The sequence below is a fragment of the Dysidea avara genome, chromosome 2 (genome assembly GCF_963678975.1).
Source record: "Dysidea avara chromosome 2, odDysAvar1.4, whole genome shotgun sequence".
NCBI lineage: Eukaryota > Metazoa > Porifera > Demospongiae > Dictyoceratida > Dysideidae > Dysidea > Dysidea avara.
The window spans coordinates 4,678,107-4,822,285 of NC_089273.1; the positions used below are offsets into that span (position 1 = coordinate 4,678,107).

General features: G+C 36.4%; 5 protein-coding genes and 6 long non-coding RNA genes across 45 annotated transcripts in view; 7 read left to right on the top strand and 4 right to left on the bottom strand.

The window, feature by feature from the left end:
- Nucleotides 1-2,692: 2,692 nt before the first annotated feature.
- Nucleotides 2,693-4,804, top strand: LOC136242554 (uncharacterized). The gene is made up of 3 exons (XR_010694560.1): nt 2,693-2,816; nt 2,865-4,164; nt 4,209-4,804. It is a non-coding gene; the product is annotated as an uncharacterized lncRNA (long non-coding RNA).
- Nucleotides 4,805-5,703: 899 nt separating this feature from the next.
- On the top strand, nt 5,704-6,086 carry LOC136242561 (uncharacterized). The gene is made up of 3 exons (XR_010694561.1): nt 5,704-5,814; nt 5,870-5,915; nt 5,962-6,086. It is a non-coding gene; the product is annotated as an uncharacterized lncRNA (long non-coding RNA).
- Nucleotides 6,087-6,170: 84 nt separating this feature from the next.
- On the top strand, nt 6,171-7,858 carry LOC136242566 (uncharacterized). The gene is made up of 3 exons (XR_010694562.1): nt 6,171-7,411; nt 7,474-7,608; nt 7,655-7,858. It is a non-coding gene; the product is annotated as an uncharacterized lncRNA (long non-coding RNA).
- A 3,378-nt stretch (nt 7,859-11,236) lies between these two features.
- LOC136246363 (fibroleukin-like) lies at nt 11,237-16,955 on the bottom strand. Its single transcript, XM_066037755.1, has 4 exons — nt 16,952-16,955; nt 16,804-16,873; nt 12,290-12,759; nt 11,237-11,307 (listed from the first exon to the last, which is right to left on the bottom strand). The coding sequence occupies exons 1-4, from the start codon at nt 16,953-16,955 to the stop codon at nt 11,237-11,239; spliced, it is 615 nt and encodes a 204-aa protein (XP_065893827.1).
- Nucleotides 16,956-18,280: 1,325 nt separating this feature from the next.
- On the top strand, nt 18,281-23,186 carry LOC136246364 (uncharacterized). Its single transcript, XM_066037756.1, has 2 exons — nt 18,281-19,007; nt 22,696-23,186. Exons 1-2 carry the CDS (start codon nt 18,281-18,283, stop codon nt 23,184-23,186), a joined length of 1,218 nt encoding a protein of 405 aa, XP_065893828.1.
- An 8,321-nt stretch (nt 23,187-31,507) lies between these two features.
- LOC136246473 (uncharacterized) lies at nt 31,508-62,859 on the top strand. Of its 31 annotated transcripts, none has more exons than XR_010696470.1 (13): nt 31,510-31,705; nt 32,196-33,091; nt 33,939-34,062; nt 34,120-34,450; nt 34,497-34,603; nt 43,652-43,746; nt 44,344-44,466; nt 44,573-44,644; nt 44,824-44,944; nt 44,990-45,086; nt 45,163-46,455; nt 46,501-47,832; nt 62,620-62,859. It is a non-coding gene; the product is annotated as an uncharacterized lncRNA (long non-coding RNA). The 31 variants fall into 31 exon arrangements; XR_010696469.1 differs by having other exon boundaries at nt 34,497-34,574; XR_010696471.1 differs by having other exon boundaries at nt 34,497-34,574; nt 44,376-44,466.
- On the bottom strand, nt 59,321-61,893 carry LOC136246475 (uncharacterized). The gene is made up of 3 exons (XR_010696473.1): nt 61,526-61,893; nt 60,438-60,813; nt 59,321-59,678 (listed from the first exon to the last, which is right to left on the bottom strand). It is a non-coding gene; the product is annotated as an uncharacterized lncRNA (long non-coding RNA).
- Nucleotides 62,860-77,992: 15,133 nt separating the features above from the next.
- On the top strand, nt 77,993-82,408 carry LOC136246472 (uncharacterized). Its single transcript, XM_066037948.1, has 2 exons — nt 77,993-81,668; nt 82,159-82,408. The coding sequence occupies exons 1-2, from the start codon at nt 78,064-78,066 to the stop codon at nt 82,232-82,234; spliced, it is 3,681 nt and encodes a 1,226-aa protein (XP_065894020.1). The 5' UTR covers nt 77,993-78,063; the 3' UTR covers nt 82,235-82,408.
- A 26,174-nt stretch (nt 82,409-108,582) lies between these two features.
- On the top strand, nt 108,583-110,870 carry LOC136242574 (uncharacterized). The gene is made up of 2 exons (XM_066034021.1): nt 108,583-110,088; nt 110,584-110,870. The coding sequence occupies exons 1-2, from the start codon at nt 108,596-108,598 to the stop codon at nt 110,657-110,659; spliced, it is 1,569 nt and encodes a 522-aa protein (XP_065890093.1). The 5' UTR covers nt 108,583-108,595; the 3' UTR covers nt 110,660-110,870.
- A 14,728-nt stretch (nt 110,871-125,598) lies between these two features.
- On the bottom strand, nt 125,599-127,489 carry LOC136242586 (uncharacterized). 3 transcript variants are annotated; one of them, XR_010694582.1, is made up of 9 exons: nt 126,944-127,489; nt 126,716-126,893; nt 126,606-126,666; nt 126,370-126,554; nt 126,179-126,309; nt 126,036-126,128; nt 125,897-125,984; nt 125,775-125,843; nt 125,599-125,723 (listed from the first exon to the last, which is right to left on the bottom strand). It is a non-coding gene; the product is annotated as an uncharacterized lncRNA (long non-coding RNA). The 3 variants fall into 3 exon arrangements; XR_010694583.1 differs by having other exon boundaries at nt 126,370-126,478; nt 126,610-126,666; nt 126,944-127,488; XR_010694580.1 differs by having other exon boundaries at nt 126,610-126,666; nt 126,944-127,486.
- A 3,128-nt stretch (nt 127,490-130,617) lies between these two features.
- LOC136246476 (pleckstrin homology domain-containing family G member 3-like) overlaps nt 130,618-144,179 on the bottom strand; it is a 38,140-nt gene continuing 24,578 nt past the window's right edge. For 2 of the 3 annotated variants that reach the window (XM_066037950.1, XM_066037951.1), the window contains exons 13-19: nt 142,414-142,500; nt 141,480-141,510; nt 141,010-141,122; nt 137,368-137,455; nt 133,286-133,333; nt 132,654-132,772; nt 130,618-131,184 (exon numbers count right to left, since the gene is read on the bottom strand). In XM_066037950.1, the coding sequence (XP_065894022.1) occupies nt 130,717-131,184; nt 132,654-132,772; nt 133,286-133,333; nt 137,368-137,455; nt 141,010-141,122; nt 141,480-141,510; nt 142,414-142,500 (954 nt within the window). In that variant the 3' untranslated portion in view covers nt 130,618-130,716. The remainder of the gene's footprint in view (nt 131,185-132,653; nt 132,773-133,285; nt 133,334-137,367; nt 137,456-141,009; nt 141,123-141,479; nt 141,511-142,413; nt 142,501-144,179) is intronic. The other variant, XM_066037952.1, reaches the window with a different exon arrangement.

The following is a 144,179-nucleotide window of genomic DNA, read 5'->3' on the forward strand; positions in this document are numbered from 1 at the left end:
ACCAAAAAATGAGACAGGACAAATCCACTAAACCACAAAGATGAATTTAGAGAAGAGTTAGATGTTTTTTGCACAGTACCACAGATTACTTTTGATCATCTTCTTCACTCAGCTGGGATTACTTAACTAATCAATGATGTCTCAGATATGGGATCATATACACATAGCATCAGTAGAGTGAAGGTGTTTACCACTAGGAGAATATAGCTCGTTAGAACATATGTGACTGAATTTTGGAAAATCACCCATATGGGCGCACGTGAAATAATTAGAATTTTCATGTTTAGTGGGATGCTAATAAGGTCAGGACCCAGTTTTGAAAATATTTCAAGAACTTTCTTGTAATTTATGGTATTGAGAATGGCTTAAAACCATCAACAAGTAGATCTGCACTATAAAATATGTGATTTGATCATTAAAAATTTTAGATGTCAAATGCACCCATATGGGTGATTTTCCAACATTCGGTCACATATTTTATTTGCCTTATGATGATGTTTGTGATGTCAGATAAGCTTTGACCAAGGTTGGCAGATTGCAGCAAACCCAGCTGCAGGACTAATCAATGATGTCTCAGACATCGTCTACACAAAGCACCAGAAGAGTGAAGATATATACACCACTAGGAGATCGTGGCTCATTGGAACATCTTCAATGTGTTGCTCACTACCACCACCACTAACTTCCAACTCATTAGAAGTAGTTTTTTTGCAACAATGAGAGATTTTGTTTCAGTGGATCAAGTGTTACTAGTAAGATAGTCAAACTTGTTGCAGTATAAGACTCTTAGCTAGTGAGGTAAATATATAGAATTAAATGGTTCAAAACTTTACTCATGACTATCTGAGAAGTTAGTAGATATGCACAGACTTATTTTACTACATTATGCCGCAGTGCTAAAACTCCTACTTATGATATAATTATTATGTTTATAATTATGCTAAAAATGTTTGCCTTAGTTTGAATATTTTGACAATAAAATTGTGCTTTCTGAATAAATAATAGTAATTCATAGCATTGATAGAACATGCGTGCACCCAGGCAGGGATTAATTGTAATCATAACATGGTTGGCAGGTTCAATGGCTCACATTAGTTGCGGCCTACTGTAAGGAGTGGCAACTGTGGGAGTAGGAAGGAAATTTGTGCTACATACCTTCCAGCCAGCAGTGTCCAGTACTAATACCATAATTATTTGTGCACATGACTATTGGAGCTTTTTTAGACCCATGTTTCTGCTATCTGTTTAGACCCATGTTTCTGTTATCTCCTCTGTTTTCTCTTCTAAGGCCACGACACAGCAAACTGATTCTGCCTTCCTCTATACTACAGCCACACCCACTACAGTGGAGGTAAAAATCTGAGTGTTAAGAAGTAATAAATAAATTTAGATTGCTTTACAGAAAGCATCATCACTTGAGTATGTTGCACCATCCACTGTTACAAATCTTAAACCAGTACATTTTGAGGTTAGCATTATTTTATTGTTTAGTTACAGTTATCTATTTCAGTCATAACATAATGTAGGACCTTGCTGATCACATTCTTAATGTTTGGAAGCTATCCAAGCATCCAGATGGGTCGATGACACTCAAGATGTCAAAGGCAGATTAGCAGTAGATTGGAGAGACACTGTTTGCTCAGAAGAACAGGATTACAGCTGATCCTCCCTCGACGCTGAGGTAGTATCCACCTCCTGCCAAGTCACAGTCTAATTCCTATTTTACACATAGGCTCTTTCTATGGATACCCAGGAGGGATTGGATAGTTGAATTCATGTGCCCGACGTGCTTGTCAGGCTCACTGATGTATGAATAGTATACACACAATCTGATTGATTATTTATGGTGTATCATAGATCAAAGGGTCTTTACAGAAGATGCTGAGGAAGGGTGTCAACTATACTGTCAACCACTTCCTTGCTATCGAAGAACTTACTTGTAATGGCTGCAAGAAGGCTTTCTTTAGCTGGAAAAAAAAGTCAATTGCCTTAACATGAAAGAGGTCATTGTTGTTTAGCATTTCAGAGTAGTCAGTCAGCTGGCAATAGCCAAAATGGTGCAGTTCCCAGCCATCGTCACCAAGAAATATACTTGTGATGTGGTAGCCTAGAGATGTCGTACACTAGGAAGCACTCCGGGATAGAATCCTAGAACAGCACACAGAGGAGTGGGTGAAGAAGCCACTAGTGTATTGTTAGCTGTACAGGTGCAATTCTTTTTACTGCTTTCTTAGGTTACTCTAAATTGTTTTTGCTTTAATTTTAAAGTCAAGGGCTGACTGGACTACAGCTGCAAAGAACTCCTGTGTTTGACCAGCAAGTACCAATGGAAACTATTCTATGTGCTACTGTAGGTATGAATCACTGATTACATACTTCAGCGAATGTACAGTATATCTACTTTATTATAGCTGTTTTCTCAAGGTGTATGTCATGGTGATTGCCAGAGATTCTTGCCACTTGCTTTTCTCCCTTTGGGTGGATCTTAAAAATTGATTCAACCAAGAGATCTGTAGGAAATTGCAGGGGAGGGTTGCTTGTGGTGTACAAATGTAGAAATGGGTGGGGTGAAGTGCTGACTTCTGTATAACAGCATCAGAGGGGTTGGATGGCCTTCAGTCAATGACAGTTGGACTAATTGCAGAAATTGTCATGAATCTGCATCCATGCTGTAGCTGATAGGATTTATGGCATTTATATATGAGGAGGATAGCTTGTGGAGTAACTTCAGAATCCCACCCCCTCTATGGATCATTCATGTCTCGCCTCTCGGACATGATATTTGAGTGGTATCACTGGGATGCAAAAGATCATGGGTGAGATGTCACTTAATATGACACTCATTACAATGACATGCAATACAGTCATGATCAGCTCTGTTAGGCAAAGAGGAGGTGTTTACTGGAGGCAAGAGTGATGGACCCTTCCCACAGTGCCATATTGAAGGCTGTAACTAAAGATGAGTTGGGTCACCGCTGTAGGAGGAGAACAAGGGGAGCTCAGGTGACCTTGCAATGAATTGAAGAATTGCTACCTGCTTTGGTACTGCCACCGATTCTTATGGTGTGCCATTCTTTAGAGAACAGATAGTCACCATCTGGGAAGAAGAAAAGTAGCACATCCAATACATTCCAGATCCCCAGAGGTGAACTTGTAGGGTACATAAACAAAAGTGGAGTGCGACTGCCTTTGTACAGGTGTGCTCATGGTACAAAATACCTTGAATCCTTTCATCTCCACCTAGCAATGTACACAATAGGGATGCGGCGATTATGCTGGCATATTTTCGAGCATAATGGGTATGTGTGGGAATCAGTTATGCTAGCATTTTGAGGTGATTATAAAGCTTTAACTGTAGGAAAATCTGTAGACTGCACATTCCATTAAAAAATCGAGATACTCTAATAGAGCTGTCAGAAACTCTAATAGAACAGTCACTGAATATTATTTACTCTAATAAAGCAGCCAGCTAAAGAATTCAAGACTATTTAAAGCTTAAGCGTCATTGAAAATGGTCTGATACAGCAATAAACTGGCATTATTAGCCAATTATGGTGGCATAATTTTGGGAATAATGGGGAATTCTCCAAAGCATAGTAGGTGATTTTTTAGCACTGCTCAAAAGCATAATGCTCAATTTTTGGAGCATAATAGCCTAATGCCTAGTACACAAAAAATTTTACAATGTTGCTACAACAAGACAATTATTATTGATACGTACATAGATTCATCCCAGGCTCTTCAGCTAGTGATGTACATTTCCAGATGTACTTGTTGGAGGGCCTGTCCGGGTGGAACCATGCTTGCAGACTGGCAGTAGCACAGCAGCCATCCAAGCATGTTAGGATATTCAACCTGGAGCTTGCATGCAAAGGTAGTGCACTACACTGTTACAAACATCATTGTGAGAATGGTGGGTCAACCAACTCAGCTCCACTTTCCATGGTACCAGGCTGCTCCCTCACCACTATACCCCAACTAGCCACAAGGATGGGGAGAATTTAGGAGTGGATTATCTGTTCTGACCAACTGCTTTCCTTCCAAGACCTGTATGAGGGTTTTGTTGACTAGAGCATAGAAAATCCACACATCTAAGAGCGAGAATTATTGTTGATGGTTTGTGAGGGAGCTGAAGAGGAAGAGGATGACTGTAATCACCAACAGGTAGGCTAGTTGCCATGTTACACTAATGTATGTAATAAAATCAGGCTGCCTTTGAAAACACTGATGTGTCCATAAAGTGTTACTGATGTGTCAGGGATTTCTGGTTGGGACAGGGTTAGGCAGTTAGCATGCACAGATGCTGGTGCAACTGAAAGGGATTGCTGTAGCAACTTCTCAAGCAAACCAACTCAAAATCCTTTATGATACCCTGCATGATTATGACAAGAGAGATGTTAAAGCTCATCTCAAAGTTATGCCACAACTTCGAGGTCATTTTTATCACCAAAGAAGAGGAGAGTCAGTCAAGAGCTGTCAGAATGTAAGTAATACATGTATGCAATGCAAAATAATGTGAAGTTTTATATTTTCTGGGAATCCTCCACCGCTTGGCCCAGCAAGTAGTAGGATTGTTGAGGCAATCTTTATCTTGCTGTGTCAGAAGACTCAAAAAGTTAGGAAAGTTACACAGTAATAGTATGAGCAGGTGGAGTGAAACAACAATACCTGTCCAAAACTTGAGAGTTTACAATGCCCTTCGGTCTCGGTTGTTTAACTCTTGGCAGGTGTTGGAGGAGACTAACTTGGCACTCCACCCAGTTAATCAGACTGGTTAGGTAGTTTAAAAATTTTGTCACATGCAGTTCAGGTTTAATGATTGACTCCAACAACATTGCTGATATAATGACAATGTCAGGTGTGAGGAGATTGCATCAAGGATGCAAGGGATAGAAGTACCAAAGCCATCATAAAATGTGACCGGGCCTGCGAAAACAGGGCATGTGGGCACAAACTACATCCCATTGCTCTACAGGTCATATCTCTGTACTGGAAAAGTATATTTCCATTCTGTAACTTGCATCATGATGCCACTTAAATGCTTACTAAGAGGTGAAAATTTCAATGCCATAGCATAATGGTACAAAACATTATGAGTGATGAAAATGTGAAAAAGTAGGCAAAAATCATGTGCCCACATGCCCTATTATCGCAGGCCCGGTCACAAATACTGCCACTAGTCTACTCAATGGAACACATAATTCACAATCTCCTCTTGCTCCTTCTTCATCTGTGCAGCAGTTCTTAGAGCTGGAGGACACATCTAAGGATAGTGGCCACAGTATAGACACAGGCAGTTGCATGAGGCCCCAAATTATTGTGAGCATCAGTCCAAGTGTAACTCCACCAGTGCTCTGTCAGGGTCATAGGCGGCGGAAAGGGGGGGGGGGGGGGGGGGCTAGGGGGCTAAAGCCCCCCCTAGGTCTGCTGAGGGGGGGCTTAGCCCCCCCTCAGAATGATATCACACCGGAATTATCTTTCTTGGAGTGGGGCTGAAAACCGTGATAAAGATCGAGATACTCTAATAGAGCAGTCACTCTAATAAAGTAGTCAGTGTGTAGCGAGCTATGTAAGGATTTTTATGTAGTTTATCAGCTAGAAATGGTAGCTGGTGAGGTGGAAAGCTCTTGTGAGTTGGTTGTGACCTTTTTTTTTTTTTTTTTTTTTTTTTTTTGGTCTCACCTTACTAAACTATAGAAATAAGTCTGGGTCAGCTCAGCGTAGCCCCCCCTCATATCAACTACTTCCTCCGCCGCTGGTCAGGGTACATGTACAACTGCTTCAACTTCAGGCACTGACACCACCAACTGACAAGTATATAATGTAGTTCATCTATATATAAATGTCAAGTGATGTGCATTGTTTAAAGGCAGTGACTGGGCCAATTGTTGGAGAGGAAGTGGAAGTGACACCTTGTATGTGGTATATATTTCAGTATTCTGTTACAGTTCTGTCTTGTAGTAACCTTGCCCAGAAGTGCTGAGTGGTGGCAGAGGAAGAGGCAGGCACAGGCTGCTACTGAATTGAAAGCTATCCCTTCTGCATGGCGCAAACAATATTCCTGCAAGATGTGTGGCCAAAAGATGAGTTGAGTACCAAATTCTAGTTTGACTTTGTTATTACTCCAACTTGATAGTGTAGACAGCAATTTAATGGCATAAAGTACTATCCCAATGTCCCTGGGCAGGTGCCATTAGAGCAGTGGAGGGCTCAAAGGAGGGAGGAATGGCAGCAGAGTCAACAGCAGCAGCAGGGAATCAGCCCCTATTGGCTAGTGTAGAGGTGCCACCATCGCAGTAACTGTTAGTACCGCATGCTGTGCAGCAACCTCCAGTGCTACATGCTGCACAGAGACTGCCAGTACTACCTGCTGTGCAGTGACCACCAATACCACCTGCTATGCAGTAATTACAATTGCCACTTGCTGTACAGTGACTGCCAATACAATTAGTTTTACCTTCTGTGCAATTACAGCCCATGCCACCTGCCATGCAGCAACCTCTACCTGCGGTACAGCGACCACCAGTTCCACCTGCTGTGCACAATTAGCAGTGCTACTTACACAGCAAACTCCAGTACCACTGGTTTTGTAGCAATCACCAGTACCATTTACACAGGAAATGCCAGTGCCATTTAGGCTACCGTACGTATTGCCTAGGCTGCCTACAGTTCCAGTGCCACATCAGCTGCCTACAGTTTGTTTGCTACCTAGCTATGGAATACCCACAGCATAGCAGTCTAGACAACATCCTGCATCACCTCAATGATGCCAGTAGGTAACGGATGTGCTATATTTCCATATGTGACCCAGTCTGCGAAAAAAGGTATTATAGCCTTTCCAATTGTCAAGTGTGACTAATCATAACTCCTCATGTTTTCAACCTATCACCTTCATATTACACCAAGTCATAGTACTATGTTAGGGGTATAAGGGGATCAAATTTCAGTGTGATACCACATTCACAAGTCAAGTTACGGGTTGCCAAGTACATGCAATTGAAAAAGGCTATAAGACCACTTTTCGCAGACTCGGTCACATGTATTACAGTGTGGTATATGTATTTCTCAATGCTGCATCTCTACATTATTTAGCAATTACATGATTTCATCACCAGGTAGATGTGATCCATGCACTAAGTGACTTTATGCACTTATGATCATTAGTGATTTAGTAATTGCATGACTTTGTCACCATGCAGGGCTTGTGGTGGATGTGATCCCTGTACCAAGTGACCTTGTACATAGACCATTCATTTATTTGTACAGTGGTAGGTAAGGAGTACAGGGTCAGCCTCATGGTACTCTCTGTGAGAGTCATTCAGTGTATAGTTTTGCATCTACCACAAGCCCTAAAACTGTAAGTGATGAGGTGGTATGTGCAAGAGGTAGTGTGGCAAACTGGAAATATCATGTAAGGATTTGCTGCATTATGTTTAGCTTGCCTATCATTTTATTCTTGCATATATCTTGCAGATAGTTCTCACTTGAATGGCTGCAGTTACCTCAAAGTATACATGGAAGAATATTAAGCAATAATATCAGCACACAATGGTACTTGCTTTTGTCAACATAAAAGAGCAGGCAACAGTGAAGAGCTATCATAAAGAAGTAATTATAATTATATTGCAAATTTGAATTTTTCATATGCCTACAGGTCCTTCTCCCCCACTACTTGGATTGCTGAGGCTGTAACCAATGAATTTACAGCTGCTACAACTAAATTAGCCACTGTATGAATGTGCACTTTATCATGTGGTGCACTTTATCATGTGCTGCACTTTATTGTATTGATGATGTGTGCATTACATCTGCTGCTGCTATGTACTGCTGCTTTTATAACTTACATTACTGCTTTACCTACTCCAAATCGCTGTTGTACACATGCGGGTTCCTACTGCTGCCGCTGCTATCATTACTCTGTGTGGCAGCTTTACCTACCCCACATAGGTGTTGTACCTGTGTGGGCTTCCACTGCGGCTGCTATGATTGCCTCGTTGCTTATCCAACATAGCTGTTGTACACATGTGGGCTCCCGCACTTCTGCTGCTGCAACTAGTACTTTGCATGATTGCTTTACCTACCTCACATAGCTGTTGTACACTTGTGAGTTCCCAGCGCAGCTGCTATCATTGCTCTGTATGCCTGTTTTACCTATCCTGTATATGTGCGAAAAGGGGTATTATAGCTTTTTCAATTGCATGTACTTGGCTACCTATACGTTCATTTGTGAATATGGTAATACCTTGAAATGTGGTCACATTATACCACTAACATAGCACTGTTATTGACAGTAGCATGATGTAATTTGAAGGTGATAGGACAGAAACATGAGTTACTCAAAGTTTGGAATCTGAAAAGGCTATAAGACCCCTTTTTGCAGATCCGGTGACATAATTATGTTGTTGTACTGTACATATGTGGGACTGGATTTTGAAAAATCACAGGTATGAATGCATTGTTGATTCACAGAAAAATATGTTTAATATTTTAAAGCAATGTTACCTTGGCTGCTGATAGTATGCATATGGATTTTTCACCTCACATAGAGCAATTTGTAACCTTTAAGGGTATCTAGTGGCCAAGGTACTCCTTGTATATAGAGTTTCTTGCTATTTTAGATTGGTTTCAGTGTACAATATAAGGGAAAATTATTGCTCGGACAGAATGGCTAATCAAAAGTTAATTTGATTGGACATTTCTGAAATTGCATGGCCATAAAACAGAGGTGGTGTGCCACCCCCCCAGTGCGAAGCACAAGCCTTCTGGGGGTATGCCCTCCCCCCACCCCCAGGAAATTTTTGAAAAAGGGTCACTCTGAGATTGAATCTGAGACCACTTTCAGCTACTTATCATTGAACTTTATAAAACAAAGCTATGAATCAATGTATTGTACAACCAGTTTGTAGACTTCGCTGGGCTAGATGCTTTGTTACAAGTGGCGTTGAGTCAACAGATGTACAGATTGAATTATAACTATCCAACTAGCTATTGTTAAAGCTTCTCTTGTGAATTGCAACTTACTCTCAAACTAGCCGTGTGCAGAACACTTTTATCACCTGCCTTTCATTCCACTCTCTCCAGCCAGTGCATTCTCTACACATTCTAACCACAAAATGGCCATCTTATACTTAATATCGTACCTCCACTTTGCTAATATTACTTTCTTTCCTTCTCCTTGAAAGCGCCACTCGTGTAGTCAGTGTAGTGATCGCTTCTTCACAACATCGACTGTAACCCACAATCGATAATTGGCCATGGGTAAGCACAAGGTGCAGTGCTCTAGCTTACGCATGCGCATCGACTCGATGCTTCGACGGGATGTACAATATATTTCTGACAATGTACTTGTATTATCAGATATATTATAGCTACTTCATGTACATCTGTCAGCAACTGTAAAGGGTAGAGTTTATTCAAGGACTATCCCATCTCAGAGTTTATTCAAGGACTATCCCATCTCAGAGTTTATTCAAGGACTATCCCATCTCATTTGGCGTCATGTCACTTCTCCAAGATAAAAATTGTATGTGCGTAATATTTACATTCACAATTGTGTTTTTATTTCTTACAAGGTATATAGCTACTAACTTTAGAAGAGTTTATTGCGGACCTTCAGCAGAGGATAGCTAGACAGACAGTGCTTTTTAGTGCATTTAGCTTATGAAGGTAGGAATTCCAGTATCCAAGCATTTTTCAAAATTTAGAAATCCCATAGATTGATCAATAGGAACCCACAGAATATGCCAGAATAATTTTGCAAATAATAAGTGGTAGAATCAGAATAATACTGTAGGACGATTTTCAGAAATAAGTAGAATTCATGAAGTGACTTGCGAAACAATTATAAAATTCTCTTGGAGAAATCCCTCAAACCCTGCTAGCATAAAACTGGAATAAAAGATCGAGATACTCTAATAGAACATTCACCTTCCCTAATAAAGCAGTCACCCAAATGTAAAGTGACTATTCTATTAGAGTATCTCAATATAATTATTTTATGTTTGCTAGTAATTACCTATACAGTTGTAGAAGAAAACAGAGGCAATTAACTGTATTTCAAGGATCGCTCCAGGGAATAATTTCAGGAGTTATAGGTAAAGAAATAAATTGCTAAAATAACAATAGGGAGACTTAAAAGTATATTCCACAGGTCCGTATTTCTTAACTAAACTGTTAAACAAAATAACAATTACTCCATAATATTATGTAAATGAAACTTAATTTTGTCCATAAACTAAACACCACTGAAATATTAGTAATTTGCATGCGTTGCTATCAAGTAAATTTTTCAATCTTTTAAAATTAAAACTGTGTATGCAGAAACTTAATAATAATTGTATTGTCAGATATAGAAGGCACTAATGTTTACTTTAAACTGCATAGTTCCAAGGATTAGTTAACACAACCATTTTCTGATGATTGTGTTACCAACTTAAAAGCCACTTAATGTCAGAAAATAGTAACATGAATGAAGCCACGAATCAACCTTAAGTGCTGTTGCATCATTGTGATACATCTACATCAGTTGTTTACCTTCATAAGCTGCTATATTTTAATCTTTTCCTAACTTGAGATAGCCACTTGCCCATTGCCTACATGTACACACATTTTATTGAAAAGTGTGCATTGGTTGGCTATATATAGAACATATGTGCTCACCACAAAGCATACAAAGACATCACTGAGATCCAACAAACCCTAAAATTAACATGTCAATACTTTCAGTACATGTGTGTACAGACTTGCAACTACATGTAGAAGCTGCTGCAATTTCAGGTTGATACATGGCCTCATAGTAAATGTACTGTATGGGGAACACTGTAAAAAAAGTAAGTTTACCATTTTCATTTGAAACGCTGTACATGCCAAAGTATAGCCAATCCCAACCCATATACTTTATTGAGCATAATATAAAGACCATTTTTCCAAGACTGGAATACTTAATGCAGGCTACTATATAACATAACTATCACAAGGAGGATAACAATTACGTGGAGGTTGTGGCACCCTTTGACTTCATTACTACATCAAAAGAAGTAGACATATATAGGCTTTCTCAAGTGACTTGCACCCATAACAATCTAATACAGCAGACATAACTAGATGGTTAGCATAACTCTCTGTATAATCTTAATACTTTATGATATTAATTTTTGATATAAGCAAAATAATGTATGACCATAGCACAGTGGCATAAAAATTATAGGAGATGAAAGTTAGAAAATGTAGGCAAATTTTATGTGCCCATATGCTCTGTTTTCTCAGGTCCAGTTACTAGAGGTGAACATGAATTCACTCCCTGTTGCACTGGAACAAGCATGTTTACATATTCTAAACATGTTTGCACACCTGAATCATGTATACTAAAATTAATGTATGGGGTATTTGTAAAGCCTCACAACTCATATCAAAGTGCTTTTTTATGAACAGTTCTAGCATTTTGAAGGCTTCACAGTACTACTAAATGCTTGGGAAGCTGGGACATGTAACAAGAATTAATGAGGGCCCAAGTGATCACGAACCAACTATGAACACAGTAACAACCCATATCCTCTAACATAAGCCAGACAAACTAAATTCACTGCTGGCAGATACTCATAGATTGGTGGATAAAATGTCTTGTATAGCCATCAGACCATTTTTATCTTCTTTTGTGCATTAGCGGTGAATTTCTCTAAGGAAAACAATGAGGTTTGGTTATTTTATGCAACAATAAGTATTAATGTGTTATGCAAAATTAAATTAAATGTGACTGTGTCCTTGTACATAATAGACTATAACCATTGTACAATAGTTATATACTGACATCTGCAAGGTACACTGAATAAAAAATATGGTCAAAATTATGTACATATATATTATGAAATTGATATTACAACCATGTATTGCAAATGAGAAGAAAAAGAGTATCTAGCTATGTACATCATTATAATAAAGCTATACAGTAAATAACAGCTAAAAACTAACAACAGTTAATGTGAAAGTTTCAAACAAAATGCATTTCTGAGTTGACGTTTTGGTTTTGGGATTAGAATATACAACCAGCTGATCTGATTTCATTTCAATAAACATTAGTGGTTGCCACTTTGAATTCAAATAAATTCCATGTGTCTTTTTTATTTGATTATTTGGAATAATGTGAGTGCATCTTCTATACCACCAGCCACCACCAGCACCAACACTGTCCGTAGCACAATTCTTACTCCAAAGCATCGTTATCTTGATCTTTAGTTGTAAAATGCATACCATTTATAATGAGAACCTGTCATTGGATCAGCTGAAATGATACCTTCAAATCCAGATACCTTTAGTCTGTACTTAGTGTTAGCTGATTCAACTGCAAATGTTTTGTATGATGCATACGACTTGATCCCATCAGTGAAAGTAAAGTCAATACGTAACTCCCATAGTCCCAGACTGGTCAAGCAGTGGATAGTACGTACTCCGTACCTAAATTCTCCTGTCAAGCTACCAAATCCATCTTCATAGTCTACCCATGGCCTATTAAAATCAACACTTCCATCAATTCTCCTTTGAATAACAATCCATCCTCCTCCATCAGTAGTAGCATCACAGAATGCTTCAGCTACCAGTTCACGATCACCACAGAAATTAGTAATGTTGTAAACTCGAGAAGTGACGGTTTTAGTAAACTGGAATTCATTGCTTCTAACCTCACAGCAACTGCCATGTACTGATGATATTATAGGAAACCCATCAGTTGTAGCAGAAATTATTGATAAGAGGTTATTATGGCAGCTACAGTTGTAGTAAGCATCTCATCACTTTGAACAGGCAACTTCTATAGTGTATTTTAAGCAGTGCTTCCTTTTATACTATCTAGCGTTCCTTATGTGGACACTTATTGGTATCATTTGTTGCTGTCTATATTTAGTAGCACTTGAATTTTACCTTATATGACATAAAATCAACTGTTTTCTTACTATTGTTAGAACAAAAAAGTCCCTAGCAAAGGTATAGTATATTCATTACTATTTTTAATTTCATTTGGAAGGATTCTGTTTTGTGTACATAACCTCTATCATGTCTGGACTCGTGAGGTACAATTTGCATTAGCCCACATTCCATCAAAGTAAAGTGAATAAGCCACACACACAGTAGTTGCATGTGATGTGCTGTAGGCATGTTATAAAGAGATCATCGTTATTATGTGACTGATGTCTGACAAAACCAGTTTTCCATTATGGCATAGTTTCATTAATCATAACACATTGTAGTAACTTGAAACTTGGTGAGCCTAAAACTGTTGCGCAGCACTAAAGTGCAGGAAGATATCGAGTAGACTCATTAAAAGTAATGTTATTGGAACTTACTGTATGAGCTGTCAAAGTTTTGATACACTGTATCTGGAAGGGCTATAAGACTGGTACAATATCACATGTTATGCTCATCAATATTTAAAAATCCAGCTTCCTTTTCCTGCTATTATTTTTTGTCTGTTTTTTATGTAGTATCATACTGTAATATATAGATAGAATTTAGCTATTCAGCATATGGCATAGCTATAATATGCACTGGTAAGACAGGCAAGCCATTTTAGATTAGTAATTCTGTGAATGTTATCCAACTAGGGACCTGAGAGAAGGCTTAAATCCAGTGAATACAATCCCTAAAACATGTAACTAAAACGTGAATATTGCTAACAATTGCAAGTAAGTACTCTGAATAGCTATCCAATATACAAATTATATTTATTCTTATTTAGGATTGTAGATCTTGGTCTCATGTCTGCGTAATTGTTCATATTGGAATTTCCAGCAACAGTCAGTGAATGGAGTATCTATATTACTGTATTCTCTTCATTAATGAGCAGCTGCTACTTCATGTACATCTGTCAGCAACTGTAAAGGGTAGAGTTTGTCCAAGGACTATTCCATCTCATTTGGCTTCATGTCATTTCTCCAATGTAAAAAATTGTATGTGCATAATATTAACATTGTACAATTGTGTTTTTATTTCTTACAAGGTACACACTAACTTTAGAAAAGTTTATTGCAGACCCTTCAGCAAAGGATAGCTAGACAGACAGTGCTTTTCAGTGCACTTAGCTTATGATGGTAGGCATTCCAGTATCCAAGCATTTTTCAAGATTTAAAAATCCCCATAGATTGATCAATAGGATTAACCCACAGAATATGCCAGAATAATTTTGCAAAATAATAAGTGGTAGAATCAGAATAATACTGTAGGACGATTTTCAGAAATAATTAAAATTCATGAAGTGAACTTGCAAAACAATTATAAAATTCTCTTGGAGAAATCCCTCAAACACTGCTAGCATAAAACTGGAATAAAAGATCGAGATACTCTAATAGAACATTCACCCTACCCTAATAAAGCAGTCACCCAAATGTAAAGTGACTGCTCTATTAGAGCATCTCAATATAATTATTTTATGTTTGCTAGTAATTACCTCTACAGTTGTAGAAGAAAACAGATGCTATTAGCTGTATTTAAAGGATCACCCCAGAGAATTATTTCAGGAAGAAACAAATTGCTAAAAGGAATAATAGGGAGACTTAAAAAGCATATTCCACGGGTCCATATTTCTCAAATAAACTGTTAAACAAAATAACATAATTACTCCATAATAATATGTGAATGAAACTTAATTTTGTCCATAAACTAATCACCACTGAAATATTAGTAATTTGCATGTGTTGTTGTCAAGTAAGTTTTTCAATCTTTTAAAATTAAAACTTGTTGCAATTGTGTATGCAGAAACTTAAAAATATAATTGTATTGTGGGATGGAAGGCACTAATGCTTACTTTAAACTGCATAGTTACTTTGCTAGATATATTAAATACAAACTTCTAACTAGCTTAACTACCAAACTAAGTACTTTAACTACAAAACTAGCTACCTTAACTACAAAACAATCTTGCTTGGATTAGTGATTTTCAGCTACACAACCATTTTTTGATGGTTGTGTTACCAAGTCAAAAGCCACTAACAATTTCAGAATACAGTGACATTAATGCTAATGAAACCACAAATCCACCTTAGATGCTGTTGCATCATTGTGATACCTCTACATCTGTTGTTTGCTTTTATAAGCTGCTAGATTTTAATCTTTTTTCCTTACTTGATATAGCCGCTTGCGGCCTTGCTCATGGTCTACTGATATATAGAATATATTTGCTCATCACAAAGCATGCAAAGAGATAACTGAGATCCAACCAACCCTAAAACTAATATGTCAGGTCTTTTATTAGATGTACAAACTTGCAACTAGAAGTTGCTGCTATTTCAAGACAGTCCAAGTTACTTTCTAGATGGCCTCATAGTAAATGTATGGGTAGCACTGTAAAAAGTAAGTTTACTATTTTCATTTGAAACACTGTACATGCCAAAGTATAGTCAATCCCAACCTGAATATACTTTATTGAGTATAATGTAAAGACCATTTTTCCAAGACCGGAATACTTAATGAAGGCTACTAACATAACTATCACAACGAGGATAACAATTAAGAGGAGAGTGTGACACCCTTTGACTTCATTACTACATCAAAAGTAGTGGACATATATAGGCTTCTCAAGTGAATTGTACCCATAACAGTCTAATACAGCAACATAGCTAGATGGTTAGAATAACTTCCTGTATAATTTATTGGTATGAATGGGATACTATATCTGAATGTTGTGGCAGATACATTCTGTGTACAAAAACCTTATCCAAACTTTTCACTAAAAATCTGGTAGAAATTATTATGTGATTTGAATCATTTGATTTGGGAAAGTGATATTACCACCTTTATAAAAACCTATCAGGAGAAGCAATGAATTAAAGGCATACTCAGGGCTATAATTGCAATGAAACATCTTTGTACATAATTAAAACAATGGCCATAGTTGGCTATAACTTATCAATATCACCTGATTACTAATGCTGAAATACCAAGCTAGCTAACCTGGAGACAAAAGTTTGAACCAAACTCAGCAAAATTGAATAGATGCAGACTGCAGAACAATCAAGAATTCTTTTTGTTTTCCAAAGTCTAATAACTTAACACTGCCATGTGGGTTAAATTTAAAAGAGACATTGATTAGCCACAAATTTCATGTAGTTGGTAACATTTGTGTGGTACAACCACTAATCATGACAATAATGTATAAGCAACAGTTTAAATTAAGTTTCTAGCTATAATGCTCTAAATAAATTGCAAGCAATAGAGTGTAGTGACATAGCCAGAATTTCATTACCAACATCTATTTGATTAATTTTACTACTAAAACAACCCCACTCTAGATCCATTAAATCTATTGAAATCAACAGTTAGTTCACCACAGAAATAACGATACAACATTAATATTACTAAGGTTATGATAAAGAGTCTGGTAAAAACACTGAGATACCGGAAAGAGAATAACAGGACTTTAAAAGAAAAGGTATCCACCAAAAAAGAGAAAATCTGTTGGTCCTTTGTCTGGTTCTGTACCAGCGATGATCCCTTCAGATGTTCCTGGGATGAGTACATAAAATAATTGTTATTACTGTAACTCAAAAACATAACTTGTGTAAATACCATGCTGACATTGAAGGCATGCACTGACCAGGATGGCAAGCCTATGATGTGTTCCATGGCTGAATGTTAAGTGTAATTGAAGGAACTAAACCTACTAGTTCTGTTGTGTCCCCTGTTTTTGTTATTTGCTGCACTGCTAGGTTTTGTAAAGGATTATAAAATTAAAATGTATACGTGTTTAATTCATTTACTATACCTACAGGTATGGGGCACTGCTTGCTAATCTGCTGGACAACATCACACTCATTGTACCTTTGATCTAACACAGTGATAATACTGTACTTTGTAACCACCTCGATTTTGCCACCAGTAATTTCCTTATCTATGTAGTGAAATAAGTATAAGCATACAATACATGCAACAATAGTTAGGGTCATAAAATGGTGATTAGAGCTCTAGCCCATTGACGTGTTGCGATCTAAGGTGTGAAGTTGCTTTGGCTTTGTATTTCACAATAATTATTTAAGAGGGAAAATATATTAAGCATTCTACACCTGTATTACAAAAACCTCTCCAAACAGAATAACTCATCACAGCAAATGTATGTTATGTACTTTTACCTACTAACTCACCTAATTAATATATGACAATACTTTATGTAACCTTTACTAGTGTTAGCTTTATTAATTTTATAGTTTTGTTTGTACATGTGTATTGTTTTCATATTCTGTGAAGCACCCTTATTCATGTCTGAAGCCTTATGGTGAGACCACATACACTCCTTCTGTATATAGGTCTGTTCTGATTTAAATATACAATGATCCCCTGGTTCTCTTGAGCAGCTCCTGTCCCAGTAGCACTAGTGTCTACATTGAGGTGAAACTGTTTAGCAGAAGGTGTGAAGTCAGGATGCTTTAAAATTGGGGCTTGGGTGAGAGCACCTTTATTAATAAGACTGCTAAAGGCTGACTGACAAGAAGGACCCTACTCTAGGTTATGAAGGAGCTGTGATGTCTTCAAAACATGAAATATAGCATCTACTGTACAATAGGATGCTAGTCCCAGGAAACTTTGAAGAGCTGATGGATCAATTGTTATCAGGCTTCTGGTTGCAACCCTTCAGATGAGAAGTGGGAGCATGCTGAGCCCATAACCTTAAGATTGATGGATACTAGGAATCATCTTTTGCTATTATTAGTAATGGTTAGATATTATTTACAAGCACGTGCAGTCTACCAAAAGCAAAAATAATGCACAATTTAGTTGAATGTCCTATACTCAGGATATATAGCTACTCACTGAAATATTCATGACTACCACTGATCCCTACAACTCTTGATCAATGCAGACTACTTAAAAACACTAATTTAGATCTTTGTGCTTTACAAAAAAATTTAGTCCTGAAAGGTATACAATACCTAAAGTTCTAGGACCCAATGTTTTTACTAAGTCAGTTGTTTCGGTTGACTCTACAGTAAGTTGTTATGTTAGCATTTTCATATTGTGTTTCTGGGTACATATCATCACATGATTGCAGTTTGTGGTAAATAAATGTGTGAGAATGTGTAAACAATATCAATAGTATGTTGAAAGTGATAATGTGCTATACAAGCCAGATAATTACATTGGTCAAGCAGGGAGTTTTTACTATAAATGTAGTAACAATAATGTCCTAATAAGGATTTAAGGTAAACATTACATCAAAAGTATTGCATCATTAAATCAAAGACTATAAAAGCAATTGTACTTATTCCATTTCATCTGCTAACAATTGATGGGCTGTTATAAAATGGAAGCAATGTTTGTTATTTCTGTTCTGCTTTTGTTTGGAGTAGCAACATCAAACAACAATCAACCATCAGTTGTCCATGGCTGTGTAGTGCAAGATAGTCATGCTATTGAGAACTGCTGTAACCTGGGATACCGGTATTCAAAGTTCGGCTTTGTCTTTTACAAGCCTAATGTTTACACTATTAAGAATTTTTGTGGAAATTGCCAATCTGTTCAAAAAGGTTATTGTGACACTAATACTGCTGGAGGTGGGTGGCTGGTTATCCAGAGAAGACAAGATGGAAGTGTTGACTTTAACAGAGACTGGGTAGAATATGAAGATGGATTTGGTAGCCTGACTGGAGAATTTTGGTTTGGTCTTCGTGCCATCCATTGTCTTACTAATCAAGGACAGTGGGAGCTACGTATTGACTATACACTTACTAATGGAACAAAAGGTTATCTATCATACAGTAACTTCAGAGTAGGACCAGCCACTGAACAGTATCCATTAACCATATCAGGATTTGATGGAGTTACTACTGAGCCTTTCTATATCACTCCAACACATATTCACTGGTCTTTGAATCAGATGAAGTTCACCACTAGAGATAGAGACAATGATAGGTGGGGTGCTCATTGTGCTCTAGATCATGTTGACAAATCTGGAGGATGGTGGTACAATCACTGCTCACGAATACGTCTCAACCATCAGTACAACAACAAGTACACCATATACTTAAATGGTCAGTGGTATGCTCTGTCATTTGCTGAAATGAAAATAAGGCCAAAAAGTTGCATGATTAAACTTTGAATTGAAAAGTAGTGGTGATGTTTGTGATTTTACTGATTATTCTATAGTTAGTTGTTAATTTTGATAGTGTTGTAATTATATCAAATACACTGACTTGTACCCACATTATTGTAATTAAACTAGTGTGTTTAATAGTGTGTTGATACAGACACAGTATTGTAGACTAGTAGTACACTATTGTGAGGTGTGCATATGTTATTACATTTAGGGATATACAGTAGTGCTAAGTTGCGAGTCCTGCTGAATAACAGGATCTTAAGGGACATAAAAGTTGAGACTTCGATTCCTACTGATTAATTATATAAACTGGGTGTTCTGTTATATTTTCAAATTTTGACGCATTCATAATATGCATGACACAATTTCTATATTCCTAGTTGCAGAACTACACATTAGATATACATATTTGCAATTTTGTGAATCATGTTTCAGATAAGTGTTAAAGTTCAAATTTTGATGCTTGAATGCTATTAAAAATTTAGATAATTATTAAAAATATATATCTTTCACACACATCAGTTATTTTTTATCAACTAATGGTAAAGTTTACTAGCACTGTTAATGTGATTGAGTACGGGTATTGTAAGTCCCCCAAAAATGTAACAACAATGGGCAGTAAATAGAACATCACATGTGCAGCACTGTGTGCTCAACATGTTGGCAGTAATTATAATTCATGGGAGAAATTTTACTTTGAGGAACATGAATATGCACAATACCTTTTTAGAACAAAACAAACTGTCATCTTGAATAATAGAATCTATGGGGTAGCTATCCAAATGCAGCATACTGTGAGAGCAAGCAGAAAATTAGTTCAAGACAACTAAGCATCTCAGACAAGATGAGAGTACCCCACACATAACTGACATGATACAGTAAATCATGATACATAGAGCCAAATTAGTCACTTGTTTCAATGATGTTCTAATTTGCATATAGTGTACATATAGCAGCTATAGCCAAAATTTGAAAGGTTATTTCCAGACTGATAGCAAGTCACAAATCCAGAAATCTCCCAGCTGCTGACACACTGTGAACATGTAAATGATTTAAAATTTACTATACATATTTATGCATAGATGTTACTAATAAATCTGTGGTAATAAGATACTATCAACATGTAAATTATAGTGCAGCATTTAAAATTCAACATTTATCAAGTTTAAACAATATTCTTAATTCTACACTTAATATACCTTTTACTGATTTATATAAAAAAAATTGTTTTGTTATTATCACTATGACTGTTGTATTAATTCAAGTAGTTTACTGTTCTATTAGAGAATCTCTATCATCTGTAATCATAAACATTTTCTGCTTTATACAAGAAGGCTCAGTCAGTGCTGCATATCAGTGGTGTCAGGCCTGGCTCACTTCTTACAGTTACAACTGGTTAGTCAAACACATATACATGCTATACTAAAGGGTATCTACAAATTTCTAAGGATTGATTACTTTCAGTGAGTGCAGAAATGAGTTGCTCTATGTAGTGTGCAGTAGTCATTGGAACCTGATACCATCGGAAGTGGTTAAAGGTATCTGCACTAAGCAATACAGAGTTACAGTAACTTGTACAGGCCTACGTATATATACTTGCCGTGGATATGTACATCTACTTTACGATATAATCAATAAATACCTGTCTTTATCATCGCCAACATCTATTAGATAAACAGCCCACTCTAGTAGATCTGTTTAATTCCATTGAGATCAATCATTATTGTTACAGATTGTCTCTTTTTGGTGAATATTATTATTTCTTAATAATATGAACAAAATGAATCCTAATTCTATTTTGCGCTCTCCTATATATGTATGTCCCAATGTTTCACTCAACTCTTACAGTATCACAACTTTAGTAATGCTGAGTTGTAATTTTGCTTGTGTATTTGTTTTTGCAACCTGGAAAGCAACCTTATTCAATTCTTAAGCATATTAATAGTAGTAAAACCCTGTCTTTGCAAATCAAATAATAAATAAATGTATATAGCTTCCTTAACATGTTTCTATGGATTCAATGTGGGTTTCCCATGCTAGCTACGCTGCACTATTCTTGTCTGTTCTTCATAACTTAGTTCTGCCAAACAATCAGGTGTTCCTCTACAAGTTCAAATTTTAGCCACATGCTAAAGAAACAAGGAGACGTTTTCTAAGATAGTGTCATGATTAATAATATTATTATGGTATTTTAAATGTTGCAAAAGGGGTATCAATTCAATACACATTCAATGTAATTAATTATCAATGATTTCTGATTGTTCAGAAATATAAACTGAGACAAGCTTTTGGCTTCAAAATTGGTCAGAAGTGAGAAACACTGAGATACTTTTAAATCAAATAATTACAAAACTTCAGGTTTGTATATCTTTCTAATAATATTGCTTTCTCAATCCAGTTATACAACTACAGGTATACTGTATTGTAGTATCATAATAATGTGACTGGGTCTGAGAAATCCAGTCTTAACACCTTTCTGATCACGGGACTTTAATGATGCATGTACAACTTCACATTGAAATTGCTTACCATACAGCTTGAAACATTTACAGATAAATTGCTATGATGTATGCTCCACTTCGTATTGTAGCTATCATTTTAATAAACCACACAAAATAAAGGAAATTTGATGTCTGGAAAAGGTTGCATAACTACGTAGTTTATGTAGAGCCAGTCACATATATAATTGTAGTTACACTCTACAGTACATAGTATTCATTACAACAAGAAATATCATAATGAGTTACCAATCCAAACTATTTCTTTACATTGCAATGAAATAGAGAACGTATGGTAGTGGAGAGCCATGTGTTGTATTGATCCTGTCTGAAATGTAACTGTTTGATTACTTCCATAATCAGCCTCAGACATTGCAAAGTTGACTACCAGAGCCAATGAGTTAGGTATTGAACTGTTTGATGATGATAACCTATCACTCAGGCTGAATAATATTCAAAAAAGCTAATCCTACTTATTACTGAATAGTCCGTATAGCCATGTACCAACACCGGCTAGGGGCAGATTCCAAAATGCCTCATGGAACAGAACAATGGTTTGTGCACAACAGCTATACTGTATAAGCCTATAAACATGACTGAATCCTTCAACAATTAGTTGGATGGCTGTAGCCAGCTACCAGATCACTCTTGGAAATGTTTAAAATCTCTTTGTAAGTTTCATTTAGCACGTAGCTTCAACAACTACCAATGTTAACCAACTAACTGACCAAGAGATCACATGGTGTGTTACAGTGATTATAATGAATCATCAAATTTTAGTTTAAAACTGTAAATTATTTGTTGTTGGTACATGAATATGTTTATAACTTCCCCACTACCACAGTTATGGAATGTAAACAGTATTATACCATATATGATAAGTGATTGGTCATGTTGCTATTATTAGATTTGTTGATGTTAGCAATGATGAGTCATGTGTGAGAAAGTACTTTCAGTGGTATATTTGTAATACAACAAATGCAAGTCAGCAATGAACTATACGTAAATTACTACATAAGCACAAGCAAAGCAGTATAAAAGAGCAGCACAGTTGTAATGTGATCAGTCTACAATGACGAATACTATCACTAATTCAATAGCAGTAATAGTAATTAACTGCTATAGGAATAGTACTGGTTGATGGAGAATGTCAAACTAATGGTGATCCCATTGAAAGTTGCTGTTGTCTTGGCTACAATAATACTCATTTCAACACAAAGAGTCCAGGAGTCTACACTATTGGTAATTTTGGTGGGGTGAAGTGTTCCAACACTAGAGTATACTGTGATACTAGTAATACTACCTCAGGAGGAGGAGGATGGTTAGTAATTCAGAGAAGAAAAGATGGAAGTGTTGACTTTGACAGAGACTGGGTAGATTATGAAAATGGATTTGGTAGTCTGACTGGAGAATTTTGGTTTGGATTGCGTGGAATGCATACTATTACCCTTCAAGGACAGTGGGAGCTACGTATTGACTATACTTTTACTAATGGAACAAAAGGTTATCTATCATACAGTAACTTTAGAGTAGGACCAGCCACTGAACAGTATCCATTAACCATATCAGGATTTGATGGAGCTACAACTGATCCATTTTACATCATTGACCATTAGTGTTGTTTTAGTACAGCAAATTCATTTTGGTTTAGTTCTAGTTCTAGTACTCCAATTCTGTCATAGTTTTAGTTAGTTTTAGTTCTAGTACCCCAATTCCACTAAAGTTTTAGTTAGTATTAGTTCTGGTACCCCATATTTCTGTAATTTAGTTAGTATTAGTTTCATTTTAGTTAGTGTTAGTTTTAGTGTTAGATATCTTCGCATATACTAACCTTGGTAGCACCCCCTAGACTTACAGAAACTTTAGATTTGGTGTTTTGATGTTCAGCACTATTTCCACTTACCATTGTGCACAAATGAACAAAAGCTCTAATATAACTGAGCTTAAATAACCTAAATAGGCAAAATTAATGCTGAATAGCAATGTTTCAGAGGAGGTTGGACACAATACAAGCACTTCTGAAATTTATTTCTGTTAATTGCGTAATTCTTATATATGACAAGGAGTAAGTGATAGAAGAAATGTTTAGCAATATCCCCACCATGTTACCTTGTGCTTCTTAAGATGAACAGCAAATTCTTATTGCAAGGCAGGTGTGTGAGTTTCTAATTCTCTTTTTGATTCTCTGTAAGGCCAATTAAACTAGCGGCATCCGCTCTTCTTTTTCAATACTCTGAGAGGCTTTGTTAGCATGCACATTGCTTTCTTCGACAATCATTGTGTTTAAATACACGTACATATGGCGATCCTATAGTATTACACATGGATTCCACCCAGCGAATGCTTACGCACGTGATCCTGTAGATTTCAAGATCAATTTACGTGCCTGGAGTAGTGGGGTTGAATGGGGTTGACCGGCTGAATAGACTAAACTTGAAGTGCACTCTCGAATGGTATTTGTGAAAACTTTCGTGAACACTTGGTTAAACTTTCAATACAAAATGTATGCACTCATGTGTGCATGTCCAACCTCCTCTGACAATGTTTATGGTAGCATTTGCAGGCATCACCATCTTCAAAGAAAAGTGCTAAGTGGTTATAGTGTACAACACCCTTTTATGTAGGATTGCTTGAGAAACCTTTTAGTTAATTCTAGTTCTTGAACTAAAAGTTTTAAAGGTTTTGGTTTAGTTCTAGTTTTTGAACCAAAACTTGAAAGAATTTTAGTTTAGTTTTAGTTTTAGAACTAAAATAGACCACAATTTTAGTTTAGTTCTAGTGTACTAGAACTAGAATTAAATTGCTGTACTAAAACTAGATTTAGTTCTAGTTCCTTAGAACTAAAACAACACTATTGACCATCACAGTGGTCGGTCATTAAACCAGATGAAATTCACTACTAAATATATATATATATTATGTACTCTTGCTACAAGGGATAGGCACAATGATAATTGGGTTCATAACTGTGCAACTCACCATAATGGTGGTAATGCTGGTGGATGGTGGTACAATGCTTGCTGTGGTATAAATTTGAACCATCCATACAATCACAAACGTACAGTATACCTGAATGACCACCATCATGCTCTACCATTTGTTGAAATAAAAATTAGGCCCAAGAACTGCATCATTTAAAGCTTTTCTATTAGCTCATGTGTCATGTGTGTTAGTAATGACATAAATTATCGTATAGTATACAGAAACCAGTATGTTGTAGTAAATACATACTTTGAGGGGATTTTCATTAAATAATTGTTAATGTGTATATGTGGTTAATCGTTTTAGCACAAGGATTTACAGCATTTTAAAATGCTTCATATACATTTAGTTGTCAGTGTATTACCAGGGGCGGATCCAGACTTTTAAAAAGGGGGGTTCCACTTTGAAATTGCAACTTCAGCCTAGCTGTATAAGTTGAAGACAAAAAAAAAAAAAAAGGTTATCACCTGCTGACAATAGCTGCCACCTCACCAACTATATTTCCTTCCTTATTTATAACTAGATATATGGATTGCTACACTGCTCCTCAAAAGACTACTGTGACTACTCTATTAGAGTATCTCGAGTAAGAGAGGCTTTTCAAAAGGGGAGTTCCATGGAACCCTTTGACCCCCCCCCCCCCCCCCCCCCTGGATCCACCCCTGATCACCATGTGATAAAGAAATCAGGTGATAATTGTTCACCCAACAAACACAATATACTTAGTGTACAAGCATGTTCTTTGTAAAGGATAATTCACTGCTTTTATATATGTAGCATGGTTAAAGAGTACAGAGAGTATGCTATGGGTTGGGGTAAATTCATCACTACACTCATAAATGTTGGTTTAGTAGAACCAAATAAAGAAATAATATTGATACCGAATTGAATTCTGAGTTGCAGCTGGCAGTGGAGTCTGGTGTCTGTTTTAGGAACTGACTATATATATGCATACAATTATCATGCCTAAGGCTATTACAAATAATCAATAATAGTTGTTTATGCATACAATCTAGCAAATCAGAAAATTAGATCTTGTGAAAGAATTGAAAGCAATACAACCACAACATTTTTGGTAGGAGAGTGTGGGAGTTGCTAAGTAAAAACAGTCTTTCTGCACATTTGTAAATATTATGGATGAGAGTAGGTGAGTGGGCTCAGCACCTAATTACACTCATTTGTAGTTATTACGTGCAGCTATTATTTGTCTCATTTGCTATACTGCAGTAGTTTCTTGTGCTAAACTTTAGGCACTCTGGTATGTACGTAATCTACCAGTAGTGGTAAGATTAATAATGTGCTACATTCTCATGCTCAATTATGTAAGTTCTCTATAATATGTGATCTAATTTGGAAAAATAAACTGTCTTTCAGGTTCTCCAAGTTTGATAACTCATAACTTTCTTTACCTTTAATGGATGTATTTGAATCTTTGACACATCACTTTGCTAGACAAGGACTGTAAGCTGACAAAGTTTAAGATCACCACCTTATACACAAGACAGGTTATGATTTATTAAATCACATTAATTTGAAAGGCTATATAAGACAGACAGTGTCATGCACATAATTATGTGTAGTTACATTAGACAGAGTTTATTACGTGTAACTCTTTTGATGGAGGCAGTCAGTGGAATTAGATTAGTATGCAAATCAAAGATCAAATTACAAACTTTACATATGTGATCTATAGGGTACATATATGAAAACCATTATTGTGTGGAGCATAAAAATATTATGCTTTTTCAAAAATCATTATAACTTGTACCATCAATCAGCATAATTTGTGACCATTCTGCAAAAATAGTGCATTTAGGCTTAAACTCCAAAATACAACTGTTACAGGTAATATCTCTGTTCTGGAATAGAATATTGACATTCTGTTACTTAAAAAGTTAATTAAAAGTTTAATAAGGCTGAAAATCGCAATACCATAATAGCACAATCAGATGGTAGAAAAAGTTATGAGTGATTAAAGATAAAAAAGGAAATGTTATGTGCCCACACACCCTATTTTCACAGGCCTGGACACATGTTACTCTTTAATATAGTTAATTGTATTACTATCAGATGACATTACCCTGCTTGGTGTGAGTGTAGGATATTATTCATACTTCCAGTACGTGTACAAACGTGCAACTAGAAGCCGCTGCAATTTCAAAACAATCCAGGTTACAAGATGGCTTCATAGTTTGATTGCACCATATTTATGTATGGGGGAGCCCCAAAGAAAAAAATGTACCTTTTCTGTTTGAAACATTGTGCATGTCAAAGTAGCTGATTCCAATCAGATTAAAAACAAATACTCTTGTCTCTTGATATTTATTGAGTACATTAGAAAATACAGGCAGGAATGTCTAACAAATGTTTAATAGCATTTGAATCATAGGCGGTGGAGACGGAGGGGCCAGGGGGGCCATGGCCCCCCACTTTTATGGGACACTGCTTGCAAGAAAAGATCGAGATACTCTAATAGAACGGTCAGGATCTGGATACTCTAATAGAGCAGTCACAGTATTCAGAGAAGCAGTGTAGCAAGTTACTTAGCTACGTATGTGTAGTTATAAATAAGGAGATATAATTAATTGGTGGAGAGCAGCTATTGTCAGCAGGCTGTGACCTTTTTTTTTTTTTGGTTTTCAACTTACAGCTGGCTTGGCCCCCTCACTCTTTGGCCTGCTCCACCTCCCCTGGTTTGAATGACATATGGAGGACAACGGTTACAAAATTGGGATAAGCTTATTCATCCAGTGTTGCAATGCAACATAAAAACAAGTGCAACTGACCAACTGTAGACTCCTAGAGTAGTCAGTCTCTTATTACAGCAGACATTGACAGTTTGCATAGTGTATGTTGTTACTGCAGATATATAGTTGGCTGGGATACTACGTACACCTGTATGTTGCTATGAATGCATTCTGCGTACAAAACCATTTCAAAATGTTTCACTAAAATCTTGTGAGAATCATGGATTGATTGCTATTTGATTTATGAAGTGATATTGTCATCATGCCAGAGGCATTACAAGAAGAGCAATTAAGACAATAGATGAACCACACAAGATGCAGCTATTACAAATGAAGGTCTTTACCCTCAGTCATGGCCAACTTATCAATAATTTATATCAACAAAAAGGACACAGTTTAGCTGCAAATACAGATTATTAGGCTATAGCTAATATAACCCACTTAGAGACAAATTTTTAAACCAAAAACACAAGATTGAAATTGCAGCATGAGTTGTAAACCAAAACTGCATGAATTCTGAATATATATATTTTACAAAATATTAAGATTCAAACTTCAGGAGATGATCATGACACACTGTGTAAATAGTTCAATATTCACTATGTTTATGCATTGATTATTGTAATGCTTGGTAATGAGATACTGTAGCATAAGCAGTGGAGATCTTTCATGTAGATCACAGCACCATTATTTTAGTTTAAATTATTCTAAATCATTTTATTTAATTTTCTTTGTTCTACATTATAATTATACTTTCCGATTTAAAAAAAATATTCTGTTAGTTATCACTATGACTGATAGCATATCTTCAGATGTATTCATTATTTCTTATCTACAATACTTTATGCACAGCACAATTCAATAACCTTTGAAAGACTATCTATAAAAGAGTCAAATACTCCAATAGAACAATCATTATAACTACACTACTATAGGAAAGATGATATAGTCTGAGAATGTAAGAGTTGAATAAGCAATTGAGCAAGTGTTATTAAAAGCATATTTGGAAAAGTAAACTGGAATGGACTTGCCCAATCAACCACAGCAAAACTCATGTATGGATACTAAATATTACTGACTGATACTAACTCCGTATTGTATTCCGTATTGCTCCATCAGGGGACCATCTTGTGACCATTATTCAAATTCTGTCAAAATTTGCACACTAATAGTCTACTACTATGACTAGTAATGTAGTTTTGCCTCTGGCTAAGCTTTACTTTTAAAACATAGTTCCAAAGCTGAGTGATACTGAGTAAAATTCAATAAATACAGAGTTAGTATCAGTAAGTATTTTTTAGTATCCATGAGTTTTGCTGTGAATTGGCAAATTATTTGAAGCTTCAGAATAATAAAGTAGCTGTTATAACACTGCAGTTCAACTGGATAACAGTCTCCATGGTAACAATTATGAAAGCTTTATACAGTAATGATTGAAAAAATGACAAATATTTCAAATAGCTACAAGCTAGAAAATACTGAGCCACTAAAACACAAATTAAAATCAATAGGGACCTTTAAGTGGTAATGCAGATATTCAGACGTACAATGTATAATATTTCTATTTGACAAAATACATTAATTTTGTAGCCAACAAAATGTCGTTTTGATGTGGGTTTCAAAATGTCCAATATTAATTGTGATTATAAACTGAGAGGTAGTTCATGGCTCCAAAACACCCAAAATGGTGCATGAAGTCACTACGAACATTCCAACATTCAAAATATGTATTAGTATTTCAATAAACAATTATTATTACAATATAAACCTTTTTACCGAGAGACAAACTCAACAGCACAAGTTTATAGTAATCAATCATACAATACATCCAGTGGACAATTAGCTACATTTCCATTTGGTTACACACTCAGTTATGAAAACATTGAGGGTGGTGACTAACGAGATCATGGGCTTTAGAATAATGACTATATTTGGAGTATGAAAATAACTGGATTTGTAACTCCATAATTCAGTATTTTTATGGATTTCTCAGATAGTGTACAAGAGTCCCAGCTCATAACCCCCATTATAATCATAACACATGTTATGTTTTCAGGCCACACATCTAGATTTTAAAAGCTTTAACTTAAGCCAAAATCTCTGCATTTGTTTTCCATGTAATGGGCATTAGCTAGTAAGTTACAGTACTTCCAAAAATCAGTGACCTTTTGAGCTGCATTTTCAAATATATGTGTTGGTAACACATTTTTCATAGCTAGCTTAATAAGTGATCGCATGTATGCAAAACAACTTCTACATGCTATGACATACAAGATATAATTAGACCCTTTCATGGTGGATTTGGAGGTGTCTATATTACTTAGACCATTTCCATGTTTATTATGCGTATCAACTCTCACACCTAAAAATTAATTTTAAACCCGTACTGGGTGGAGAGATGGCTTGTTTATATCAATCAATGCTATGTTTCTCTGTTACAAGCAGCTGTCAAGAGTGTTAAGGTACAACAACTACATAAAGGTAGTAAGTTAGACCTCAGATTAAGTAATTTAGTAACCCTCAGGCCCTGTAGTAATGCCTTCACTTTGCTCAGACTCCACAACACAGGGCCGTCAGGTTGCTATAATGATATTACTTAGACCCCTGTGGTCTGAAGTCTAACTATTACATGTACATAAAGTATAGATGCTGGTATCATGGGTCAAGGGGTATTGTGGGTCACATAGCTTTAAATATATTTAGCGGGTTAGATTTAGAAAGAAAGGGATGATACCACTTCAGATCGACATACTGTAGACAGTGCTAATCATGAATCCAATTAGTTGATGATGCCATAGTTCTTTAAGCTGCTTCACTATGAGAACACTGTCCCAGATTAGCTACTCGTACCCCTCACCCTGTAGCTAGTAAAGTTACAGTATAAAGTGCACCAACTAAGTTGACTATGGCATTTCAACTGTCATTATAGAGTGCCTGTAAATATTTTCATAACAACTAGAGAAAAGATCATAGAGCCCACCACATGGTAGGAAAATTTTTGAATTTTAGCCTAAGGATAGTGTGGTTTATGATTACACCTTTCCCTACAAGTAATCAGGGTCACAATATTAAGTGATAGCAGTGGTTTAAGTGACTCTTAATTACAACGACCACTCTACTCTTTGGCTTCCATTATTTTATAGCTTTTTCCCCAATAAATATAGCTAGGGGGAGAATATCTATTTATTTGCTGTAGTCTAGAGTTGGGTCCTCAAGCGCCTGTTTGAGGTATATATACAGGGGCGGATCTAGGATTTATAAAAGGGGGGGGGGGGGGCTAACTCAAGGTACTAATCTCTTGGGTAGAGATGTGTGAAGCACACTTCCCAGCATGCAAAGCATGCTGGAACTAGGGGGGTCTGGGGGCATGCCCCCCCCTGGAAAAATTTTGAAAATAGATGCTAAAATACTGCAATTTGAGACATTTCCACATAAAATTCATAATATTTCTGCCTGTAGATATTTTATATACTGCCTTTAGATTGTAGGTATGGCTCTCTGAAGCATTTTGCTAATGGAAAAGTTTGGGTAGGTTACAGACAACCAAGTACATGATGCACCCCTCTCACAATTGTACAACACTGAATAGGTGCATGTTAGAATAACAATGTTGAAAGTGGAAAATTTTGAAACTTGAACAATACAAGATTGAATCTGAGAGCATTTTCAATGGAAATTGTGTACCTGAATTAAGTATTGCCATACATACAAACTGCACAAGTAGATGAATGAAGCACTTTAAACAGACCAATGCACTTCATTGTATGCATAGGTGCAGGTAGATTTGGAAAAATTCCATATAACAGAACTAACTACATGTTTACAGTGAATGTTCTATTAGAGTAGTTAGCTGACTGCTCTATTAGAGTATCTCGATCTTGTACACCTCCAATGCTGATCCGAGTCCTTGTTGCATAAACTTTAGCATAAATCCACTGATAATACCTTGGAAAGATGTTTATAAGGTGGTTTTATGAGTATTTATATTATTAGTGATCATATAATTATGCTAAGACAAAATTTCATTATAATACTAAGCATATTGATCAAGTAAAGCCTAAATATGAAGGGGGGGGCTTCAGCCCCCAAAGCCCCCCCCCCCTCCGATATATATATATATATATATATATATATTAAATTTATCTTTCAACCATCAATAGAGATGAAATGTTAAAATGAATACATAAAATGAATTTGAAGAAAATTCTATGTCTTCTGTACAGTATCACGCTACAAAAAATGAAACGAGTTATCACGTGGGTGTTGATTGTCACACCGGATATCAGTTTAATCAGCGAGGGCCTCTGGAAAGACCCTCTCTCAAAGTTCCTCCTCAGTCCTGGGACGGAGTAAACTAACCCAAGTGAACTAACCTGTGCAGCCTCGTATTTGTATGAAGCTAGACGGTAAGAACACACCTTAATTAGTTTTTTGTAGTTCTAATTTTTTTTTTTTTTAATACGGTACAGTAGTTATGTGAAGTTGTTTTGTCACGGCTGTGTGTTAGCTGAGGGAAAAACAAGTCGTAAACTAAGCGGCATGTATTAGATTGATTTTGCGCCCTCTTTTTCTTATAAGAGGACGCGGTAATCCGATGGCCGCCATGAGCCAATCTAATCCAAACAGCCAAACTGTGAAAACTAGGGGTAAAATAGGCTGTTTTGAAAAAAATGTAATATCAAAAGGTGGCAACTAAGGAATAGACAATAGATACAGTGATATTGTAACGTCAATTAATCTGTCTTATTGTATGTGCGTAGGGTCCACAAACAGAAAAATTACTTTTACAAATCAATCCCCTACAATGTGGGATGTTCATTGTAGAATACCATTGCTACATCTGGATGTATGAATGTTGTCTTCACAAAAATATCACTTTGTATTCAAATTTTACAGTATTTTCAAAATTTCTTGCTCACGCGAAGGACCAGATGAAACTTGCTGATTGCTAGCTACTTAGCCAGATCTTATCTAGAGCGGTTGTATATAGTTGAAAAGTACACACAGAAGTAAGCAAATGATTTGCTATATTTACAGCGCAGGGCTGCTTTCTTTAAAAACTTCCAAAAGAAACATGAACTTTTGAATTCAAGCTGCCCTACCAACCAAGACAAGAAAAGCCAAATCTTCTTCATAGTATTATGATAAGGTTGGGAGCATAGTCTGTCTGCTGTAAGTCTGGAAAAGATCTGAAACTTTTCACCATCTGTGTGACAAGCGTCAAAATTTCTGCAACAGTTGGGAATTATATTGTGCCTTCCGGCCATTTCCAAAGCTTTTGCAACCACAATACTCATCAATGACAGACTGGAACAATGGCAAAAGATCAACAAATGGCGGAAGACACACGCTTACTGTGCGTAGAAGAGCTGGCAGCTGCAAGGGAGCAATGGCATTTGTAATCACTGATGTTGTAAAGGTACGTCTGATTTGTATATAAAGAGTGTTTTACTGCCGGTACTTTTCTTTTGTGGTAATACACCTGACTCCGCCTTTGGTTAATATGGGCGCATGATATTACTTGGCTGTTCTTGAGACCTCACCCAGAAGACACAGAATGTTGGTCCCCGCGCTCGACAGTATGAATTACAAAGTGACACAGGAGTTAGCTACTTCAGTAGTTCTTTGACTTGGTCAGGAAGACCAACTTCTACTCGCACTTGCACAAGGTTGACTTTTGGTGCCACTTCAGTCTGCGAGGGTGACGGCAAGCAAGAAGTGTGATCGAAATCTATGGTGTGATGAACAAGTGCTGCATCATTCGTCATGATTACTGTGTGCCAGGAAGTTGCGTATGTAGTAAGCTATAAGTCTACAATTATTAGCATAGTATAGCAATAAGCTGCACAAACAGCAGTGTAGGTTTCCGGCTAGTTATAGATAGATACACACATCGTGCTTGCCTAAGGGCACATTTTATGTATGAATGCTACGTACAGCCGTAGGCTGAGTTGAATAATTATGTGAACTTTAGGGGGGTAACCCTCCACCCAGCTCAGAGACCCCCCTCTTGAAAAATCCTGGATCTGCCCCTGTAATGTGCATGTGTATCTAGCAAATCATAGATCTAGATGTCATGAACTGACTCTAGTAATAGTAGTAGTGAGACTGTAATTAGTTGGTTATGTGCATGCATATACTTTAGTGTGTACTGTATGCTATTTTTTGGCAATGAGTGAGTGTGTGACACATTGTCCAGCATCCATGCAGTGACCAGCCCTCCTGATTTCTGTTTTTTTGTGAACCTGTTATACCATGCATGGCATTGGTACTGTGACCAGGATTGATTTGCTGTTCCTCTCCACAGATGTTGTGGTACCGAGGCATTTCTTAATATGTGACCGGATTTGCGAAAAGGTACCTTTTTCACACACAAAATTTGACCCGTTTTTTGAACTTTAAAGCTTCATAACGTTTTGATCATGGCATATAATTACTTGAACTTTTCAATACATGTAGCTACAGTATCTGGCTACAGTTTGATACTAAGGGCAAGTTAATCAGTATAAGGAGTCAAGCGTTACATCATTTTGTTTGCTGGTATGTCAAATGTGTGGAAAAGGTACCTTTTCGCAAATCCGGTCACATATGGTACAAACAAATTCACTGGTAGACCATTTCTTTTCTACTTTTCCATAGATGGAGGGAATGGGCAGTTGAACTGATTTCACAAGGCATACCAAGCCCCTTTAATGTACATCTATGGAAAAAGATAGAGGAATTAGATCTGATGCAGCATGCTACTGAAGAAACTACTAGTTAAGTTATATCACATTTTATTGTCTAGTTAAATCACAGGCAGAATCACTGCAATAATTAGATCATGTGAAGATGCAGTCGATGATTGAAGGAGCTGATGATTCTGTATGAGACACTTTTGAGATGATAGAGATGGAAGGACACCCTTGAAATGCTATTACTGTAACTTTACAGAACAGCAGCCATTTCACCAGCTACTGTCCTGGATTCTGGATCAAGACACCTTGTTCTTGAATCTGCACCCTCCAGTTGACTCCCTAAGTTTGATCTGCTAAAATTGTCTGAAGATCTGCTTGGATGGAAAATATATTTGGACTCATTTCAAGTTGAAGATATTGATGAACGTCGTATTGTATTGAAAGAGATATTACAATCCATGGGTTAGAGTCTGGGTGAGAAAGTTGTAATAATCATAGTCAATCAAATTTTTCTTTCCAGGTGTATGTAGGGTCAGTCAGGACTGTCAACAAGGGAGAAGAAAGTACATAGTGAGTGGAAAATCAACCTGTGTGTATTGTAAGAGTCCAGAAAGAGTCCAATTAGTGGTGTGTACTTCATTGTGGTAACTGACATAAAAGCATGGTCAGAAATGGTAAAAAAGAAATGGCTATACTTTAATTGTTTAGGAAACTACAAGGCTATTAATTGCAACTAAAAGAATAGATGCAGGGGATGTCATAAGAAACACCACTGTAACCTGTGTGGCATGCACAACACACCCATTGCAACATAATCAAACTCTACTTCACAGAGCAATTCACATCTGCTCGGTCATTGTGGAGTGCAATGAACCCATCACTGACTTTTGCTACAACCCATCCAGTCACTGACCTTACCACAATAACACACTCCCTGACCAGTAACTGATGTTCTAGTTCAGCATGTCTTTTTAAAACCAATGTAGCCTTTGTTAGAGCTGGCAACCACAAGCTATCCATGCATTTGATGAAGGGACCCAATGTTCATTTGTAACGCAAGCTTTAGCCAACAAATTGTATTTGTGCCCCCACGGCAGAGAAACTTTAAATGTATTATCTTTTTGTAACGAAAGTACCTCTAAGTACCAATAAGAATCATGCTGGGAATAGATATCACAATTTCAGCATCTGTGGTACTGCACACCTGCTCAGAACTTAGTCACCTCAGCTTTACATAACCTTCCTCATTTGTGAGACATAAAGTTGGCTTACTCTGTAGGCTCTACAGTAGATTTTACTGCTATTGGGAGATGGTGAGCAACCATGGTAACATGTTCAACTGCCATGAATTCAAGCTTGTCAGCGTCATTCCTAACATAGTCAGAACTCCATGTTGCTCATGTGTACACAACCCAAGCAATCATTCTCTGGGCCACCACATCTGACACTATTTTAACCACCACTTCCCATACTTTTAGAACATGATTTCAACTGAACCATTCATGTTAACCTATCAGAGGGACTAGTTAAGGATAGATACTATGTAGTTCAGAACAATCCATCCCTTAATTCCTCCCAACCATTCAGTTGGTCTTTGAGTGTCAAACATTAGCACTTACTATAAAGTTGGGACATCAACCAGCTTGTTTGTTAAGTTCATAGAATTGTACCTGTGTGGAAGACCCAAATGCCATTACCTTATGTACATTATGAATGTTGTGAGCTATAGCTCTACTCCACATAAATATAAATTATCACTATATGAATATTATGATGGTGGTCCAAAAGGATATTCCAAGAAGAAGTGGGTCCTCAATATTACTATTGCACCAATAAAGTGTTGGAATGTTGTAAACAACTTTGTGGTAAGGTAGTTACATGGATGATAGCACTTGAATATTATTTCTTATTCCAATAACTTTTCTCAGAACTAGTTATGTAATATTATTTAATATCCACACAATTCCAACAGTCACTAACAGACATACACATAATGTTGACTGTAGTGTAGTGTAGTCTAGTTTAGTGGTCTATTAAACACTATGAGCTCATTATTGTTTGAATTCTTGTATTTTTTCACCAAAAATAAGGGCTACCTTACCTTCCTGTTTAAAAGTGTGTAAACTGATTTTCTCTGGCTAACTGCAACACTGCTCACTTGTTACTGTTTACAAACATTATAAACTAAAGAGCTAGAAAAGCTAGAGTGAATGTTCAGGGTACTGAAATGTTGTTGGTGATGCTATTATGTTAATACTGTAATTGCATAGTGTAAGACCTCTGTCAATGTGTGCTATTTTACAGAAGTGTAGAGAAGACATACAGATGCATTAGCAGTATTAACAGTGCACAGTGCTTGTATCATTGCTAGCGGTGGACATTATTCTCAATATTGAACTACACTAATGTTTTTGTATGGTTTTGCTAAACATTGTGGAAGTTTTATGTCTTCTGATGAATGGCATTAATTTATAAAGCACCTCTTTAGTATAAAGGCAAGAAAAAAAGAGAACTTAAGTCCAGTATACCAGTCCAGTAGTTCAGTCTATTGTGTGTGTGTGTGTGTGTGTGTGTGTGTGTGTGTGTGTGTGTGTGGTGGGTTTATCACTGTTATATGTGGTGCCATTGTAATGCAAACATTGCTGACAAGAGTACAAGAAAGGTCACATACACCTGCAGATATACTAGTGAATATTTAGTCCTTACTTTACTCTATACCCATGATTGAAATGTCAACTAGTGTATCTGCAGGGGTAGGTGACCTCCCTTGTTTCCCAACTTTTTCTATGATCTCTAATCAAACGTAACTTTTCCTTATACTTGTTTGTTTACTTTATGTAGCATTATTATGTCTGGTGAACCTGTGTATAGTGTATCAAAAGAAACAATGGTGCCAGAGTTAATTTTTGGTCTGGACATGTGCTGACTATCGATTATTGACTAGAAAGTGAAGTGGTCATTGTTCTTAACTTTCAGCTATGTTCAGCCCATTACACAGTGCTACAAACAAAGAACAGCCTCTGCAATCAATCCAGCAACCATGAAAAATGTGGATGATTTACTTAACTCAACTGAGTTGAAAATGAAAGTGGCCATTACACTTTGCAGGTTTTTGTTAAGGATTTACCACCTTTATAGATGTGTTGTGACCTTAAGTGCGATCCAGTAAAATCTTACTATGACTTCGATTTCCAGGAAGAAGTGTGGGCAAAAGTATCAGCATTCTATTGTGAAAATCTTCCCTAAGCAGATATACTGTAGTTTCTGGAACACAAATATGTAATGGACTTTTACCTACTAACTCATCAATAATCTAACTTTCAGTACGATTCCCTCACAATAGTGTTTTAATTTTGTTTGTACCATACATAGAGCACATACAGTTTTTGCCCTTAAAAATGTTGTCTAATTATGCACACATGATTTGTAGAATGCCATATCTTAGGTTGCAATGCATCTATGCTGACCTTCCTGGCTACCAGGCAAGTGTTAGTCCCCAAGTACTATCGCACTAGTATCACATGTGCTCTAAGCAGACCTGATCTCATGCTGGTTTTCACAGATTCCATCATGCTATTGGACCTCTCTGTTGTTACCAATACTAAACAGCATTGTTTGGCTGCAAGGTACTGTAAAAAAGATTGCTAGGGTTCATTAATGCTGGACCTTCAACATGCTGGATTTTATGTTGAACTTGTGACAGTTGAAGTTGGCTGTCTAGGCCATTTCATACCAGTAACCATTACAAAATGTAGCAATGTATGTCATCTACCAAAGATTACAATACGTTGCATACTTCAGAAGGCAGCTCGTGCTGCCATCTCCTGTTCATACAAGATATTTAACTCTCGGGTTTCAGCATCATACTGTAGGATGCAGTCGATTTGTTGAACTGTTGATGAACTGATAGCAACTATGTAGATCATTTAGGGGTGTGGTCACCGAGCAGATTATAAGTAGTATTTGTTGATCTGACACTTTGTCAGGTCCAATTTTATCTGACATGATATTACATTGTATTATAACAGATTAGACGGGAAGAAGAGATAGCTTGCTTCAAACTACATAGTATCCATCCTTACACTGTATCACGAGCGATGTGGTGAGCACTTGCTACAAAGCTGGGACATCAACCAGCTTGTTTGTTAAGTTCATAGAATTGTACCTGTGTGGAAGACCCAAATCCTATTACCATACATATGAATGTTGTGAGCTACTCTAACTATGGCTGTACTACACAAATATATATCACTATATGAATAATATGATGGTGGACCAAAAAGGATACTCCAGGAAGAAGTGGGTCCTCAACCTTATTATTACACCAATAAACTGTTGGAACGTTGTAAACAACTTTGTGGTAAGGTAGTTACATGGATGATAGCACTTGAATATTATTTCTTAGTACATTAACACTTCTCAGAACTAGATATGTAATATTATTTAATATCCACACAATTCCAACAGTCTCTAACAGACATACACATACTGTTGACTGTAGTCTAGTTTAGTGGTCTATTGAACAGTATGAGTTCATTATTGTTTGAACCCAAGTTTGAATCCCTGGCATTTTTCACAAAATTAATGTGGGCAGCCTTGCCTTCCTGCTTGAAAGCATGTAAACTGATTTCTCTGCCTAACTGTAACACTGCTCACTCGTTACTCTTTACAATCATTATTTATAAACCAAAGAGCTGGCAAAGCCAGAGTGAGTGCACCTGACTGTGCCTAAAAGCTAGAGAGAGATGGACTTCAAAATGGAGGCAGACCATGACTGGAGTCCACACATGAGATTACAGGCTTCTTATCGGCTGATATGCACCAAAACCTATACAGATAACGTCTGGCCAAGCTTGTTTGGCCATCCAACAGTACACAACTGATTACTGCCAAGCCAGGTCCTTCATAAGGCCGGACGCCACCATTTGAGCTCACCACACCACCCAGAAAAGACACCTCGTATAGTTTGAGTATGCTGAGGATCAAAACCAATAGTAAGATGGTGTAGTTATCCACTAGTAGTGTTAGTTTGATTTTGCCTGATGTACAATTTGGATCAGTTTTGTAAAATCTGGTCACAATTATCATACAGTACTATCGTACTGTATAGTATGGACCACAAGGATGTAGGCATGTTTCATTGCAAAAATTACCCAAAACCAGCTTCGATTTTCCCTGACAATGATGAGGAAGTATTGGTTAAGTAAAACGAAGCCCAATAAAAGCTTCCAGAACGACCCAAAAAAAACAGAATTTTCTGCTGACTAAATGACTGACTGACTGACTGACTGACTGACTGACTGACTGACTGACTGACTGACTGAGCAACTCAGACAACTGTAACTCGATAGCAGCTGATACTGCCAGCTTGATTTTTTCACTGTTCAACATTGCTTCAGCCATACAAGTACCTTTTGGCATACCGCAGTACGTATGTACAATCCATTCTTCATGACCTTACAATATCCTTCTTTGTGTCTCATTCATCTTGGCCGACAGCGAAAAGTGTGAATTTGGTGGTAGCACATGATGGTTTGCCTTCATAATGGAAATCATCCGTATTTTTCATAGTGACTACTTTGATGGCAGAGGTGCTTTTAGAACACTTTTTGTTTCGTAATGCTGTGTAAATGGTTGAACATAGCTGACAGCAAAACGTAATGGATACTTCACTTTTCAGATGGTAATAGGTACTTGGGGTGCGCAGTGCCATTTCTTTCTTTTGATGTGGTATGTGTGGGTTCACCAGTCATAATAATTTTATTTGTGACTGGATTTTGGAAAAACGATCCAAATCGCACATTAGAAGTTCCGAGATAAACGGTTTTAAAGAATTGAAGTCAGCATAACTCTCCAAGGATAGCAAGCACGCGTATGAAATTTACACAAAAGATGCATCAATCTGTTACCTTTCAAGCCACTTCCAGTACTTGTAGCTGCTTGTACAGTTTCCTGCCAAATAAGATAGAAAATCTGAGCAGTTGGACGAGCGAAGTAGTATCACGAGTGCTCACAAAGGGGTGGAGGCTGGGGGGTGGAGGCGGGGGGGTGGCGGGGAGGGCAAAAGTTAGACCTCAAAATGGAGGCAGACCACGATTGGAGTCCAGACACCAGATTACAGGGCTGTGCTGGCTCCTTAGTGGCTGATATGTAGCAAAATCAGCAGAGAACACGTCTGGCCAACATTATAAGGCTGTCCACCAGTAAACCACTGACTCTTGCCAAGCCAGGTCCTTCACAAGGCCTGAAACCGCCATTTGAGCACTCCACACCACCCAGAAAAGACGTGTGTAAAAACCAGCCTCGTGTAGTTTGAGTAGTGCTGAGGGTCAAAACTTGTAGTACGATAGTGCAGCTATCCACTGGTGGTGTTAGTTTGATTTTGCCTGATGTGCGATTTGGATCGGTTCTGTAAAATCTGGTCACATTTTACAAAAAAGTTAACAAACAAGTACATGTTATTTAAAAATTGCAATTTTCAAATAGAGTAGGGATTATAGCACATCAATAAAAGGTACTGAAACAAGCTGGAATAGTGTACAATATTGAATCACAGTAAAACAATAAGAAGTGTTATATCCCTACTGTGTTCAAGATACCATAAGGAAGAGCACAGTAGGGATATAACACTTCTCATTGTTTTACTGTGATTTAATATCTTGCACTATATACTCCAACTTATTTCAGTACTTTATATCGATGTGCTATGGTCTCTACTCTAGTTTAAAATTCCATTTTTTTGTGTACTTGTCTTTACTTAAGGGAGTCATACCATCACCCATGTAGGGAATCCTATCCTACATAACAGCTAAGCTTGAATAAGGGGTGACATTTTTAAAATAGGAGAATGTTGTGATGTTAGCCATTTCTTTTGTGCCACCTTTGACATCACATCTTTTTTTATAGCCAGCCTATTTTTTAAAAGGTCACCAATCACAACAACTTCAGCATCAGTGGCACTGCAGATAACAGCACCTATTCAAAACTTAGTCACCTCAGCTTTACATAGCCTTCCTCATTTGTGAAACATAAAGCTGGCCTACCATGTAGGCTCTGCAGTAGATTTCACTGCTATTGGGAGACGGTGAGCAACCATGGGAACATGTCCAACTGCCATAAAATCCAAGCTTGTCAGCGTTAATCCTAACACAGTCAGAACCCCATGTTGCTCATGTGTACACAACCCTAGCACTCAATCTCTAAGCCACCACATCTGACCAGGGCCGGAGGAGGGAAAATTGAGTTGGTCAGGCCATTGACTATAATGTTGAAATTGCTACTATATACATGCCAATGAGAGAGGAGCTGTTGCACAGTGTGCGAAGCACACTCTGCGAAGAGTGAAGCACGAGCATTCTAGGGGGTCTGGGGGCATGCCCCCACAGGAAATTTTTGAAAATTAGACACTCAGATATGCAATTTTAGTGATATTTTACTGCTAGCTAGCTATATAAATATGCTCAAGCCTATCTGTTGTTCTTCAGACTTTCTATACTATGTATAATTGTAGACCTGACATAGCTACAGGGGACACAGCATGAAACTTGCTGTATGGTTCATTTAGTTATAGCTGGCAATTAGAAGTTCAAGGGGGGTCTGGGGTGCAACCCCCAGGAGCTGCAGAACTTTTGCAATTTAAAGGCTTGAAAATGCCTTAAAATTTAAAATTGATGCTAAATTTTAAAGTAAAACTAGCTAGCAACTTGCAACTTTTCCCCCAAATTTCACAGGGAACCCATACAGCATGGCCCCCTTTAGCTAGGATATAATTACTATACAATGAATTCACACAGCTACAATAAAAAGCTACACAACTACAAAAATACAGTATACTACTATACTGGTTTGTATGAAGTGAATGGATCATCAAGTAATATACTGGTGGACAGTCACGAGATCATTCAGTATTCGAAAATGGCGCGATGTGGGTGAGACTGAAAGTTTGCTCAGTATCTCTACAGGATGAGTGGGTAGTTGAAGAGGAGTGATTTCTACTCAACATCTCATCCAGATGGTCACCATGTAATGTATGGGTGTACAGCTTCATGAGTCATCTGGTTTGTCACTTCCAGTCCTTCGCCCAGTAAAAGAAGCCAAGAGAGACAAGCCAAGGAATGCTAATGATTACTTTATGAAGATTGAATTGTGATATAAGTGTGCTGGTTTAGAATCAAAGAAGGCACCTGCCTTACACGTGATAAATGCCAACTGTCGGCACACGTGATACTGTACGTAGAACCCACAATCATTTCTGTACGAAAAGATACATAGCTGTACTGTAAGGTAATTGGAGGTACTATACGTGTAGTTCTGTGCTTTAGTTAGGCTGAGAAACTAGGTGACTACTCGTGTCATGCATTTTCAATAACATCTGTAAAATGTACGTAGCTACATGTAGATGTGATCATCCAAAGATTGCATGAGAGTAATGTAGTTCGAGCTGGTCAGCTAGTTGATTCAACTCCAGATTATTGGTCCGGCTCAGGCCTGACCGACCGGACCGTCTCCTCCGGCCTTGCTGATACTACTTCAACCACCACTTCCCACACTTTTAGACTATGATTTCAACTGAACCATTCATGATAACCTATCAGAGGGACCAGGTAAGGATAGGTACTGTGTAGTTCAGACTCGCCTATTCCTTAATTCCTCCCATCCATTGAGTCTGTCTGTGAGTGTCAAACATTAGCACTATGGTTCATTACTGCTGGACCTTCAACATACACTGGATTTTAGGTTGAACTTGTGACAGTTGAAGTTGGCTGTCTTAGCCATTTCATGCCAGTGACCAGTACAAAATTTAGCAATGTATATCATCTACCAAAGAGTACAATACATTGCATACTTCAGAAGGCAGTTCGTGCTGCCATCTCCTGTTCGTGCAAGATATTTAACTCATGGGCTTCAGCATTATGGGATGCAGTCGATTTGCTGAACTGTTGATAAACTGATAGCAGCTATGTAGATCATTTAGGGGTGTAGTCACCGAGCAGATTATAACTAGTATTTTTTGATCTGACGCTATGTCATGTCAAAGTTTTTCTGACATGATATTACCGTGTATTAAAATGTAATTGCAAAGCAGAAGTATTTGAAACATGCCAAGCTATATAGTGGGAACTTGGGGATCCCATCCCCTCAGAAATTTTTGGATTTTCAATGCATGGAGATTACTTAGTATTTTGAAACCCAAAACTCCTTCAGCAGCCATGCACTGCATCATAAAACATAATAGCTTGGAGTGCTATGCCAGAATGATGCTAGAATGGTAGGTGAAACTATGGAACTTAATTCCATGAAGATAGATCGATATTGCCTAATACAATAGAGCACTCAAATACATTGTACATATACTGTAGCTTCTTAGATTGATATGTACTCTCTACTTGAACAGTCACTTTGTAGTGGAATACTCTAATAGAGCATTCACTGATTAAAAGTTTTCAAGATTATTGTAAGAAATGTTGCTAACTTAGGGCCATAATGCAAGCAGAATGGGAACACTGAAGAGCATAACAGGTGGAAATTTTTGGGAAATTCCTAAAATCATTTTTTGAGCAAAATTTTGAGATTTTTTGACTCAGGACTATGTATACAGACTCTAATGAATGTATATAATTAACGTTATGATGAATTGATAATGCAATGTTTTGTGACATGTTTTATAATCTGTAGCAACTCACAATTATCAATCTGAAGTGTTGTTGAAGAGTCACTGTGCACGGTGATAGTTTCATAAATTCTTTATGGATTTCTGATTGAATAGAAAGGTGAATTATAGAGTGATATAACATATCCGTGGTAAGTAGACAGTTGACTACTTAAGATATGACTTGAAATAGCTATTGGGGGGCCATGGCAACCCCCCTCCCAGCCCCCCACTTCCTATGCTTATGCTTGTGTACTACTTAAAGAACATTCTCTTAAATTATAAGAAACCATTTACTTGAGTAGTTTTATGGGCAATGGACTGTACGTGATTGTTCCATGAAAACTTACTGTTAGTTAATACTCCAAGATGTTTGGTGGTTGACTGATTAAGAATTCCTTAATAGGAGATTCTATAAAATTACATATGTGACTGGGCCTGCGAAAATAGGGCATGTGGGCACATGATTTTCCTACTTTTTCAAACTTCTATCACTCGCAACTTTTAATGCCATTATGCTATGGGAACGTAATTTTCAGCTCTTAGTAAGCATTCAAGTGGCTTTATAATGCAAGTCACAGAATGTAAATATTCTGTTTCAATACTGAGATATGACCTGTAGTGTGACAGGGTGTAGTTTGTGCCCACATGCCCTGTTTTCACAGGTGTGATCACATATAATAATTACAATGTGTGCTCATTTATTTATATTATGAAGAAATTCACATTTTCAAGTGTTTGCCATTTAAGGTGGTGTATACAGGAAGCCTATCTAATAGGAAGCCTATCTAATAGGAAGCCGTATGAAAACAAGCTATAATGTCACCACAAGAAATTCTAGGTGAAGTTTTCTTCAAACTTGACATGTTAATTTAACATAGTTAAGCTATCAAACTAAAATTATGATACACACACAAGCTATGTAACTTAAAGCTGTTTTGTAATAGATCACACTATTTTGTACTTGTGTCACCACACTGTATGATCAAGCTCTGGCTCTGTTAATCCGTTATTGTTTAGTGAGTAATATAGTGTGTATTGTAATATTTTGACTATATCGTGACGTTGATGCTCTGACCAAGATACTGTAGATTTGTTGTTTTGTAACCCTCCCCAATACTGTGACATGTTTTTAATGGTACATGTCAAGACAAACTAGTTCATTGATAGATCATTTATTTTCTGTTTTTTCTTACAGCAATCCAGGATGAAGGAATAGGCAAGTTGTAATGAACAGATTTCATAAGGCATACCAGGCCCATGTAATACACATCTGTGGAAAGATGGAGGAATCAGAACTAATGCAGCACTATGGAATAGTTTAGTTACAGTATATCACATTATATTGATTAGTTAAATCACAGGTAGAATCACTGCAACAATTTGATGTGAAGACATAGTCAATGACTGTAGGAACTAATGATTCTGAATGATACACTTTTGAGATGATAGAGATTTAAGGTGTGTAATGTGGTAACTGACGTAAAAGCATGGTTGGAAATGGTAAAAAAGAAATGGCTATACTTTAATTCTTTAGGAAACTACAAGGCAATTAATTGCAACTGAAAGAATAGATGCAGGAGATGTCAAGAAACACCACAGTAGCCTGTGTGGCCTGGATAACACACTTATTGCAACAAAATCAAACTCTGCTTCACATAAATTCACATTTGACACAATCCACTCCTCAGCCTTATTATTACACCAATAAACTGTTGGAATGGTGTAAACAACTTTGTGGTAAGGTAGTAACATGGATGATAGCACTTGAATATTATTAGTTCATTAGCACTTCTCAGAACTAGTTATGTGATAATATTTAATATCCATACAGTTCCAACAGTCACTAACAGACATACACATACTGTTGACTGTAGTCTAGTTTAGTGGTCTATTGAACATTACAAGTTCATTATTGTTTGAACCCGAGTTTGAATCCCTTGTATTTTTTTTTCACAAATATGGGCAGTGTTGCCATCCTGTTTGAAAGTGTGTAAACTGATTTTCTCTGCCTAACTGTAACACTGCTCACTTGTTACTCTTTGCAATCATTATTTATAAACCAAAGACCTGGCAAAGCTAGAGTGAATGTTCCTGATTGTGCCTGAAAGCTAAACTGAATAAATAGACTTAAGAATGAAGGCAGGTAATGACTGCAGCCCACACATGAGATTACAGGCTCCTTAGTGGCTGATATGCAGCAAAATCAACGTAGAAAACATCTGGCTAAGCTTATCAGGCCATCCACCAGTACACCACTGATTGTTGCCAAGCCATGTCCTTCATTCCAGCTCACCACACCACCTGGAAAAAAGCCTTGAGTATGCTAAGGATCAAAACTAATAGTAAGATAGTGTTGCTATCCACTACCAGTGTTAGTTTTATTTTGCTGATGCATCGGTTTTAACAAGTTAATTTAGATGCAGCATGCTACTGAACGAACTACTAGTTAAGTTATATCACAGGCAGAATCACTGCAACAATTTGGTGTCAAGATACAGTCAATGATTGAAGGAGCTGATGATTCTGAATGAGACACTTTTGAGATGATAGAGATATAGATATGAGAAGGTAGCACCTTTGAAATGCTATTTATAGAACAGCTGCCAATTCACCAGCTACTGTACAAGTCTCGGATTCTGGAACAAAACACCCTGTTCTTGAATCTGCACCCACCAGTCGACTCCCTAAGCTTGATTCGCTGAAATTGTTTCAAGATCTGCTTTGATGGCAAACATTTTTGGACTCCTTTTAAGCTGAAGTTATTGATGAGCTTTGTAGTTTGTACTGGTATTGAAAGAGAGATTAAAATCCATGGATTAGAGTCTGGGTGAGAAAGCTGTAATAATCTAGTCAATCAAAATTTTCTTCACAGGTGTATTTAGGGTCAGTCAGGACTGCCAACGAGAGAGAACAAAGTACATAGTGAGTGGAAAACCAACCTGTGCGTATTGTAAGAGTCCACATAGTGCTGTGTACTGTAATGTGGAAACTGATGCAAAAGCATAGTCAGAAATGGTAAAGAAGAAATGGCTATGCTTTAAGTCTTTAGGAAACTACAAGGCTATAAATCGCAACTCAAAGAATAGATACAGGGGATGTCAATAAAAAGCACCACAGTAGCCTGTGTGGCATGGATAACACACCTATTTCAGCAAAATCACACTCTACACAGAACAATCCGTATATCCCCTCAGACATTGAGGAGTACATTGAACCCATCACTGACTTTTGTTCTAATCCAGCCAATCACTGGCCTAACCACAACCATACAGTCTCTGATCAGTAACTGAGATTCTAGCTCAGCATGCCTTTTGAAAACTGATGTAGCCTTTGTTAAAGCTGGCAACCACAAGCTATCCATGCATTTGATGAAGGGGCCCAATGTTCATTTGTAGCACAAACTTTAGCCAACAAAATCGATTTGTGTCCCCATTGCAGAGAAACTTTAAATGTATTATATTTTTATGATGAAACTACCTCTAAATACCAATAAGAATCATGCTGGAAACAGATATCAATTTCAGCATCTGTGATACTGCAGATAACAGCACCTGTTCAGAACTTAGTCACCTCAGCTTTACATAGCCTTCCTCAACTCATTTGTGCCATAAAGTTGGCCCACCATGTAGGATCTGCAGTAGATTTCACTGCTGTTGGGAGATATTGAGCAACCATGGAAACATGTTCAACTGCCATGGAATTCAAGCTTGTCAGTGTCACTCCTAACACAGTCAGAACCCCATGTTGCTCATGTGTACATAACCCTAGCACTCAATCTCTGAGCCACCGCATCTTACGCTATCTCAATCACCACTTCCCACACTTTTAGAACATGATTTCAACTGAACCATTCATTATAACCTATCAGAGGGAACAGATAAGGATAGATACTATGTAGTTCAGACCAATCCATCCCTTAATTCCTCCCATCCATTCAGTCAGTCTGTGAGTATCAAAAATGAGCCCTTGCTATAAAGCTGGGACACCAACCAGTTTGTTTGTTAAGTTCATAGCATTGCATCTGTGTGGAAGACCTAAATGCTGTTACCATATGTACATATGAATGTTTTGAGCTATAGCTGTACTCCACATAAATATAAATTATCATTATATGAATATTATGATGGTGGTTTAAAAGGATATTCCAAGAAGAAGATGTTACTATTTTATGAATAAAGTGTGGAATGTTGTAAACAACTTTGTGGTAAGCTGGTTACATGGATGATAGCACTTGAACATTATTTATTAGTCCATTAGCACTTCCTCAGAACTAGTTATGTAATATTATTTAATATCCATACAATTCCCTAACAGCTAGACCTAAACACAATGTTGACTGTAGTCTAGTTTATCAGTCTATTGAACAGTATGAGTTCAGTGTTGTTTGAATTCTTATATGTTTTCACAAAATATGGGCTGCTTTACCTTCCTGTTTGAAAGTGTGTAAACTGATTTTCTATGGCTAACTGTAACACTGCTCACTTGTTACTCTTTACAAACATTATAAACCAAAGAGCTAGCAAAGCTAGCACTGTGAAAAAAGAGGGATATAAGATGGTATTTCCAGTGGCTTATTGAATACAAAAAAGCTTGATATAACCTGTATTATGTTTACAATCTCATGTAAGACTTTAGTTAATGTGTTAAACATACTGAAACCATATATGTGACCGGGCCTGCGAAAACAGGGCATGTGGGCACAAACTACACCCCGTAACACTACAGATCATATCTCAGTGTTGGAACGGAATATTTCCAATCTGCAACTTGCAGCATAAAGCCAATTAAATGCTGAGTGAGAGCTGAAAATTGTATTGCTATAGCATTATAATATAAAAAGTTATGAATGATGGAAGTTTGAAAAAGTAGGCAAAAATCATGTGCCCACCTGCCCTATTTTCGCAGGCCCAGTCACATATGTGATGGTATAGTATGGGCGTTATACTAGATATAAGCTATTTCAGGTAATGTGGTAAATAAACTGAAACCATACATGTAATAGTATAGTATGCATTATACTAAAGTATAATTATGAGTATAATACAGGATTTATATTAAGGCTCATTTGTATTCAATAAGCCACTGGAAATACCTACCCTTTTCAGTGTAGAGTGAATGTGCAGGGTACTGAAAGATTGTCGGTGATGCTATTATGTTACATACTGTAATTGCATAGTGTAAGACCTCTGTCAACCTGTGCTATTTTACAGAATTGTAGAGAAGACATACAGATGTATTAGCAGTGTTAACAGTGCACAGTGCTTGTATTGGACATTATTTTTGATAATGAACTACTCTAAAGGTTTTGTGCGGTTTTTGTGAAACATTGTGGAAGTTTTATATCTTGTGGTGAATGACATTAATTTATAAAACACTTCTTTGGTATAAAATAAAAAAACTTGATTCCAGTAGACCAATCCAGTAGTTTAGTCTACTGTGTGTGTGGTGGGTTTATCACTATTATATGTGGTGCCATTGGAATGCAAACATTGCTGACAAGAGTACAAGAAAGGTCACCTATACCTGCAGATATACTAGTGAATATTTAGTCCTTAGTTTATTCTATACCCTTGACCTGAAATGTCTACTAGTATATCTGCAGCAGTAGGCAACCTCCCTTGTTTCCCTACTTTTTTCTATGATCCCTAATCAAGCGTATCTTTTCCTTAGACTTGTTTGTTTACTTTATGTAGCATTATTATGTCTGGTGAACCCGTGTATAGTGCATCAAAAGAAAGGATGGCACCAGAGTTAATTTTTCGTCTGAACATGTGCTTACTATCATTTATTGACTAGAAAGTTAAGTGGTCATTGTGTTTCACTTTCAGCTATGTTCAGCCCGTTACACAGTGCTACAAATGAAGAACAGCCTCTGAAATCAATCCAGCCACCATGAAAAATATGGATGATTTGCTTACCCCAACTGAGTCAAAAATGAAGTGGCCATTACACTTTGCTTTCACCTATTTTCATCCCAGCATTACAAACAAAGACACCTCTGCAATCAATCCACTCTTCATAGAAAATACAGACCATTTTCATTAAAATAGGGAGCCATGTATCGCGCTACCTTGAATTTAATACCTTCAACTGTCAACAAAAATAAATAGGCACAAAGGAGGACAAATGTCAGTCCATGATGCATGTGTTTTATGTACTGTGGTATGCCAAAAGGCACATCTAGGGACAAAGTGACATCAAACAGTGCGAAAATCTAACCGTAGCATTAACTATTATCATGTTACACTTTACTGAAGGTAGGCAGGTAGTTAATCAGTCAGTAAAAATCCAATTTTTGTTTATAATTCTTTAGCTACCTATTGGAAGCATTTTGGGCAGGTAATTTTGGAAGCGGGCAATTTTAATAGGCTCTTTTGGGCTTAGTGATACCTAATCAATACTGCCAAGGTACCATACTGTGATATTCTTGGCCAGAAAATCCCAAACCTTCATGATCTCTAATATACATTACTACTGTACTGTATGACAACTAGCAACAAGAGTATTGTCAACTTTTGTTGTTAGAAAGTGTAATAATAAACTATTAGGCTGAGAACCGGCTGTGATAAAATTACCAACACCATGAATCTGACTCGCGTATTAGTCCATTATGTACCCTTTGTCACTCTACTTAGAATACAACCAACCATGTTATAACTGGTTGTTCAATTACACTTTCCATCCTGACTCCATTTTGCAGGTTTTGTTCAGGACTTTAAAAAGGATTTACCACCTTTATAGATGTGTTGTGACCTTAAGTGTGATTCAGTAAAGTGTTGCTACAGTTTCTGATTTCCAGGAAAAAGTGTGGGCAAAAGTACTGAGCATTCTATTGTAAAACTTTCCCTAAGCATGTAGATATACTGTAGTCACTGGGACACAAATATGTTATGAACGTTTACCCACTGACTCATCAATAATCTAACTTTCAGTACGATTCCCTCACAATAGTATTTTAAAATTTTTCCTAGCTTACATAGAGCACATACAGTTTTTGCCCTCAAAAAATGGTGTCTTATTATGTGCACATGATTTTGTAGAATGCCATATCCTAGGTCGCAATGTGTCTATGCTGACCTTCCTGGCTACCAGGCAAGTGTTAGTCCCCAAGTACTATCCCACTAATATCACGTCTACCCTAATCAGATCTGATCTCATGCTAGTTTCCACAGATTCCATCATGCTATTGGACCTCTCTGTGGTTACTAATACTGAACATCATCTTTTGGCTGCAAGGAACTGTAAAAAACATTGCTATGGTTCATTACTGCTGGATCTTCAACATGCTGGACGCCTGGATTTTAGGTTGAACTTTTATGACAGTTGAAGTTGACTGTCTAGCGATTTCATGACAGTGACCATTACAAAACTTAGTAATGCATGTCATATACCAAACAGTACAATACATTGCATACTTCAGAAGGCAGCTCGTGCTACTATCTTCTGTTCGAACAAGATGTTTAACTCACGGACTTCAGCATCATGGGATGTAGTCAATTTGTTGAACTGTTGATAAACTGATAGCAGCTATGTAGATCACTTAGGGATGTGGTGATTGAGTAGATTATAACTGGTGTTTGTTGATCTGACACTATGTCAGGTCAAACTCTATCTAACATGATGTTACATTGTATTAAAATGCAATTGCAAAGCAGATTAGATGGGAGGAAGAGATAGCTTGCTTCAAATTACATAGTATCCATCCTTACACTGTATCACATGCTATGTGGTGAGCACTTGCTACAAAGCTGGGACATCAACCAGCTTGTTTGTTAAGTTCATAGAATTGTACCTGTGTGGAAGACCCAAATCCTATTACCATGCATGTGAATGTTGTTAGCTACTCTATCTATGGCTGCACTACACAAAAATATATCACTATATGAATAATATGATGGTGGTCCAAAAAGGATATCCCAGGAAGAAGTGGGTACTCAACCTTATTATTACACCAACAAACTGTTGAACTGTAGTAAACAACTTTGTGGTAAGGTAGTTACATGGATGATAGCACTTGAATATTATTTATAAGTCCATTAGCACTTCCTCAGAACTAGTTATGTAATATTATTTAATATCCACACAACTTCAACAGTCACTAGTTTAGTTTATCCATCTATTCAACAGTATGAGTTCAGTTTTGAATTCTTATATGTCTTCACAAAATATGGGCTGCCTTACCTTCCTGTTTGAAAGTGTGTAAACTGATTTTCTATGGCTAACTGTAACACTGCTCACTTTTTACTCTTTACAAACATTATAAACCAAAAAGCTAGCAAAGCTAGAGTGAAAGTTCAGGGTACTGAAAGGGTGTTGGTGATGGTATTATGTTACATACTGTAATTACATAGTGTAAGACCTCTGTCAACATATTTTACAGAATTGTAGAGAAGACATACAGATGTATTAGCAGTGTTAACAGTGCACAGTGCTTGTATTGGACATTATTTTCGATAATGAACTACTCTAAAGGTTTTGTGTGGTTTTTGTGAAACATTGTGGAAGTTTTATATCTTGTGGTGAATGACATTAATTTATAAAACACTTCTTTGGTATAAAAGAAAAAAACTTGATTCCAGTAGACCAATCCAGTAGTTTAGTCTACTGTGTGTGTGGTGGGTTTATCACTGTTATATGTGGTGCCATTGGAATGCAAACATTGCTGACAAGAGTACAAGAAAGGTCACCTATACCTGCAGATATACTAGTGAATATTTAGTCCTTAGTTTATTCTATACCCTTGACCTGAAATGTCTACTAGTATATCTTCAGGAGTAGGCAACCTCCCTTGTTTCCCTACTTTTTTCTATGATCCCTAATCAAGCGTATCTTTCCTTAGACTTGTTTGTTTACTTTATGTAGCATTATTATGTCTGGTGAACCCATGCATAGTGCATCAAAAGAAAGGATGGCACCAGAGTTAATTTTTCGTCTGAACATGTGCTTACTATCAATTATTGACTAGAAAGTGAAGTGGTCATTGTGTTTCACTTTCAGCTATGTTCAGCCAGTTACACAGTGCTACAAATGAAGAACAGCCTCTGAAATCAATCCAGCCACCATGAAAAATATGGATGATTTGCTTACCCCAACTGAGTCAAAAATGAAGTGGCCATTACACTTTGCTTTCACCTATTTTCATCCCAGCATTACAAACGAAGACACCTCTGCAATCAATCCACTCTTCATAGAAAATACAGACCATTCTCATTAAAATAGGGAGCCATGTATCGCGCTACCTTGAATTTAATGCCTTCAACTGTCAACAAAAATAAATAGGCACAAAGGAGGACAAAGGTCAGTCCATGATGCATGTGTTTTATGTACTGTGATATGCCAAAAGGCACATCTAGGGACAAAGTGACATCAAACAGTGAGAAAATCTAACCGTAGCATTAATTATTATCATGTTACACTTTACTGAAGGTAGGCAGGTAGTTAATCAGTCAGTAAAAATCCAATTTTTGTTTATAATACTTTAGCTACCTATTGGAAGCATTTTGGAAGCAGGCAATTTTGAAAGGCTCTTTTGGGCTTGGTGATACCTAATCAATACTGCCAATGTACCATACTGTGATATTCTTGGCCAGAAAATTAGGGACCTGCCGATTATGCTGGCATAATAATGAGCATAATAGGTGCCTGAAAGCATTGAGCATAATGCTAGCATAATAGGCAGAATGCATATGCATTACCATGAATTCTTGCTTATCAAAATGCAAATCACAGAAAAAGATCGATATACTCTAATAGAACAGTCAGAGAATAGTCAGACAGCTGACTGTTCTATTAGAATATATCGATCTTTTCTGTGACATGCATTTTGCCAAGCAAGGATTTAGAGTCTGTGCTTCAGCAACTTACTGTTTATCATAAAGTGCATATTTACTAGAAAAACATGGGAATTGAGGCATAATTTGAGCATAATAGATAAATATTGAGCATTAATTTAAGCACAATAGGCTAAATTTTGAGCAGTGCAGCATAGCATAATAGGTAAAATAATGAGCATAATCGGCGGGTCCCTACAGAAAATCCCAAACCGTCATGATCTCTAATATACATTACTACTGTACTGTATGACAACTAGCAACAAGAGTATTGTCAACTTTTGTTGTTAGAAAGTGTAATAATAAACCATTAGGTTGAGAACCGGCTGTGATAAAATTACCAACACCATGAATCTGACTCGCGTATTAGTCCATTATGTACCCTTTGTCACTCTACTCAGAATACAACCAACCATGTTATAACTGGTTGTTCAATTACACTTTCCATCCTGACTCCATTTTGCAGGTTTTGTTCAGGACTTTAAAAAGGATTTACCACCTTTATAGATGTGTTGTGACCTTAAGTGTGATTCAGTAAAGTGTTGCTAAGGCTTCTGATTTCAAGGAAAAAGTGTGGGCAAAAGTATTGAGCATTCTATTGTAAAACATTCCCTAAGCAGATATACTGTAGTCACTGGGACACAAATATGTTATGAACTTTTACCTACTAATTCATCAATAATCTAACTTTCAGTATGATTCCCTCACAATAGCATTTTAAAATTTTTCCTAGCTTACATAGAGCACATACAGTTTTTGCCCTCAAAGAATGGTGTCTTATTATGCGCACATGATTTTGTAGGATGCCATATCCTAGGTCGCAATGTATCTATGCTGACCTTCCTGGCTACCAGGCAAGTGTTAGTCCCCAAGTACTATCCCACTAATATCACATCTACCCTAAGCAGACCTGATCTCATGCTAGTTTCCACAGATTCCATCATGCTATTGGACCTCTCTGTGGTTACTAATACTGAACAGCATCTTTTGGCTGCAAGGAACTGTAAAAAAACATTGCTATGGTTCATTACTGCTGGATCTTCAACATGCTGGAAGCCTGGATTTTAGGTTGAACTTGTGACAGTTGAAGTTGGCTGTCTAGCGATTTCATGACAGTGACCATTACAAAACTTAGTAATGCATGTCATGTACCAAAGAGTACAATACATTTGCATACTTCAGAAGGCAGCTTGTGCTGCCATCTTCTGTTCGTACAAGCTTTTTAACTCACAGACTTCAGCGTCATGGGATATAGTCAATTTGTTGAACTGTTGATAAACTGATAGCAGCTATGTAGATCATTTAGGGGTGTGGTGACCGAGCAGATTATAACTAGTATTTGTTATCTGACACTATGTCAGGTCAAACTTTATCTGACATGATGTTACATTGTATTAAAATGCAATTGCAAAGCAGATTAGATGGGAGGAAGAGATAGCTTGCTTCAAACTACATAGTATCCATCCTTACACTGTATCACATGCTATGTGGTGAGCACTTGCTACAAAGCTGGGACATCAACCAGCTTGTTTGTTAAGTTCATAGAATTGTACCTGTGTGGAAGACCCAAATCCTATTACCATACATATGAATGTTGTTAGCTACTCTAACTATGGCTGTACTACACAAAAATATGTCACTATATGAATAATATGATGGTGGTCCAAAAAGGATATCCCAGGAAGAAGTGGGCACTCAACCTTATTATTACACCAATAAACTGTTGGACTGTAGTAAACAACTTTGTGGTAAGGTAGTTACATGGATGATAGCACTTGAATATTATTTATTAGTCCATTAGCACTTCTCAGAACTAGTTATGTAATATTATTTAATATCCACACAATTCCAACAGTCACTAACAAACATACACATACTGTTGACTGTAGTACAGTTTAGTGGTCTATTGAAGATTACAAGTTCATTATTGTTTGAACCTGAGTTTGGTATTTTTTCACCAGCCTTGCCTTCCTGTTTCTCTGCCTAACTGTAACACTGCTCACTTGTTACTCTTTATAATCATTATTAATTTATAAACCAAAGAGTTGGCAGAGCTAGAGTGAATACATTTGACTGTGCCTGAAAGCTAGAGTGAGAGATGGACTTCAAAATAGAGGCAGACCATGACTGGAGTCTACACATGAGATTACAGGGCTATGCTGGCTTCTTAGTGGCTGATATGCAGCAAAATCAACACAGAAAAAATCTGGCCAAGCTTATCAGGCCATCCACCAGTACACAACTAATTATTGCCAAGCCATGTCCTTCACAAGGCCAGAAACCGCCATTCAAGCTCACTACATCACCCAGAAAAGAAACCTCTTAAGACCAGGTTCAAGTAGTTTGAGTAATGCTGAGGATTAATACCAATAGTATGATAGTGTAGCTATCCACTAGTATATTGTTAGTTTGATTTTGCCTGATGTATGACTTGGATCATTTTTGTAAAATGTGGTCACAATTATCATACAGTACTATCAGACTATATAGTAGGGACCACAAAGATGTGGGTATGTCTCATGAAAATAAATTACCCAAAACCCAGCCTCAGTTTTCCCTGATGATGATGAGGCAGTATTGGTTACGTAAAAATAAGCCCAAAACAAGCCTTCAGAATAACCCATAATACTCTACTTGCTACAGAATGTTTTAAAAATTAATTAAACAGAATTTTCTACTAACTGGCTGACTGACTGACTGACTGACTGACTGACTGACTGACTGACTGACTGACTGACTGACTGACTGACTGACTGACTGACTGACTGACTGACTGACTGACTGACTGACTGACTGACTGACTGACTGGGTAACTGATTCCTTCAGACAACTGTAACTCGATAGCAGCTAAGACTACTGGCTTGGTTTTTTCACTGTTCATCATTGCTTCAGTCAGACAAGTGCCTTTTGGCATACTTTGACAATAAAAAGTGTTGATTTGGCTGTAGCACATGATGGCTTCTCTTCATAATGGAATTCATCCATATTTTTCATAGTGGATACTTTGATAGTAGAGGTGCTTTTTGAACACTTCTTAACTTGTAATGCTGTGTAACTGAATGAGCATAGCTAATTGTGAAGTGTAATGGATACTTCACTTTTCGGATGATAATTGGTAGCTGAGGTGCTCAGCGCCATTTCTTTCTTTTGATGCAATATGTGTGGGTTCACCAGTCATAATAATTTTATTTTACAAAAAAAATAAATAAATAAAAAGCTAACAAGTGCAAAAAAAATTGAAATTTTCAACTTAGGTAGGGTCCATAACACATCCGTAAAGGTACTGAAACAAACCGGAGTAGTGCATGATATTGAATCACAGTAAAACAATAAGAAGTGTTATATCCCTACTGTGTTCAAGATACCATTAGGAAAAGCACAGTTGGAATATAACACTTACTGTGATTTAATATACGGTAGTGTACTACTCCAGCTTGTTTCAGTACTTTTTATCAAAGTGTTATGGTCTCTACTCTAGTTGAAAATTTCTAAAAATTTTGTGTACTTGTCTTTACTTAAAGGAGGCATACCACCACCCACATAGGGAATCATATCCTACATAACAACTAAGCTTGAATAAGGGGTGGCCTTTTTAAAATAGGATGATGTGAAAAAATGTTGTGATGTTAGCCATTTCTTTGGTGCAACCTTTGACATCACATCTTTTTCATACTAGTCTATTTTTAAAGGTCACACATCCTTTTCTCACAGTTTGGCTGTAGATCATAATAACACATGCTATATCTCTACTGGTGTTAGAGAACTGCTGATCGGTGTCATCTACAGACTAAGTGTTTTTACTGAATTAGTATTCCAGTCCCACATATAAACATTACACATCTTTCTTTTATTGGTTGAAGTGCAGATTGTCATCATGATTCATTGTAGCATGATACCTACACTCTGTGCCTAGTCAATATAGAGAGTGCCTTTATAGAATAAACCATTACTATTCATAAGACAGTCACGAGATTAGCATGTGTGCAACAAGCTCATTTTGAAATACGTATTGTAATAGAACAGTAATTAAACCAAATTAATGAAAGGTTTCAGGTTAATATGTTTCTTGACTACTGAGCTATGGTCTTCTGAGTTCATACAATTGGATGTGTGTGGAAGACCCCTTTTTGAAAATCCGGTCACACATGTGATTATACTATTTTTGCAGCACTCTAATAGACCACAAAGTTTTTCTGAGTGTTTCTGATACAATGAACATAGAATTTTTCTAGAACACAATGATAGATCTACATATGAGATTATAGGTAAAACTAATGTACTATATAAACTAGAACTTTTATTTATAAAGTGAGGTGAGCAACTGACAGCAGTGGCAGAGTGGTAAAGGGTTTGAGCATATATTGCATAACGAGTTATTTTCAAAGAAAGAAATTTATGGAGCATAGCCACTAAACAATTTTTGAATAGTTTTGTGTTTCATACAAGTCACGTCCCCAGCTGCCCATGCACTGGCACATCACATAATTATGATGCTTACATAATCAATTTCTTAGGTCAGCATGGTAACTTTCTTAAATGTCTGAAACGGGAATAGTGCAATGATGAACTCTATCGAAGTCGAAACAGTTATACAAGGTTACCATGTGTACAATAAAATATTATGGTCTGCTATGCTTAGTGAGATACTAATCTGCAGACGTGAGACTATCATAATCATTTTGGTGTGGCCGTTTTGAAGGATGCTGTCATTGTTGGCCATGTACCAAAGAAAATATCATCACTTTTTCTGTAGAGGTCTGATACAATATTGTGTGAAGTCACTGGGGACAGACAATACTTTGCTGATCTGGATCAGGGTGTCAGATAAAGATATCTTGCAAACTTTCCTTCTTTTGTAATGATGATGAACATTTGGTTACAACTCGAAAGTTGCTGGATTTGGCTTTGAAGAAAGATGATGACGCTGAGAAGACACTACTGAAGAGAATAAAGCTTGAACCTGTGGAAGAATTGATAATACGTACTGTACCAGTCGATAAGCACAATGGAAATAGTACTGAAGTCCAAGGATGCAGTAGTAATCTAGACTATTCCACACCTGTAGAAGACCAGAAATTTGAGGTGGATTGAGAGTGGGTAAAGACTGGCTGTGCTTGCCTAGTAATTTGACATAAAAGAAAGATTTTAAATTGAGAAGAGCTGAATGATTTGGTTATAAACCTTGCACAAAAATCACTCGAGAAGCAGTTTCCAGCTATCAGTGGTTTACACAGTACAGTTCTGCAAGCAAAGAAGCAGAATGATGTAGGTGGACAGCAATGTTCGAGGTATTACACACAAATAATTCACTTACGTAGCAACGATTGGATTGATGCTTCCAATGTTCACCTAGAAGAATCAGACAAGGTGATGGTGTATGACTCCCTGTATGACAGCACTGATGACAGAACCCAGGTGATAATCCATGAATTGTTTGGAGTGCCCATTAAACACAATGTTGCCAAGGTTCATAAGCAACAGGGTATCCAAGAATGTGGACTTTTTGCAATTGCATTTACCACAGTGATTTGTTTTGGACAGGATCTTTATAAGCCATTACACCAGAAAGCAATACATCTGTATTTAGGGCAGTGTTTTGAAAAAGACATTTGTTTACCTTTCCCTATGGTACATCAATTTTTAAATTGTTGTAATAATACGCTAGTAACTAGACAGGTTGTCTGTGAAATTTTCACACTATGTACTTATGGTTATGATGCAATTTGTAATTGTATTCATTCTATTCTAGAACTGTCCAGAATTGTGTATATAGTATTGTGGTTTAGAGGTATAATTAAATTGTGTAGGGTTTTTTTTAAAAGGTGCTTAGTTACAGTAGCTGTCAGGGATCGATTACCATAAATGCAACAATTGTTTAAACTGTTTGAATAAATACTAAAAGTAATACAGTTAATACATAATAATATTCTAGAAATGCTGAAGTCAATACTCAAAATATTTTCCTATTAACAATTACAGTTCAAGAACCAGAATCCTAATGAGTTATTACTCTGTTGATACTGATAGGCATTGAAAAGCCATTCAGCTCCAAGTGGCTTAAGTATACTCACGTACAAATCCTGGTGCAGCTGCCCGTTAAAACCTTTCTGTACCTTGTATGAGTACCAAATCTGAAATTTCTCTTCAAGAAATCTTTTATAGTTTTATTGTGACAGTCAGATCCATTGCTCTATAGCCTGTCTGTACAGTTTGCTGGTACCTTAACAACAATAATATACATGAAAAAAATGCAAGAATTCAAACAATATTGAAGTCATACTTTTAAATAGACTACTTAACTAGACTACAGTCAACAGTATGTGTATGTCTATTAGTGACTATTAGAATTTTTAGGATATTAAATAATATTACACAACTAGTTCTGAGAAGTACTAATGGACTAATAAATAATATTCAAGTGCTATCATCCATGTAACTACCTTACCACAAAGTTGTTTACACCATTCCAACACTATATTGGTGTAATAATAAAATTGATGACCCACTTCTTCCTGGAATATCCTTTTTGGACCACCATCATAATATTCATACAGTGATATATATTATAGTATCTGTACTTATACTCTAGAAAAATTAATGCAGTAAGGGACTGTAAGTCATGCACCACAATAACCCACTTCTAGTAGCTACTGTATTTTAGGGATCATGGAGTTTTGTGCTTACTTGCCCTTCAAAATCACCCAAAACCAGCCTCAATTTATTTTTCCTCCAAAACAGCTTTGCCATATTGATTAAATTCAATTAAATTATAATTCCATAAAAACTTGTTGGAGGGATTTGAGTTTGCTCTGAAGGCTTTTTTGGGCTTAGTTATACTTATTTTTTTCTATTAACTGACTACCTGATGCCTTCAGCTAACAATGGATAAGGCTATGGGCTTGATTTTTTGCATCACTTCATCCCAAGATATACTTCTTAGCCAACCGCAGTATTTACAGTACACGCATCATGGACTTACATTTGTTCTCCTTTATGTCCGAGTTCTTTTCACCGACAACTCAAGGTGTCAATTCATGGTTGGGCAATGTGGCTTCTTTGCTATGTCCTTGTTTCACTACCTTTTTATTCTGACATCCAGCTTAATTATTGTTTCTTTCTATACTTGTTTGTTTACTTTTTTATAACATTGTTATGACTAATGACCCAGCATATTCCACATCAAAAGAAGGATGGTGCCAGAAATACCATAATATTAATTTTGCGTCTGAACACATGTCCCAACAATCAATAACTGAAAAATGAAGTGGCCATTATGCTTCATCTTCTGCTATGTTCTTCCTGTTAGGCAGCTGTTACTCAGTGATACAAATGTATGAGAAGTGTCTCTGCAATCACTAAGGAAAATATGGGCAATAAGCATTAATAGCTATATACCACCAAAGTTGTGAAACAAGAGAGGTTGCTTATACCTGCAGATACATGTACTAATGACATTTAACCCTATTTAAGTCCATTACTATGTCTGCAGGCATAGGCAACCCCTCTTATTTCACTAGTTTTATGCTATTCACTTGTTTCACAACCTTTTTACACTGTATTTCAACCCTAATCAAACTTAAAATACTTGTATTATTATTATTCTACACAATTGCAACATACAGTTACAATTGAGATAACTTTGACAATGCTAAGTCAATGTTATCATTGCCAATACGTATCTCTTTAGTGCAATATATAAAGTGCAACAGTTATGTAAACTTTTATATATGCAGTAGATCTACAGTACAAAGCATGGTAAGTTTAGACTAACACCCCGTTCACACTAGCCCAAGAGCACGGTTCGGAACGGTACGGCTCGACAAAAAGTGCAATGTGAACACCGTCCGTACCGGGCCCAACCGAACCGAGCCAGCCCACTCGATTGAACCAGGCCAGCACGTTACGGTACGATTATTACTCACCAGGCGCACAAAATAATTATTTTATAAACTCAACATGCAATGAAGAAGGGCTCAGGAACACTGTTCGACACGAGGTTCAGCACGGAAGAAACCCTAACGACAGTTATGAACTATTTGTCGTCATGGCAGTTACTGTTTCACTCACTTCGATTCGTGGCATGATTTCTGCAGTCACAGTTTCAGCTACATGGCGCCTATCTAGTTGAAATGAAAGAATTCCAGTGCAAGAGGCTTGAAGGGAAAGAGCTGCATCCAGTTTCAGTAAGTAAACTAAATAATATTTAATTGTGCACTTATGGAAACCAGATGACTTAGCGAGCGAGACTGCATAGTGTGAACAGAGGCAATACTGGGCCGTACCGAACCGAGTCGAACTGAACCGTGCTACCGTGCTAATGTTAACGCAGTGTAAGGCTCCTGGTCTATATAGGCACCAAGTGATTATAGAAAACTCTGTGATATCAATGTTAAAGTTCAAGACACCTACATTTTTTACTTATCTTAGAGATTGGTTATTCAGTTATGCAAAAAAATAACTGATAACTGCTTGGTCATGTGGTTTATCCATTAAGGTTTTACTGCACTATAACTAATCTGTCTTTTAGATAATCATAAAAGGGATTGTTGTTGCAGTTACAGTACAGTGCACACCAAGAGTTCATAATAAAATAATATAGTATTATTAACTCTTTGTGCACACTGTATTTACCTACCTAGCCTCGTATAGCCACACTACCTTTTCTTTTGTGTGTGGTGGTATAAGTAGGTCTGGCACAATGACTATATAAATCCTGTTCAGACTTTCACTAGTTTTCAGTAAGCATTATGGCAAAGCCGTAAACTTCATATCCCTGTTAATGAGCAATGTACATTCCACTATTAATTGCAATGTTTCGTAGTGATCTGAAAGCTTTAAAGAAGATGCCTAGCCTTTCAGTATAAAGTGCTGTTAGTCCTAAAGTGGATAATGATTGCATAGAATGAGATATTTCATATTGAAAAGTTATTATAAATGGTGAGCACATCACTTGTTAACAGGGTTATGAAGTTTAGGGCTTTACCAATCAATGCTCACTGAAAACTGGTGAAGGTCTGAACAGGATTTCTATTGTCATTGTACCAGACCCTACTTTTCTTATTCATGCACAAAAGAAAAAGTAGTGGTGTGGCTATGTGAGACTACTTCCTACCCATATCTATTTGATTATTCATTGTTAACACTTGTCTCAATACCTGTAGGGCTAAACTTATGTATTCAACAACATTAATGAAGTTGTCAGGATGCTCAATTTTACTGATGAATAACAGCAAAGAATTGTCATAGCATTTTATTTGGAGATATATGGTAACTATACTGTATGATTAAACACATACATAGTTTTCCCCAATATTGTACAGTTTAGTATTATGTATGTAGTGGACTATCTGTGTCTGTATACTCAATAAAATATATTAATATCTGGTTAACATGCATTTAAATTCATAAACTGTATTAGTACACCAATAAACTGTTGGAATGTTATAAACAACTTTGTGGTAAGGTAGTTATGTGGATGATAGCACTTGAATGTTATTATTTCTACATTTCTCAGAAATAGTTGTTTAATATTATGCAATATCCACACAGTTTCATTATTCACTATTGACCATCCTGTATGCTCACTCCCCATATAGCTATACATACTATCACATTTAGTATAAGTTTCCACTACAGTCTATAACAACAATACAATACATCATATGGTCACTACCTCACACTCCAGGTTATATGGTATGGTGTATACCTGCATCTGTCTCCTGTCAAGAAGTATGATGACTTACTTCGTAACATCATTCACATCTGTCTCCTGTCTGAAATGTCACCATCAACCCCACATGAGATCACATGATCTCCCAACTGCACATAGATTCTAGAAAGGCTGCTGCTACTTTCTCAACGTCTAATAAAGCTGCTATAAACATTAGTAGAAATTGCAGGGGTGGAGGAAGTAGTTGATACAAGGGGGGACTCACCAGGGGTGGATCTAGATTTATGGTTAAAAAAATGAACTGAATCGCTACATTGTTACATAAAAATCCTTACATAGCTCGCTACACACTGCTCTAATACTGTGACTGCTTTATTAGAGTGACTGTCTATTAAAGTACCAGTATCTCGATCTTTATTGCAGTTTTCAGCCCCACTCCAAGAAGGATAATTTTGGCGTGGTATCATTCTGAGGGGGGCTTCAGTCCCCTAGCCCCCCTTTCCACCGCCTATGAGAAATTGTACAGGTGATTGCAGGTAAACTAGAGATTGTGTTGATTGGTGAGTGTTCATGTGTGATTTTTTTCAATGGAAAACCATTTTTAGGGCACAGTGTTCATTCTTACATAAAAGGTATTTCATAATTTAGGTAGCTATGTAGGTAAAATTTCACTGAAGATAGAGACATTTATGACCTTTTAAGTGCACCGATATGACCTTTAGAAGGAATTTGTGAACAACAGTTGACATTACATAAACTGGCATTTCTAATAGAGCATGAGTGCCCATAAACAGATTATCTGTATCTGACTGCTGCTTGTTTACACATGTTACTGATCTGATGCCAACTTGCAATACAAGGCCAACATAGTTGGTGATCAATAGTCACTCAATTATCCATACAACTCTACTTTTAAGGAATCTAGAGTACAAGAAGCAGTGTCTATAATTTCCTACCATTTTATTAGATAGGTTTTTCCTTGTGTGTTGCTGGATCATTAGTCATCACAAAGAAGTGGAAAGTGGTGAAGTGGTTGGGATACGAAATGGATGAGTGTCACAGTAGCAAGTTCCAGGCCAAATTACATGCCCTGGGAGCTCTAGATGGACCACATTGCACAAAACACATATTTTGTGTGTTTGTAATGTTGCCAGCCACTTTAAGTCTATAACATTGTCTCAAGTCACTACATGCAGTGTCCTCCAAACACCTCTAGAGTGAACTATGGGCTTTTCCTCTGTTACAGATATCTATCTCCAGAAAGCAGAGCTGGATTAGTGTGAAAATATCTAGTCAAATATTGTAGCCATCCCATGATGGTGTTTTTTTGTTGTTTTTTTAATTGTGTGCATAGTGTAGCAATGTAACATAGCACAAGACTTCATTGCTAGTCAATGTTTGTAATTTATTAGGACAGTTATAGATTCCTCTCTTGTTGTCACATAAAAAAAGAAGTTATCAAATGCAGTGTGGATGATTTAACACTAACTGCAGAATGTCGAGTATGTAAAACACAAACTTGACAATTTCTTTTCATATTTCCAGCTACAAAGTCTATACAGGCATCATGAATGTCATTACTCACATTCAAAGACAATTAGCTACAACTGCTAGCATGGAAATTTTAGTCTAATACTTCAAATTAATGTAAAAGGAATAATGTTGTCTTTGTGTGTGTGTATTTGTTTTTCGGCATCCACATGATCAAAATGTCTTATACTAAAAGCATTTACTATGTGAAAGCCGAAGTCTGTATAAAACCTGTGTTAAACTTCACAATGGTAGCTAACCTGTATTAAAGCTCATCAATAATATCTTACTGCAAACGTGGTTGATTAATATCAAATTTGCTGAAAGGATAGTTTAAACTGAGTGCTTTTGATTGCATAGATTACTAGTATGAAAATTGCATGGGAATAAGTTAAGTTGGTGCCTCTCTCTTCCCTTCCACCCTTCCATTTCCTATAAAAATGCACTATCTGTTACATTATATTCCTTTCTGAACATGTAATGGAGCTACACCACACATGTATGCTCTTGACACCTTCACTATCACCACTGATCATGTGGTTAGCTGAAATAATATTATTCCTCTTGAGAAAAAATACACATTTTTATAGCTGTTTTCTCAGGGCTCAGCTCAACTTGTACATACTATAGTAGTCTCAACCTGTATAGCATTGCATCCATATAAAAGCTGTGTAATATAATAAGCATCTACTGTACACTTGCACTGATATCTACATAATGTACTAACTACTGGGGCATGTTTACACATTGTAAGTATTTACTCCAGTATTTATAGTATTGTAATTGACCAATTGTCATTGTTACTATTCTATCTAAGTGAAAATTGGAAGCTACATATAGCTACATTAAGATACCTGTATTCCAGGTAGTTACAATGGGCCATGAATTCCATTATTGATTCAATAAAGTGTTGGAATGTTGTAAACAACTTTGTGGTTAGGCAGTTACATGGATGATAACACTTGAATATTATTTCGCAGTCCAATAGCACTTCTCAATATTATGCAATATCCATATGATCAGTCAAAATTGACATACAATATTCTCACATGCTCCCCACACTCTATCACATTTGGTACACATTTCCAATATACAGTGTATACAATAATGACTACAATACATGAACAGTAAATTATACAGTCACTACCTTATCACACTATAGTCAGAATACAGACATTAAGTCTTTGTTGTGTGAAGATAACACTGTATTGTATGATATATCATGATAGAGAACATAGCAGGATTGGATGAGTAAGATGACCAGAAATGGTTATTCCAGTACCACTTAATTAAGGCACTGAAGCCCACATTCAATTCTAAAGCTGTGTAAATGTATTACAGTTGTACCAATAATTGGATCGGTAACCAGTAGAAGCCAATAATTAGTTGTTTTTACCATAATCAGAAATCTGTTGTAACGGGTTGTGGCCAGCAGATTTTTAGTCTATTCAGCTTCAGCAGCTGCAGTACCACTGGAGGGCTGGTGTCAAAGGCTCTGGTGTGTACTTAGGTAATTTATTTATGTTTTGTGGTAACCACAAAGATAAACGGTGATGGTTCAGGGGCCCTACAGCCCACTTGTCTGACTAGCAACTTTGAGTTGAGGTAAGTGTACAATCTCAGAGGATTGGCTTTACTAACTGTACTTTTAGTGGAGTATGCACAAGAACAACTTGTAGAGACCTACAATTGGGTATCGGTTAATTATCAGTAAAATATATCTAATATCGGTTTTCCCTAATAAGTGGGAATCGGTACAACACTAAAATGTATGAACAATTATTGTAGCCTCACTTTCATCCAACAATCGATATTTAGATGTATATATACACAAACATGAGTAACTTAAATTTAGCAAATACTAGCTACAGCCATGGCCATTGTTATTTGACAGCTATATAGGTGTTGTTTAGATTATGTGATATTATTTTCATTGATAGTAAATCTATTTTCAGGGCACTACCAAACCATTTGAATTTTGTAAATAACTTTGTGCTTGTGGTAATGTGGTAAGGTAGTTTCTTAGATGATTGCACTCAATATTATTATATATTACTTGATTAACATTTCTCATAACTATACCGTGGCGTAGCCAGGAAAATTTTTTACCGAGACAAAGTCTATTCATTGAAATAATTGAGAGGGTCAGCTTCTGACTCAACTGATTCACACACACTTTCAAGATTCAGTGGTGTAGCTACCATTGAGGCAGCCGAGGCAGCTGCCTCGGTAAAAATGCTCAACAGTTCAGGCTGAGCAGGCCTGAGTTTTGGCACCCTGAATTTTCTACTCAAACATTACAAAACAACATAACTGTACCACACATAATAGAATCTATGGCTGTAGTACTGAGCAGGGCCGGAGCCCACAGTGACAAGGTCTGGCATTGATTGGACTACTTTTCAGCTACTCGAATTTGTATGAAAAGATCGAGATACTCTAATAGAGCATTCAGTACAGATTATAGCCACTGTTCTCATTATACTGCTGGGGCTATATCATCTACATTTATGTTAAAAGTCTTTAATTACTTTTCAAAAGTTCCAATGAGTCAACTGCAGGGCATTACATTGAGCTAATTGATCATGCATATCATGCATTAGCAGTTACAATCAAAAAATAACCTCCACATATCAAGTCAAAGCATATTATTTCAAAATTTTCTTTGAGGGAGCATGCACCCAGACTCCTTAGCTTGACATGCTTAGCACATGCAGTTGAAAGCGATAATCTCTGACTTAAATATCACATCAGATCAATAAAAGTGTCTGACCACTCAAAATATCTAGTCAGTTTTTTTTTGTGTTGAGTACAATTAAACTAGTCTAATAATCGAAGCATGGTAGCATTAATGCACCTATCAATGTCACGCCCCACCTACCCCAGGTCGGGCAGCATGCAGGTGGGGATTTGTCATCCAAGCTCGTCCCCAGAGTAGGGGCATTTGCAACACGAATATCCGTACTTTTCCATACTGTTGTGATTCCCGGGATAATTAGTAGGGGATTCGTAAATCAAAGTTGTCCCCAGGAGTGGGGAATTTAGCTACATTCTCGCATTTGCCAATCCCCACCGGCTATCGTTTTGTTCACCCAAGTTGAGTCCATAAACGCCTCATAAAAATAATTACGTAATATGAGTCAACATTAATTAGCGATTTCGTGACATCATGGAAAATAGAGGCATGAACAGAAGCAGTATAAACTGTCTAATAAGCTGAGTTAACTACCACTGTTTGAGGTACAATGTGTGCACTTGTATTATCAAGTACTATGTTTTTCCTGTTTCTTGTCTACCCCTGGGAATAGTATATGAACAGAACATGGCTTGTAATTCAGCCTTAAGTGACCAACATTAGGGCTTGAAAATTGTTAGGTACAACATAGTGTACTGCCATTAGGCCATGCAGGAAAACTTGATACTAGTTTTTCAACCATGGCATGGATTCTATGTGGGAGGGAGGTCATTTTATAAATGTACACCTATCGATGCTGACCCTGTACTGCCCATACAGGCAACTAGGGTGGTGATCAAGTGGGGATTTAACAAAGCAAATGTTACCTATTGTCAGTAGTAGTGTCAGTATTTTCAGTCGCAACGTATTCCATTAGTTCCACCTATTAAGTTTGGACGCCAACATCAATATGTCACTAGAACTACTCAGCTATTTGCTCAGCCACCTAGATGTCATCTTTCTTTTTACTCAGCGTTTTTTTTCGGTTTAAAGCAATTCACTGGTGGAATGCAGTATCTTATGATATTTTGACTTCACCAACCTTCACAGACCATTTATTTTTATATAATGTGTTAATTTAGTAATTTGTGTGTGTAATAGTTTGTGTGCTTATGTTGTAATTGTTTGGTTGTACATGTGTTAATGTATGTGTTCTGTTGTATTTAATTTTTTATGTATGTACGTATGTTGTGTCTTTGCTCCTCTGCCAGGGTAGAACGGCATTGCCAAATGGTTTGAGGTAATATTCAAAATCAAATCAAATCAAATCAACCTGCTGGAATACTGCTGAACCCATTGTCACTGATACAAAATAGAAAATTTATTGCAGTGGCCTGCACCTGGCAGGATATATATATTTTTTGTTGGTAGCTTAACCCCGAATCTCACCTACCAAGCCTGTACTGGGGATTACAGATGATAGGTACTCTGTTCATTGTTGAACAAAATGCTCACAAACCACTGCAAAAGCAGGTTATCCACTATGTAGAAATTAGCGGATCAAAATACGTGTGCATGTGATTAATAAAATTTGAGGCAGGAGGATGTAAGTAATGCAGTTAGGAATGAGAAACAATTAATCTGGCCTTAGAGTGTACATTGATTTTGGGGTCATGCAACTTACAGCTAAATGTGCTGTGCTACCATACTTTATTAGAATTGTGATTGAAGCTCTTGAAATGACTAAGGTTTACAAACTAAGTGTATATAGCAGTCTTGTAGTTAGAGAATGAGAAAGTCAACTAGGGTAGCAACCCACCCAGCTAAACTGGAGAACCAAATACCAACTGTTCATGTCTCTGAAGGTCCAGGTGGGACTTCGGGTGCCCACACCTTCATCTGTGAGACATGGTACAGCCTCCTGCAGATGACTAGTCCTGCCCCAGGAAGATCTGCTGGAGCTGACTAGAAGCACCTGAGTGACACACAGGTGTCTCAGTGCTGGTTCACTGGGTGGGTGTGACCGCTAGTAGCAGCTAAAGGTTTTGCTTTGTGTGTATGTGTGTGTATTGTGTACGTGTTAGCCGTCTCGCATAACCAGACCAGTATTTTAATGTAAAGGCTCCCAAGCTGAAAAGGGTCTACTACAGATATGGGTCTCAGTACACGAGTAAACAAGCTAATTCTTCAGTACAAATTTGAAAGTACTGGCTTTATCTCAAATTTCCCAATGTATTTGTAAGTTTTTTGCTAAGTACTTGAGTAATTAAAGTACTTATAAGTATTTTAAGCATTTTTTAAGTATTGTGTACTTTGTATGCATGTGTATACTAAGTAAGATTGGAAAACACTAGAAGAATTCATGAAGTTATATATTATACTTCTACAGCAAATGACATGTGAGTTATGGGTGCTAATTTACAGTGTGGTAGGTTGTCATCATAATTTCTATGTTGAAATAGCTCGCTTCTGCATATGGAGTACAGGAAAAGTGTTATATCTTATTTGTCAGTTCATGGTGATTAAATTAATAACTTGTTTCAGTCATGAGTTATGTAAGCACCTGTAACTTATTTGCCATATTGTTGCTGTACAAATTATCAACTGTTCCAACTGTGTAGTGATATAACTCAAACACCACTCATCTTACAAGGCTGAAACTTTGACATCCACTCCTTTGTTACAACAACGGAATTTGAGAAATGTGCAAAGCTTTTGCTCAGTCGGTCACATTCAGCTTGAAATGACTAATCCATACATGTGCTTGTTGCCTTTTTGAGTGGTGTAATCAACACTTCACATTTCCTGCTGGGTGTTGTCACAATTTGCCTATTGGAAGTGTACCAGACCCTTTTAGCATGGGCACTTATAATCTCTAATTGATGCACTGAAATAGTGGTGTGGCAGCAGGAGACTTTGTATGTGTGTCTTCAGTAATAATCCATGCCAATAGCATCGTATAAGAATGGTGCAATCTATGTACATGTCACACTTCTAGTTTGTTTTTTTCAGCCACTATTGTGGTCAAATTAGTCTAGTGTGATTATATTCCTGCTGCAATTTTAATATCACTGCAAATGAATAAAGTGCTCCCAGTCATTTTCAGCTAAAAGATGATTTAGGAAATTAGGACAATACTGAGCATGACAGTTCAATTTATAAAGCGTCATTGTGTCGTGCATCAAGTTTCATACCACAAATTGCTGCAGAGATTTATAGATGTATTCCACACATCATGGTATTTTTCATTTATTGACCAGTGAAATAAAGAATATGCTGGTGCGAATGCCAATCTAATGCAATAAATTATCTGTATTATCTATGCAACAGGTAAGGTTTATAACTAACGATTGGTTAGTAGGCATGTTTCAAAGTCAGTTTACAAACTACATATATGTGTTTTGCTTCATGCATACTTACAAAATTCTTACTCATAAATGAGCTTGGCTCCAACCATGCAAAAACATCACACATTCCTAATAAGTGGGCGTAGCTCACAAAAGAAGTTGGCTTGCTGTTACACTATAGACTAAAACTCATACGATAACCGTGCATTTATATAATCACATGGATTTTAATACCAAATATAATACCAATCAATTAGTGGGTGTGGCTCCATATGTACAAGCCTGCAGGCAGTAACTGTCGCAAAGACAGAGCAATAACTAGCTGCCACTCCTATTGCAATATTATCAATACTAGAAAAACGACTTAATATATTTATACAATTAATAATTTTTGAAGTCCAGCTTCGTTAAATAATTATAAATACATAATATCAGTCTTATCATAATTCTCAGCAGCAACCCATTGATTCATGCATACCTGCAGACTGTAATACACTTACAGCTACTGATAATTGCATAACTACGTATATATGGCTATAGACAGTAATAATCCCTACAGGTTCGTGTGGCTCACAAAAGAAGCTACTGTAGCACTAGACTATGTCGCTTCTACTGTACATCACCAAATTGATTAATTGATTTCACACTTGTTCTACTTCGGGTCAGACTATGTACACAAAGCAGATGATCAGACCCAGATGACACTGACAAGATGTGACCCAGATGACCTGACCTGGTTTCAACACTGGTAACTGGGCTGACTTTTACAATATTATTGCACCTGAACCAGTATTGCATGTAACAAGTGTAGTTCCATTATCGGTCATTTTAATGAAGAATATTGTACAATAAATGGGTCGGCTATTTCCACAACCAACATCAAATGGGAGGGAAAACCTGGGCAGTGTTGAGAGAATGACAATGATTCTGCTAGGGTATTATGTCCTCCTGCCTTGACTTCAATGAAGTTCTGACAATATTAGGCCACTTCAATAGATTCATTGTTTCCCATTCCTGCCCACCTATTCAGTATGGCTGTATTCATTAGGCTGTTGACTGAATATTTTATTCATTATTGATTATGTGATTGTATAGTAGTATTATTATTAGCAATAATTCAGAGTCATAACCAACGTAGCGTTTACTGTTTTCATACGCTTAGTTTATATTTTCTTGCACTGCTGTGTGGGTTGTACCGTCAAACCTCTCCAATCCAACACTCAATGGGACCCATAGGATTAAGGATTATCAAGTCACTGTAAATCCGACATTGTACAATATCTAGCAGATTGTGCAGTAAATTACCAGAACACACAATGTGTTTTAATGTTACAATTTGCAAGTATTACAGCTTTTTCTGTTATTGTTAACAAATAAATGTTTTGGTTGCTTAAAAATATTATTTTCTGTGATGGTTGGTTTGTTTTAATGCTGCTATTATTGTCTGTCGGATTACAAAAGTCAAAAACAATGTATTTCCAAGTGTAAGGAATCAAATTTTGTGACGGATTGTGGAGTAGAGAGGTGAAGTTGTTTTCTATACAAAAATGTTGGTAAATGACATTTTGATTGAATTAGAGAGGATTCTGGATTATGCAGATGTCGGATAAGAGAGATTTGATTGTGTATTTTTAAAACTTAGTAGCTGAATAATGAATCACCCGCTTGCATGCATTTTTAGATCAATAAAATGGGGAAAATGGAGAGGCTTTATAATATCAATGTGTGGTGGTATACGGATGTTAGTAATGTACTGGAATTCAATAGTTGACATTCTCATTATCATGAATCAAATACGTTGTAGCTAACTGCCAGGTTTTATAACTAAATGATTATTATTTAGCATATTCTGGAGAGGAAAAGAAAAGGAGCTCTGCATTTCCGTAAAAGTAGCAAACACCCATTTTGTTAATATTCCACTTTGTATCATGTGATATATCTCTGTACGTACCATGATACAATGGAGACAATATACAGTACCTATACACCACTGCAACTCCAGCATACATAGTAGTGCGATTATATATTGCTACTGTATTTGCAAAATTAAGGTGTACCACGCTACAATTAAAGTGCAATGGTGATATCAGTAGACATACTAGCTCCTACTTTTCATAACTACACGTGATACATGCATGTCTACAAGTGTATAAATATGTGAATGTGGCTACTGTTTGTAACTGCTTTACTAGAGTATCTCAATAGGTACTTGTGTTTTAGTGAAAGTACAGCTGTGTGGTTGAGGAAACATTGAACATGAGTTAAACGTATGCATGTACGTAATGTCGAGAATGACTGGTTGTTCCCGAATTATACAGTATGTTTTACTCTAAATTAAATATGATTGTTGTTAATTGACATTACAAACCCACTGCCATAATTCTCAATCCTCTCACTATTCTTTAACATAATTATACATAATTTGTATGAGCAGAATAATTACAATAGTTGATTTGTTTGTTCTTACTAATTGCAGGTTTACTCAAAGTCTGGTCAGACTGATGATCACTCCGAATACAGCAGAAAATGGCCAGCACATCATTCAAACATCATGAAGAAAGAGTTTTCGTTCTAAAGATATGACAAAAATATATTTATAGTGTATTTAACCGTGAAATTACTTTAAACCAACAACAGTTATGGGTTTAAAATTAACCGATGCGTTGCCAGTGCAGGTGCGTGTAATAAACATGAAAAGGGTCTAAGTAACTTAGACACCTCCAAAAATCCACCAAAAAAACTTCACACCACAGGGGTCTAATTAATTTAGTAACCAGATGGCCTTGTGTCATGGCGCCTGAGCGAAGCAAAGGTGCTACTACAGGGCCTGAGGTACACAGTAAGTACCGTTAAGTTGGTCTCAAAAAAAACTACTGTGTTGACCGGTAATGGTCATGCAGCCTTCCAAAATGAAGAGACAAACAATAGCAATGATGTTACTGGTACACATTTGCTTTGCTTGGAATTACCGTGGCACAGCCATGTAAATACTGGAGAACACATTAATACTTAGCTGGTGAGCAGGCAATGTGTTTAAAGTTCTGCACAATGAGTGCACATCCAGTCCCATCCTAAATTATCCTTACAGTTCATTCCTCTACCTCTGCTTATTTTTCATCACACGGACTCAGTGATGTCTAGTATAACAGAATGCACAATAATGAACACTTGATTGCTTTCAATACTGGCAATCAGGCTCTTATGGAATGAACAAAACAACCTATAATTTTATCAGCATTGCCATTAGTAAGGCGATGGACCAGGAGAAAGACTGCCTGTCTGATTTACTTTTACATTATATGGGACACAGGCCTTTTGCATCTTCTAAACCAATGCTGGCACTAGTAATCTGTTAGTCTGTGATTGTACCAGGAGCTTTATAATTACTGCTAGGTGCCTTTGTGTTTATAAACCCCTTGTTGTACTAAGTGTTTACATAAAAAGGTAGTTAGATTTTGGAGCTATGCATTCCCACATTGGTACATAATAACATAATATACTAGAAGGCTACAGTACTATAAGAGTTGACTCTTCTGAAACTTCAAGGTCAAGTTTAGCCTTATGAAAGCTCTTTAATAAACTCTAATAAGCAGATGTATCTGTTTAGTTGCATAACCCCAAAATCAATGCACACGCACATGCAAGCTTGGTAATTGTTTCTCATTCCCACCTGCATTACTATTCATCCTAAATAAGAAGGCTAATTTCTGCATAGTGGATAACTTGCTTTTACAGTGGTTTATGAGTATTTTGTTCAACAATGAACAGCGCACCTATCATCTGTAACCCCCAGTACAGGCTTGGTAGGTGAAATTTGGGGGTTTAGCTACCAACAAAATATCCTGCCAGGTGTAGGCCACTGCAATAAATTTTGTATCTAATGACAATGGGTTTACAGGTAGCAGCAGTATTCCAGCAGGTAACATTTGCTTTGTTAAATCCCCACTTGATCACCACCCTAGCTGCCTGTATGGGCAGTACAGGGTTAGCATCGATATGTGTACATATATAAAATGACCTCCTTCCCACATAGAATCCATGCCATGGTTGAGAAACAAGTATCAAGTTTGCCTGCATGGCCTAATGGCAGTACACTATGTTGTACCTAACAATTTCCAAGCCCTGATGTTGGTCACTTAAGGCTGAATTGTAAGCCATGTTCTGTTCATATACTATTCCCAGGGGTAGACAAGAAACAGGAAAAACATAGTACTTGATAATACAAGTGCACACATTGTACCTCAAACAATGGCAGTCAACTCAGCTTATTAGACAGTTTATACTGCTTCTGTTCATACCTCTCTCTTCCATGATGTCACGAAATGCTATATTAATGCTGACTCATATATATATATACGTAATTATTTTATGAGGCGCTTATGGACTCAACTTGGGTGAACAAAACGATAGCCATCCCCACCTCTGCCCGACCTGGGGTAGGTGGGGCTTGACATTGATAGGTGCATAACCATTACCAAGAGTTCATAATAATTATACTAAGGATAGTATCCTACTCTCATATACCCCTGTAGAAGGGCGTTTCGTGAAGTTATGACGTAACGACAAGATGTTGTGGTTTCTGACGTACGAGCAGCCGTAAAAGTGCAAGAATCGTTAGCACCATTTCACACTTGAGACGCTCAGAATAGCCGTATTCGCGAATGGCCTAGTAAGAAACGCCTACTAAGCAGTCTTAACCCATGAAGGAACGATTGTAGTTCGGTGAGAAACGCTTTAAGCTGAGGATGATTTGGTTGCTAGCGACGTTGTTAGGCACGCGTTCAATCGATACCATGTTCAACTAATGACATCATTAAGTATACAATGAAAAACGGGCGAACTCAGAAATGTTGCATCATAACTTCACGATACGCCCTTCTACAGGGATATATGAGAGTAGGATACTCTCCTCAGTGTATATATTTCTTGCCATTACTTATGACATGTAGTCTTCTGAAACAGTTTCTTCCATCCAACCAGAGAGTCAACCTGCAAATGCTGTACCACCCATGCTTGAAATTGTTTGTGAAGCAATCGAGTCAGAAGCAGACCCTCTCAATTAGGGTAATGTATAAACTTTGCCTCGTTAAAAATTTTTTCTTGGCTATGCCACTGAGATTGGGTAGTACAGCATTTGCAGGTTGACTCTCTGTTTGGATGGAAGAAATTGTTTCAGAAGACTCTGAGCATTTTCTACATGTCATAAGTAATGTTCCAGCTTAGTTAATGCTACAAAATATGCATACTATGCATACTTCAATTTTTAGACTAGTGTAATTGCACTCAACACAAAAACTGAATCAGACTACTCCAGAGATATTTTGAGTGATCAGGCCATCGTGGACTGCAATGGTAGTCATAGTCATGCACACTACTTTTTCAGCATTGATCTGATGTGATGTTTTAAGTCAGAGATTATCTTTTTGATGTGATGTTCAACTGCATCTGCTGATCATGTCAAGCTAGTGAGTCTATGACCATGCTCCGTTAAGGAAATTTTTGAAAATATATGCTTTGAAATGGCATGTGGAGGCTATTTTTTAATTGTAACTGCTAATACATGATATGCATGATCAATTGATTAACATAAATGTAAATGATTTAGACCAAGCAGTGTAATGAGAACAGTGGCTATAATCTGTATACTGAATGTTCTCTATTAGAGTGTATTACGATGACTGCTCTATTAGAGTATCTCGATCTTTTTACAAACTCAATTAGCTGAAAAGTGATCCATCCAATGCCGGACTGTGTCACCAAGGTTTCTGGCCCTGCTTAGTACTACAGCCACAGATACTATTACAGTAATGCTGTCCAGTAATGTTTGAGTAGAAAATTCGGGGTGCCAAAACTAGGGACCCGCCGATTATGCTCCTTATTTTACCTATTATGATATGCTGCACTGCTCAAAATTTTGCCTATTATGCTTAAATTAATGCTCAATATTTACCTATTATGCTCAAATTATGCTCGATATTTATACCTTAATTCCCATGTTTTTCTAGTAAATTTGCACTTTATGAAGTACAGACTCTAAATCCTTGCTTGTCAAAATGCTTGCCACAGAAAAGATCGATATACTCTAATAGAACAGTCAGCACTCTGACTGTTCTATTAGAGTATATCGATCTTTTTCTGTGATATGTATTTTGATAAGCAAGAATTTATGATAATGCACAAGTGTTCTGCCTATTATGCTAGCATTATGCTCAATGCTTTCAGGCACCTATTATGCTCATTATTATGCCAGCATAATCGGCGGGTCCCTAGCCAAAACTCAGGCCTGCTCAGCCTGTTCAGTTGAACATTTTTTTTTACCGAGGCAGCTGCCTCGGCTGCCTCAATGGTAGCTACGCCACTGCTATAGTCATGCCCACAATTCAACCAGTCACTGAGAGCAGATGTATATATAAAAGTTTAAGCTACAGTCCATAGCTATAAACACATCACACCTTGAGTATTATAGCATTAATACAATACAATACAATATGCTTTAGTGATAAATTGCTTCCCTTCTAGCTATAATATTGACTATAAAATTACTGTATGTTTACAACATGTTCACTATAATACACACTTTAGTATTCTACCATATGCATGTTACCCTTATGTAACTCTATAGCACAAAATTGGTGCAGTTGAGAGCAATTCGGTGGTTAAAGCTGAATCTTTTAATCAATTTAAGAACAACATTGTAAATTTGTACATATAATACTCAATCTGAGTTCTGTACTTAACACAATATAATAATATAATAATTAACTGTAATAAAACTGGCCTTCAATTCGTCCATTTATAATTCCTGTGTGTTATCCTATTACTCCTTTGTTAATAGCAGCCACTGTTGATATCACTTTGATAAAATAACTATATAGCTGTTTATTGTGTGTTAACCTTTATATACAAGTGTAGTACCTCATTACCCTTCAGTAAAGACTTAATCTTAAGTCATAGACAATAGAAGACGACAAGTATTAACACTTACAGTACATTGCATGGCTATGCACCTATCATAACTACAGTACTACCCCACTGTGAATTAAAGTGTCAATAAGGAACAGATTATTATGGTACAAAGTTGTGTTAATAGTTCACTGCTTAGTAAAATCAAATTGGTGCATAGCTATCAGGTCTAGAATTTGAAGTAGTAATGTACAGTCCATGTTTTCCACAAACATGTTTATAACTATCATTGACTGAATGTGTACATTTATCATGACATCATCAATGTTACATCATATCCTCTTTGAAGCTATATAAATATCAGTAACTGAACTACAAGTTAGTCTTTCTGTTACCTGTCGATACAAGCATGGAACTAAATATTTCCATAGCTGCTATTCTGCTAGTGTGTTTGTTCAGCCAAATTGAAGGAGCTACAGACATGATGCCAGGTGATCTATCTGATACTTCTCAGAATAGAAGTGATGACTTTGTTAGTGACTCAGGTAATGTAAATAAGAGGGATCAGGATAAACCTAGGCCTTATTGTTGTGTAACTGGAAATTTCACCTTTCATTCAATTGATGACATTCTAAATAACATCTCCAGTAATAACACCATTTTGAACATTACAAATGACGTTGAGTTGTCTTCTATTGTGACATTAGAAGGTCTTGAAAATATCATGATAATAGGACACAGAAATCCTGTTGTAAAGTGTAATGATGTTGGTGCAGTAAAGTTCATCTACTTCAAGAATATAACCATTGAAGGTATCCAGTGGGAAGGATGTGGCTCTAAAGATTATCCAGGAATTGAATTCTACAACTCATCCGACATTTATTTTGAAAGATGCTCATTCTATAACTCCAAAGGTAAAAGTGTTTTACTTTCAGAAGTGTCTGGATCTGCAATTTTGCATTACAATTCATCAGATATTTCAATTGAAAGTTGTTCTTTTTACAATTCAACAGGACAAGCTGTTGTGCTGTCAAATGTATCAGGAAACATTAACATTAGCAGTTGTACCTTTACACATAATAATCATTACACAGGTCATGGTGGAGCTATTCATTACACACCTAAAACCAGTTTTATATCACAACTTATAATTGAACATAGCAACTTCTCCTTCAATAGCATTGCTCAAAGTGTAATTTACCTTGATGGATCAGCCGCTAAACACTTACATCACAATTCAGTGCAGAATTCTGTCTTCATCAGCAACCAAGGAGTACCCATTTACATATTGCATACTAATCTTCACCTTAGTGGTAACGTATTGTTCAGAGGAAATAAAGCAAGAACTGCTGGAGGCATTTATAGTAACTACTCTACTGTAATATATGATGACAAGTGTAGTGTAAATTTTGAGGGAAATTCTGTTGAAATGTACGGTGGAGCTATCTACCAATCTCATTCCACTCAATCTTTTGAAGGAAATTCAGTTGTGACATTTATTGGAAACAGTGCTGAAGATTATGGTGGTGCTGTATTTTCTGATTGGATGTCTCACATTACACTTGAGGGCTCATCAAACATAACATTTACTGGTAATGAGGCCTCTGATGGAGGAGCTGTGTATTGTCGATATTCGAGTATCACAGTGATATTTAATGGAAACTCTCATATTACATTTACAAATAACAAAGCAGAACAACATGGTGGGGCCATACATTGTGATAGATATTCTGACATTTATTTAGAAGAAAACATATCGATGATATTTACAGGCAACACTGCTGAGCGTGGTGGAGCTATTTCAATAATTCAGTCTAGCATAACACTCAACAGTAGTGTTTCAACAATATTTGAAATGAACAGTGCAGAAAATGGTGGAGCTATTTCTATTCAGCAATCTACTATAACATTTTCTGAAAAATTAATGTTTATCAATAACACAGCCAGGGGTAATGGAGGTGCCATACATCTCAACAGCAATTCCACTGCAATATTTAACAATGATTCAGATATTAATTTCTTTTATAATACTGCTAATCAATATGGGGGAGCCATATATACTAAACTTTTTCCAAGTGATACAAGTAAATTGATATTTAACACAGAAGAAATCAGTTTTAATAGCAACGCTGCCTTAACAGGATCTGGTATGTACATTGATATACCAACATCATGTAATGAGACCTGTTTGAACAGCAACATTGTTGGTATTAACAAAAGATCATTATTAACTAGCCCATTAAATGGTCATATCACTACCACTCCTAGTAAACTAGAATTTTATAATATCAAATGTGTTTATAACCACACCAACACAAGCTGCAATATCTATATCATGAAGAATGTAATGCTTGGTCATGATATCATAATTGATGCTTGTGTACGAGATCATTATAATCGCCCAACCGATACTACACTATTTGCAGTTAGTGGAAATGATCGCGATCACAGAATTAATGGAACACAAGTGCTGGTATCATGTACAGTATTTCAAGGAACCAGTGTAATAGGTGAGAGAATTTTTGATGCGATCAATTTTTCAATAAACATTACTTCAAATCAATGTAGTAGAACTGATTTACAAACAATATCTGTGGAGTTGATAACTGAACTATCACCATGTCACCCTGGTTTCCACTATGATAATACTACATGTGTATGCTACAGTGATAGTGATATTGTGTCTTGTTCTGGTAGTACATCATTTATCAAAAGAGGTTACTGGTATGGTGAAGTTAATGATAAAGCTACAGTGACAGTTTGTCCCAATAGTTACTGTAATTTCGCCTGTTGTGAAACAGCTAATGGATTTTTTAAACTTTCACCAGACAGAGTAAATCAGTGTAACTCACAGCGATCTGGTACAGCTTGTGGTAGCTGTAAGGAAGGCTATACTCTTTCATTTGATTCTATAGAATGTGTAAGTGTTGACACGTGTACAACTGGACAAACAGTGCTTGTGGTAACATTATCGATCCTTTACTGGGTGGTGATAGTTATATTAGTGTTCATTGTGACATACTATCACATTGGGATTGGTTATTTGTATACTATTACATACTATTACAGTATGGTGGATATTTTACTGAGTGAACAATTGTACTCATCACAAGGATTATTTACATTTGTTAGCATTATGTCTAGCATTGCAAAGGTAACACCACAATTTTTAGGACAGCTTTGCTTAGTAACTGATATGAGTGGAATTGACCAACAGTTCATTCATTATGTCCATCCACTAGCTGTTGCCATTATCATAGTAGTAATCTGCCTATCAGCAAGAATATCATACAAGTTTTCATCATATGTTAGTAGAGGAATTATCCATGTTATTTCTTTCCTTCTACTGCTATCCTATACTTCTGTGACAACAACTTCATTGCTGCTATTTAGATCACTGACATTTCATAATCTGGATAAGGTTTACACTTACCTGTCACCTGACATAGAGTACTTTCACGGTCGTCATCTACCATATGTTATCATAGCAATAGTATGTTCACTGATCATTGTGATGGGTCTTCCGCTTCTACTGCTGCTAGAACCATTCCTTAATCACAAGATAAACTTTACTAGGATAAAACCATTTTTGGATCAGTTTCAAGGATGCTACAAAGACAAGTATCGTAGTTTTGCAGCGTATTACATGGCATGTCGACTGGTGATTATTCTGATAATTATTGCTAATCCATCCAACAATAACACCACCCAGTATTTATTGATCATTGCTAATTCCACACTAGCATTGATACATTTGATGCTAAAACCATATGGATCTAACATTCTTAATATGTTTGATGGCTTTGTGTTGCAGCTGATGATTGTGGTTTCAATGGTACCACTTATTGACAGTTATGATCCTGATTTATTGCTATCATTTATGTTTGTATTAGTTATACTACCCTTAATACCATTTCTGATAATGGAAATTTACCTTTACAAAAAGACAATAAAGAAAATCACTAAATATTGTGTACCATCTAAACCTGACACTACCAATGACAACAATGAGATACCGATGAGAGAAGAGTTTGTTGATAGTGTTATTGATGATAGCAAGAGGGTGAATGCTACTATATGTGAAATGTAAGTATATTATTATTATCATTATGTGGTATGGCAATGTCATATCATGTTTCCATGTACACTACCAAAAATTACTTGCAAAACCAAATTCATTTGTGTCAAAGGCAAAAAAGATAACTGTTGAGCAAAATATCAAGCATTTGAGGAAAATAAGCTGGATGGAAGACTATGAAAAATAAATAAAGCAACATAATATTATTATTCATTAAGTTAGCTAATGCAGTACTCCACTGCTGCAGTTTTAATAGTGTACTGCACTGTAGATTTTTCTGTAGCAACTTTCAAATGTGCTACTAAAGTTTTGATAATTTTGATGGTTATGCTGCAAGCCTGTGTATGTACAAATATCAAAAGATGTTTCTGGATCTTCAGGAAACTCCATCAATATTGCACTTTACTGTGTTACCGTTTCTAAACATTCCACACATCATCCATTACAGTTTGATTGTTGTCATGGCAAATAATATGCTCTCTCTACTCTTACATATAGCAGAGAATCAGAGATGGATGATGCGACTCACTATCGTGAATCCTTCATGGAAGTGATGGATGAGATTAAAGACTGACTGTATGCTATGAGATGTGAACAATGACAAGTGTAGATTGTATGCATATATAGTGTGTCACACATACATGTATCCCCCTAATGTGTATCGTAGAACTTTCAGCTTTTTAATGTAATAGCTGTAGTGTATTATATACAGATCTTTTTCCTAATGCTATCATAATATAAAATTTTATATATGTCACAATTATAAGTGATGGCTTGGTTCAGAAACAGGTGGGCTGAAGGCTAATTTCTATTTGATATGACAGGCATTTCATTGCACAAGAAAACTACATTCTAGTTACTAGCTGGAGAAATTCATTCCTAACATGGTAGGTTTCAATTGGTGAAAAACTGCTCATGGTATTCATTACTAGTACTGTTCTTGTATGTAGCTACATATTTCTGCTTAACAATACAAGGTTGGATTCTAACATTTTCATGATATTTGTATATGTCACCTGATTTTGGAAAACTGGTACATTATAGCTACATTAGTAGATAAATGGTGTTTTATACTGTAATTTAACTCACCAACATTGGAAGCTATGTGGGTGAAATTTCACTGAAGTAGGAAACATTTGTGGCCTTTGAGACCATCTCAAAAGAATCAGTCACACCATTTTAAATAGGGTTTTTCTTTAGTGTTGCTATGTGATGAGTCCTCACAAATGGTGTGTGGCACAGGAAATGCTACAGAGAAACATAGTGGAAGCTACTGTAATATAGTACAATAGGACATTTAAACAGCATTGAGAAATAATTTTTGTATAAAGAATATTGTAAGTAATTTTGTAATGTATTCTCACTTTACAAACAGTGATATAAATATTATATGTTAGAATTTTAGTTTGCTGTAAAGTACTGTATAACCTGTATATATGAATGTGTCCAGTTGTAGCTTTGTATATTTTAATTACTGAGGAAGACATCACAGTTCTTTAATTGTGATGTCAGAGATGAGCTGAGATAGAAAACTAAGTGAGTTGTAATTGTGACATGTGCTAAGTGTGAATAATAGTTGAAGTGAATGAAGAAAGCCAATAACTTTGGCCAATGGTTTTTGCATGTTCTGTTGAGTTATAAAAATTCTTGGACAGTATTCCTGCTATAGCAAAAGAATTGACATTTGGTCATAAGTGCTGATGGAGACCCTTGATGATAATATAATGGAGCTTGATGATAATATAATGAAGCTTGATGATATAGATGAGCTTAGAGATTATCAATCTGCCATTGAATGAAGCATTGGAAACAGATGACAGTTGTAACACAACAGGTGACGTATTTAATTTAATACCTGAGTTATGGTTATTTTACAATTTCAGGCTGTAATACTAGCCCAGATAAGAATTCACTTCCTCTGGTATGCAAGTATGTCAGTTCACATGTTGTGTATACACAGTGTGTCATTGTAGATGTGTTCGATATTATGTGCAATCCTGGGCTCAAGAGATGAGATGAATGCTTCAGTCTGCAGTATAAAGATTGTTTGAAGTTATTAGACTGCGCAGATGTTCTATCAAAGATTTAAACAAATACTGAAATGAGAACTAATACCAAAGAATCTATATATGGACAAAATAATTTTTAGCAAAAATCAACTGTCTATACTTTGTGAATCAATATTTAATATTGTACACACAGCTGATATATTGTATATAATTTACAGAAAAAACAGAGAACCTGAATGTTATGAAGCAAAAAAACAACATTATCATAGTGGAAGCTGTATTATTGCTGATTTTATTTGAAGTCTTATGTGTGATGCTGAGATCCATATTTGCTGAAGTTGAACCACACATTTGTAACAATCATTTTAGGTGGAGAATTCTTTGGATGATCCAGATAACAGTTGATGATTGACTAAATAGACAGAATATTATTTTTGTTGATGATACATAATATGTCCAAAACGTCAAATATCCCAATGAATATACAGTTATTAACAAGATAATATTATTGTCATCCTCCTCCACCATAGACGATCTTGGGTACCCACATCTGTGGCAAGGAAGAACTCCTGAAAAGGAATCTGTTATAATGGAAATTACAACTATTACTGCTACCTTACATTGAATAGTATACTCAGCCATCTGGGACACAACAATCAAGGCACAACAAGCTGCCATATTTGGTCTAAATAAGCCATGACATACAGTATGTAGTTCTAGTCAGTCACACAACAGTATTACGGACATGTTACCTATATATCTTAAATGGCTTATATGGTATCCAAAACAGAAGACAATTGCTAGACTGAAATTTATTGTCAAACATTTAGTACTAGTCATACCTGATAGCTGCTTACCATTGGCAACTCTGGTGTCCTAGAATCATCCTCAACATCCTTTTACAAAGCTCAGTAAATTACAATCAAAAGTTGATGTGTATACGTATTCCTTCTTACCCTAAACAATTGAACTCCCTACCAGTTTCAGTTATTGACACAATTGAACATGAAACATTTAATAAGAACATTATAATTATGTGTCTGTAATTGACATCAGCATGTCACCCATAGTTAGCTTTACTAATATTAATAATAATAATAGTAAACTAGGTGTTTGTCCACAGCCTGGCAGCCTTCAGCCAGCTGTGGGTATGTGCCTGGTTTAATAATAGCTATAGTGGGGGGATAAGAAAAGTACTAAAATTAATATAACTAGTACAGTATGTGAAGCACAATCAGCACATTCAGAGTATTCTAAATGCTTTTAGGTGTATTACAAGCCTAAGTGATAAGATTTAATTGCTGGAGAGTGATTATTTAATATGAAATATTTTTACTAGGTAGCAGGACTTAAGCTACAATTGTCATGTTTCAGAGTGAATTTCCCCTCCCCCTCCTTAAAATCTTGATCTGCCTCTGCAATAAACTGTGAGATTAATATCCTAGTGTGCTTTCCATGTTGTCCTAAAATTTTAGAGGAGTGGAAAGACAGAGGGGAATGTGTACCAATCAAGACTGCAATTTTTATTGTCCAGGATAGACAACACAATATTAATACATCACACACAAACTAGACACTCAGTTAAGACCATCATTTTGGTTAATAGGAAATTAATCAATCAAATTATGTGAACTTTAACACAAATTGCTATTGTGAAGTTTAACATGTATACAGCCTGGCTTTACTGACTGCAATTAACATAAGATATGTGGATACAGTAAGACAAACATACACACATATTATTTCACAATGTACAGTATATGCCTGATTACAGTTAAAATTTAATAGTAGATTAAAACACTTTTTCCATGCTAGCACGTACTATAGCTAGAATTACAATTATTATCTTTGCCTACAATAATAACATTCCCAATGCCCATACATTTGGTAGCTACAGACTATGCGTAGGTGGAATTATCAAATTCAAAGAAAGTAGGAATTGTCAAGTTTGTGAACTACTCAACATTCTGCAGTTAGTGTTATATCATCCACACTGGATTTGAATTAATGATTTTATTATGTGGCAAAAACTGAGGAAAATCAAGAAGTTTAGCACCTGTTGAAATATATTTCACTTAAATTACTGCAATTTAAGGTATTGACTACTGATACTAACTACTGTAAAGTTGATTAGAGGCTTGAAATAGCTACCTTATTTTGATTTAAAAATTACATTTGTGACTGGATCTGCGAAAAGGGGTTTATAGCCTTTCAGATTGCATATACTTGGCAACCCATAACTTCACTTGTGAAAATGGTACCACCCTAATTTTGATTACTAAATACCCCTAACTATAGAGTTGGGAAATATTGAATTTGTGACATGCGATTGTTCCATGAGTCATTTAATGTGATTATTGCAATATATGTGATTGTATGTGAAAATTGCAATTGTATGTGAAAATTGAAACTCAACCACATAGTTTGAAAAATCCATATGACTGCTTGTTTTCACTGAGAATTAGTTTACAAACACAACTTCTTCACTAGCAAGTTAATCAATTGACATAGTTAACAATAGTTATGCATGAACTGTATCAAATATGAGGCTTAGAAGAGACACAAAATAGATGAAAAATGCGATGATTATTGCAAAAAGTGATAAATATTGCCTATGCGATAATATTGCGAAGGTAAAATACATGCGATAATGTTATTACGAGCACCTGCTTAGATGATATTGGTGATTTATTGAAATATTGCCCAACCCTACCCCTAACATGGCACTATTGCTTGGTGTAATTTGAAGGTGATAGGTTAAATACATTAGGAGTTGTTATCAGTTAAACTTGAGAATTTGGAAAAGCTATGAGATCCAGCCCCGTTTTGCGGATCCGGTCACATTTAAGCTGTCAAATGTGACATTGAGACTGACTGACTTTCTGGTACATAGTGTTGACATAAAAAAGGTGAATGTATTGTATGTTCAGTGATTTACTCAATGTGTTCCTGTCAGGGACAGTTCTATATAGAAAATTTGCTAACTGGTTTCAAATTCCAAAGTAGAAAAACTATACTTATCTATGCAGGGTGATAGCTATGGTTAACTACATTCTGCCTATTTAAAGTCTGAGCAAAAATCACCTTCATAGTTAAATTTTACCATAATTTATATCAATAATACCGGGCCTTGAGAGATTTGAAAAATCAAATGATATGCAGCAATCTACTGGAATAATGTGTTATATATTACTTTGACACCTCAGATCAAAGGTTTATATTTCTTGTATTGCCTTGTCCACAACTGCCAGACAGTTACAAAACATCAGTTTCCTTTGATTGTTTATGTAGAGCTGCTAAAGTTGGGTTTGAGTTTGTTTAGTTAGACTAGGCATTGTTTTGAAAGAAAAAATAAATGAGCAAGTCAGCACTACATACTTACTAGGCATCACTAGTACTAAGTAATCAGTTTCACAATGTGGAGTCCTTTTTCTTCACAGCACATTTCAAACACATGACAAGATGACTCAATCAATACACCCAAGTGTTTATTTTAGTTACTTTAGGCATCCACAAAGTGGCTATTTGGTATTGCTACAACCAGCAAAACCCACAATAATTTCTTTTTGTGCCCACAATTTAAATCCGACAATCGATGTTTACAAACCTCTATATAAAAGTAATGAGGTGAATGCAGGTTTGTCTTCTTCACCTATTAGGTGAGCATACCAGAGTGATATATATTACACCATGCCCACACTGGATTTTCCTGATATACGTATATGCCCGTTCCCTTGGGCCTGCAGCCCTCAGGCTTGGACATATAATTATATCAGGGAAACCCCCTGTGGCTATGGTATAACTATTAATAATCATTCACACATTCATTAGTTAGTACATACATATCAGGTGCTTATAATATAATTAATAATTATGGTTACAACCCAAATAATATTATTATAGTCAGGCAGCTTAATGGCAAATTTGCTGACATTCCAGAAAAGAAACACCAAAATCTGCATGTTATTATTTGATAGGAGCCACCTTATCACCATATAAGGCTACATAACTTAATTAGTAGTTTATCATCCACCAATGTTCAAAATAACAATAGGCAGATTTACACTAGGTGGTTGAATAACATAATAGCTCACATGACTAATCTATAGCCATCAATAGTATTGATGTGACAAGAAACAATTGGATGCTGGTGGGGATGAGAAACTAACTATTAAGTTCAGCTTAATAACTGTATTGATACATCTGTAGCCAATTACCATCAACCACTGTAAGGAGGATACTAAATCAAATCACTTCTTGTTTTTTTCATTTTTTCATCTACCTACTGCAACAATAATTGAACATTTACCCCTGTTTGTTACGGTACCACTTATTCAATATAATGCACACCTGTGCATTTATATATAATCTGACTTGAGTGTGCATATGCAGCAAACAATGTGATGGTGTATATAACAAAACATTTTTTTGAGTCTGATTTCAGAAAACCTATTATAAACATACCCGTAGGCATCAACCTATTACGCTGGAATAAATTTGAGCATGATAGATAACCTGTCCTGAATAGGCACCAGCCTATTATGCTTTTAATTTTCCTATTATGCTATGCTGCAGTGCTCAAACATTTTTCCACCCATCTGTTATGTTTATATGCACAGCTAATCAGTGGCTAATGCATTTACCTTAACACTTACAATTGGTTACTCTGTAGCATGAAATAGTGCATTCACGTGATCTAGTAATCAATTAATTAAATATTGGTTTGGCTACCTAAAAATTGATGCAGGCGGTGACGGGAAACAAGGAATAAAATAGTGATGGCCATAGAGCAGTCAGTTACTCTAATAAAGCAGTCACAGTATTCAGAGAGAAGTGTAACAAACTATGAACTTGTGAATAAGGATTTTTATGTTCTTTATCAGTGATATGGTCTATATTATTTGGTAGAGGGCATCCATTCTGAGGCCTTTGTTTTGCTCTTCAACACCAAACTAGAGCCCCTATCAAAAAATATCTTGTTATGCCTATGCTATATACCACCATATTCCAGTAGCATACATGAAATAGTACTTAATCAACAACACTTCACTTATCACCTCCCACTGCATCAGTTTAAAATGATTGAGATACTTTAATAGAGCAGCTGCAGTCCCGAAACTACTCTAATAAAGCAATCAAATCTACAGCTTAATCATAACTATACAGTTAACTATAGTATTTACTACAGTCTAAAGCATTAGATTTATTGCGAGTGTTAACTAAAAGTAGCCCAAGACTCAATCTCAGAGCTTCTAAAATCTCAAAATGTTCTGGAGAAATGCCTTCAGGTGCCTTATTTTTTTAGATATACCAACTTTCTACTTTTAAAAGTCCTAGATCCACCACTGACTGGTACATCACACTGAGACTTTGAGATGTCATAAAATTTAACAGACTACATGGAGTTAGGAGGTCTGGTATTGAGTTAACAGGTTTGTTATGGAGTTAAGAGGTCTGGTATGGAGTTAAGAGGTCTGGTATGGATTAAGAGATCTGGTATAAAAGTGGAATATACAAGTATTGTGTTCTAAAAATAAATTGTCATTTCCTTTGAGGTTCCACGAAAATCCAAACAGAAGTTTCAGAAGTTGTGATACTATGTAACTGATTGAGGTAGTTATCATTTAGTGCTTCTTAACTACCATATTGTTGTAACTGTAGACCACCATAAATTAGTGGTTAATTAGTTTCACTGACTTTGTGGCTCTTATCAGTGACAATACACACAATTCTCTGAATGCAGTGATGACAGAAATACCCACACTCACACACATATGCACAAACACACTTATAAACAAGAGCATGCGATTGGCCAAGTGAAATCCCACCATGTTCACAAATTCATTTATTGCTTTTAATCATATATTGTAGATCTTCAAAAGTTTCAATCAATTTTGTTGAATGACCTTGGAGTTCTACCACTAAACCACATTATAGGAACATTATGAAAGTTGATTTACAATTGTACAGCAACTATATAGCAAATAATTTACAGGCTCTTTAATTCCTATCATAATCTGTACTAGTCTTAACAGTTGTAGAATGGCACAATATATACACCTAAACCAATATTAAATGAAAACACCTTCATCATATATGTAAAAATAAATGTCTGATTTTACAGTGCCATATCTAGAAGGGTTTCTGTGGTTTAACAGAAACCCCTTTTTAAATTTAGCTCAGTCTAACTAACTGCTGTATTGACAATTTGTCATAGCAAGCAACTACACCATTGTATTCCAGTAGCATGCATGAAATTGCACTTAACTAACACCATTTATAGCTGTTAAACCATCACTTATCACCTCCCGCTACATTAGTTTAAAAATAATTGAGATACTCTAATAGAGCAGTCATGTAACTACTCTAATAAAGCAATCAATGCTGCAGCTTAATCACAACTATACAGTTAACTATAGTATTTACTATTTACAGTCTAAAGCATTAGTGAGTGTTAACTAAAAGTAACCTAAAACTCAACCTCGGAGCTTCTAAAATCTCAAAATGTTCTGGAGAAATGTCTTCAGATTCCTTATTTTTTAGCTATACCAACTTTCCCATTTAAAAAATCCTAGATCCACCACTGACTGGTACAACACACTAAGACTTTGAGATGTCATAAAATTTAACAGACTACAGGAAGTGAAGAGGTCTGGAGTTAAGAGATCTGGTATAAAAGTGGAATATACAAGTATTGTGTCCTAAAAGAAATTGTCATATCCTTTGAGGTTCCACGAAAATCCAAACAGAAGTTTCAGAAGTTGTGATACTATTTAACTGATTGAGGTAGTGATCATATAGTGCTTCTTAACTACCATGTTGTTGTAACTGTAGACCACCATACATTAGTGGTTAATTAGTTTTACTGACTTTGTAGTCCTTACCAGTGGCAACACACACAAGTCTCTAATGCAGTTATGACAGAAATCAAAGTGTACTTTATAAAGAATTTATAACATAACAAGAGAAGTGGCTGTTTCACTTCATTTTCAGCTATGTTAAACCTGTTAGTAACATTACAAATGATGAACAAAATGAGAAGGGTGTCTGCACTCGGCAACAAATAGATAAGGGAATAATGGTAAGTACATGATGGATGCATCATAGTGTGGTAAGCTGCCAAAAGACACGTGTTGGGCCAAAATAATGTATAACAGTGAAATTATCAACTTAGCCATTCTACTTGTTTGAAGGTATCAGGCAGGTAAGAAATTAGTTACAATATAGACAGCAGAAATCATTCTGTTTAGTAAAGAAAGTTCCGTAGCAACTTATTGGAAGCATTTTGCCATCTTGAAGACAATTTTGGCCTATCTTCCAGCTAACTAATGCTGCCAAATTCCATCATGATGATATTGTGAGGTTGTTTTCTGGTCAACATTTTTTTTTTGTAAGAAGTACAAACCTCTATATGATCCCTACTGTACTGTACACTGTATGATGAAAACTCTTGTGGCTGTGATGTTAAGTAACTGGTAGATCACAGTGAGGCTTTGAGATGGATTAAGTGTCTAATAGTCACAGCATAAAGCTCAGAGGTATCGGCAATGAAGTAGCGTACACAAATATTCGAAACGAAATTGGTACATCCTTGTGAATTTCCATGAAAAGCAAAACAGAAGTTGTACTGTTGTAATAATGTTGTGAGCTAAAAAGTAGAGATCATTAGATCATTTAGAGTGTTGGCTACTACATTGATTGAAACTTATTAGCTGTAGACAGCCATAAATTAGTGGTTAATACATAATAAATTTATTGGACTATGTGGCTGTATCCAAAGACCATACAAGTAATGCTCTGAACACAGTATAGAATTGATGGCTAAATGTGTAATAAAAAATAAAAAAATTAATGAAGTAGGTTCCATTGATAAAAAGTAGTGAAAGAAGAATGATGGTAGCTATACTATGTGGTAAAATTCCTAATTGGCATTTAACAGAGAAATTATTGGTAACATGCTAATGTAGGGATTTTCCACATCTGTATAGCTATGTTGCAATGTAGAGAACAAGTATAATGCAAAAAGAATAGTGCAAGAGTGCAATACACCTAGGCCTGACAATGGTGGATCCAGGATGGGGCATTTGGGGCAAATGCCCACGCCTCAATCCCCTTGCCTTGTGGAGGAGCCAGTCATACATCTGATTAAAATAGCTACTAAACTTTATGTCAGGCCAAGAAGCTCATGAAAACATGTACATTTTACTACCAATTTATTACAAATTCGCCTTAATCCAAAGCAAATCAAAGTCAAACTAACTGTAAAATTGTCACCCAGCACCTTCGTGCATATTAAGCTCTTCTAAAAATAATTACCACGTTTGAGACATTCAGAGCCTCTTAATCAGCTTTAAGACTTCACAACCATCTGAAAAGGCCAAAATGGCAAAAATCAACAGTGATACACTACTAACAGGTGATTATTTGTTGCTTCAAAAGTGCAGCACTGAACTAGAGAACCTGGCTCTCCCCAACCACTTACAACTCAGCCTGTTTGTGCCCCTCCCCTTGCCAGCTCCTGGATTTGCCCCTGCCTTATATACCATAACAATATATACATAATAAAAACACTTTGCTAGTATACAATAAGGGTGCAGGTATTGATGATGTTGAGCTACATGGTCTCATTGCTATAATACTCTCCTGTAGTTCCAGTATTTTAAGTAGTCATTTAGTGTTGGAGTTGCAAATGAAGATACTGTATTTTACATAATTATGATGCATGATTTCATTAACCTCTTTTTCCATAATCAGATTATAAAATTCAATGTTTGATGTTAAGTACTTTGTTCATCACACTTTGAAAAAGTGTCACAATATTAGTGGAAACATGGAGTCAAGGAGTCTGGGTATACATTTTATGCAATTGTTGTATCCTTAAAAAACTTCACTTTAAAGTGTTTACTTATGGGTTTTTTTTGGCTTCCAGTTGGAGTGACCACCTTTAAAGTCTTGGCAAGACTTTAAAGGTGGTCACTCCAACTGAAAGCCATTGAAATTGTCTTGCAGTGGTGAAATGCGGAGACAAAGGTCCTTAAACCTAATAACAGTTACAAGATAAAACACTAAGTAAACAAAATTCCTATACTTTATACTTTTTGTTGCCATTAAAGACATATCTACTATCTGTACTTGTACTTCACAAATATGCAATACTAGTGTAAGGGACGATAAGTAAAGCACCACAATAAGTCACACGGTTCCCACTTCTATCATACACTAAGAATCATTATGAGTTTTGACTTACATGCCCTTCAAATCAACAAAAAACATCCTTAGTCTCCCCCCTCCCCCCCCCCCCCCAAAATAAAATTAAAACTGTCAGTATTAGTTAAGCATTACCAAACCCAAAATTGCCTTCAGAACAAATCCAATTCCTTCCGATAAGTTTCTATGGAATTTTTAAAATGTTCTATTTAACTGAATTGTCTACTACTGTAACTGACTAACTGATTCCATAGCTACGCAAAACTCAACAACTTATAAGGGTACAGGCTTGATTTTTGCATCATTATTTTGATGTCACTTCTTCCCAAGGTGTGACTTCTGTAAAATAGCACATATTGGCAAAGATTTTACATCATGCAATTATACTATATAACATAGAAATGAAATAGCACCACCAATAGCCTTTCAGCAGCTGGTGCATTCACTCTAGATTTTCCAGTCATTTGGTTTACAATGCTTATAAACAGCAACAAGTGAGCAATGTTACAGTTAGGCAGAGAAAATACACACTTTCAAAGGCTGCCCATATTTGTAAAAAAAAAAGTTAAAAAAAAACACGTTAAATACACCATTAAACTAGACTACAGTCAACAGTGTATGTCCATTAGTGACTGTTGAAATTGTGTGGATATTAAGTAATATTACATAACTAATTCTGAGAAGTGCGAAATGGATTATTAAATAATATTCAAGTGCTATCATCCATGTAACTGCCTCACCACAAAGTTGTTTACACCATTCCAACTTTATTGGTGTAATACTAACATTGATGACCCACTTGTTCCTGGAATATCCTTTTTGGACCACCATCATAATATTCATACAGTGATATATATATAGTATCTGTACTTGTACTATAGAAAAATTAATGCAGTAAGGGATTGTAAGTCATGCAGCACAATAACCCACTTCTAGTAGCTACTGTATTTTAGGATCATGGAGTTTTGTGTTTACTTGCCTTTCAAAATCACCCATAAAAAAGCCTCAGTTTTCCTCCAAAACAGCTTGGCCATATTGGGTAAATTCAGTCAAATTAAAATTCATTAGAAACTTGTTGGGATGCTTTTAAGCTTAGTTATGCTTATTTTTTTCTACTGACTGACTACCTGATGCCTTCACCTAACAATAGATAAGGCTACAGGCTTGATTTTTTGCATTGTTTCGTCCCGAGATGTGCCTCTTAGCCAACCACAGTATGTACAATTCACTCATCACTGACTTACATTTGTTCTCCTTTATGCCTGAGTTCTTTTCACTGGCAACTCAAGGTGTCAATTCATTGTAAAGCAATATGGCTTCTTTGCTATTCCCATGTTTTTCTACCTCTTTATTCTCACATCCAATTTAATAGTTTTTTTTATTTTTTTATTTGTTTGTTTACTTGTTTATAACATCGTTACGGCTAATGACCCAGCATATTCCACATCTAAAGAAGAATGGTGCCAGAAATATCATAATATTAATTTTATGTGTGAACACGTACCCAACAATCAATTGCTGAAAAATGAAGTGGTCATTTTGCTTCATCTTCAGCTATGTTCTGCTGTTAGGCGACTATTACTCAGCGATACAAATTTTTGAGAAATGTCTCTGCAATCACTAAGGAAAATATGGGCAATAAGCTTAGCAGCTATATACCACCAAAAAAGTTGTGAAACACGAGAGGTTGTTTATACCTGCAGATACATGTACTAATGACATTTAACCCTACTTCAACCCAATACTATATCTGCAGGCATAGGCAACCCCTCTTATTTCAGGAGTTTTTTGCTATTACAGTACCTTGTTTCACAACCTTTTTATTTCAACCGTAATCAAACTTAAAATACTTGTATTATTATTATTCTACACAATTGCAACATACAGTTACAATTGAAAGAACTTTGACAATGCTAAGTCAATGTTATCATTTCCAATACCTCTTTAGTGCAATAAATAATGTGCACCAGTTACATCAACTTTTATATAATTATGCAGAATATCTACTGTACAAAGTATAGTAAGTTTAGACTAGGGCTCCGTATAGGCAACAAGTGATTATAGCAGACTCTGTGATATCAATGTTAAAGCACATGACACCTACATTTTTGACTTATTTTAGAGATTGGTTATTCCACTATGCCAAAAATAACAGAATACTTGGAATAACTGCATCTTGGCCATTTGGTTTATCTGGTAAGGTTTTACTGCACTACAACAAAATCCCTTTTATATTTAATATGTCTTTTAGATAATCATAAAAGGGATCGCTGTTGCAGTTACACAATACAGTGCACACCAAGAGTTCATAATGAAATAATATAGTATTATTAACTCTTTGTGCACACTGTATTACCTACCTAGCCTCGTATAGCCAAACTACTATTTCTTTTGGGTGTCCACACGCAGGAAAAGTAAGGTCTGGTAAAATGAATGTATAAAGCATTTTAATGGAAAAGCCCTTATTTCATATCCCTATTAACAAGCAATGCATGTTCCGCTCTTAATTGCAATGTTTTGTAGCAATCTTAAAGCTTTAAAGAAGATGCCTAGCCTTTCAGTGTAAAGTGCTGTTAGTCCTCAAGTGGATAATGATTGCATAGAACAAGATATTAATTCATCTTGAAAAAAGTTGTTATAAATGGCAGGCGCATCACTTGTTAACAGGGATATGAAGTTTAGGGCTTTACCATTCAATGCTCACTGAAAACTGGTGAAAGTCTGAACAGGAATTTTATTGTCATTGTACCAGACCCTACTTTTCCCATCCACACACAAAAGAAAAAGTAGTGGTGTGGCTATGCGAGACTACTACCTATTCATATCCATTTGATTATTCATTGTTACAACACTTGTCTCAATACCTATAGGGCTAAGCTTGTGTATTAGACAGCATTGATGAAGTAGTCAGTATGCTCAATTTTACTGATGAATGTCAACAAAGAATTATCATGGCACTGTTTGGTAACTATATGTGTATTCTGCAATTTGTACTGTTTATTAAGTATGTAGTGGACTATCTGTGTCTGTATACTCAACAAAATATATCAGTATCTGGTTTTGACAAGTTTAAAATCATAAAATGTATTAGTACACCAATAAACTATTGGTATGTTGCAAACAACTTTGTGGTAAGGTAGTTATGTGGATGATAGCTCTTGAATATTATTATCTCTACATTTCTCAGAGACAATATCATGTAATATCCACTCAATTTCATCATTCACTATTGACCATACAATACCCTGTATGCTCACTCCCCATATATGTGGCTATGTACTATCACATTTGGTATACGTTTCCACTGCAGTCTATAACTACAATACAATACATCATACAGTCACTACCTCACACTATAGGTTATATAGTATGGTGTACACCTGCATCTGTCTCCTGTCAGGAAGTATCTGTTATGTGATGTTGTGACAATTAATGGTGTACATACATAGCATTGCCAAAATCAGGTCACACTGAAATGTCACCATCAATCCCACATGAGATCACATTATCTACCAACTGCACATAGGTTCTAGAAAGGCTGCTACTTTATCAAAGTCTAATAAAGCTGCTAGGAATTAGTAGAAATTATACGTGTGATTGCAGATAAACTAGAGATTGTATTGATTGACGAGTGTTCATGTGTGAATTTTTGCATGAAAGATCATCTTTAGGGCACAGTGTTCATTCTCAGATGAAAGGTATTTGATAGTTTAGTTAGCTATGCAGTAAAATTTCACTGAGGATGGAGGTCTTTTAAGTATACATAAGTGCACTGATGGGACTTTTAGAAGGCTAGGAATTTGTGAACAACAGTTGACATTACATAAACTGGCATTTCTAATAGAGTATGAGTGCCCATAAATAGATGATCTGCATTTGACTGCTCATGTCACTGATCTGATGCCAACTTGCAATACAAAGCCAACATAGTTGATGACCAATAGTCACTCAATTATCCATACAGCTCTACTTTTAAGGCATCTAGAGTACAAGAAGCAGCGTCTACAATTTCCTGCCATTTTATTAGATAGGTTTTTCCTTGAGTGTTGCTAATCATTATTTCTCATGAAGGAGTGGGAGGTGGTGAAGTGTTTGGGATACAAAATAGATGAGTGTCATGATGGCAAGTTCCAGGCCAAATTACATGCCCTGGGAGCTCTAGATGGGCCACAATAACACAAAACACACATTTCGTGTGTGTGTAATGTTGCATGCCAGCCACTCCAAGCTAATAACATTGTCTGAAGTCACTACAGTGTCCTCCCAATGCCTCTAGAGTGAAGTATGGGCCTTGCCTCTGCTACAGATGTCTATCTCCAGAAAGTAGAGCTGGATTAGTGTGAAAATAGCTATCTAGATAGTGTAGCCATTCCATGATGGTGTTATGAATATTCTAAAACTTGTTTTGTGTGCGTAGTGTAGCAATGTAGCATAACATAAGACTTTATTGCTAGTCAATGTTTGTAATTATTAGGCCAGTTATAGATTCATTACTTGTTGTCACATATAAAAGAAGTTATTAAATCCAGTGTGGATAATTTGACACTAACTGCAGAATATTGAGTAAGTAAAACACAAACTTGACAATTTCTTTTCAAAAAATTATATTTCCAGCTGCAAAGTCTATACAGGCATCATGAATGTCATTACTGAATCAGTAATGATATTCAAAGATGATATTACCAATTTATCAACAGCTGCTAGCAGGGAAATTTTAGTCTAGCTAATACTTTAAATGTAAGAGGAATAATGTTGTATGTGTGTGTGTATTTGTTTTTCTGCATCCGTATGATCAAAATGTCTTATATTAAAAGCATTTACTATGTGAAAGCCGAAGGCTGTATAAAACCTGTGTTAAACTTCACAATGGTAACCTGTATTAAATCTCATCAACAATATCTTACTGCAAGCTCGTTTGATTAATATCCTATTTGCTGAAAGGATAGAGTGCCTTTGATGGATTTATGTTGTGCAGATTACTACAGATTACTAGTATAGATAGTAAAAACTGCATTGGGAATAAATTAAGTTGGTGCCTCTCTCTTCCAATTACATTTCCTATAAAAGTGCACCATCTGTTGCATTATATTCCTTTCTGAGCAAGTAATTGAGCTAAACCACACATGTATGCTCTTGACACCTTTACTGTCACCTAGAGGCATGCGATGACTAATTTAGACATATCTTGATATTTCCTTTGAACTTATCTCGATTATCTAACATATCTCGATAACTGAAACAATTATTTATTTTAGTAAACTGCCAATATTGTAACCAGTAAAGTGAGCAAATTGCAACTTGAAAACTATGAAAAGGTGAAAAATGTTAGTCTTAATACTGCTTCCAAGTGGTAGGAGATTTGGAGCCCCCAGAAGGTGCCTACACCATCAGGTATACAAATAATTTACAAACGATTACTATTATCTAGGTTAATAAACCTATCATCCTTATCTCGATAAGTCTTATGATACCTCGATAATCGAATATATCTAGATAATCGCACACCTCTACTGTCACCACTAATCATATGGTTGAGAAAAAATCTACATTTTTATAGCTGTTATCCCAGGGCTCAGCTAAACTTGTACATACTATACTCTCAACCTGTATAGCATTGCATCCATATAAAAGTTGTATATATAATATGCTGTTTTATTATAAGCACCTACTGTACACTTACACTGATATCTACACATGTACTAACTACCGTGGTATGTGTACACATTGTAAGTACCTACTCCAGTATTTATAGTGTTGTAATTGACCAATTGTCATTGTTACTATTCTAAGTGAAAATAAGCATTTTTTCACTTAGATAGATTTAGATCACTTAGATTTCATAGTTCAATAGCACTTCTCAGAACTAGTTATATAATATTATGCAATATTTACATGATAAGTCAAAATTGACATTCAATATTGTCACATGTTCCCCACACTCTCACACTCTATCACATTTGGTACACATTTCCGATATACAGTGTATACAATAATGACTACAATACATTAAATTATATGGTCACTAACTCATCACACTATAGTCAGAGTACTGACTTTAATTTTTTGTTATGTGAAGATGAAACTGTATTGTATATACAATATAATTATCATGATAGAGAACATAGCAGGATTGGATGAGTAAGATGACCAGAAATAGTTAGTCCAGTATATACACCTGTACCACTTAGGTGTCAAAAGCTCTGGTACAGTATATACCTAGGTAATTTGTTTATGTTTTGTGTAACCACAAAGATAAACAGTGATGGTTCATGTCCTAGCCCATTTGTTTGACATGCAACTTTGAGTTGAGGTAAGTGTACAATCTCACAGAATTGGCTTTACTAGCTTAACTTTTAGTGGAGTATGCACAAATACAACTTTAAGAGACCAACAATCGGGTATTGGTTAACTGTCGGTAAAACAGGGTAAAATATATCAAATATCAGTTTTCCCTAAAAGGTGAGAATTGGTACAGCACTAAAATGCATGAACAATTATTGTAGCCTCACTTTTATTTGATGATCAATATTTAGATGTATAAAGCAAATACACAAACATAAGTACTTAAGTTTAGCATATAATAGCTATAGCCATGACCCATTGTTGTTTGGCAGCTATATAGGTGTCATTTAGATTATATGATATTATTTTCATTGATATAATAATATAGTAAATCTATTTTCAGGATGCCACCACACCATTTGAATTTTGTAAATAACTTTGTGGTAAGATAGTTTCTTAGATGATTGCACCTAATATCATTATTTCTCACTTGATTAACATTTCTCATAACTATAGTCATGCCCATAATTCAAGCAGTCACTCAGAGCTGATGTGTATATAAAAGTTTAAGCTACAGTCCACAGCTATAAGCACATCACACCTTGAGTGTTATATGCTTTGGTGATAAATTGCCTCCCTTCTAGCTATAATATTGACTATAAAATTACTGCATGTTTACAACATGTTCACTAATCACTATAATACACACTTCATTATTCTATCATATGCATGTTACCCTTATGTAACTCTATAGTACAAAATTGGTTGCAGTTGAGAGCAAATAACTGCAATAAAACTGGCCTTCAATTCATCCATTTGTAACTCCTATTACCCTATTACTCCTTTGTTAATAGCAGCCACTGTTGATATCACTTTGATAAGTTTATATATTTTGTATGTATGTGCATGTGTGTGTGTGTGTGTGTGTGTGTGTGTGTGTGTGTGTGTGTGTGTGTGTGTGCGTGTGTGTGTGTGTGTGTGTGTGTGTGTGTGTGTGTGTGTGTGTGTGTGTGTGTGAGAGAGAGAGAGAGAGAGAGAGAGAGAGAGTGCATGTGTGTGTGTGTGCGTGTGTGTATGTGCATGCGCACGTGCGCGTGTGTGTGTGTGTGTGTGTGTGTGTGTGTATGCGCATGTGTGTGTGTGTTAACCTTTATGTACAAGTGTAGTACTTCATTACCCTTCAGTAAAGACTCGTCATAGACAGTAGAAGACCACAAGCATTAGCACTTATAACTGTACATTGCATGGCTATGCAGCTATCATATTTACAGTCTAGGGCTGTTAGGGAGAACGTTTCCCACAAAAATTTCAAACGCACCCCTTAAAATTGTGAGTGACTACTGCACTATACTCAAGTTAAGCTTGTTTTTAAAATGACACACTAAAGATGTATCAAAAATGCTCTCAAATTCAATCTTATAGTTGTTTATATGGAAAATTTTCCCTAGTTAAAAATTGCAAACACAACATTAAAATGCTCTCAGATTCAGTATCAGATTAATTTTAAAAATCTCCTAGGGGTAGTCTGTATACAACTAACAAAAATTCATGCATATAGTGATGGCTATTAAATAACTGAGAGCCCAAGTTTACCCAGTTTAGAAAAAATAGCATGTCTCAAAATTGTTCCTTAAGTTTAATCTCAGAAAGCATAATTAAGTAGATTCTACCTTCAATTGGCATGCACAGCTAACACAAATACCCCCCAGATTTAAACTCAGAAAGTCAGATCTAAAAAAAGTCAGATTTAAAAAGAAAAACTTCCTGTTTTGCTATAACCATGAAAATGCCCTAGTATTTAGTTTTAAACACCCTAAGTTTCAAATTATTTCTATGAAGACATCCATCTATGCAGATTTTAATTTGCTAGTGTTTTGTGGTATCATATGTACAGTGCATATGATTGCTCATTACTATACACTCATGTCTCTACCAACCATGAAACATATGATCTGGCTTCACCCAATCACAAAATTCAGCACTCATGACACAGCCTTATATGGCTAACCTGCATGTGTTTGGGAACTATTCCAACTGCTTTATATTGACATTGTTACTACAGTACTACCCTACTGTGAATGAAGGAAATTTTATCTTTGGCTTAAAGCAGATATCTCTTCTATTAATGAAATCATAATTCAGTTTACTAGCTTCTTTTTAAACAAGTTCTCAACATAATCACCCATTGACATTTTGTGGGAAGAATTCAAAGTAATGTGTTATGAATGTCTAGATCTTGTTCCCACCAAATTTCACTCCACTAGATCAAAGTAGCGTTGGGTGAATTCATATATCAAATGATTATCACGCAAGAAAGAAAGACTCTATAACTTGGCCAAACGTTCTAACAGTAGCCACAATTGGGAAACCTATTGCACATATAAAAGAAAAGTTCAAAGAAAATGCTGCAAAGCATACAACAACTACATTGAAGGATTAATTGACGAGAAAGGTTCTGTTACAAAAAGATTATGGTCCTATATATTAAGAGCCAAAGGAAGGATCATTGTGGTGTAGTACCTTTGAAAGTGGATGGAGTTGTTTATAATAACAGCTTAGATAAGGCTGAGATCCTTAACAAGTACTTTACATCAGTGTTTACACCGATTTTATTAGACACTCCCCAGCAATGGATGAACCACTGATACCAGACATTGATCCTATCCAAGTGGACACTAATGGTGTTGTTGAACTATTAAAGTCCTTAGAGGTCCACAAGGCTGCTGGGCCTGATGAAATACCAGCACAACTGTTAAAGGAACCAGTGACCTTCTTGCCCCATCACTTACTCTCCTTTACCAAGCATCAATACATCAGTGCTCATTACCTGCAGATTGGAAAAGAGCATAATATTATATCGTACCCATCTTTAAAAAGGGCAGTCGTGTTGCTCCTAATAACTACAGACCCGTATCCTTAACTTGAATATGCTCTAAAATACTGGAACACATAGTGTACTCACATATATTCACCCATCTATCTCACCATAGGATTTTATGCGACCAACAACATGGATTTCGTCAATCAAGATCATGTGAGTCCTAGCTCAATACATACTGACAGCTAACGACTTTGCTAAAACACTTCATAGAGGAGAACAGTTCTAGTCTGATGTGGTATTTTTGGATTTCTCTAAAGCATTTGATAGAGTGTCCCATCACCACCTATTTCACAAGCTTCATCACTATGGTATTCATGGAGATGTACTAGACTGGATAAAGAACTTTACTTTGAATAAATCTCAATGTGTAATAATTGATGGTCAAATAAGTGATGTCTCTAGCGTCTCATCTGGGGTTCCTCAGGGGACAGTGCTTGCTCCACTACTGTTCTTTGATTTATTAATGACTTGCCTAATAGAATCACATCCAAAATAAAATTATATGCAGATGATGTACTGTTGTATACTACTATTCACTCACAAGATGACTGCCACAGACTACAGCAAGACCTCAACACTTTAGAACAGTGAGCGCTAGATTGAAAATAATCCACAAAAATGCGAACTTCTCAGAATTACCAACAAAACACCCAATATTAGCTCAATACACTTTGCAAAATCAAACTATAAAGGAAGTAACTCATGCCAAATATTTAGGGTTGACTATTGATAAGAATTTATCTGGTCAGAGCATATCAAACAAATAACTAATAAAGCCAATAATGTAAAATGCCTTTTACAACCTAATATAAGCAGGTGTTCCCCCCAAACCAAAAGTAATTGTTACAAGGTTCTTGTTAAACCTATATTAGAATATGCAAGCACTGTCTGGTCACCCCACACGCAGAGAGATATTGATACCATTGAAAATGTTCAAAGGCGTGCAGCAAGATTTGTAACTAACAATTATTCCCGGTATGCAAGTGTGACTGAAATGTTATCTAACCTGAGCTGGCCCACGTGAACCAGATGTAGAAATGAACAAAATGCTATAATATTATATAAGATCATAAACTGCCAAGTTGACATAAATGCTGACAATCTTCTTACTCCTAACCCTGACATCTACCACACCAGAGGACACAATAAAAGATTTATGATACCGATGACAAGGATTGACTCTTACAAATTTTCTTTTTTTTTGTCCGCTATTAAAATTTGGAATTCCTTACCCCAACATGTGATTAATTTGACAGAGATTGAACAATTCAAGCACAACCTAGCTGGTCTAGACACTATTTAATTACTTAATTAATTAGTAAATATTAATTTTATGATTGTAATTGTACTATTGTTTCTTTTGTGCACCACACTCTTCTTGAGGTTTGCACAATAAGTCCTATCTGGCATGTGTGTGTGTGCTGATGTGTCCTATCTGGCATGTGTGTGTGTTGGGGTAATAATGAAAGTGTCAATATGGAACAGATTATTATGGTAAATAGACTTAGGGACCTGCTGATTATGCTTATTATTTTACCTATTATGATATGCTGCACTGCTCAAAAATTTACTTAATATGCTTAAATTATTGCTCAATATTTACCTATTATGCTCAATATTTATACCCCAATTCCCAATTGTTTCTAATAATTTTGCACTTTATAAGAAAACAGTAAGTGGTTGAAGCACAGACTGGAAATCCTTGCTTGTCAAAATGCATGTCACAGAAAAGATCAATATACTGTAATAGAACAGTCAGCTACCTGATAATTTTATTACAATTACTGACTGTTCTATTAGAGTATATTGATCTTTTGTGTGATATGTATTTTGATAGGCAAGAATTTATAGTACTACATAAGTTTCCGGTCTATTATGTTAGTATTATATTTAATACATTCAGGTACATATTATGCTCATTATTACGCCAGTATAATCAGTGGGTCCCTATTAACATAGTTGTTTAGGCCACTCCAAATAAATTCTCTGTTTCCCGTCCACCGCCCGCATCTGGTTACTGCCAGCTCTAAATATTCCATTATTCCTTATTCTTCCATTATTTTCCGGTTATTCTTGCATACTGATAGGTTCAGTAAAAGCTATCTTGAAACAGTGTCAGCTCACGTGTCAGCAGTGCTATCAAGTCAGCACAAACTTCACGTTTGTGTTATTTTTGCAACTACAAAGGAAGGAACAAGCTTAAGCATGGCTGTGCCAGGCAAATAATGGCTTGAAAATCTAGCCAATCTCATAATGAAATAATGGAAATGGACCGGCCGCCCGCATGCAAATATGCCTGAGTCCAGGACGGGAAACAGAGAATTTATTGGAGTGATTTTAATAGTTCACTGCTTAGTAAGATCCAATTGGTGAATAGGTCTAATTAGCTATCAGGTCTAGAATCTGAAATAATAATGTACAGTTCATGTTTTCCACAAACATGTTTATAACTATCACTGACTGAATGTGTACATTTATCATGACATCATCAGTGTGACATCATATCCTTTTTGAAGTTATAAATATCAGTAACTGAAATGGAAAGTTAGTATATTTGTTACCTGTTGATACAAGCATGGAACTATTAAAAATTTCTATAGCTGCTGTTCTGCTAGTGTGTTTGTTCAGCCAAATTGAAGGAGACAGTACAGTGATGCCTGATAAGCCATCTTGGAACAGTGATGATGAAGACTTTGCTGGTGGTGGAAATGAGAGAGGTCAGAATAAACTTCCCTGTTGTGTATCTGGAAACTTCACCTTTCATTCAATTGATGACATTCTAAATAACATCTCCAGTAATAACACCATTGTCAACATTACAAATGACGTTGAGTTGTCTTCTGTTGTGACATTAGAAGGTGTTGAAAATATCATGATAATAGGACACAGAAATCCTGTTGTAAAGTGTAATGATGTTGGTGCAGTAAAATTTATCTCCTGCAAGAATATAACCATTGAAGGTATCCAGTGGGAGGGGTGTGGCTCTAAAGATTATCCAGGAATTGAATTCTACAACTCATCCAATGTTTCATTTGAAAGATGCTCATTCCATAACTCCAAAGGAAGTAGTGTTTTACTTTCACAAGTGTCTGGAAATGTGTACATTAACAATTGCAATTTTACACACAAAATTAAATACAGTGGACATGGAGCGGCTCTACATTATTCACCAAATACTAATAGACATGGTCAATACAAAATGGTGATCCAAAATAGCCAATTCATTTCCAATATAGCCACACAAAGTGTAGTTTATATTGATGGTTCTGGTAGCTGGATCACTGGTCATGCTTGTTTACAAGACAATGTGTTTATCAACAACACAGGCGTACCAATTTTCACTTCACATACTAATCTTCATATTAGAAGTAGAGTGTTGTTCAAGGGTAATGCAGCAAAGTCTGGTGGAGGAATTTATAGTAGGAACTCCATCATCACATTTTATGCCAAGTCTGATGTAAATTTTGTTAGTAACTCTGCTACAAATAATGGTGGAGCTATTTCTTTAATTTATTCCAGGATCATCTTTCAGGCAAACACAAAAGTGACCTTTAAGGACAATTATGCAAGGTCTGGTGGTGCCATATACAGTGATGGTTCCAACATCACATTTGAGGGTAACTCAAGTGTAACATTCAATAATAATGAAGCTAGTGGAGATGGAGGAGCTGTATATTGTCAGTCTTCATCTCATATCACATTTGATGGTAACTCAAGTGTAACATTTAATAATAACGAAGCCAGGGAAGGAGGAGCTGTACTTTGTTACAATTCATCTCCTATCACGTTTGATGGTAACTCAAGTGTAACATTTAATAATAATACAGCCAGGGGTGGTAGAGGAGCCGCTGGTGCTGGAGGAGCTGTATATTGTGTGTTTTCATCTCATATCACATTTGATGGTAACTCAAGTATAACATTTAATAATAATGAAGCTAGTGATGATGGAGGAACTGTATATTGTAGGTCTTCATCTCATATCACATTTGATGGTAACTCAAGTGTAACATTTAATAATAATACAGCCAGTGATGATGGAGGATCTGTATATTGTGTGTTTTCATCTCATATCACTTTTGATGGAAACTCAAGTGTAACATATAATAATAATGAAGCTGGTCATTATGGAGGTGCTGTATCTTGTAAGTCTTCATCTCATATCACATTTGATGGTAACTCGAGTGTAACATTTAATAATAATGAAGCCAGTGGTGATGGAGGAGCTGTATATGGTTTTTCATCTCATATCACATTTGATGGTAACCCAAGTGTAACATTTAATAACAATACAGCTAGAGTTGGAGGAGCTGTACTTTGTCATAAATCATGTCATATCACATTTGATGGAAACTCAAGTGTAACATTTAATAATAATAAAGCCAGTGATTTTGGAGGAGCTGTACTTTGGTATGATTCATCTTATATCACATTTGATGGTAACTCGAGTGTAACATTTAATAATAATACAGCCAGATATGGAGGAGCTGTATATTACAGGACTTCATCTTATATCACATTTGATGGTAACTCAAGTGTAACATTTAATAATAATGAAGTCAGTGATGATGGAGGAGCTGTATATTGTGTGTTTTCATCTCATATCACTTTTGATGGAAACTCAAGTGTAACATATAATAATAATGAAGCTGGTCATTTTGGAGGTGCTGTATCTTGTAGGTCTTCATCTCATATCACATTTGATGGTAACTCGAGTGTAACATTTAATAATAATGAAGCCAGTGGTGATGGAGGAGCTGTATATGTTTTTTTTTCATCTCATATCACATTTGATGGTAACCCAAGTGTAACATTTAATAACAATACAGCTAGAGTTGGAGGAGCTGTACTTTGTCATAAATCATGTCATATCACATTTGATGGAAACTCAAGTGTAACATTTAATAATAATAAAGCCAGTGATTTTGGAGGAGCTGTACTTTGGTATGATTCATCTTATATCACGTTTGATGGTAACTCGAGTGTAACATTTAATAATAATACAGCCAGATATGGAGGAGCTGTATATTACAGGACTTCATCTGATATCACATTTGATGGTAACTCAAGTGTAACATTTAATAATAATGAAGCCAGAGATGATGGAGGAGCTGTGCATTATAGCAGTGATTTTGAAGGAGCTGTATTATCTCATATCACATTTGATGGTGACTCAAGAGTAACATTTAATAGTAATGAAGCTAACTATGGAGGAGCTATACATTGTGTGTCTTCATTACATATCACATTATTTGATGGTAACTCAAGTGTAAGGTTTAATAACAATGAAGCCAGTGATGATGGAGGAGCTGTATATTGTGTGTCTTCATCTCGTATCACATTTGATGGAAACTCAAGTGTAACATTTAATAACAATGAAGCCGGTGATGATGGAGGAGCTATATTTTGTGAGTTTTCATCTCATATCAGATTTGATGGTAACTCAAGTGTAAGTTTTAATTATAATACAGCCAGGGATGGAGGAGCTGTATCTTGTGTGTCTTCATCTAATATCACATTAGATGGTGACTCAAGTTTAACGTTCAATACTAATAAAGCAAGTGAAAGTGGAGGAGCACTGTACATTACCGACAATTCCATTGTGACTGTTACAGAACACTCAAAAGTTACTTATTCTAATAATGAAGGTACTCAGTATGGTGGAGCAATCTATTGTAGTGATAACTCCAACATTACACTAGAAGGAAAACTTACAGTGAAGTTTATGAACAATACATCTCAATATGGTGGAGCCTTATCAATTCTACAATCAACATTGACATTTGTGGAAAATACTTCAGTAAATTTCACCAGGAATAAGGCAGAGAATGGAGGAGCCATCTCTGTTGTGAAATCTCCTGTAACATTTATGGATAATTCCCATACAAAGTTTTTCAGTAATTCAGCTGCAGGAAGTGGTGGGGCCATGCATCTAACTGATCACTTCACTTTAAGTATATCCCATAATTCTCATAACACATTTTCCCACAACACTGCTAATCTCCATGGTGGGGCCATATATTGTGACCTGACAAAAAGTACTGAGAGTAAAATTACATTCAACACTACAAATATTACATTTCATAACAACACTGACCTAACAGGTTCTGATGTTTATGTTGACGTTCCAACATCATGTGATGAGATGTGTTTCAGCAACAGCATCGTTAACAAAGGATATAATCATTTTGATGAGGTCATTAAAACTTCTCCTAGAAAACTAGAATTTAACGACTCAGCAGTTACATGTATTGATAATGACAATGATTCAAATTGTCAGACTTATTTAACAAAAAATATAATGCTAGGTCCGGAAATTATAATGAGTGCTTGTGTAAGGGATTATTACAATCAACCTGCTGAATCAACACAATTTGTTCTGAGCAGTGAAGATCAAGATCATCATATTGTTAGATCAAACAATGTGTTAATATCATGTACAGTATTTGAAGGAGTGAGTATAAAGGGGATGAAAGTTATGGAGGCAACTAATTATACAATAGTCATCACTTCATATGATAGTGGTATTTCTGACTTAAAGGAGTTTTCCATTAAGCTAATGATTGAACTATCACCATGTTACCCTGGTTTCCACTATGATAATAATAATACACAAACATGTGTATGTTACAGTGACAGTGATGTTGTGTCTTGTTCTGGTAGTACATCATCTATCAAAAGTGGTTACTGGTTTGGTGAAGTTGATGATAAAACTACAGTGACAATTTGTCCAAATAACTATTGTAATTTTACTTGTTGTGAAACGGGTAATGGATTTTATGAACTTTCACCAGTCAGAGCAAATCAGTGCATTTCACAGCGAACTGGTACAGCTTGTGGTGGTTGTAAGGAAGGCTATACCCTTTCATTTGATTCTATAGAATGTGTAAGTGTTGACAAGTGTACAGCTGGACAAACAGTACTTGTGGTAACATTATCAATCCTATACTGGGTGGTGATAATTATATTAGTGTTCATTGTGACATACTATCACATTGGGATTGGTTATTTGTATGCTATTACATACTATTACAGTGTGGTGGATATTTTACTGAGTGAACACTTGTACTCATCACAAGGGTTATTTACAGTTGTTAGCATTATGTCAAGTATTGCAAACGTTACACCACAGTTTTTAGGACAGCTCTGTTTAGTAACTAATATGAGTGGAATTGATCAACAGTTCATTCATTATGTCCATCCACTAGCTGTTGCCATTATCATTGTAGTAATCTGCCTATTAGCAAGGATATCATACAAGTTTTCATTATTTGTTAGTAGAGGAATTATCCATGTTATCTGTTTTCTTCTATTGTTATCGTACACTTCTGTGGCAACAACTTCATTACTGATATTGAGATCACTGACATTTCATAATGTGGATAAGGTTTACACTTACCTGTCACCTGACATAGAGTATTTACATGGCCGTCATCTACCATATTTTATTCTAGCATTAATATGCACTCTAATTATTGTAATTGGTCTGCCATTTCTACTTTTATTGGAGCCATTTCTTAACAACAAAATCAACTTTACCCGAATAAAACCATTGCTGGATCAGTTTCAAGGATGTTACAAAGACAAGTATCGTTTATTTGCAGCTTATTACATGATATGTCGACTGGTTATTATTTTGATAATCATTGCCAATACATCAAATAATGACACTTCCCAGTATTTATTGATCTTTTTCAATTCCTTGTTAGCCTTTATACATATGACAATAAGGCCATATGGATCTGACATTCTTAATGTGTTTGATGGCTTTGTGTTACAGCTGATGATTGTGGTTTCAATGGTACCACTTATTGACAGTTATGATCCTGATTTATTGCTATCATTTATGTTTGTATTAGTTATACTTCCCTTAATACCATTTCTGATAATGGAAATTTACCTTTACAAAAAGACAATAAAGAAAATCACTAAATATTGTGTACCACCTAAACCTGACATTGCCGATGACAACGATGAGATGCCAATGAGAGAAGAGTTTGTTGATAGTGTTATTGATGATAGCAGGAGGGTGAATGCTACTATATGTGAAATGTAAGTATATTATTATTATCATTGTGTGGTATGGCAATGCAATATCATGTTTCCATGTACATTGCCAAAAATTACCTGCAAAACCAAATTCAGTTATGTCAAAGGCAAAAGAGATAATTGTTGAGCAAAATATCAAGCATTTGAGGAAAATATGCTGGATGGAAACTATAAAAAATAAATAAAACAACATAATATTATTATTCATTAAGTTAACTAATGCAATACTCCACTGCTGCAGTTTTAACAGTGACTTCACAGTAGATTTTTCTGTAGCTACTTTCACATGTGTTACTAAAGTTTTGATAATAATTTTGATGGTTATGCTACATGCCTGTGTAAGTACAAATATTAGAAGATGTTTCTGGATGTCCAGGAGACCCCATCAATATTGTACTTTATTGTGTTACTGTTTATAAATAATTATTCTACACATCATACATTACAGTTTGATTGTTGTCATGGCACAAATTATACTCTCTCTACTCTTACATATAGCAGAGAATCAGAGATCAATGATGCCACTCACTATCGTGAATCCTTCATGGAAGTGATGGATGAGATTGAAGACTGACTGTATACTAAGAGATGTGAACAATAACAAGTGTAGATTGTATGCATATATAGTGTGTCGCACATGCATGTATCCCCCTAATGTGTATCGTAGAACTTTCAGCTTTTAAATGTAATAGCTGTAGTGTACAGATCTTTTCCCTAATGCTATCATAACATAAAAATTTACATATGTCACAATTAGAAGTGATGTTTTGGCTCAGAAACAGGTGGGCTGAAGGCTAAGTTCTATTTGACAGGAATTTTGTTGCACAACAAAACTACATTGTAGTTACTAGCTGGAGTAATTCATTCCTAACATGGTAGGTTAGATGAAAAACTGCTCATGATATTCATTACTAGTACTGTTCATGTATGTAGCTACATATTCCTGCTTAACAATACAAGGTTGAATTCTAACATTTTCATGATAGTTGTATATGTCACCTGGTTTTGGAAAACTGGTACATTATAGCTACATTAGTAGATAAATGGTGTTTTATAGTGTAATTTAACTCACCAACCTTGGAAGCTATGTGGGTGAAATTTTCACTGAAGATGGAAACATTTATGGCCTTTCAGACCATCTCAAAAGAATCAGTCACACCATTTTAAATAGGGTTTGTCTTCAGTGTTGCTATGTGACTAGTCCTCACAAAGGGTGCATGTGTGGCACAGGAAATGCTACAGAGAAACACAGTGGAAGCTACAGTAATATAGTACAATAGGACATTTAAACAGTACTGAGAAATAATTTTTGTATAAAGAATATTTAAGTAATTTTGTAATGTATTCTCACTTTACAAACATATAAATATTATATGTTAGAATTTTAGTTTGCTGTAAAGTACTGTATAACCTGTATATATGCATATGTTCAGTTGTAGCTTTGTATATTTTAATGACTGAGAAAGACATCACAGTTATTTAATTGTGACACCAGAGATGAGCTGAGATAGAAAACTAAGTGAGTTGTAATTGTGACATGTGTAAAGTGCAAATAGTTGAGGTGAATGAAGAAAGCCAATAACTTTGGCCAATGGTTTTTGCATGACTTGTTGTACTATTGTGTTATAAAAATTCTTGGTCAGTACTCCTACTATAGTTAAAGAATTGACAGTTGGTCATCTGTGCTGATAGAGACCCATAATCATAATATAATGGAGCTTGATGATATAGATGAGCTTAGAGATTATCAATCTGCCATTGAATGAAGCATTGGAAACAAATGACAGTTGTAACACAACAGGTGAGGTATTAATACCTGAGTTGTGGTTATTTTACAATTTCAGGCTGTAATGCTAGCCCAGTTAAGAATTCACTTCCTCTGGTATGCACGTAATTATGTTTAGTTCACATGTGGTGTATACACATTGTGTCATTGTTCGATGTTATGTGCATTCCTGGGCTCAAGAGATGAATGCTTCAGTCTGCAGAATAAAGATTGTTTGAAGCTATTAGACTGTGCAGATGTTCCATCAAATTAAAGATTTAAACAACAGCCTCCATCAATAAATTTATACCCAAATGAGGACTAATACCACTCTGAATAAAGAATCTAGAATGACAAAAATGTTTTTTAGCAAAAATCAACTGTCTATACTTTGTGAGTTAATATTTAATAATGTACACACAGCTGATATATTGTATATAATTTCCAGGAAAAACAGAGAACCTGAATGTTATAAACCAAAAAAATATCAGTTTCTTTGGATGATCCAGATAACAGTTGATGATTGACTAAATAGACAGAACATTAATTTTGTTAATGATATACATAAATATGTCCAAAACATCACATGTTCCACTGAATATAGTAACAAAATATTGTCATCCTCCTCCACCATAGACTATCTTGGGTACCCACATTTGTGGCAAGGCAGGATTCCTGAAAAGGAATCTGTTACAATGCAAATCGACACTTATAAAAACTATTACTGCTACCTTCCATTGAACACTACTCAGTCATCTGGACACAACAATCAAGCCACATCAAGCTTAAGCTGCCAGATTCATTCTAAATAAGCCCATGACATAGGTCTAGTCAGTAGCACAACAATATTTCGGACATGTTAAACTATATTATGGCCTATATGGTATCCAAAACAGAAGTCAATTGCTAGACTGAAAATTTTGTCAAGCATTTACTAGTCATACGTGATAGCTGCTTACCATTGGCAACTCTGGTGCCCAAGACTCATCCTCAACATCCTTTTACAAAGCTTTTACAAAGCTCAGTAAATTACAATCAAAAGTTTATGTGCATAAGTATTCCTTCTTACCCTAAACAATGGAAACTCCCTACCAGTTTCAGATATTGACACAATTGAACATGAAACATTTAAAAAACATTATAATTATGTGATTGTAATGCACATCAGCATGTCACCCTGGTTAGCTTTGCTAATATTAACCATCCAAAAACAGCTTATAGCTGTAAAAAAAGTGCGCGTCCAAGTAAAGCAGAGTTAACTGCGACAAAAAGTAATGATATCATAATGCGGCCATGTACGAGGTGTGCAAGTTGTAAAATTAATATTAGCTAATCAGATAATACTATGTTATTGTTAAAGTGTTAATGAGAACTCTGTGATGCTGCTAGTTTTTAAGTGTGTGAGCATCTTCATAAATGCCACATAAATTTAATTCTCAATAAAGCAATGTGTATAGATTCTCTGATAGTAATAAATAGTTTGAGTTTGGCCACCTTTCCTTTGTTCGTAGCATTGCTGTATACAGGAAAGGCGGCCAAACTCAAACTATTTATTACTATCAGAGAATCTATACACATTGCTTAATTGAGAATTAAATTTATGTGGCATTTATGAAGATGCTCACACACTTAAAAACTAGCAGCATCACATAGTTCTCATTAACACTTTAACAATAACATTGTATTATCTGATTAGCTAATATTAATTTTACAACTTGCACACCTCGCACATGGCCACATTATGATATCATTACTTTTTGTCGCAGTTAACTCTGCTTTACTTGGACGCGCACTTTTTTTACAGCTATAAGCTGTTTTTGGATGGGATTTCAATCCTTTTTGTTAGAATAAGCAATCCACTGTTGATAACAGTAGGTGAGTTTCCATGGTTTTGACAGAAACCCCAGATTACAGTGACAGAATATTAAAATATAACTGTAATTTTAGTGGCCAGGGCCGCCCACATTGGGAGTAACTGGGGTATTTTTCCCCCTACCACAGCCCGAAAGGGGCCACTTGAATACCTGTTTAAAGAAAGATCGATATACTCTAATAGAGCAGTCAGGATCTAGACCCTTCCTTGCCCCTGGGCCCCTCTTTAACTCTTTTCCCTGGGCCCTCTAATTTCTATGGACGGCCCTGTTAGTGGCATGCAACTGCAGTCAACTAACACCCATTTTAACTAGTAAACCCTTAACAACACTTTGCCTTTCATCTTGTACTGCATTGAAACGATCAAGATACTCTATTAGAGCAGTCACAAAACAGCTGTAACACAGCAATCAATTTTTAGCATAGTTACAACTTCTGCTTAGCATCGGACATCGGATTGTATAGTTTAAATTACTAGCTACTTACAGACTTTACAATATAAAAATATGGCACTTGTAGAAATGTGACTGTTCTATTAGAGTATCTCGATCTACTTCAAGCATTGACTAATTCAAGTGAAGAAGCTACACCCCTGCCAAGAGATCTTGTGAAATGAAATGAGAATAGTAAAGAAAAGGCCAGTATGTACAGAGACAATAGAGGGGCGCGTAATTATGTCCTGTTGTAAATAAACGCCTTTAAAATTTATATTACTACTAAATAAATGCACCAGAATAGGCTTGTGTGGCTGTTGTCTCCAAGGTTGTCTCATTACTTGTCTTTTCGTGTTGAAGGGATTTAGTCGCAATTGGTGAGTTTAACTATGCATGTATTTGTGTTGTAAAACTTAATTGTAAAAAGGCAATTAGCACATATCATCAGTGGCGTAGCCAAACCCGGGCAAGCCAGGGCATTGCCCGGGCATCAGACTTCTTTGCCCCACCATCAGCTACTAGAGTAATTATAAAGACGTGGGCTGGATAGCTCGAGATTTTGCTAAAGTTACTTAACTAGTCACTGTACAAGAATAAGTATATCACAACTTATACAACACTCACCGTGCCATTTTCGCCGATGGTTTCCTTCTTTTTGGCTAAACAGTGATGGGGTTATCCAAGGGATTTTCCCTACGAGTAACTTGATTGTGCACAAATAGAGGAGGCAATAAATAGAAGCAAGATCACGTGATTACAAAAAACCGCGCAAGGAGTGAAGGACAAAGAATTGGTTTCACTATAGTGGGCTGGACGGTTTACATTTGGATTACGTGATCACGGTAGCTATTGGTGTGGTCAAAACTCGGGAGGCAAAGCAGTCTAGAGGTATTTGTGAAATTAGCACCCATCTATCCGTGTGGATACTGCTCAATTCAAACGGTATGGAGTACTTGTTCAGTCAGCAATTCTTTTCTTTTTGTTTCCACTTTTCTAGGCTAACAACTGTAGTGGCAGAGCGTAGTCATCACGTGATAGAGCGCCTCGTGCTTTAATTCAAGAATCTTTGTAGTCTGGTATTAAGACACATGTAGCTAGATGTATGTAATATGTTAGAAGGCCAATAGCTAGCTAGGCGTTCGCTTCTATTAGGTTGATATTAGTCATCTTGCATACAGTAGTGTAGGATGATACATAATGCATTTTTAAAATGTTATATTGATGTCCATATGAAGATGGGCATGTGTACGTGTGTTACATAGGAAATGGCTTGCCCACCCATTGCCCAGGCATGGCGAAAAGTCTGGCTACGCCACTGCATATCATGATAAACATGTATTTGTCACAATAGAGTCTCTCACGAAGTCACGATTATTACGTGACATTGGACCAGGGTAAAAAATTTACTGCTATATTTAGGCCCCTATTCGGTGATTATTAGTTTCTCATCCAGCCTTTCTAATTGTTATGATGCGGGCGGGAGTTTATTACCATTATGCCATTATTTTATAATATTAAAACACTGATGTACAGACCTTGTCCAAATTGTCTTTCTTTCTTACTACAAACATTTTCTTCACCAGCTGATTCTAGTTTTCGTAATCGCCAACTGTTTTTCGACGGTCAACTGAAAGCCTGCTTTGATGAAGTCGATAGAGCACGATTGCAACTGGCACTGCAGCAATTTGCTAAGGAAAACAACAGTTCTCCTGGTGATATATCAGGGGCGGATCCAGGAGCTGGCAAGGGGAGGGGCACAAACAGGCTAAGTTGTAGGTGGTTGGAGAGAGCCAGATTCTCTTGTTAGTTGCTGAAATTTTAAAGTAGCAAATAAGCACCTCTTAGTAGTGTCTCACTGTTGATTTTTGCCATTTGGCCGTTTGCAGATGATTGTGAAGTCTTAAAAGTTGATTTAAGGCCCTGAATGTCTGCAAAACGATAATTATTTTTAGAGGCGCTTAGTACGCAGGAAGGTGCTGGGTGACTGTTTCACAGTTAGTTTGACTTCGGTTTGCTTTGTTTTCAATCGAATTTGTAATAAATGTTAGTAAAATGTGCATATTTCCATGAGTTGTACAAAATGATCTTGTCCTGACATAAAGTTTAGTATTTTAATTAGAACTAGCTAGCTAGCTATAGTTGGCTCCTCCATAAGTTGGGGGGGCATTTGCCCTAAATGCCCCATCCTGGATCCGCCATTGTATATAGCGCATTGTAGCGTTCATCAACAAAAATTATAACAGTTTGGTATCACGTGTTCTTCTGAGCATGCACAGAGTAAATAATGGCTTACCATGCGGTAGCTTAAGAAGGATGCGGGTGGTGGATGAGAAACTAATAATCACCAAATAGGGGCCTTAGAGGTTGTAGCATTTGTATATCTTAGTATCTTAATAAATAACCCATGATCACTAATCACTAATAGTACAGTGAAAACTGGTCATTATTCAGGCCGTAGGGACAAAATTTTCTAACCTTGCCTTTTAAAGAGGTGGCTGCATTATGCGTCCTTAAAAAAGGTAAGAAGCATGCTGTTCTAACTGGCTATAGAGATGGATTTAGTGTATGACAGCGTATGAGACAGTGAGTGCTGGCAGCAAGGGGGAAGCCAATCTGTTAAAGCACCAAAAGCACTGCTTCAGACATAGGCAGTTGACTGTCAGCCCCAAGTGTAAAAAGTTTCACTATTGGTCCTTATAAGCTCCTGATGAAGAAAGTGATGAAGTCATTATCCATAGGATATATTTTTCAGAGTATCCATTTCAGTTCTACAATATAGTAGCCAAGCATAAGATGAACATAACACAGCATTCCAGTAGTTTAGTGGTGACCACAACACTGCCTGAGTTAAACTGTGGTGAGATTTGAGACTACCAGAAGCCCTGGAATGTCTTCACATGAAATACCAAATATCTAATGCCTGGCTTTCATCCACAGTGGACCTGTCTTGGTGGCCACTTGTACAGAAGGGAAACAGCTGCCACACAGTCTTGCGAGCGAAACAGCTAGTTGCCACACCCCTTAATTATCAATTTGTAAAATCTTTAGCAAAATTGTGTGTGCGAGCAAGTGCGATGTGGCAGTGCCGTGTATATGGTTGCTGCCTAGCAGTGACACATCACGAGTATTGAAGTCACAATGCGCTGCGTTACTGCATCATCCATCTAAATACAATCTCTGAATGTGTCATTTTGTGTAGAGAGCAATCTTCCACAAGAAGTGACCTGCAGGTTTCAGTGTATATTGTTAACCATTAATATTGTTCACAATATTGTGAACTATATGTACAGTGAAACCTCACTTAGTGGCCACCTCTTTAATAAGACCACCTCATTATATTGGCCACCTCTAGTAGGTCCCAAATATAGCTAAGCATTACTTATGACCTCATTAATAAGGCCACCTTGTTATTCAGGCCACTTTTTTTGGTCCCACAGCCTGCCATATTAATGAGGTTTCATTGTACTTATGTGAATTTTTATTTTTCGTAACTTTTCTTCAGGTTTACTGATGGGCACTATGAAGCATTGTTGACTGGTACGTGTATAATGTGGTGACTTGAAATGCTAAAACAGTACGTAGCATGTCTTGTATGTACATGTAATGTGTTGTAATGTGTCCACACATCCACACATCTTAGAAATAAATATAATTGTATTCTCTATAAATAGTCAGTTCCATTGTGCCACTGGGTCATAAGTTGGTTGAGTATGGATCATCCAGGGCACTTGAGTCACATTTTGTCCTGGCCAAGTGGATCTCATCCACTGACAGAATATACAGGATCAGATCACGTGTATAAATTACGGTGGAACTTGTTTATTGCCACCTTCACTCATTCAGCAGGTAACAGTGTATAAATTCTCAATTGGAATTGGCTTTTCAAGAGTGGTTGTCTTTCTATACTAGTGGCCATTAAGATAGGTTGTACCATAGGCAATTCTAAGGGGGGGGGCATGGCCCCCCCTGTTAAAAAATAACTTTTAAAAAATCCTGGGGAAAAGTTGCTGTATAGATTGGCATTGTTATTTTTAGCATTTTTCATGTTTTTAGAACAAATTTTAGGCTGTTGTCAAGTCTTTAAATTGCAAAAATCCTGCAGCTTCTGGGGGTTGCACCCCCAGACCCCCCTGAAAATTCTACTTTATACCATAGCCAAACAACAATAGTTATGCTGTTCCCTACTTGGCTCCCCCTGTAGGTCAGGTCTAGAATTGCCACTGGGTTGTACTGATAGAGTGTACATACTAGAGATGCAACAATATCCTCCACTTAGTGTCGTTTAATGGAGACTATGTATTATTGCATTTAAATACTATACTATTATATTGCAACTCTAGCCCGTATTTATAACAGGAATGTTTGTTAACTGTGTAGACATACTGGAGCCACACCCACTCATCTGGATTCTACAAATAGAGTCATACCAACTTGTTGTCATCATACTTACTCGTTACTCCCATTGTGTTTGGATAAATATACATGCCGTCATGTGAGACTTGCTACCATGGCGGGCCACTGGAAAACATTTGCATAGCAGTTATATTACAGTCATTATTGTACAATTCTTACATTATTGTTGTGAAAAGGGTTTGGTATTCATGTGTCCCCTCTGTATGTTGTAATTACATGTGTAATTTTGTGTGGGGGTGCTATAAAATGCAATAATGCATGGTGACAATTGTATTAGGCGATTTTGCACACTTCCTTTTAAGCTAGCTACATGTGCTAATTACTCACAGCTTGTGTCAACAGCTGGTAATCGTAGTTGTACTCTTGTGTCATTCTTTAAGCCGCGCCCTTAGAGGACAAATTATGTGGGGGCGACTAATTTCAAAACGAAGGATGGTATGCAGCACCATAGATTATATCTATGGACTATAATCTATGGCAGCACACTTCTTGGTGGCTATATGTACTGATTAACTACATAGAGCGCCAGTTCATCAATACCCAGTGACCGCAGTTGTGCTCTGCGTCATTCTTTAAATTCCGAGTAAAATTCTTAGAGAGCAAATGACGTGGGGGCGACTAAATTCAAATTTCAAACTAGCCATTCTCGAAAACAAATGTTTCAATCTGAACGAAACTTTCAGAACAGTTTAAAGACACATTGCCCTACATGCCAAGCGAGTATTGCGGAAAACAACAATCTGGGATTTGTATTTGGCCTCTAGGTCGACTGAGGACGACTGAAACTTCGTTTGGTGCTGAAATCACGACTGTAGGGTAATCATGTATGGTGAAATCGATGATGTGAATCTTGAGGTGATTGAGTGAATACTGAAGCGATAACAGGGCGATGAATGTTCGGAATGCACAAAGGAACGCAAGGCATACACCTGCGGTTGCGTCTAACCGCATGCGATAAAAAAAAAAAAATGAAACTTCCCCTTTGATGTCGGCAACCTCGATCACGAAACAATCGGCATGGATTTGCTTCACTGCTTGTGTGGTAGTTACTAGTGACACGATGAGTTCAACTCCAGAGTTTCAGAGGGATAGCGTAAGTGATGGGTGGATTACAGGAAGGCCGAATTTGACAACGTTCGTTCTTGTAAAATCCTCACGTAGTGGTCGCGTCATTTATTGTCTGCGGCGCGCGTTTCTGCTTTACTGGCCGCGCGACTCACTACCGTGAGTCTTGATAATAATAGTAAACTAGGTGCTTGCCTACAGCCTGGCAGCCTTCAGCCAGCTGTGGGTATGTGTCTGGTTTAATAATAGAGCTCCTCAACCCACAACAAACCATATTTTGACTGGCTGTCCTGCTGCTCTAGATCAAGGCAGGTATACCTGGAGACATGATTCAGTTTTACAGGTCCTTGTTCATGGGCTCCAACAGCATTTACCTGAAACATTCAAACTTTACGCTGACCTTCCTGGTTATCTAGCTAGTTCCAGCCCCCCTAGTACCATCCCAACCAATCTTTCCTCCACCCTCAGCAGGCCTGACTTGGTATTGGTTTCTAATGATTCCATTTGTTTGTTCGAATTGACAGTACCAACTAATACCCAGCAACATCTTCTTGCTGCTAGAGCTAGAAAGGAAGATCGATATAGCTCCTTGCAATATGACCTCCAGCTTTCTGGGTTAACTGTCAATCTTGTTCCAATTGAAATTGGTTGTTTAGGCCACTTTTTGCCAGAAACAATTGCTCAAATGGCTACTGCTTGTGAAGTGCCAAAGAAAACCATAAGATCCTTGTTTGAGCAGGCAGCTCGCATTGCTGTGTCCTGTTCTTACAGAATTTTTAATTCTAGAGCCTCCCCGGGCTGGGATCTTTTAGACCACCTTAGGTAAACTTTAAGTATTACATATATGTAGATATAGTTTTTTTTTTTTTTTTTTGTGTATTGTAATTTAATTTACCTTTAGTTAATGTAAGTCTTGCCAGGGCTCCTGTACTGATCCATCAGCACATGGTACCTCTGTGTCTAGGCCCCTGTATGCTTGTAATGTATATTTTGTCTTAATCATTAAGACGTTTATTCTCTCTTTATTCTCTCTATAGTGGGAGATAAGAAAAGTACTAAAATTAATATAACTAGTACAGTATGTGCAGGGCCGCCCAGAGAAATTAAGGGGCCCAGGGCAAAGAGTTAAAGTGGGGCCCTTGACCCAAGTTGTAAGGTGAAGACCAAAAAACAAACAAACAAAAAAAAAAGGTCACAACCTGCTGGCAATGACAATAACTACCCATCACCAACCATATCTCCTTATCTATAAGCTTGCTATACTGCTCCTCTGAAGAATACTGTGACTGCTCTATTAGAGTATTTAGATCTGACTGCTCTATTAGAGTATATCGATCTTTTAAACAGGTATTCAGGGGGCCCTTCATGGGGCCTCCTGGGGCCCCTTTCAGGCTGGGGCCCGGGGCAAAATGCCCCAGTTGCCCCCCCCTGTGGGTGGCCCTGAGTATGTGAAGCACAATCAGCATTCAGAATATTCTAAATGCTTTAGGTGTATTACAAGCCTAAATGGTAAGATTTAATTGCTGGAGAGTGATAATTTAATATGAAATATTTCTACTAGGTAATTGGACTGAAACCACAATTGTCATGCTCCAGAGTGAATTTCCCCTCCTCCCTCCTTGATCTGCATCTACAATAAACTGTGAGATTAATATCCTAGTGTGCTTTCCATGTTGTCCTAAAATGTTAGAGGAGTGGAAAGAGAGAGGAATGTGTACCAATCAAGACTGCAATTTTTATTGACCAGGATAGACAACACAATATTAATACATCACACACAAACTAGACAACGCAATATTAATACACCACACACAAACTAGACAACACAATACTAATACACCACACACAAACTAGACAACACAATATTAATACATCACACACAAACTAGACAACACAATATTAATACATCACACACAAACTAGACAACACAATACATCGTACTCAGTTAAGACTATCATTTTGGTTAATAGGAAATTAGTCAATCAAATTATGTGAACTGTAATACAAATTGCTATTGTGAAGTTTAACATATATACAGCCTGGCTTTACTGGCTGCATTTAACATAAGATATGTGGATACAGTAAGATAAACATACACATACAATTTGGAAAAGAATTTCACAATGTACAGTATCATTATGCCTGATTACAGTTGAATTTTATATTTAGATTAGTAGACCAAAATACTCTTCCTATGCTAGCACTATAGCTAGAATTACAATTATCTTTACCTACAATATTCCTGATATTCCCGATATTCAATATTCCCGATGACCATAGATTTGGTAGCTACAAACTGTGTGTAGGTCTGGTGGAATTATATATCAAATTCAAAGAAAATACAAGTTTGTGTTAAACTACTCAACGTTCTGCAGTTAGTGTTATATCATCCACACTGTATTTGATATTATAATGATTTTATTATGTTGCAAACACTGACGAAAATCAAGAAGTTTAGCACATATAACAAACAATTCTTGGGTCCGAATTCTGAAAACCTATACAAACATTTCAAGGCATCAGCCTATTATGATGGAATAATTATTGAGCATGATAGAAGCATCAAGCGTACTGCTAGCATATAATACATAGAATAATTATGTCATGTTGTGGCCATAAACATGCTTGTTAAAGGAAAAAAGTCTAACATTCTCTTATACATGTACAGCAGATAGGAGACTCAGGACATAATACAATTATATGCATCTTTACAGCTTATACATGGATAACAATAATGTTTGCTTTTAGTCACAAATTGAAAGTTATCATTTTCTTATCAGAAAGTGTGTGCAAAATTAAACTTGTCTAGCACAATATGGGCAATTGCCATTTAGGCTTATATAATATTGGACATAGACCAACAAACATAGTTATAATTCTGTACACAATGGATTGAATATTTGAGCACAATAGCTGAATGTAAGGCCACATAAACTTAATTATTAGTTTCTCATCCCCACCCGCATGACCATTTTTCTGACCTCATCAAGGATTTTTTACACCACCGGTGGCTGAGTGTAGCTATCCAGCACATTCTAAAGTTGGTACCTTGTTAGAGCAGTCTAAGAAAATTTCATTCTGAGTCATTTTAACTAGCTAATTCAGCTACCTAGTCAGTAAATAATAAAATAAAAATCTGCCCTCCCGCACTGCTATTTTGAGTACAGGAAGATGAGAAACTACTATTAAGTTTATGTGGCCTAATAGGTAAATTTAAAGCATAACAATATGTGACCGGATTTCATATAACAAGGCTTCCACACACACAAAATCAAACTTACGATTTTACCAGAAATGGATTGCTGGTCTAATACACTATCATATTTCACACTGTACTTCCTTCAGCACTGGCAAGTCTGGTTTCTGTAGCAGCTTTCTTCCGACCCTGTCAAAGCCACGAGTGTGAGATTGGCACCATTAAATGGCCATGACTTTGTGATAATGGTGTGTAGTGAGCTGGGACTTCACAGAGAGCTCGCCAATAGTGTTCTCAGTCAATTTGGAGTAATTTGAGGGCCATGGAGGGCCATGGAGAGCCCAAACTTGGCCTCTGGACTCCAATCGTCTTCTTACTCCATTTTATACCCGTATATTTTATACCCGTATATTTAGACCACCGTCCACCCCCACCCTCCCACCCTTAGTACTACCCCCACCCTCCCACCCTTAGTACTACCATCTGTGATATTATTACCCGCTCGAAAAAAGCTGCTCAAAACAGGGCAAATTTTGGGCATCAGAAATGTATACACCCACTCAGTGATAGCTAGTGAACAGATGAACAATTGGTGCAAATTTTGTTTGCACAGCTGTAGGCACTGGGAAGTTATTACACAATGATTCCTTAAAATCGCCATATCTCCTAACAAAGCTTTGTGCGTCGAAGCCTTGTTTTGTCAAATCCAGTCACATATGCTAGTGCAGAAAAGTATATGTACAGCTACTGGTAGGCTTCCTATATAGATGAATACAATCACCTCTATTATCCAGCGATGTTTTCTTCACACTCTAGTGATAATTTCTGATGGCTGTTGTGACTGGAATCCAGCTAAACACGTGATACATGTGACAAAAAAATTTGAGGTCTACCTTATATAAATACATTAAGGCCACCGATCATGACCCAATTAAGTGGGTAGTTTCAATGCAGCACTTTGCATCCAGCCAACAAAAGATGACATGTAAAAATGTATGGCTGGGAAAGATTAAGGGTTAACAGCTGTAACTAGGGCACATGCAGGAATAATGGCCAGTCTGAAATATGAAATTAAATCTTGTGAAAATGTATTATATCACTAGTAATTATGCCGGAATAATTTTCAGCATAATGCTAAAAATCATTATTCTAGCATTATGCCAGCATTTTGAAAGAATTATTGAAGACTTCATGACAATACGCTACGATCAATATACTCTAATAGAACAGTCACCGGATCGAGATACTCTAATAGAACATTCACCTACATACTCTAATAAAGCAGTCAACCCTATTTTTGTACACTTTTCCATTAAAACAATCCTGTATCTAGTTTCTTGCAAGAATAACTTATAAATTTTTGAATAAACTGTCAATTTTACATTTCTATTTTGATTTATTGGGAATAATTTTGAGAATAATGCATGAGTTTAGGAGCATAATGCAAACTTTTGCTAGAAAATTCTGAAGAATAATACAAAGAATCATGAGCATAATTACCTCAGCCCTATATATCACACTATTTGTTGCTTCAACACTAATTTGATCAGTAAGCCGCCATTATTGGCAGTGACCAGAGCTGTATGAGCCATAGTCTAAACTGGTTATCGTCGAAATCCTTTGAGAAATGAGGCATAACGCTTGAGCATAATAGTAGGTAAAATTTTTGAGCACTGCAGCATATATAGCATAATAGGTAAAACTTTGAGCATAATACCCCTGTAGGTGGGTCCCTAAAAATCTGTTGTGGTGTACAGTAAAAGTCATTTTAATTTATAATTTATAAGTAGATTACTGTAATATTATTTGCTTTGCTTTGCTTTGGTGAAAAATATCATATTTCATATGATTTACTTGTATGACTGCTCTATTAAAGTAGTTTGATTTAAGTTAAAAAATCATGTAAGAGATTTTCATATGAATTTTGCATATGAAAAGTTCGAGAAAAATTATTAATTTTTACAATGAACAAAGCAAATGAACAAAGCAAATCAGTGAAATTGCATATATTTGATCACACCCATGTTCTCAATTGTACAATGTAGAGAATTAGCATAGGTAATCACACACATTTGAGTGCAATATATTGTTAGAGAATAGTTGCACTAAAAAATTGCATGAGGCAAAGCTGAGTGTAATTTTGGCTGTTACAATTATTCCATAATTATACAAAAATATCACACAGTGACCAACACAAAATGACATTTACCTTGACAAAAGTTACCTACCACTGTGTTGTAATGCTATGGGCAGCTATCACTATGGCAACACATTGTGATTCTGTCAGATTAACAGCGCAATTTTTAGAAACTATCAGTGCAATTTGGGATTAATTGCACTCCTACTATATTGGGACTAAATTTATAGCAAAGCAAAGTTCTGAAGCTTTAATGAGGATAAGTTTAATTCAGGAATTGCCAGGAAATGTAAGTCATTGCACTGAGATAGTGTAAAATAATTGCACAGTATAAATACATTTAGGGTTATTTTGTCTTACTCTGAAACTGCTATAATAAACTGGCACTGTGAAAAAAGCTCAGAATAATAAGGTCTATAACAGTCTTATTATGTTAGTATCATGATTGGAATGAAATAGTACAGCATATATTAATAGCTTATTGAATACATTTAAGACAGTCATATATTAGAGATTAAATCACTAGTATAGTGCGGTGTATTATCAGACTAAGCCTATTTCAACCATATATTGGCTACTATACTACTGTACTTTTTTACTTTCCATAACCTTAATTAAATAACTTCGATAATTATATTTGTAATGAATTTAATTCTGTAAATAGGTTAAAACCACAATAGGCACAGCTAGTAAATCAATGTCTCCTTGGCCATGACAGAATCAAATCAATTTCGTCATTTATCAGTCTTTATCCAACTGCAGCAGGTAAGACAGTAAATACAATTCACAAGTTCCATTATAAATTACCTGTATTATCATCACTATGTAGAACTCTGTGACCATCTGTTAGTCGTCTGGTAGAACTGTCCCACAGCTCTAATACAAAGATGGTGAATATAATGTGTATTCTGGACAATCGTTGGACTTACAGTTTGTAACAATAAGAATCTCATAAAACCGAGACCTTGTCTGGAAACCTAGTATTACCATGTAGAACGGCGGCTAGGTCCCACAACTCTATTAAAGATGGTAAATATAAAGCGAATACTAAACAATCATTGTACTTACAGTTTGTAACAATCTTTTAAAACTGAGACCGAGTCTGAGACCGACAATCCATGTACAACTAAGACAAGTCTGATAAGACCAGGTCTCACGACCCTAAATGGAGGCAAACGTAAATCATATTCTGGATTATTTGGTGTACTTACAGGTGTTATCAGTGAGTCTAACCAGACATAAAACAGCCACTTCGTATGTGACTTTGTTGGGCTAACGTGTTACATAAGCTCACAAGAAGCATCTGATACACTGATAACCAAGTCCAAGAATCTTGTAATCACTAAGTACAACCAAAACAAGACTAAATGTAATATAATGTGCATACTCTCAGTGAACTTACTTTTGTTAGCAATACAAGCATGGTCAGTGAAATAAGGACAAACAAGACAGAACAGGTTCTTGAAAACACTCAACTTATTTACAGTGCCAGACGAGGTAGCAGCCGTCAGCTGTTGATAAAAAGTAGTGAAAAACATGAAGAAATGAGACCGGTTCCCAGACGAAATGAGACCAGTTTCCACAAACCTAAATGAAGGTAAATATAAATTGTATACTGGACACTCTCAGTGTACTTACTTACAGATGTTAGCAATAAGAAGAATCTCCTAGAACTGAGACCAAGTCTGTAATTCCTACCCTATTGAAAAGAAAATGAATAAAAACGCAATCAGGCTTAATGCACTTACAGCTGTAAGTAATTAGAAGATGACGTTGAATAACTCTGTGAAAAAAGAACAAAACTGTCCACATATGGTCGCTACCAGATTCTTTAAAGGAAGCAGCTGCCATTGAAGGAAACTAACACTGCAGATGTTGTACACTGACAGCCTGTAGAACTAAGAGGTTCGACAAGAAACTGTATCTCTGAAGAGATAATATACAAAATCATAAGAGCAGACCATGCATACTCTTACCGTTGATGGCTGATGAACTGTGTCCACTCGTCATCCGCCATAAGCTGAGATAACAGTATATAAAACATGTAATACGTACACAGCAACACCAAAGTTGGATCATTTTCTTTATTATTAATTACTAGGCAGGCAGCACAGATGGTTTGCCTAGGATGTAAATCACAGAACACGTTACAATCAATAAGTTAAAGTATGTATGCTACAATGTGTATGTTACAGTTACTAATAATAAACAGTGCATGCATTTGCAGGCCATTGTCATACAATACACAATAAACAACTTAATACGGCTAAACCTATCGTACAAGCTATCATTTTAGTCTAATACAGAGCTGTTTTTGATTGTTTCCATCGAAGGAATTGTCCACTTAGCCGCGCCACTTCACCACTACAGCCAGCAGGGATGTACAGTTGTGGTCCATAACTATCATCGTGGCTCATCGGACGATGGCGCCGATTGCGCACACTCTCCGCGAGATACACCGTCCGAGCGACACCACCATATCAATCACATTTACAACCTACGATACAACAATAGCGACAAAGATGGCGACTTAATTGCATCTAATACGCATGCGCACACCATTGACCCTTTCAATTTTAAACAAGCATTACTACGAACTTTTGCAGATGTGCTAACTGTGCAAGAAAATCTGGATTTGTATGACTCTTAGATTGAATAATAAAAATAATAATTTTTCTGGTATTATATGCTTTGCCATATGAAAATGTGTGCGTATGATATTATCACAACAAACTGAAGCTAGTTAGCTAGCTATAGTGATTAACAGAAGTGTAGCTACTTATTATAAAATCATCATGACTTTGTTTGGTATAGTAAAAAAATCTTAGGTCACATGAGATGGTGAAGCTAAAAATGAGACAATAATGAGATGGTGAAGCTAAAAAGTTATCACATTTAGTTAAGTAAACAAAGCCATACAAAGAATGTGTATTAAACTAAAGTATAATCTGTTTCCCATAATATAAGATGGGGTTTATACTAAAGTATAAGATAGTTAGTATAATGCTGAGATTATTTGTATAGTTTAAGCCATTAGATATACCATCTTATATTCCTCTTTTTTTACAGTGTGGGCCTGCAAAACAGGGCGTGTGGGCACAAACTACACTTCATAATGTAACAGGTCATATCTCCACATTGGAGTAAACTATTATTTGCATTCTGTAACTTGTGGTTCAATTTAATTTTCTAAAAAAAATTAATTATGGAGTTATCAGTGGTGAAAGTTTGGAAAGGTAGGCTATTTTTTTTTGTGCCCACATGCTTTCGCAGACCCAGTCACATATCATACCAAACAAAATGAAATTGCTGATGTCTCAAAATTACCTATATACCAACATGGTTACGTAATTATCAAGAAACAATATAATATTTTTTGGAGAACTGTTCAGGGGCGTAGCTAGCCAGAAGGTGATGGAGGGGCAGGCATACCCCCACGAAACGCTCAAAATCATTCATGATTGCAAAAAGGGCTAATGACCCAATGGTGGGCTAGCCAACATACGGTGTTGTATTATTACAACTCACACAACTAGCTACGTAACTTCAGTACTGATTGCTTATCTTTCATCAATGATTCAATGGAGGTATATTCGTCGAGCATCATCGCACGTGCTACAACTGTACTCGATCCAACAAATTCATCCACAGTCCGGTAGAGCTATATTGTTAATATTTTAGTGCTAATACAAGTTACTTTACGTTAGCCACAGCTTGTGTTGCAGTTCTAGCACACTGCTGACAGGATGACATGTTCACTCACTTCACTCGGCGAAATTCAAAGGCCACGTATTGCATGAAATCCCACCGGTCTTTCTTGCTAGCAGAACTTGTAAGCTTGTGACTGATCCAGGCCCGTAGCCAGGGGGTTCTGAAGAACCGCCCTCTTGGAATAGGCCGACTACACTGGCAGCACTGCCGTACAAAGATCTAGTGTGATCGACTCGAGAAAATAAACTTGGTACATTTAACACTTTATGACCTCATACGCAGTAGGTTCTTAGCGTCATCTGGTCTCCTTTGTCACTTGTAAGTTGTGACTCCTGCTGCAGCGAGGTCCTTTGAGAGGGTCACTCTTTAGATTCGAAAATGCTCTATCACGTGAGTAATCTAGGCTAAATATAGCAGTGTGTCTCTAATATTTTCGTTCGGTGGATTCACGAGCGAGTTGAATGTTGTGTGTGCGCGTTCACTAGCAACCCCTGGTGGTACCACGTAGTATTGCACATAATTTATAGTCATTTGCGTCAGTTTAATATTGGTAAGCTTGTGACGGAGGTTTTAAAAAAAAACCACTACGGTTATTGGGGGGCAAATGCCTCCCCTTGCCCCCCCTTGGCTACGCCTCTGGAACTGTTCACAGCAAGTGGTAGTAGAGGGTCAAGCAAGGTCTTCTACATCAGGTGTTCCCTAAGAAACCGTCCTTTCCATATAATTATTTCTGTGCTATACATACATAAATGACCACCCAGACAAAGTATTTAAAATCAAAAGTGAGACTGTATGCAGATGATGTTGTATTGTACACTACAGTCAATTCTTACACTGACTGTTCAGCCTTACTGTACCATGTAATTTAGACTTGCTTCAAAGATGGGCTGAAGATTGGCAGCTGCAATTTATTAACAATGCTATTTCTAAGAATATTGAAAGAGACACACTATGGTCCCTATCCTGGCTACCTATACTATCGGTTAAATGCTTCATACAAGAAGTACCCTATAAGTATCTAGGTGTTACCATCACTTCTCTGCTGACTTGGAGTGACCATACTAACTATACAAGCAATTAGGCACCAGCCTATTATGCTTTTAATTTTGCCTATTATTCTATGCTGCAGTGCTAACTTTATTTGCCTATTATGCTCAACATTTTTTGCCACAGTTCCCATGTTTTGTTACTTTCTAATGGATAATGATAAACTTTGGCTTATGAACAACTGGCTAAATGTAAAAAGTACTCATTGTGCATTAAGAATTTGGCTGCATTGTAAACTATAATAACAGTCATGTTAAATAACTACTTAATGGCATTGACTGCTATGTTATTGTAAGTCAACCTTTTTCTGTGGCATGCATTTTTGCATACAGTATGACAATTATTCTGCCTATTGTGCTAGCATTATGCTTGATGTTTTTGGGCACCTATTATGTTCAAAATTATGCCAGCATAATAGGCTGGTGCCTACAAGCAATTACAAAGAAGGTAACACTAGTTGGGATTTTACTGATAGAGCCACACATGCCAGTCATCCTGACTTAATCCTAGCCTGGTGTTGAAGAAGATAGACATGCTTTTTTTGAGACTTTTCCTGCCCTTTCATCTATAATATTGTTCATAAAAATTGAAAAGGTTGACAAGTACCAAGACTTGCTCATTGAGATTCAGAGACTCGGGCATGTTAAAGTAGAAATTATCCCAATTGTTATCAGTGCTCTTGGTACTTTGAGCCCAAATTTTGATGACTGGCTGACAAGATTGTGCATTAATCTGAAACACTTTGTGTTTTGCAGAAATCGGTTTTGTTGCAAACTGTTGGACTGTTGTGTCAAACATTGAATATTTGTCTATGAACCTTTGTTAGGTGCTGATAACTGCTGTAGTTAGCTTTGTTCCAGAATTTTCTTTATAATTGTGTTTACTGTGAATATCAATAAATAATAATAAACATTGATGCAGTTTAGTATAACAAGCATTTGCATATGTACAATAAAACACTTTTGTATATTATTGCATAGTGGGGTAAACACTAAACAATCCAAGTGTTAGTACCAATGTCACACTGATCATCATCATCGTCACTATAAATTGTTTTACAAGTATCCTCATTGAAAGCATCTGATCTTGTTTTAAACCATCTATGGTTTTGTTGAGTTGTTTGTCCTGTTGATGATGCAGTGGCTGGTGATGTGGTTATTTTGTCTTGATCTTCAGTAGTACTAGTAAACTGGCTTGGTGGCGGTAATACTATGCTGGGTTCTCTTGGTCTCATCTCTGATAGTAAATCATCTGTTAACTGTTGATCAGCTAGTCTGCCTCCTAACTCAGAAATCTGATCCTCTCCTAAATTATTAGTGTGTTCTTTACTAGAAGAATTGCTAGTGTTTTGTGGGAGTGTTTGTGATGGATCATTAGTAGAAGTGAAAGGATTACCGATCATCGGTGGAGCTGATACTTTTCTTTTCTTGACTAACTTCTTGCGTTGTAAAGCACTACCCTGCAACAGTAAAATACAATGTGCAATTGTCACCAACCATGTATGAGAAGCAATCACTACAAAGTTATAAACAAGCTGATTTGTACTGCTTTTAAAAAACCAGTAGCCCATGATGCAGTTCTAGCTAAGTAGGCAATTAATCAGCCATCTACAAAAAAGTTCCCATTTTGCAAACATTTAGTTCCTGGGAATTGGCATTGAAACAGCAGTGATAGAACGACGTGGAATGCCATCTAAGCTGCAGTGATACACTGTGACTGTTACAAATACACTGTACACGTGAGTATTGGTTTTCACTTCATTATATTTGTTACTGTGCAAAAATGTATCGTAGCTATTATCTATTATCAATTAAATTTAAATTTAATTTCTGTTCTTTCCACTTTTAAGGTCTCTTCAATAAAGATGTCTTCATAAGTAAGTCTAAGGAGGTAGTCAGTAATTGGTTTATCAAGTCAGAAGAGCAGCAGGAATCACTACCTTGGCTAGTCTCTTGCGCAGACCACTTTATTTTCTTTTGTGTGAGGGTGGAGAAAAAGGGTCTAGTGGATCTCTAAAAGACTTTTTGAGCAGCCGGATCTACAACTTTGAGGATCGTTGATTAGTGAATAGCAAAGCAGTCTTAACGAAGCAAGAATGGAAAATACGGTGCATGCACTCTTGGATGCAGACTCATTGCAGAGTTTAAATTAAAGGTTTGTCAAGTAAATGTGAGCTATTTTCCCATTTTCATATCTTTAATGCTCCATTATCACTAATCAATGATCCCCGAAAGATGTAAATCCGGCTGCACAAAAATGCTATTGGAGATTCACTGGTCTCTTTTCCCCCACACAAAAGTTAAAAAAAACAGTCTGGCATGAGGCTATACTACACAAGTTGTAACGACGCATCAAAGTTTAGCAACTTGTGCAACTAGATACTTGATCGCACAAGAAGCAGCTGTGACCACTGTAAGTATTCGGTCTTTCTCCTTATACCATTTTAGCTCGGATTTCGAATATTGGATAGGTTAAACTGATACCCACCATGAGTAAACATTAAGTAGTGCTTTTTTACAATAAAAGGGATGGTCAGGTCTAATAATTGGAATCATACTTATAAATTTCTCCTTACATGCTTCTGCTGTTCCTTCAAACTATTCAAAATCCAACTGAGAGATGGAGGCACCACACGTGTAGTCAGCGAGATGGTCAGTACACGTACAGTGTCAGCGATTGGTTGGCCCACATTTTATCTATTGTCCTGGACACTTCTCTGGCTAGACTAGCATTCATTTGAATGTGGCTTTCATACAGCGTATGAGGCTGTACAGTGTAATGAATTTCATAATTTTCTTTATTTCAGTGCTTCATAGTTTAAGGTACGTACGTAGTTCTACAAGACTGTAACTATTTTATTATTATCAAATAAAACAAAAACATGCAAACTCAATAGCAAAATATACACTATGCAGTATGTTTACAAACCTGTGCTTTTCTTGAATACTCTTCATTCACAGCTTTATCTGATATCTTCTCTTCAGTTACTCCACCAAGTCCTCTATCTATTGATTCAAGTACACTCTGACTTCTTCCAGTGGCTGCAACTACAATAAAAATACTATATTACTGCATTTGTATATTCAATAGCAGCAGTACACTGACACCTCTCATCTGTATAATAAGACCACCTCATTATAGTGATCATGTCAAGTAGGTCCTAAACATACACAGCTAAGGTGTACTTCATGATCTCATTGTAAGACCACCTCATTACAGTGATCATGTCATATTGACAAGTAGTAATGAATATTGTATGCATCAATTCCCCTAGTCTGGATCTGAATTGTTTGAATCCCTCCTTTTGCAAGCTCTTGTATCCACTCCTGTGACAGAATTGCCAACAGTGTTTCACAATGAAAATGGAAGCAAAAAATATGTACACTAAGCCAACTTATTGGCCCACAATGGCCAGGGCTTTTGACAATTAGTACAGCAAACTACATGCACTGGAGGTAGCATCTTGTAATACCAGACAACTCTGACCACAAAATCAAGTATGCATAAACTGAATTGTTATAACTACAAACGTACAGTAAACCATATCAAGATTCACTTACATCTTTTCTTTTTCAATTCCTTTTGAGAGACTGGAGGTTCTTTGTCTTCTATAGACAATATATACACAACAATGAACAGTTTCTTGTTGTTGTTTTTTTATGTCACTGAAAACTGAACAGGGTATGAACAGACAAGTATATACCCAGAGAACTTAAGGAGCTTTGAGAATTAGATTGTAACAATGATTGTAATGCTTCAGCCTCAAGGATTGTAAAGAATAAGGATCCCTGAGGATTGTAAGATTTCCTGGAGCTTTGAAATTTACAACACTGTACATACAATTCACACGTACGTATTACTAAGAATGAGCACACCCTAAAATAAGTTACAATTCTTTAAATTTGAATAGTGTAAAGAGGTAAAAATGTTAGTTTCAGCACTCTGTCTAAGTGGCGGGAGAGTTGGAGTTGTTTACATCATCAGGTGTACAAGTAATTTATGGAAGTTCTTATTATCTATATAAACAAGTACACAAAAAAAATTTGGAATTTTCAACTAGAGTAAAAAGTACTGGAGTAGTGCACGACAGCGTTGAAACTGGTTCACTACTGCTGACCCGGATGAGCAATCCGGGTCAGACCAGGATTTGACCCGGATTAATTAAAGCCGAGGCGTACGATAAGGGCTATGTTTCGGCTAGTCTCAAGCGAGCAAGACTACGTTTTGAGCGTTGGATTTGTGTTGAGTAAATCCAGACATTGGAATTGCAACTTCAGCCTAGCTGTAGGTTGAAGACCAAAAAAAAAAAAAAAAAGAAAAAAAAAAAAAAAAAAAAGGTCACCTACTGACAATAGCTACCCCTCACCATAGATACCCTCAGTTTCATGCTACATACTGCATTTACTAATAAATGGGCGTGGCTGAGCATATGTTTGTAATGTGATAAGTGGGTGTGGCTCACGAAAGAGCTACGTGATAGCGTTTATAAGTTTCCACGTCGTCAAATGAATAATTTTGTTTCTCAAGTGATCCAATCCGGATCAGACCCGGATAATTTGTAAACCGGGTCGGACCCGGATGACCTGGTTGACCCGACCCGGTTTCAACGCTGGTGCACGATATTAAATCACAGTAAAACAATAAGACGTGTTATATCCCTGGGTGCTGTACGTCCCAGTTATATTGTATCAATTATCATCTGAAAAGTGAAGCATCCATTACACTTTGTTTTCGGCTATGCTCAACCCCCAACACACAGCAGTATGAATCAATAACTGTTCAATAGGCAACCCTACAATCAAAATAGCCACTATGAAAAATACGGATGATTTCTGTTACAAAGGGAAGCCATGACATGCTACCACCAAATTGACACTTTTCACTGTCAACAAAGATGAATGGGACACAAAGGAGGACACTGGTAAGTCCATGAAGAATGTATTGTATGTACTGTGATATGCCAAAAGGTACCTCTCAGGCTGAAACAATGCCAAACAGTGAAAAAATCAAGCCCGTAGCCTTAGCTGTTATCGAGTTACGCTTGTCTGAAGGTATCAGGCAGTCAGTCAGTAGAAAATTTTGCTTAAAATATATATATTTAAAATCCCGTAGCAACTTGCTGAAAGCATTTCAGGTCAATCTAAAAGCTTGTTTGAGCTTAGTTTTACCTAACCAATGCTGCCTCAATGTCATCAGGGTAAATTAAGGCTGGTTTTTGGGTCATGTTATTTCGTGGGACACGCCTACTCCTTTCTGGTCCCTACTATACACTATGATAAACCTATCATCCTTATGTTTATCTTGATAATCTGATATAACTAGATAATCGTACAGCTCTATTAGGGTTAGACTACTCTGATAAAACATTCAGTCCTTATTATAGTTCCATGACTAGGAGTATTACCATTTACTGGACTGGAAAACTACACTGAACTACTGGACTGACATATTTTTGGTTTTTACATGTTACATGGTCTGATTTGTTACGTCTTGTTAGCTAAAGGCCTTTATGTAACCTTTATCACATTACTAATGTTGAATATAAGCAGTGGAATAAGCAAAATCTCCTCTACGGCTCTACAATACATATATACGCCTTACCCTGTGTATAGTCATTTTGCAGGGCTGTGATAGCAATGATGATAGGGAGTGGCAATTCTAAAATGTTCTAACAAATAGCACATGCAAGTACGCAGCTACGGTAGGCAGAAAGAACTTTATTGTTGTGTGACAATTTTGTATATTAAAGAAGTTTAATGAAGATGAGTAGATTGATCAGCTTTATCTCAGATTGTACTGTATCCCAACGGTTGTTGTTATGTTGTTCAAGTATATCATTAGCAATTTGATAACTATCACATAGGGTTGAGCAATATAACGATATATCATTGCTATCATGATAAAAGCATGAGATGATAACTGTATCGAGGCTACTTTTACACATTGTGATATATCGAGTTTATGATATACTGTGATACAATTGGTTACAAAATAAAATGGCATTAACGATACTGTCTTATAAATGCAGCAAATCACATTTAGCATGAAGCTATTATGCAGTGTTTATTGCTTAGGGGTTGTTTATGGGATGGGTATAACAATAGTTACAACACATATCAAAACTTGTACATATGAAATGAACATAACATGATTTTCCTAATGAGCATGCAATATCATGATAATATCGATTATCGCAATAAATGCTTTCATGATATATCGTGGTGTACTTTTAATAGTTATACCATGGCCACAAGGGATTTGCCTGATATATATGCCCAAGCCGAGGGCATATATATCAGGCAAATCCCGAGTGGCCATGGTATAAGTAATATATACCACTCTGGCATGCTCACCTAATAGGTGAAGGAAGACAAACCTGCATTCACTACATTACTTTTATACAGAGGTTTGCAAAAATCGATTGTGGGTTTAAATTGTGGGCACAAAAAAGAAATGATTGTGGGTTTCACTGGTTGTAGTCATACCATTTTAAACCAAATAACCACTTTGTGAATGAATAAAGTTACCTAAGGTGCTAAAATAAACACTTGGACATATAGGTTGTGAATGTTTGAGGCATCTTTTCATGCAGTTGAAATGTTCTCTGTAGAAAAACAATCCCCACATTGCAAAAAATGATTATTTAGTGATGCTTAGTAACTGAACTATGCAATGCTGACTCACTCAATTCTTTTTACTTCACAACAATGCCCCTAACTAAATCAACATGTTTAACTCAAACCAACAATGCAAAACTTCAAGCATCTCTATAAATACTCAAAGGTAACTGATGCTTTGTAGCTGCCTCAGCATCAAAGGCAGTTGTAGCCAGGGCTATGTCATGACATTGCCCTAACTACAGGGGGATATCTAGATATCACCCTGTGGTCACGACAATATGTGATATATAACCGTGTGGTTTCCTTTGATCTAAGGTGTCAAAGTGGTATATTTTTCATTATTGCCCAACCCTACTATCACAGCCCTTCAGTATTACTACACAAAAGGATAAGGAATATATACATACGTAAGTACTGTAGAGCAGTAGTGAAATCACTAGAAGGCAGTTTTTTCCTTATTCCAATGCTCACATTCAGCATTTAGTAATGGCTAAAGGTTCCACGAAAGCATTTAGCTAGCAAGGCTTAACAAATCCAACCATAAAATGTAAAAATATGTCAGTCCAGCAATCCAGTCCAATGAATAGTAACACCCAATACTAGCAAGTGTAATCTTAGTTTCAAGTAAGCCCACAGTTGGCTATGTCCATATGGCAAAAAAACAAACAAACAAAAAAAACAGAATAATACATATCAATTATTTGGTACTTAGTTCTGTCAGTTATGTAAATGGATTACAGACTAGACACTCTATTGTATACACTACACAAGTATATGTACTAGTATCATCCATATTGTATTAGTACATACACACTCATGCACACCACTCCACGCCACGCCACGCCACGCATGCACACACACACACACACACACACACACACACACACACACACACACACACTACACTACACACACTAAACACAGTACAAACACACACACACACACACACACACACACACACACACACCACACACACTACAAACACACATACACACAGAACACAGGCACACACGCATGCGTACCTGCTGGTAATTGACGTGGTTCAAAGTTAATAGGCGCATGTGAATACGTTTTAGATGTCCGCCTCGGTGGAGCTTTCTTTTGTTTCTTCTAAGGAGAGAAACACATGTTGTAATAGTTGATAATACCACTTAGACTAAGTCTATTGCAATGCATTAATCAGTGTAGAAGCTCAGAAATGTTGTACGTACTTATTCACATAAACCACTGGAAGAAATACTAGACCTTCTTGCAACAATTGCTATTGACTATATAATAAAAGTACAGGAATTTTAGGTTCAATATTAGGGATCTACGAAATAAAAAGTAGTGAAACAAGGAAGATCACATACACCTGAAGATATACCACTGGGCATTTATTTTAGTTCATACTTCAATCTGTATGTGTTGCTAAGCAAATAAACATAACCTGAACAAACCAAATTATGTACAGAAGTATCTTCTTATTGGTTCTATTGCCTATCGTGCTTTCTTACAAAAATTCTCTTTTGAAAGCCTTTATCCTGCTCTTCATTTTCTTCATGAGGGACTTGCCCTTTTCGACTTGAAGAGATAGGCAGAAGTTTTCTGGTATCCTACAAGACTGGTGCTGTCATTTTGTTGGTTGCTACAACACTAGTACAGCCCACTGGGAAGGCTATTCACACCATGATATTATTCAGAAACGAGATTCACCTTATGTATCTCGAAGCGTTGAAGTATACCTCATAACAAAGATTATCTGCCTGAGAGTTTAGTACACAGTGTGGAGAGCGTTTACACTACCATAATTCGCTTTATTTTCGTACAAAAAAATTGTGATAAAAATTGTCGTGTAAAAATATTTTTGTATGATTTATGTAAATGACTGCTCTATTAGGGTAATTCGATCTGGAGAAACTTTCGTACAAATTTTGCATACGAAAATTATTTTACAACGAAAAACAAGCAAATTATGGTATGTAAGTTTATACAGCACAAGTGCGGATGTGAAGAAATGCTTTTAGGAAAAAACGGACTTCAGAAAACCAGGCATGCCCACAGCTGCCCGAAGGGTAAACAAAATCTCTAGTGATAAACAAAATCTCTAGTTCACAAAGCATTCTAGGTGACAACTAAACTTTTTGAGGGTGTATGTCAGTTAATTAGTTTTTTAGCCAGACTGATGCAATGGACCTTATCCACATTGAAGTCACCACATAAAAATGGCAGTGATAGTGTTCGGACTTTGTATAGGGTTGTATTGGGAGAGTTTTGTTATGATAACATTTACATACTGCAGCAAGGGACAAGGTGAGGAATACATACTTACGTACTTACAAGACAAATGTGTGTGGTTTTATACCTATATCAAAACTTAGGTCTACAGTAGCTTTGTCTGGTGGGATTATTTTGTATTGCCACATCACACTGACTAGCTATTATCTTTATAATGGTTGCATGTCCTGAAAGCCGCAAACAAAGTTCAATTTGGTTACTACGAATGAAAACGTGATAAAGTCCCCACACTAACATGTCAATTAATTATGAAGTCAGTATGGATAAGGTCCATTATTAACTGACTAACACTTACATATAGGTATCTTGTTTTAATGCCTCTAAGACAAACGCCTGATTGGAAATGAATGTGGAACACTCTGTCCATGCTTGAATTTAATAGAAACAGTAAAGGGCAAGTAGGCATTAATTGAAAATTATGTTGATAACCAACACTAGCACAATTTGTGTTGTGCCAAAGTTGATGCCCATGTGAAATTGGAAGAAGTAGATCCCTTATCACTGTGAATTAGTAACAATGAATATACACAATAAATTAATAATTTGTAGCTGATTGCTCGAGCTCCTTGAGCTCACTCACTCAAGTTGCTGGGATACTTGTAGTATTTTTCTTATCGGAATTTGAGGGTGGTATGAGCAGTGTCTTTCACCCTCATGCAGGTGCAGCATTGCATTAAATTAGTACTGTAAGAATTTTAAGTTTGATTAAGATCAAAGAAATTTTTAAAAATTGAAACAAAGGGAGGTTGCCATTTATACTATGGACATTAAATCCCTAATTCAGTCATGGGTAGTGCAACATAATTTAAACTTTACAAAATATGTTAAATTACAACATTTACAAAACATATAGCCTAACCAGACAAGTAATGGCATGGTTAATTAATATGTGATTGTCTAGAACAAACTGTATGGCACCTGGTTTTTAGAAGTAGCACAACATCAACTTGTTTTCCTTTTATACGTTATTACGACTGGTGAAACCTGTCATACCACATTAATGCTGTCAGGCTTATTGTTTTCATCTGAACGTGAACTTCAACTAAATAGCAAAGTGGCCATCATGGTTATGTATGTTTAGCCCATTACACACCATCACAAACAAAGAACACTATGAAAACGACCTCTGCAATTACATAATCCAGTCACAACAGAAAACTCGGACAATACTTGTTACAAATTTAGGGCAGCCATCATGCTCTATTGTAAATTGACATGTTGCGCTGTCAACAAAGATATGTAAATGGGAGGACGCAGGTAAGTCCATGAAACATGCATCGTACATATTGCAATATGCCAAAAGGCACCTGTCAGGCTAAAGTGAATAAAATAAAGTCTGTAGCCCTAATAGTTATTGAGTCTGAAGACATCAGTCAGGCAGTCAGTCAGTCAGTAGAATTCCATTAAATACATACGTGTACAGAAAATAGTAAATTTTGCAGCAACCTATTGGACGCATTTCTGGTTGTACTAAAGACACTGGCTTGAGGCAAGGTGTTATGAGGCTGATATCTGGTCAATATATATATTTTTTTGTGAGAAGTTCAAACCTCCATGATCCTTTATACAATGATAAGTACTGTAAACTTTGTCCTCCAATCAATTATACCTTAAATTTTACAAATTATCTAGCCTTTTGTAATTGCTAACATTATATTTGTTATGATTTTTTACTTCCAAATATGCCACATAAAATGCAATAAATGTACCAAAATAATGACAAAATGCACGACAACAGTAGAATTCAAACTGAAATTTGATTGGCTGAAAATGTAGTGTCTATCCCATTGAGCCACATGTATGCTCCATATAGACGATGTTCTGAGGTAATACAAAACCAGCAGTCATGCACCTATAACACTTGCAATACATAATATGTATTTATGTAACTAGATAGTAACAGGTAGTGTAATGGGCTTGTTTATATACCAGTACCTCCTTTCTATGATGTAAGTAGCGGTTTAGGAATTGTAGTATAGACTTCAAAAAAAAAAAAGGTACGACGCATGTAACTTAATAATGAAGGAAGGGCTTAAACATTTACAGATTTTTTTATTATTATTTAATGTTTTTTTTTTTCCTTTTTGCAATTTCGTAAATACTCCAACCATTGCGTATAAAGCATTCTACTGTAAACTTAGGTTTGCACAAACATATGGGATTCTTGGAGATCCGGTCACATTTGTTCAAATAAAAACAACACCCGTATAGAGCTACTCTAATAGAGTACACATGTACTCTCACAGAACAACAGTTGACCAAAATAAAAGTCCTTTCTTACAAAAGGTGGTATGAACACATCACTACTCAAGATGTGCATGGATCCATATCAAACTAAAGCACAGCTGCTATCCCAATAAATACACTAACTAGCACAACTACACTACCAGTTGCTCCATGTAATGTAATTCCATTCCTGCTTGTTCTGAAAAAAATTGCTTGGCATCAGTTGTAGTGTTACTAGTTTGTTGACTGACATCATCAGGACCTCGACCTGCTGCTGTACAATAAAATATAAAGAACAATTATGTTAGTACATAGCTTGGATGAATGAATTACTGAACAGACATACAGTACACATACACATAAATACTTTACCCATAGTAGCTACATCATAATGTACATATAGTAGGATCCCACAATTAGGACACTTTTAAACACAGACACGTGATAAATCAGGACACATGTCCATGGTCCCAATTGTATTAGTGTGTACAGACTGCACATATTTAGAATACTTCTGTAACGAGGGTACTTTAGCATGGCCCCAAAAGCATCTAAAACACAAGGGGATTTATTATGTACATACACACACACATACGTACGTCTGTACAGTGCACGTAGCAAACATACATACCATGGATTCCAGCAAACAATAGTAGTTTAGTCTGTAAATACCAAAAAAAGCAATCATTTACAAACATACAAATGCTGCAAATGTTACCTCCATTCATTATTCAGTCATATATGCACATATGTATAAGCTCACTGATTCTACTATATCATACAGTGTAGAAATATCAAACAGTATGGTAGTACTATGGGATAACCCCAAATGACATGTGCCACTAAAATGCCACCTTTAAATCATCTTAGAGACATCTTACGCTACTAAAATCACCTTAACAGAATAATATTAGTCCATCTAACATCAAATACAGCATTAAAACTGAGACAACACTTACAGGTGGCTCAGAGCTCAATATAACTGATAGTGTTTGATATGTAATTTTGATAGACCAAGACAAAAGTGATAGGTCATTAATTTTTAGTTGGTTAGTCACGCTGCATGGTGGATCTACACTGGTATACGTAAGTGACTGCTCACTGTATGAAGCACACTCTGTGAAATGTAAAGTATGAAATATTTTGCTGAAATCTGTAAATGTTTATTAAAAATTTCAACACTGCAAGCATCAATATAAAGTCTGTAATTATAGTTCATAGCTCTTCAAAGGAAATTTATTGCCTGAGATTGAATTCGGTGGCAATTATGAATGAATGGACTTGTAGACAAACACAGTAAATTGTGTAGCTTATGTGGTTCTAAATGATTTAAGGAGGGGACCCCTCCTAATCTGGACATTCCAAAGTATTCCTTAGCACATAAACTGACCATGACAACTTGTAGTGCCAAAGTATCCTTAAATATAAAGATTTCACTGTACACGTATGTAAGTACAAGCTAAGACCAAAATTTCTTATGTAATTTCATAAATGTATCACTGGAGAAATTTAAAGTTGGCATTTCTATACAGGTGGCCACTAAGACAGGTTCAACTGTATCTTACCCTATCTGTTAATCCCATGTGTATTTTCCTCTCTATGATTTTATCAACTTGTTTCACCCAGTCCAACTTTTCATCCAGCGTATTTGCCTACAGAAAATATGTTACCATACTAATACATCTTGTGTGTATACTAGACTGGGAAAAGGCAGTGTGGTACTAGCAAAGCTGTTTAACGTTGATGATGTCACTGGATAATGTGTCCCAAGAGTAATGGAAAAGCACAGAACACAGAATACGACTGTACTTCATGGACACTACTGGACGACGAGTACGGTAGTTAATGGATGCTAAAGGTGGAGTGTGCATCTACAAAATTTAAATCACCCATTTAGTGGTCACAAATAATTGACAATAATCGGTACATTTAAATCCACTCTTTAAACACGGTTGTAAAACAGTGATTATTCCTTCACGCAGCACACATGTTTGTGTAATTGACATTATATTAGTATTAAGCTAAGTGAGTTACTATTGATACACAACAAAATGCGTTACACCAAGACACCAGTCACTGAATTACAGTGATTCCCTCTAATAACGCTTAAACATTAGTGTGTATTTGAGTGAAATATATGAGAGCCAATTATCAGTAATTTAATATTTATAGTGTTTTAGACAATCTCTAATCAACTGATTGGTTATTCAGTGCAAGTAAACAGCACTAGGTAAAGGGTGCTAATGGACTACGTTACTGAAACTTACTGTAGCCACAACAACAGGCAATAATGGTACACATCAAGATGCCACATAAATGCTAACATGTTCTTCAACTTGTCACCTTCTCTTAAACAGTGAATTCAATAAGTGGATTTGTTAATGATATGTCCTCATTCCATTACATTTATGCCAACCATGATTCACTGCTACAGTTATTCCGCCAAATATACTTACTCACAACCACAAGTTCCTTTTTAGCAAATTGCATATAAAACATTGAAATAATGTAGCAAATAAATAAATCTTAAATAATTGATCATAACTCATGACTAAATAGGCTATGAAGCTCACCATGAACTGACAAATCCACCAGGGGTATAGTGCTTTCCCTGCACTCCTCCATATGGACAAAGAACAAGGCTGTTTCAACTTAGAAATTATAATGATAAACTTTACTTTAATTCTACTGCATCGTAAATCAGCACCCATAACTCACATGCCATTATTTGCTGTACAAACATGGAACAAAGATTTTCTTACTCTCAATGAACAGGCGAGTCCATTGGTACGTATATATATATTTTATTGATTTGAGCTTTGTTTCAGTGCATAGCAAAGCAAATAAAACGTGCATAATTTTTTAATGCAACATGTGTATTTTTTATCCAGTATACTATACTTTATCATGTTCCCATGGTAAAATAGATTTTAGTGAAAATGACTGGTTTTCTCTCAGTGGATACAAAACATCTGAGTTTATACAAGTACACGAAAAAATTTGGAATTTTCAACTAGAGTAGGGACCATAGCACATCGATAAAAAGTACTGAAACAAGTTGGAGTAGTCCATGATATTAAATCACAGTAAAACAATAAGAAGTGTTATAGTTTGTTTACTTTTTTTGTAAATAATTTTATTATGATTGGTGAATCCCACGCATACCGCATCTGAAATGGTGCCGCACACCCCAGCTATATCAATTATCGTCTGAAAAGTGAAGTATCCATTACGTTTCATTGTCAGCTATGTTCAACCCATTACACAGCATTTCAAATCAAGAACTATTCCGGAAGCACCTCTACAATCTACGCATACCAAAAAGAAATGG

Excerpts from the sequence above, each read along its gene's own strand:
- LOC136246363 (XM_066037755.1), bottom strand. Across the intron at positions 12,760-16,803 it reads ATCACTGTGTTAGATCAAAG|CTGCCATAATAACCTCTTAT; the intron begins GTACAATGAGTG and ends CTACAACTGTAG. Across the intron at positions 11,308-12,289 it reads AAAGGTATCTGGATTTGAAG|TGCAACAGGGAGTGAATTCA; the intron begins GTATCATTTCAG and ends TGCTTGTTCCAG.
- LOC136246364 (XM_066037756.1), top strand. The coding sequence starts at position 18,281 with ATGGAAGCAATGTTTGTTATTTCTGTTCTGCTTTTGTTTGGAGTAGCA. Across the intron at positions 19,008-22,695 it reads GTACACCATATACTTAAATG|GAATAGTACTGGTTGATGGA; the intron begins GTCAGTGGTATG and ends TAACTGCTATAG.
- LOC136246472 (XM_066037948.1), top strand. The coding sequence starts at position 78,064 with ATGATGCCAGGTGATCTATCTGATACTTCTCAGAATAGAAGTGATGAC. Across the intron at positions 81,669-82,158 it reads AATGCTACTATATGTGAAAT|CAGAGAATCAGAGATGGATG; the intron begins GTAAGTATATTA and ends TCTTACATATAG.
- LOC136242574 (XM_066034021.1), top strand. The coding sequence starts at position 108,596 with ATGATTGAACTATCACCATGTTACCCTGGTTTCCACTATGATAATAAT. Across the intron at positions 110,089-110,583 it reads AATGCTACTATATGTGAAAT|CAGAGAATCAGAGATCAATG; the intron begins GTAAGTATATTA and ends TCTTACATATAG.